Genomic DNA, 142,676 nt, shown 5'->3' with positions numbered 1-142,676 from the left:
AAACTCCTATTCATTGCATGATAGAGTGGAATAGTCTGATCAATGTATTGGAGTTAGTTCAATATCATTAAGGAAATTATTATGGTTAGGTTATTAATCGTTTGTATCCCACTAGCTCTCTGCTCTATAAAACTCTTAGTATTGAGTACAACATCAATGGTTGGATGGAGTCGTTATCCTAACCAACACCAAAGTCTTCATAGTATCAATGTAAATGATCAATGGGGGCTTATTTAGAATAATATTTAGGATATAACCCTTCAAAGCAAAACATAATGTAATAAAGTTAGACTTGACCTTCCATTTATTATCCACTTTTACATTGATATTGATATAAGCATTCAAATCCATATCGCTTGCATTGTACATGACTTAGGTGCATTAAGAGTTGTATATAAAATATAAATTATGTTTTCCTTGCAAAATGATAAGTTATTCACAATTGGTTCATGAACTTAGGCAATGCAATAGATATTATAACGTATTACCTTCCAATTGAAATGATGACTTATCTTAGCTGTCAGGATGAGGTTCTCATGATGAGTGCACTATTGTATATGGTTTACACATTGGACAAAACTTAGAGTGAATTATGATGTAAGGTTATCATGTTATCATAATTCACCAAGCTACTATGTTGCATAGACTCTCAATCTTGATAGGATGTTGAACTTGTTTGAAATCAACATAAAGCCTTGACTTATAAGTGAGACACTAAAGTGGTCATATATTCCTTATAAATTGAATTATTATTAATGAAAGTTGGTAGCAATAAGTATTTTCGATAGAGATACCATGATATCTCATGAGATTGAAACAACGTGTCTCCTTAGGTAATCTTAAGGACATGTGATCATGAAATTTGTGGCTATAATAATTTCTTAAGTGGAATTTCACATATGTTCTTTATGAGTTAAAGTATGTCAGTTAATCACATAATAAAAAGATTTGTAACTCAAGAATTGAAGAAGTAATCTTGATGGGTTGATAGTACTGCCCAGTTAAATTATAAATATTAGTTTATGAGGAGTCTACATGCAATAAATAGTTGATCACTAACCTAAGTTTTGTCTCATTGTAATTTCATAAGATACTAGAGTATAATTGATTCTCTTTAGTGGAATATTGAGTCAACTTCAGAATTGGATTTTGAGGAGCTAGTTGTTTCTATGAGTCCCAGTGGCCCCCACTTGAGCTCTTAGTTCATGGTGATACATTTTATTTGAGAGATTTCGATTTGTAGTTCATAAGTTGCATAAAAATACTTTAGTAAGAATGCAAAGTTGTACTAGATCTTATGAATAGTCTTTCTAGATTGATGATTTGGGCTGATTAATTTATTAAAATCTATTAAAAATAATTAATTAATTAGGACCCAAGTAGGTTAGATTATGTGACACAAGCCCAATTTAGGCTCCAGTTACTTAGGCCTATAAGAAGCCTTATATAAACCTCTATAAGGGTTTAGGGTTTAGGGTTGAGGCCTTTGACACTTTCATCATCATTTTCTAGAGCGAGTGAGAGAAAACCTTAGTTATCCTCAAGAGAGGTCCATTTTTCTCTCTTGCTAGGATCAATGAAGCGAGTGATCAAGTGGAAGACCTTTGGGTAGATGAGTTATATGGCGACTATTGTGGTTTCGACATTTTCATTGAATATATTCAATTTGGGAACATCCAGATTATGAGTTTGAGTTTATATTTCTAGATTTATGTTCATTATTGGTTTTAGATGCCATATTTTTCCATTGCTATAGATATAAAGAATCCTAGGACAGGATACATGCACCCTATGTTATGCCCCAAAATCCATTTCAAGGGCATGATAGTCATTTCACATCTCAAGCCCAAAGGCTCAAAGTGGAAACAACACAAACATTCGTATTGTAACTGAAAAATTACCAATTACCAAATTCCTGTTTAGAGTAGTAGAACAAAAATTTTTAAAACTCCATATAACAATTTTTGAAATTAACACATCAAACCAAGTGTTGTTGTCCAAATAACTCCAAACTTAAATAATTTTAATGAAAAATAAATTTTAACATCTAAACAATGCTCAAAATAAAGAGAGTTTTGACAAAAGTCCTAACAAGCCAATTTCCCCTCCTAACCGTCACTCCTCACCCGAACTGAGGGTACTTGAAAAGTTATCAACAAAGGGGGATGAACTCAAAGCCCAATAAGGAATATTAACACAGTTTCATGAATCAAATATTTTCAATTATAATTACAAATAGGAGATATAACATATATACCCTATTTATAAAACTTTTGAATTAAACATGTTAATGCATTTAAACAGTTCAATAAACATTTTCATATATATATAAATCATTTCATATCCATTTCAAATCAAATACATTTCAATTGTTTTCACTATGGTTATCAAATAGCAAATAGTGCCCATTTAAGTGGGACTTTATAAATAGGTGGTTAGCCTCAAATGTTCCTTTTAAGGTGGACAGAATCAAACACTGCTAGTACTAGTAAACTCTAACCAAACCCCTAGAGGTTGGGGTTCAAATTAATTATATTTCTTACCATAAAAATGTAAAGGTCAACTATTATATCCTATTGACAAGGGCAAAAAAAAATCAACTATTATATCACGTTGACAAGGGTCAAACAAACCAGAGTCAAATTCTTTATTTTATTTATTCCAACTTATAAAAGTGGAAAATCCCCAAGTATTTTGATATAAACAAAATAAATATTATAATACATTTTTCCATACAAAAATATATTTGATCCATGCTTAAAAACAAAATTAAAAATTACACATTTCAAACAACATATATATATATATATATATATATATATATATATATATAAAATTATTTTCTTTTTCAAAATATGTATCAATTTCCCTTATCTCAAAATAAGTCCACAAAAACTTTGGAGAAAAATAATTCTGGAAAATCTACTCTTCACCTAACAAAGTATAAGAGAAATAATCATTACTATTTATCTAAAATTATAGGTTTGACAATCTTAAAATTGTAGGTATTCAAATTAATGTGTTTAATTATGAAAGATAATTTAATCTATTCCTATTTTAGAAAAATTAATAAATTTCTAATTCATATAAAACTTAAATTTTATTTTCAATTTATTTCTTGAGACACAACATAATTTAATTAAACTACAATTTATTTCACTAATTAAATTTTATGTTACTTATTAACTTAATATTTATCATTAATCTAATTATAATACTATAAATTTAACTAATTTGTACTTCACCTTGTTTATTTATACATAGTTTATTCTACCACTTTCATATTTTTCAAACACAACTAGCATAACACTCACACAACCACCAATGTAATATAAATAAATATGTATATAGCATCCACCCACTCACACACTCCACGTGCATGCCTCTTTATTATTATTTTCATCATTCATCATTCTTCCATACACACGCATTATTTATTTATTTATTTATTTATGGTCACTGTGCACACTATCTCAAAACCTATTTATTATTATTATTATACTGTAGACCCTCAATTTTGTCCATTTAGCACATATCTTTAAATTCACTTCCAGTGCTCCACGGTAGTTCCTTGGTGGCCCATTACTACTCGTACGACTTACTATTTTCTAAGTCACCTCGGAGACTTTGGTTAAGGGATTATCCGACCCTTTATTGTGATCTTCGGTAGTCTTGATTTAGACTAGACTTCACTTAGACACCCTTGACCCATTTAGGCACCCTAAGCCTATTTAGATACACTTAGGCTCACTTAGGCCCACTTAGGTCACCTTTTAAGTAATTTTTTGGCATGTTGGCATGATTGCATTTTTAGCGTGACTTGTATGACTTGCATGGTTACATGGATTTTGGGCTCGACTTTTGTTTATTGGTTTATTTTTATTTTTATTTTTTTAGTTTTGTGATTATCATTTACTTTTTGCCATTTCCTAATTTATTTACTTACTTATCTATTCATTCAATTATTTAACTTCAAAAATTCCACGTTTTTGCAAGGAAACTTACTATTGGAGTTTAAGGAAGGTGGGACTCTCCTTGGAAGGTTTTGGAGAGGAATTTGAAATTGGGAAGATTGCTTTTGAATTGGAAGATTTAAAAAAGGATAAGGAGAAAAGAAGAGAGAAAATAGGATAATTTGCCTTTTTTTAGGGAGATTTAGGTTTTAGGGGGTAAGATATATATGTGAGGGAAGAAAAGGAAGTAGAGATTCTTTTGGATTGTGAGGGAGGCGCAGGAGAGGATCGTCTGAAATGAGGCATAGTAGAGAGAGACTTGGAATACGTATAGAGGGGAGAAGATTGGTGGACGGAAAAAGGTTTGGGGAATAAATTTCTCAGTCAGGAAAAGGTGCAGCAGCCTGGAACTAAGCAATTGGAGAGGAGAACATACAGGTATGTTTCCGGATTTTTGCTATATCACCATTTAATTTCAATCTTTCCTGACTTCTTAGTTTTCTGAAGATTCATTCTTGTCGTTTGGTGTGGACTCAAGGGCCACAATTTGATTAATTGAGACTGGTTTGCTTGCATGTTTATGCTATTTTAATATTCTTTTTAACGTCTTTGGTTCCATCCGAAAGCAACTTGAATGTAAGTTTGCTTTTGAATTTGATGCTATGGGTTTTGCCCCATTTATGTTCCAATCTGGCTTTAAAATACCCACCGACTGTCTCCTTTCCCCCTGTTTCTTTTTTTTTTTCTTTTTTTTTTTTGCGTGCTTCTGTATCTACGTTTCTTTCCCTTCTTTACCTTGGTATTCTCGGATATGGAGACCATGAGCATTCCGAGAAAGTTGGGAAATTGGTAAAGGCTGTGTAAAACGAGTTTTCGTGGAGTTAAACAGACGTAGGGGTTACCATAGTTCTTGAGGGTTCTTAGTTTATGGCATCGCGCATTCCACCCGGACGGAAATTCTCAATTCTATCCGGCCAATATCCCATTCCGCCCGGATGTCTCACAGCCGCCATTACATCCGGCCAATATCCCATTCCACCCGGATGTCTCATAGCCACCATTCCATCCGGCCAATATCCCATTCCGCCCGGATGTCTCACAGCCGTCATTCCATCCGGCCAATATCCCATTCCGCCCGGATGTCTCACAATCGCAATTACATCCGGCCAATATCCCATTCCACCCCTGATGTCTCATAGCCGCCATTCCATCCGGCCAATATCCCATTCGACCCGGATGTCTCACAGCCGCCATTCCATCCGGCCAATATCCCATTCCACCCAGATGTCCCACAACCGCCATTCTACCCGGCCGATATCCCATTCCACCCGGATGTCCCACAGCCACCATTCCATCCGGCCGATATCCCATTCCATCCAGATGTCTCACAGTCGCCATTCTATCCGGCCGACATCCCATTCCACCTGGATATCTCACAGCCGCAATTCTATCCAGCCAACGTCCCAACTTCTCCTTTATTCTCTTCTTTGATTGGGAACTTATCGTTTTAAATTGAATTTTTGAACCATTATTCAACTAAACATTCCTGGCTTTGAAAAATTCATCTTAGGTCCTTTCTAGGTATAAAATCCATATTCTAACACACTCTTGCTGCCATTTTCCTTCCGGCACGCGTTTTCACTATTTTATTTGATTTTCAACTGATTTTTTTTTATTTTCCCAAGCATGAACAAACTTCATGATTCCAAACAATGGAATTCATTGAACCAATTCATGCAAAAGTAATATGGACTTTGGTGGGTGGTCCTACATTCTTGATATCTTCACTAATATTGATTTTAAAGATGATTGTTTGGTATTTAATTAATTTTGATTCCTCTTGGAGATATGCTTGAATTTGTTGTATATTTGTTATTGGGCTAACCTTGCTCCCCATAAAGGCGTTTTAGCCTGCTATCCAGGTACGCTCCTTCTCATCTTTCTTTTCGAGAACTCTATTGGGCATGTATGCCATTGGTGACTATATCCATGCAGGATGTGATTCTTGGGTGTTTAAATATATACTTGATTTGCTCGGATAAGACATATGTTGTGTGATATATTTATACACTAATCTCTTATGTTTTATGATACCGCTTGAAGAGCGGTTCAAGTACGTACTTCGACTCTCTCTTATGGTTTGTTTTCTTGTTAGGCATGCAATATTTGAAATCACCTAGCCTACTTAAGTATCCATAATTAACTGATTAATGGCCACACTTCCCTTAACATTGTCAGTAGAGACCTTTATAGGGTTTAAAGGGATGCTACCTTTTAAAGGTACCTTCCCAATAGGTAACATGATCCCCGGATTTAGACTCAGGTTTTTCAAAGACATGCCTTTTTCCAAAAATTATGGAGTCATTTTTAGGGTTTTTCTTTCTTATTTTATTTTCCCTTTAAAATAAAAATAAAGTAAGTGGCGACTCCAACTTTTTAAAAAAAAAAAAAATCAAATTTTCACAAATAAAATGCGAGTCTCGCCGATCGAGTGGGGACGCACGTGAAAAATGCGGGTCCACATATATATTTTTAGAAATCACTCAATACATTGAAATCTTATAATTTTTTCTTCCTAATATTTTCCAATCCCTTAAGCCACATATAATCATATATTTATTTACTCATTTAATTTTTTAAATTTCATTACTTAGATCTATTCATTTAAGGAATTTTGAATTTCCTTATTTTCATCAATGAAACAACCTATATTCATAATTTCAATATTTTGACCTAAAAATCTTAAATAGATTAACCCTAGCCTAAATCGAAATCTTCCAAAGATTTTTTTTTTTCATCTACAAACTTAAGATTTCCCTATTTCCAACAATGAATCAACCCATAATCTTAAATTTCCAATATTTTGATATTAAAACAAATTAAAAAAAAAAAAAAACTAACCCTAATCTAAATTTAAAAATTTTAGAATATTTAGCATGTTCAGAACCAACTAATGAATATAATATATTAATTTAAGGTTAAAATCTTACTTGAAAAAATCTGAACTTCAAACTCTGAACTTCTAACTCTTGAACCCTACGATCTCCAATTCTCTAATTTTGGTTGATAGGGTTTTTGAATAAAGAAAGCAAGAGGAAAATCTAATTTATACCTAAGATTATTAATTGTAAAAGGACCTTTCACCCTTAATGAGTTTAATTAATTAATTAATTACTTGTGATTTATTATTTTAACCCTAGAGTAAATTTTGGGGTGTTACACCCTATGTTATTCGAAGCCAAGAAATGAAGCAATCTAGGTTTCCTAATAATAAGAATGTGTGAATAGTCAATGAAAAACCAATTGAAAATACCTTTGTTCCAACATCTAGCTTGGTATTGCTCTAGTGTCCCAACATTTTCATGGTCTAATCAATAAAACAAAATTCATTTGTTTTATTAATTTACTTTTTGGGACTCCTACTTTGGTAAGCACAACAAGTGAGAATTTTCCATCGACTGCTGGTCCCCACCAAGTGTTATCCCCCTCCTCAATATCTAAAAACCATGTATGGAGCCATTGTTAGTCGAGAGCTTGACTATACAAGTTGATGTTCTATTTCCAGCATGTTATCATTAAGGAGTTATTCCAAGTGTTGTGTGGATGTTGTTGATTGATAATGGAGCACGGGCCTTGTGTTCCAAGATCTTAATAAAGGTCAAATTATAACATTATCTCATTATCCAAAGCCCATGTTATAAAAAATAAAATTAAAAAAAGAAGTTATTTTGACATGTTCAATGTTTCAAAGTAGTAGTAACATTACCTCAAATAGCGAACCAAAGTTTGAAAGTAAGATTATCCCAAAAAAAATTAGTCATGTCCTTTTGTATCTTGATCATATTTTAAAGCATAAAATTTAGAAGCCCCTCCTTAAAGGTAGAAAAAATAATTTAGTATGTGCAAAATTATTAGGATAGAACCTTTAAAAGTAAGACATGATGTAAAAAAGTTAGAATATTGATTTTTCATTTGGTGGAATAACTTGTCTTGGTCATTGAAATGATTTTCCCATGGTGAGTGCATTAGTATGTATGATTACACATTGGATAAAGTCTATGATGAATCGTGATTTAGCTATTAGGTATTCATGATTCACCAAGCTACTATGTTGTATGAACTCTTAATCTTGAGAGAATATTGAACTCGTGTCGAGGTTTTCAATGACTTTAATCTATTGGTGAGACTCTAAGATAATCATATATTCCCTATAGATTGAACTATTGTTGTTTAAGGTAGGTGACAATAAGTATTCTCAAGATAGACACTGTGATATCTCATAGGTTTGAGATGGTATATCCCCTTAAGTGATCCTAAGGACTTGTGATTACGAAATCTATGGTGTCTTAGTAATTTCTTAAGTGAAATTTGATATATGCCTTTTGTGGATTAGAGTATATCAATTAATCACATATTAAGAGGATTTGAGATTCAATTATTGTAGAGGTGATCTTGAAAAGATAATATTATCTACATCATTAGATTATAAACTTGAATTTATAGAGAGTTAACATATAGTAAATAGTAGATCTTGGACCAAAAGAATTAATTAAATTGGATTTGATTAATTCTTATCTCTATGTAATGATTTAAGATATTAGAGTGCAACTGACTTTTTTTAATAGAATGTTAAATGAACTTCAAAACTAAGTTATAAGGGAGTCGATATTTTCCTATAGATTCAAATGGTATTTGCTTGAGCTCAAAGTTTTTATTAATACAAAGGTTTAAGAGAAATTAGAGATTTAATCACATGTGTGCATAAAGAGCATTTTAATAAAAGTGCAAGATTGCACAAGAAATTATGAATAATATATTCACATGGGTCTACATCTCAATCATTCACCTCATTTATGATAAAATAAAATAAAAAATAAAAGTTCAAAATTGACTCAATACATTTTACTCATTTTATGTTTAAAAAACAATCTAGCAAGTTTAAGAGTACGAGAATAAGAGAACTTGGTCAAATGGTACATCCAACAATCCACACAAGTTAAAGAAGTTCCATATGGTTATAAAATGCTAGTAGGGAAGTGATGATGAACTTGAGAGAAGATGCATATGAGTAATTGTAGCTTTAGGAGGAAAATTGTGTTAATTTCTCACCAAATTAGTCAAGGGCAACAAAACACTAAAAAATTAAAGGTACATTTCATATAAGTAATGAAAGGGCTTGTCATTAGCGGAATGGATGACAACTAAATAGATGAGTCAATTAAAGAATTGAGGAGAGTAATTGATTCAAAAATTAGTTTAGGCGTCAAGGTGGGAAAGGTTTATAATTAGAGGGAATATGGTCCATTTAATCCAATTTTTTTACTTCAATGACTTAAGTTGTTTTTAAATTAAATTATTATTGAATTGTCGATTTGAACTTGTTACTTGGTTTTTACTTTAAATATTAAGGTTGCTTGGTAAGTTTAACTTCTTTTTTTTTTTGGTTTGAATCATCAAATTGATATATTTATCTTCATTTGCTCTTGTTAATTTTAACTCATATTTGTTTTCAATAATTTTAAATAATAAATTTGTTTATTATATATTCATATTAAAACTATTAGTTAGTTGCATAAAATAATAAAATATTTACTAAAAAAATTGAGTAGATGTGGAGTCATAAACCGTAAAAGAACTTCAGTAAATATGGATAAATAAGGTAAAAGAAATTTAGAAATTATAATAAGTTAATTATTTTCATTTAACACTTAAAGTTATTTTAACTTTAAGATTTAATAGTAAATTATTTTATCAAAATATTTAATCTACTCAATGAGTCCTAGTGGCCCAGTGGATTTTGAGGAGCTAGTATGTTTCTATGAGTCCCAGTGGCTCCCACTTGAGCTACTAGTTCATGGCGATACATTTTATTTGAGAGATTTCGATTTGTAGTTTCATACGTTGCATAAAAACACTTTAGTAAGAATGCAAAGTTATACTAGATCTTATGAATGGTCTTTCTAGATCGATGATTTAGGCTAATTAATTTATTAAAATCCATTAAAAATAATTAATTAATTAGGACCTAAGTAGGTTAGATTATGTGACACAAGCCTAGTTTAGGCTCAAGTTACTTAGGCCTACAAGAAGCCATATATAAACCTCTATAAGGGTTTAGGGTTTAGGCCTTTGACACTTTCATCATCATTTTCCAGAACGAGTGAGAGAAAACCTTAGTCATCCTCAACAGAAGTCCACTTTTCTATCTTGCTAGGATTAATGAAGCGAGTGATCGAGTGGAAGACCTTTGGATAAATGAGTTTTATTGCGACTATTGTGGTTTCGACATTTTCATTGAATATATTCAATTTGGGAACATCCAGATCATGGGTTTGAGTTTCTATTTCTAGATTTATGTTCATTATTGGTTTTAGATGCCATATTTTTCCATTGCCATAGATATAGAGAATCCTAGGACAGGATACATGCACCCTATGTCACGCCCCAAAACCCACTCTAAGGGCATAATGGTCATTTCATACCTCAAGCCCAAAGACTCAAAGTGGAAATGACACAAACATTCGTATTGTAACTGGAAAATTACCAATTATCAAATTCTTGTTCAAAGTAGTAGAACAAAAATTCTAAAATCTCCATTTAACAATTTTTGAAACTAACACATCAAACCAAGTGTTGTTGTCCAAATAACTCCAAACTCAAATAATTCTAATAGAAAATAAATTTTAACATCTAAACAATGTTCAAAATAAAGAGAGTTTTGACAAAAGTCCTAACAAACCAATTTCCCCTCCTAACCATTACTTCTCACCCGAACTGAGGGTACTTGAAAAGTTATCAACAAATGGGGGATGAACTCAAAGCCCAATAAGGAATATTAACACAGTTTCATGGATTAAATGTTTTCAATTATACTTACAAATAAGAGATATAACGTATACTCTATTTATAAAACTTTTGAATTAAATATGCTAATGCATTTAAACAATTCCACAAACATTTTCATATATATATAAATCATTTCATATCCATTTCAAATCAAATTCATTTCAATTGTTTTCACTCTAGTTATCAAATAGCAAATAATACCCATTTAAGTGGGACTTTACAAATAGGTGGTTAGCCTCAAATATTCCTTTTAAGGTAAACGTAACCAAACACTACTAGTACTAGTAACCTCTAACCAAACCTCTAGAGGCTGGGATTCAAATCAATTACATTTCCTATCATGAAAATGTAAAGGTCAACTATTATATCTCATTGACAAAGCCAAAAAAAAAGTCAACTATTATATCTCGATGACAAGGGCTAAACAAACCAGAGTCAAATTCTTCATTTTATTTATTACAACTTACAAAAGCAAAAAATCCCCAAGTATTTCGATATAAACAAAAAAAAATGTTATAACATATTTTTCCATACAAAAATATATTTGATCCACGCTTAAAAGCAAAATTAACAATTACACATTTCAAACAACATATATATATAATTATTATTTTTTTGTGCAAAATTTGTATTAATTTCCCTTACCTCAAAAGAAGTCTTCAAAAACTTTGGAGAAAAATAATTATGAAAATCCACTCTTCACTTAACAAAGTATAAGAGAAATAACCATTACTATTTATCTAAAATTATAGGTTTGATAATCCTAAAATTTTATGTATTCAAATTAGTGTTTTTAATTATGAAAGACAATTTAATCTATTCCTATTTTAGAAAAATTAATAAATTTCTAATTCATATAAAACTTAAATTGTATTTTCAATTTATTTATTGGAACACAACATAATTTAATTAAACTAAAATTTATTTCACTAATTAAATTTTATGCTACTTATTAACTTAATATTTATCATTAATATAATTATAATATTACAAATTTAACTAATTTGTACTTCACCTTATTTATTTATACACAGTTTATTCTACCACTTTCATATTTTCTAAACACAACTACCATAACACTCACACAACTACCAATGTAATATAAATAAATATGTATATATCATTCACTCACTCACCCACTCCATGTGCATGCCTCTTTATTATTATTAATATTATTATTTTCATAATTCTTCATTCTTCCACACGCACGCATTATTCTTTTATATATATATATATATATATATATATATATATATATATATATATATATCTCACCCACTCCATGTGCATGCCTCTTTATTATTATTAATATTATTATTTTCATAATTCTTCATTCTTCCACACGCACGCATTATTCTTTTATATATATATAATTTATTTATTTATGGCCATTGTGTACACTGTCTCAAAATCTGTTTATTATTATTTTACACTTTTAGAAATCACCCAATACATTGAAATCTTATAATTTTTTCCTGCTAATATTTTCCAATCCCTTAAGCCACATATAATCATATATTTATTTACTCATTTAATTTTTTAAATTTCATTACTTAGATATATTCATCTAAGAAATTTTGAATTTCCCTATTTTTATCAATGAAACAACGTATATTCATAATTTCAATATTTTGACCTAAAAATTTTAAATAGATTAACCCTATCCTAAATCGAAATCTTCCAAAGATTTTTATTTATTTATTTATCTACAAACTTAAGATTTCCCAAATTCCAATAATGAATTAACGCATAATCTTAAATTTTCAATATTTTGATATTAAAATGAATTAAAAAAAAAAAACTAACTCTAATCTAAATTAAATTTTTTTTAAAGAATATTTAGTGTGTTCAGAACTAACTAACGAATATAATATATAAATTTAGGGTTAGAATCTTACTTGGAAAATCCTGAACTTCAAACTAAACCTCTAACCCTTAAGCTCTATGATCGCCAATTCTATAATTTTGGTTGATAGGGTTTTTTGAATAAAGAAAGCAAAAGGAAAATCTAATTTATACCTAGGATTATTAATTGTAAAATGATTCTTTCACCCTTAATGAGTTTAATTAATTAATTAATTAATTACTTGTAATTTACTATTTTGTCCCTAAAGTAAATTTTGGGGTGTTACACCCTATGTGATTCGAAGCCAAGAAACGAAGCAATCTAGGTTTCCTAATAATAAGAATGTGTGAATAGTCAATGAAAAACCAATTGAAAATACCTCTGTTCCAATATCTAGTGTGGTATTGCTCTAGTGTCCCAATATTGTCATGGTATAATCAATAAAACAAAATTCTTTTGTTTTATTATTTTACTTTTTGGGACTCTTGCTTTGGTAAGCACAACAAGTAAGAATTTTCCATCGGCTGCTGGTCCCCACCAAGTGCTATCCCCCTCCTCAATCTCTGAAAACCATGTATGGAGTCATTATTAGTCGAGAGCTTGACTATACATGTTGATGTTCTATTTCCAGCATGTTATCATTAAGGAGATATTCCAAGTGCTTTGTCGATGTTGTCGATTGATAATGGAGCATGGGCCTTGTGTTCCAAGATCCTAATAAAGGTCAAACTACAACATTATTTCCAGTGGAGACCTCATTATCCAAAGCCCATGTTATAAAAAATAAAATTAAAAAAAAAAAGAAGAATTTATTTTGACATGTTCAATGCTTCAGAGTAGCAGTAACATTACCTCAAATAGCGAACCAAAGTTTTAAAGTAAGATTATACCAAAAAAATGTAGCCATGTCCTTTTGTATCTTGGTCATATTTTAAAGCATAAAATATTAGAAGCCCTTCCTTAAGGTAGAAAAAATAATTTTGTATGTGCAAAGTTATTGGAATAGAACCTTTAAAAGTAAGACATAATGTAAAAACGTTAGAATATTGACTTTTCATTTGATGAAATAACTTGTCTTGGTCATTGAAATGATTTTCTCATGGTGAGTGCATTAGTATGTATGATTACACATTGGATAAAGCCTATGATGAATCGTGATTTAGCTATTAGGTATTCACGATTCATCAAGCTACTATGTTATATGAACTCTTAATTTTGAAAGAATATTGAACTCGTTTCGAGGTTTTCAATGACTTTAATCTATGGGTGAGACCCTGAGGTAATCATATATTCCCTATAGATTGAACTATTGTTGTTTAAGGTAGGTGACAATAAGTATTCTCAAGATAGACACTGTGGTATTTCATAGGTTTGAGATAGTATATCCCCTTAAGTGATCCTAAGGACTTGTGATTACGAAATCTATGGTGTTTTAGTAATTTCTTAAGTGGAATTGGACATATGTCTTTTGTGGATTAGAGTATATCAATTAATCACGTATTAAGAGGATTTGAGATTCAATGATTGTAGAGGTAATCTTGAAAAGATAATATTATCTACATCATTAGATTATAAACATCAATTTATAGAGAGTTAACATGTAGTAGATAGTAGGTCTTGGACCGAAAGAATGAATTAAATTGGATTTGATTAATTCTTGTCTCTATGTAATGATTTAGGATATTGGAGTGCAATTGACTTTTTTTAATAGAATGTTAAATGAACTTCAAAACTAAGTTATAAGGGAGTCGATATTTTCCTATAGATTCAAATGGTCTTCGCTTGAGCTCAAAGTTTTTATTAGTACAAAGGTTTGAGAGAAATTAGAGATTTAATCACATGTGTGCATAAAGTGCATTTTAATAAAAGTGCAAGATTGAACAAGAAATTATGATTAATATATTCACATGGGTTTACATCTCAATCATTCACCTCATTTATGATAAAAAAAAAAAAAAGAAGTAAAAGTTAAAAATTGACTCAATACATTTTACTCATTTTATGTTTAAACAATAATCTAGCAAGTTTAAGAGTGCGAGAATAAGAGAACTTGATCAAATGGTACATCCAACAATCCACACAAGTTAAAGAAGTTCCATATGGTTATAAAATGCTAGTAGGGAAGTGATGATGAAGTTGAGAGAAGATGTATATGAGTAATTGTAGCTTTAGGAGGAAATTTGTGTTAATTTCTCACCAAATTAGTCAAGGGCAACAAAACACTAAAAAATTAAAGGTACATTTCATATAAGTAATGAAAGGGTTTGTCATTAGGAATGGATGACAACTAAATAGACGAGTCAATTAAAGAATTGAGGGGAGTAATTGATTCAAAAATTAGTTTAGGGTCAAGGTGGGAAAGGTTTATAATTAGAGGGAATATGGTCCATTTAATCCAATTTTTTTACTTCAATGACTTAAGTTGTTTTTAAATTAAATCATTATTGAATTGTCGATTTGAACTTGTTACTTGATTTTTACTTTAAATATTAAGGTTAATTGCTTGGTAAGTTGAACTTTTTTTTTTTTTTTTTTTTGCTTGAATCATCAAATTGATATAATTATCCTCATTTACTCTTGTTAATTTTAACTCATATTTATTTTCAAGAATTTTAAATAATAAATTCATATTAAAACTATTAGTTAGTTGCATGAAATAATAAAATATTTACTAAAAAAATTGAGTAGATGTGGAGTCATAAATGTAAAAGAACTTCGGTAAATATGGATAAATAAGGTAAAAGAAATTTAGAAATTATAATAAGTTAATTATTTTCATTTAAAAATTAAATTTATTTTATTCTTTAAGATGTAATAGTAAATTATTTATCAAAATATTTAATCTACTCAATGAATAAAATTAAATTATAATTTGAATTAAAATTTTCTTGAAGAATATCTTTACTTTGTGATTGAGGGTTTAAGATAACTTGGTCTCAATGACTTAAAAGTTTGTTTGACAATTATTTAAAAAAAAAAATGTTTTTAACCTTTTTACCAATTAAAAACAACTCTTTGGGTAAAAAAAATTTAAGTATTAAAAATACTTTTTAAAATGACTATTAAATAAATTCTTAAACTTAATTTGAGCATTGACTTGATCTTGTTTTAATTTGAGATTTTGTATGATTTGAATCTTGACATGACTTATTTTAACAAAATAAATTTATAGGGGTGTTAATTGACGAAATTTAAAATCAATGATGTTTAAGTGTATTTACACCAAATTTTAGGGTCTAAATGAAATTAATCTTTATAAATAATGTTTAATATAATTTATTTCTTAACTGTCAATTTTATTATTATTTTTATTTATTTTAATAATTATATTTTAATATAAGAATTTATATATATTTTATTTAAATGAAAGATAATTTATCTTGTCTTTGTCTTGTTTTTATGTGGGGTCTATACTATACATGACATTATTTTATCCTTCTATAAATACCCTAAATTATTAAATGTTGTTCAGCTAATACTTTTAGTGGGCTGGGGGACCAATGGGCAGTGGAGGATAATGGATCACATGGGCCGTGAAAGGTCGACCCATGCCCTTTTCCAAGACCAACAAGAACAAATCCCTGATTGATTAACTTTGGATTTTTATTTACAAAGCCTGATCCATTGCAGCCCAATTTGACTTCCACGGAAAAAGCACGAAAGAAAAAGAAAGTTGAAAATGGAATACCATTTGAGACTTAAAAATTGAAATATTTGATTAAAATTGATAAAATAATCCTCAAATTGTAAATTTAACATTTCTCATATATATATATATATATATATATATATATATATATATTTAAGAACTCATTTTTGACATAAATGTCTTTTACCATTTTAAGTATTTATATGTAGATTTTCAAATAAAACATTATTTTTACAAGAAAATAATAAGGATATTTTTGTTATAAAAAAAAAGAGAAAAGATAGAGGATTAAATTTTAAAAATTGGGTTTTCACTAACCCTTTTAATCAAATAACCTTTAAAAATTTCATTGAAGTGCTTCGTGGGTTTGAAACATCTGCTAATGTCAGTATAAGTTGATCAACTCGTATCTATTTTAGTTTTGATTGCGATAAGTTTAAGATATGAGTTGACTCTTTTGTCATTTACCAATGACTTTGTCTTGACTCAAATATGAATCACTTAATTCAATTTACTTGTAACTTGATTAATTAAATTTACTCGTTGGACAACTCAACTCCCGAAAGAAGAAGAGTACAAAATTTCTACATTTTTTAAATATATTTCTTGTATTAAAGATACAAAATCTCTCAATCCATAAGTAGGAACAAAAATTTTAAACTAGTTTATATTTCAATAATTGTTAACTTGTTATTAACCGCAGTTCTTTTTGTTATTTTTGTTTTTCAAAATGAAAGATAATTTTATTTAGTAAGTTAGGATTCTAATATATTTTGATATACCAATTATCAAAATTCTGTATTTTAATGTTTTAAGAGTTTTCAACTCTTAATATCACAAATCAATTAAAATACATACTTTTATATTTATTTAAGTTTTGCAAGGTCGTGTAAAAATTAACATGTTCATACGAAATTAATTCATATAAGTTTCTCATTTCTTGTATAATTTAGCTATTTGATCCATTTCACACGTTTATGTGAAAATTTGCATGATTATACGAAACTGATATTTCTTTGATTTTTCTTTACACAGATCTCTTCAATTGCTTATATCCTCCTTATTTCAATTCAAAATCATGAACCACTTGGAGCGCTAGATTTTTTACTCCTTGAAATTTGAAATCATATACAACGTGACTCCAAAAGATAATGGAAAGTGCTCTAAATTCACTTTAGAGTCAAGATATGTATTGTTGCTAAGTTTAAGTTTCAAATTCCATTTTAAGTTTGATTGCATTTGTTTCAAATCTTCTTCCTCATAGTTCAACGCTCTCTAAATCTCTCTTAATAACATTCATGCCAATGACTTACTTATTTTGTTCTTACTTAGGTCTTCTCATATTTTACAAATCTTGAATCTCTTATTTATATATATATATATATATATATATATATATATATATATATATATTTACTATTTTTTCTATCTTGGTTGAAAATGATTTTTACACTTAGTACTTTTTTTCATCTCTTAAATTTGAAATTAAATTCAAAATAAAAGTTAGATTCATGCTTATAGTTTAAGTATCAATTTAAATTAAGTTCGAGTGATTCAAACTTTCACGATACACAAATCATAGTATTTATGTGTCATTATGACACATATTTTGACTCCAATCAATAATTATTATCACAAATAGACATTCATATGAGCCCACGGTTCAATCATTCACCAATGGCTCAATCATTCATCTAATGAATGATAAAAAAAAAAACAAATATGGTTAAAAATTAGCTTAGTACCTCTTAATCGTCCTATGTTTAGAAAGCAACCTAGTAGACTTAAAAAAGACGAGAATAAGAGAACCGATGAGATGGTACATCCAACAATTCACACAATCACACAAGTTGAAGAAGTTCTACTCAATTATAAAAATGCTAGTGGAGAAGAGAAGGTGTCACAGATGAGTCGCTTAAACGGTTGAAGGGGCAAATAGTGCAAAAATTAGTTTAGGGAAGTGGGAAAGGTATGTAGTTTGCAAGGGTATGGTTTATTTAATTATATTTTTTATAATTAAATTTTTTATTAATTTTTTTTATATTATCAAATTGACATATTTATTTTTATTTACTCTTGTTAATTTTAATTAATATTTTCTTTTAATAATCTTAAGTAATAAATTTGTCCATTAAGTATTTACACTAAAACTATTGGTTAGATTCATAAAATAATAACAAAATATTTACTCTCATTTAGATATGGGCAAATTGGGTAAAAGAAATTTAAAATTTAGAATAATTTAATTATTTAAATTAATACTTAAAATTAATTTAACTTTAAGTTATGATATTAAGTTATCTTATCAAATATGTTTAATTTATTTAACAACTTAAATTAAATTATTAAATTATATTAAGTTATTAAATTAATTTAGTAGGCACTCTTGGATGGGTCCACGGAAAAAGCAGGGAAAAAAAAATGTGTTTTCCCTGCCATATATAGATTTTTACAGGCCACCATGAACAAATTTTGGAGCACATGATGATGAAGGCAGTGGTTATGTGTTATTGCAGATGGAAGTGGAACAGATAACCCTGATTGTAATTTGCAGACTACTGTCCAAAATACTGTGTCTAGGGTTTTCATGTACATGCAGAAGGGGCTTATCCAATGTCAAGAGGGTGAAGACTGAAGACACCATGCCCTAAATGCAACCTCTGAATCCACGGTCCACCGCAATCCAAGCTCCTCAAGCAACATACAAATACGTGACCCAACACAGGGCATGGGAGCCCCACATGAAAGAGTGACCTCTCATATGTGCAATCAATAAGTGAAACATGGTGGGTCCATCCCAAAATCCATGGTGGACCATTTGGCAAAGGTCCAGAAACACACGATATAGGTTGGTCACATGATGTTATAGCTTACACCTACTTCTTCATTGTACACAGACCTTTCCAGTTCCTTTCTACCTCCTAAAGGTATCTCCCCTTTTCTTCAAATCTAGCTGAAGCCTCTAGGGTCCCTCCTCCACTTACAATTTAATCTTGGAAAAATTGTTATCTTGTCATATGTTTGTACCACTTCAGTGTTAACTTTCCACCTTCTTGATCCTTTAAGAATAAGAAACATCTGTCAATCATATCGGATTAATTAATTCATATCATCATTTGCTGGGTTAGGAGCCTTCTGCCAGTTCTAAGTTACAAAAAGACTAAAAAGGATGATGCCCTAGGTCTATCCCTCTATGTACTTTAGGATATTTGTCAGTAAAAAATGCTTCCAGACACAAAAGAATCCTGCAAATTCATTGGATAATTTTTTATTTTTTGGCATTTTCTCATGTGCATGGCAGCAGTTGATTCTGTTCATGAAGTTCAGGGTGTGGCATTGGTTTCTCCCTCATGTTTTCTAGGCAGAAGGAAAATTAAGAAATGTTGGAGAAAACAGGCACTTTAAATGCATTAACACTAAACTGATTTTATTTGATATTTTCGATGTAAGATAAATTAAGATTACAGAGGCTGGAAAGGCCCCCAGGTGCTCATGGCTCAATCACCAAAATGTATAAGAATAATAATAGAATATATGCACAAAATCATTCCTAACCCTAAAAAACTGCAGCATTTCTGTAATGCTGTCCAACTTCTGTTCATTCCCCCTTTTTATTTTTCTAAACTTCTAGCTTTTACTTGTTTCCCTACACTCAGTTGTGTATTGGAGGTTTTCTCCTTGCAGGAGAATAATCCATCCCAGCTATGTCTATAATGTCCGGATAGCCCTCGGGCGCCGCCTCCGGGTGCTCGGAAACCGGCGATGCATTCACATAGAAATTCTCTTCTTCCCTACCGGGTACTTGGTCCCCCGATTTGCCTCCATTCTTCACATTCTGTATATGCATGGAGCATTGAATCGTAAATATGGGTGTGTTTCCATTGAAACCCTAATGACAAAAACCAAGTTAAAGCCTAAACGGAGAACCAACCTTTGAATTGGTAGTGGGAGTAGTAGAAGAAGTAGAGGTGGTCTTGGTCATAAGTTTTCTATTAATTCCTGCAACAATAGATAGAATTTCAGACATATTTCCTGAAAACAAATATATAGTTTTCTCACATGTTTCATGAGGCTTGATGGGTTAAATGCAAGGCAAGAACTTCAAACAAAAGTCACTTCTACTAATCTAACTTCTAGAACAGTTAGAGAGCAGCTTTGCAGATAAAATTGCTTTGTAGTACACGGTTCTAATATTTGTCAGGAAAAAAAAGAAGAAGAAATTAAAGAGAGATGAGTTAATGATGCTTTGGCTTGTGAGTCCTAGGTCCATAGTAATCTTCATGAATCCTTGGTAACCAGTGGTGTATTTTCTTGGCTACTCTAGGGAATCTTCTCTTCATAGTACCTGATGAACAGTGCCCATCTCTGCAGAGAGTAACTTCTCCGACTAGTCCACCATTACTTGTGATCTTGATTGGGGAACCCTCCTCTACCTGCAGCATTAAATAGCATGTTCTTCATTAAAATTCGAAGAAAGATGAAGAAACCCAGTTACAGGATTTGAAAACATATTCAAAAAAGATGAAAGGGGGGAGACACCCACCTGGATTTTCTGATGTCCAGCTGATGAAAACCCTTTGTCCAAGCGAATACCTTCACAAAACCAACACCCAATCAGATATTATGCTGAAATAACACTGAATCAATCTTAATTCTGATGGAGAGGGATTTAGCATATATACCTTGGACTTGAGAAAGGATAAGGGACAGAAGAAGAAGAAGACAGATTGATAAAGAAGTCTTCATTTGGAGAAAAGCTTGTGAAGATAAAGAGGTATTTGGAGTAAGAGAGCGGAAAGGATGACAGATTTGGTACTCCTAAAGGCCAGAAACAGGAGGTGAAGATTTTCCTTGGATTTCTGTTTCTTTCTCTTCAAGAGCTTAGATGTATGTAAAGCAAAGCTCTGTGAATGGTCTACAGCGTGGGGAATGCTTACTTAAATATATACTCAGCCTTGGGGTCCACATGCATTAAACTCTGGAACATGGACTTCATAATGGTTTCTCATATTTTTTTTTTAAAATTTTCTTCCACCTTCTTCTCATGTTTTCTCATAAAAATTTGCAGATGTGTTTGTCAACCCAGAGTGAGGAAATGACTGATCACATGGGTAAAATCCAAATTCAACAACAAAAATGATTTACAACCTCCCTTTTTCTTTTTGGATTGAAAGTGTAAAAAGTGAATAAGACAAGACCTTTTATCAAAAATTACTAAATCAATTTCTAGCTTATTTTCATGGATAATGTAGCTTTTGCATTATTTTTTTCAATCCAAAACAAGAATAGGAAAAACTGCATCAAACACTAATAGAAGGCCCACTCCACCTTTGACAAAAGCATGTACTGTAAATATTTTTATTTTTGGAAAAAATTAAAAATCATGTCTGGTACATGAAACAACAATATGGAAAGAAGGAGAGGCAAAAAGTGTGGTAATTGCATAATGTTGTAGGTGGGGGACAAATCTGTCTTTTCAATAAATGAAAGGATGGTGTAGTTGAATCAGTACAAATGAAGAACTGGAAACAAGAAAGGGTAAGTGTGAAAAAGTTGACTTCATTTTGGGGCAATTTCCCTAATGAGGGATTAGGGTAGCTGCAATGTTGATTGTTACAAACCTACACACAACTTTTAAGAATATGCTAAACCATCGGATGATACCGAATAAAAGATTTGAATTATTGAATATATATTATATGATTTAAGTCGTTAAATAAGAGTATAAATGAATAAAATTAGTATATAAATATACAAATAAATAGAATTTGGATTATCTTAAAAAAAGTACATTTCTAGACCCGGATTTTTTGTGGATTATATGAAAGAGGTTGTCATGAATTGATTATCTTGAAAATTTAAATTTCTATACCCTATTTATTATATTCAACCCAACTTTTTTATCATTAGTGTGATGTTTTGTGGATCACATGAAAGAGGTTGTCATGGTTGGATTGTCTAATCGTTGGGTCAACCCTTTGATTGGTCAGGTACATCACTTGAATGGCCCATATATTTTTATTTTTTTTGGCTAATCAGCCATTCTTTTGTTCTCAATGGTTAAATCACTTGGCTCAAAATGGGCTTGGGACTATACCCCTATAGATTGAATGGTTGGCCGGATTTTGGAAAGAGATGGAACACCAACATTATTCATAGTGTTAATTCCAATTGGTAGTGTGACAAAATAACAAGATGTGGGACAAGATGGTTTTTCCTTCAAAAATAATTACTTCATAGGGCAAATTGATATAAAATAAGAACTCTTTGATTGATTGCCCCACAATGAGAGCATATTATTGTACAAATTAAAACACTTTATCAAGGAAAATGTGAATAAATAAAATAAAAAGAAAGAAAATATGAAAAAAGAAAAAAAAGAGAAAAAAAGAAAGGTTTAAAATCGTTAAGTTATTTTTTATATATTATTTAAATTTTATTTTAAATATTAAATAATTTGAGAAGATATAAATTTTTAATTAATTTTAATTTGTTTATAATAAAATTAACCATAAAAAATATTTTTAAAATTTTTTAAAATTGTTAAAAAAAAAAAAACCATTTCACTTACAATGTTTTGTTGTATGCGAGTGACACAGTTAAATTATAGTATACAATTGATAAAAGTGCAGAAACGGTTGTGTCATTTAATGAGATTGGGTGAATTAGATTCTGCCACGTTAGCCGCAGACATTATGTCCTTATTCGACGATAGCAGTAAACGTAACGGCGACAGAGGACGTTGAGAATTTGAGTTACTCTTCAGATAACCGTTAGCTGACGTGTGCAATCTTGTCTGTAGTAGCAGCGGGCAGAGCAGCGGAAGGCAACTCCACGTGGACGTCCACATCAAGTGTATGACGTGGGAAAAAAATGTTAGCCACGTGAGCACCGTCACTTCACAAGGCGTGTCCGCGCTTTAGTTAGCAGGAAAACATCCCCGTGGTGACCCTGTCGCACTGTGTCAGATGGCCGATTTTTTTAATTTCTATTATTCACAGAAGAATCACTGCTCTTATTCCTTTAATTTATTTATCTTCTTAAATAAATTTACAATTTTTTTTAAAATTATTTTAAATATTCTGAGTAATTGTCAAATTATTTCCAGAATTATCTACTTTAATATTATCTTAAAATTTTAAAAATATGAAGATAAATATCGTCCGTCATATGCTTTCGAGGAAAGTGAGGCGGCCTTGTCAGTCATCGTTTGACTTTCCTTGAACATATAAACATGGCAAAAATAAAAAATGGACGTCACCTCAACAACATTCTCCACATATTTTTAAACGTTGGAAGAAGATCGACGAGGAACAATGCGCCTGATTGGCATACGATACGTACAAAGCTATAAGTTTACGTGAGGAGCTCTCTGGATTCCACTAAGAAAATTGATGTCAGGAACATTATTCTCTGATCACTACTTCCCTGTATTCATGAAGCATCACAACACAATCCCATTGTCCCATTATGGAAATGTGAATCTCGTTATTAATTCTTTTTCGTTAGGGACAAGGTGTTAGGAATCATGGGATTAACAAAAACTATTTCGCTTCGATCGATCAAAGACGGATTCAATAAAGAATTGGGGTAAGAAAAAATCGGCCGACAAAGAGACATAGCATGTTTTTGGGATTCGCTGGAGGAGATCATGGACCACAGACCCCATAACTATAATTTTCATTCTGGATCATGTTTTGTGAACGATTGTCTGGTCGTCAGTAAACAAGCCAGTTAAGTTGAAAGCTAGCTAGCTGCCATTTTGATTCAGAAATAAGAGTGTTATTATATGACAATAAAGTTAGGGGTGGAAGGGTTGGGGTACATTTTCTTGGCTGCCAATCATGCATCCAATTTTTATTTTCTGGGGAAATGAAGTTGAATTAAATACGGTTACCAGTTATGCAATAGAAGAGGATGGCATTTATGCAGAAGTAATGGGGAGGTCTCCTTGGATGTGTGGTTGGGGGCCCTTCTGTCTAGCAACTGGATCTTCATAAGTCCAAGCCATCAAAAAAAGTTATGAAGTTAGTTTTGTTGCATTCACTTCCAACCTGAATACAAATAAAAACCAATGTAATAAATGCCCATCAAAGGGATAAATTGCCTGTTGGGTTGACAGGCGGCCTTTCCTTCAATTCTTGCATTCTACTAATTAGTAATTACACAACTTTGTTATATATATAAATCAAGAAGTAAAATAATCTTTTTATTTTTATTTTTTTGGGTGTTTGGTGAGCGAGAATCGAAAATCCTCCAATTGGGTGGCAATTCCGTCTGACTTGCTGATATGGGTCATAAAGGAAGATTGAAAACTTTGGATCGAACCATGTCATACATGAATTAAAATTGTGACAGGCCAACATAAAAATTAATTGAGCTGGGTCAGGGCTGCATGATCGTAAGAAACATTTCGTGCACCATTAAATGCTAAGTTAGGCAAAGAAAATTACTAACTCAGTCACGTACATGTCCATTCAATGCCATAGTGTTGTTCTGGGGATACAATACCACCAAATGTGTTTCATGAAAATTGTTCTCCAAAGGGAAAAGACACTATACACATTTTTTTTGGTACAAGTCAGAATCATGGAAAAGAGTGACCCCCTAGAAGATTCAAGATGAAAATTCTTGACTTATTAGTAGTTAGGTGTTGAGTACCAAATCGTTGAATATGAGATTGGTAGCTAGGATCATGGGGCGAATTTTCTTCAAGGAAAGTGATTTGGCTTCCACGTATTTTTTTTCGACAACATTTTCTCTTGATAAAACTCATTGTTTGAATCATCTAAATCTTCTTAAGTATGAACAAATTATTAGGTAGTAGTATGAATGGGTAAGGGTCCCATCGACATCTAACATTAACACAAGAGTCAACCCGGGGTAGGAACCCATCTTCTTCACAAAAACAAACAAAATTTTGAATCATGCATGCACCAACACCAGTGATCATTACTAGACTTTTTGTGAACTTGTCTTCCACAAATGTTCCAAGTCATTTCATTTCCTAAACAGTGAAGCTGCACATAATTTCATTTGCATCAGTCTCTATGGAAAAATGACAACCCTCCATATCCCTTTCTTGTTCCCTTCTATGTCTTCCCATACCTTGTGATGAAACCCTTCACATGATTTTGAGTACACTATCACATGGGGGTGAGCCCCGCCCTACCTCCTCATCATGTGTCCACCCATCCTTCACAAATCTTAGTGTTTAGGCAGTGTGTCCGGCAAACTTTCCATTGACTGTGATCTGATCGATCCATTTGATGGGACGTGACCCCGGCCGCGACATACAGACATGTGTGCGACAAGACTCCATTGGGTGTTCAGCCATTTCCACCGAGTATTCACTCCATTGTCTTGACACAAGCTTGATCGTGGGTCAACAGTTGTATGTGCCCCTGACTGAGAATTATGCTAGTACTAATGCAGAAAGAGTTACGTTTTTCTTGTAAAGCATGCATAAGTTTTTCCAAAATTCTTCAGCATTAATGAAATGAAATCACGCCTAAATAAGTAGATGGGTCTTTTTCTTTCTTCCTTTCTTCTTGACTGATGAAATTATTTCTTCATTATGGAAGAACCCATAAAGCAGCTAGCTTCTTGAAATATTGTTTCATTTCTGATTGATTATTGAATGGTAATGGTAGCAAAATTGTGAAACTGAGAAGTAGTACATGAAATCATATATATATCACCATGACAATGACGCAGCTGATTGAAAACACCCGACCATTTTTGACAGGAATGGATCTTTTGAGTGATAACTAGGGCAAGCTCCAACGTGATGCATAGCTCCAAATTCAATTAATGGGGACCAGTGAGATCTACTTCGGTTTTTACCTAGGCTTTTGTCCACTATACACCCTTCAAAACTAAGGATGATGATGCATGGTGTGTGTGTATATACATATATATACCAGTAAGAGAAGAGAAGTGGTGGCTATGTTTGGTTCCCGAAAAATTTGAGGGAAAGAAAATATAAAGGAAAAGTAAAAGGAAAGAAAAAGTGAAGGAAAATAAAAAAATAGATTAAAAGTTGATAAATTATTTTTTTTGTTACTTCAAACTCATTTTATTTATTTTAACTCATCAATATAAAGATTAAATAATTTAAAAATACATAAGTTTTTAATTAGTTTTAATTATATTTGATTTTCTTTGATATTTTTCATAGGACAACCAAACATGAGAAAATCATTTTCCTTAACATTTTTTTTCTTTCCTTTGTACTTTCCGGGAACCAAACATAGCAAAATGGAACAAGCCAATTTAAGACGAAGCAACTGCAGCAACACTAATTAGATGGAAGAAATGGAAAATGGAATTTCTTAAAGCCTAAGCTAATGCTAAAAGTTTTGTTCATTATGTACATATAATAGTAGAAATATAGATCATTTATCATGCTTGTGGACGGCTGGTGGGGCAACAAAAATGGAGAAGGCTACGTTAGGCCAGCGAACAAGGCGTGTATAAGGTAGTCTCGTCCGAGGACATCTAGACAAGCTTTCCCAACAGGTTTTGAATGCAACCAATCAACTTCTTTCCCTGTATTTGTGTATAAATTTCAGCCACAAATTCAGGTAGTCTCTTGCTGCTCGGTAGAAAATCTAAAATGGGGAACAAAGAGAAAGAAGATACGAGTCATTTTGGAGGCTGGTCCGTGGATCGAATGTGAGCTCAGTACGGCACTGTCCCTTGTTAGATATCCATGTAAATCAACTTTATTTATTTATCTTTTCTTTTTTCAAATGACCTCTTCTCACAATTTTGAGATTTTGAGCGAGCCCCATAAAATTAAATACCCTAAAAGGGTGGCCCGATGTAGTGATGGGCCCAAAAAAGGAAATGGGTCTACAAAAATTTGTGGGTTTGATTTTTTGAACTTCTTTATGATCAAGCCCATTGTTCCGTTTGTGGCAGAAAGTAGAAAGGAACAGTTTCCAATGGTTTTTAAATTACAGTTGCAATACCCGCGCCACTATAACCGCCAAACCGCACACCATATCCAATTCGATTTCCCTCCTTTTTTTTATTATCTGATTCACGGCTCCCTCTCCTGTTCAGAAGATACATATATTTTTCTATGCATGTTCGTCTGTGTGATAATGCACTAAATTTGTTCTCTGACTTCTCTTCAAGAAAATTCATCACAGAGAACAATGTAAGCAACCTTTTTGGCCGGTTATGGAATTTCTATCGCCTTTTTGGCCGTTTACTTACTGATATTTTGAATATCCGTTCACCGAACCATTTTTCAGATTTTTCCAATTGTATCGGTCTGGAATTAGCCTACATTTGATTTAGTAAATGGTAGCTGTGGATGACCTATTGTGATCGATAGGAAGAAATAAAAGTAGCAATCAAACAAGCAGCCCTTTTTCTTTTACAGATTTTTCTTGCAATGTATAACATTTCTTGTTATGTGTAGAACTCAAAGAAGTGAAGAAAACATCAGGAATCCAAGCTTGTCACATGGGGGAAGACTGTGAATCAAGTAGAAGGATAAACTTTGGAGGTGCATCTAGTAATCAGCTTTTGGAAGGAACCCAGAATTCCTCTCAAAGGAAGGGTGGTTTTGGATTGCTAGCCATTTCTGAATCCAATAGGGCTCAAGGAAATTCCATGTCTGAACCTGTGAGTTTCTTTTAGCATTTTTAAAGAGGAGTGCCTTCCAGTTGCCATATTTCAGGCATTGAAAATTGAATGTCTATAAGCGATTTGAAATCATGGTAACAGCAATTGGAAGTCATTCTTCAGGTTTCGGTTTTAACAGCTGATTCTAAGTAACACTACCATTCTGCAGACATGTTCAGCTTCTTCTTGGAGATCACCCGAGTTTGATCAGCTGATATTAGATCAAACTTCGAAACCAATCAGCCAATTTTCAAACAAGGGAAACTTTTTTTCGGTTTATCTGACAGATTGCGAGCAAGTTCAGCACCCTGAAAGATCTAGCGTAATGTCTAGTTCGATTGCAAATCAGTCATCAACAAGATCAGTAGTTTCTAGAAGGAGCCCTCTTCCACTCTCAGTGGGCAATGCAGGTTGTATAGCCAGAGCCATTTCTGAAACTTCAAGTCTCACCTTGTCATGGATACTTCAGCATATTGAAAGCATCTTTTCTGGTTCTGGAACTTGCAACACTCCATTTCTCAGTTCCATTCTTCTTCGCCATATTTCTCTTTCTCAAATTCCTCGTGGGATACCTAATGTTATACAAAGATCTTTTTTGCCTGCCTCTGGGGGTGGAAATTCCACATCTCAACTGAGCCCTGCTTCTACATCCTCACACAATATTGAGTTGCGGAATGGGAGTGACATGGAGCATATGAGGAGGCAACTTCTGGAATCAGCTTTATATATGCATAGGCTGGCTGATAGGTTGTTAGATGGTTCCATGTCGTTAATGATTCTAACATCAGGCAATGAGGTGAACTTCAGGCTTGTATCCGAGGTTTGTTTCCCTTTTCTTTTCTCCCTAATTTGTGATAGAAACTAAGTCAGGATATACATGCTGTAACACAGCCTAACAAGTAGCCCTTTCCTTCTATTTTCTTTTCAACAAAAGTTAGGTGTCCAGACAGATGACTGCAAATTGGTTTTGGCCAACTTGGTTGTACTGATATAGTTCCTCTGACATAGGTCCAGCCTTTGAAAATATTCTCTGGAAAAAAATCAGTGTTTCACGAGTTTAGTTAAATGGGTCAAAAACCCTATTCACCACAAGGTTGGAAGCCTTCCAACTTTGTGTACTCAAATTGGAACTTTATTGAATCTTTTAGAGTGCAAAGACTACCTTCCTCACAACTTAGTGACTGCTAAATGACCAAAACCTCCCAAACTTTCATTTATGCAGAATTTCTACTTTTCTTCTAAAAATTTCTTCTTCCACCTAGTATTCTTTTTTTTAAAGGACTTCCACAAATAGACCTCTGTCAATGGAAAGAGACTAAAAAATTTCTTATGTAAACAAGGGTTTTGCTACATAGAGAGTGATGCTAGAGAGTCTTCAAGTCTTAAACTGGCATAACCATAAATATCTAGTTGCTGCTGATGCAGGGAATTAGGCAGCCAGACCTACATGTCATTGTTATACATTGAGTGCAATCGAGAAATTCTGCCACGGTATTCAAGATTTTCTTATGGGAAGAGCAGAAATTTCAGATTTCTAAAAGTTCTACCTTTGTGCTGCCTATTTGTGAAAAACGTTTGAATTGCTGGATCTGTCTTTTTTACTACATAGAACTAAAGGAAGAAAAAAAAATTGGCATGATTCTTGTAATAGTATTTTGAAATTCATTATTTCAAGATGATGTTTTATCAATTGTGATCTAATTGAAACTAATCACTCACTACATGAACAGGATATTCAAGAATTTAGCCAATTACCACTATTTTATACAACAGAGATGCATGACCGTTACAGAGACATGAGGCTTGATGTGGATAACATGTCCTATGAGGTACCTCATATCAGTCATACTTTCTACAAGTTATGTACTTATCACTCACTGTTTGTTTACATTTCTGTCTCTTTGCATACATCAGGAGCTCCTGGCCCTGGAAGATCATATGGGGTATGCCAATACTGGTTTGTCTGAGGAAGAAGTTCTGGAATCCCTCAAACATACTAAATACTTTTTATTTGGAGAAGAGAATGCTAGTAAAGAATGTTGCAGCATCTGCCAGGTCTTCTACCATTCTCTTTGTTCACTCAAACAAAGAAAAAAGAATGGAAGAGTCATTCTCTCAGTTCTTTCCACAATGGAAACATAAGTGGATGACATGGTTATTTTGGCTCTTTGGCAGGAGGACTATGTGGAAGACGATGAATTGGGAGTACTGGATTGTGACCATAGCTTCCATAGTGCTTGTATTCAACAGTGGCTAAGAAGCAAAAATCTCTGCCCAATATGCAAATCTACTGGTTTATCTACAACAGGGCTTGTACTCCCACAGATTCATAGTCTGTAAATATGTACTCTAACTCAAAACTTTCTTTCCCTCATGAGGGAATTTACGTCTGGTAAGGAATTTATAGCTCTCCCCTAATTTCATTTTTCTTTATCTACTAGGGATTCTCTTTCCCAGGGTCTTGAATTTGTATGGCAATATGTACAGAACAAATCCTGTATGTTGATATTTGAACAGGGAAACTTCTCTGATATTAAAGCCTAATCACCCTCTTCCTTCTGCTGTTCCAGTTTGAAAGTTTCTTATCAAATGTATAGTTTTGGTTGTAAAAGTTATTAAGACAGACAACTGCAATGGAAAAAATAAAATAAAAACAATCAAGAGCATGCCAGAAAGTGATTGAAACAGATTTGATATGAGCATTCTAGCATTTGTTTGTAAGGACAGAACTTGATTACAAAAATATGGAGTAAACACATCTACCTTTCAAACTGGAATCTATATGCTCTGCTGAACTTCCGATGCTTCCTTGCAGCATCTCCTTAATATTGATTTACAGCCATTGGGCACAGAAGTGACATTTTGTGATGAATTATGGACTTCATTTGAAAATCTTGGAGGTCTTGGTTATGATGGAGCAAGTGGGTGTTGATCAATCAAGTCGAACAATTCATCTCCAATCCCAAAACCAAGCATCCGGGCCATGTCACTTGTCTTCAATCTAGGCTTTGGAATTTTATGTTGCTTCAACCAAGAGTAAACAACAAAAACCTTCTTCATTATGAACAGCTCCAGTGCCTCTGGATTAAAGACAACCCCCATCCTCATATTCATCTGCCAACAGAAAATTTTAGAAATTAGACCATTAAATCTCAACTTCTCCCTATCCCTCTCCCTCTCTCCCTCGTACACACACATTTAATACCTGGTGAGGAACCAACATGGCTGTATAACGAGCAAGCTCTCCAGCTCGCCAATCCAACACTACAGGTAGCCATGGATAAGTAGCATCAAGCCTCACAAACCAGAGTCGAATGTCAGGGAACTCCGATAGTTCTCGAGGATCATGTGGATCTTCTCTTGTATAGTTAATGGTAAACCCAATTGTACGTTCAAGAAACTCCTTTGGTTCAGCTACAACAACATTACCAGGAAAATTTAATCAGTCTAGGTCCAATAATTTAAGAACCATTTACTCCTTCAGTTTCTCAACATGATGCTCACCAGATGAAGGTGAAGTAATTCCAGTTGCAGTGTGGAATGGGGACAAGTCAAGACGGCGAATAACATCATTATCAATAACAACTTCAATCCGACCTTCTGTGGGAGGCATTGGCGGGGAAACTTTAGTTGAATCTGCCAGTCAAAATTTGTCAATCTGGAAAATTTTAGGATAATATCCAAGAATCATTTCCAAACTCAGCCCAGCTCAATTCCAACTACTCTGCTGTACTTATCTATTCAAGTTCTAAGCGAATGAAAAATTCATGAGCAGACAGCTACAAAAAATTGCATCACAAAGCAATCCCATAAGAGAGATTGAGGACCCATAAAAATATTTCATGATTAATGAAAAGAAGTTCATACCATCTTCATCGTCATATATAGAGAGGTCAAAATTCCCAGAAGGGTTGAAGGCCACAGAGACAGCGACTAGTCGTGGAAGGCGATTCAAGTGTGACATGGAAAGAGAAACCGTGGAATCAAAGGTGGGTTTGCAGAAAATCCATGGAGAGGGAGAGGGAATGGCATGCTTCAAGGAAGGGGAAGGAGAAAGTGGAAGTAATGGCTTGATGGTAGCCATGGGAGTGGCCTCTGTGCTTTCTCAAGCCTATAACAGTTAATATTGTTTTTTTGGCCTGTTTCTTCAGTTTTTATCTCCTTTGCCTCGTGGCCTTGTGTTTATACTCCTCATATCCTTCCATGGGCTTTTATTGTGTGGAACATCATGTCTATCATCTACAATGCTTGTCACAGATTCTCTAGCCGTGTCCCATGATCGAAAATCTGGGACGTTCGATAAGTATAGTTATAGACTTCTCACTTAAGTATGGTTTAGGCATACTATTTCTCGTTATTCTTATTTTTGTTCCAAAAATAATGTAACAAAATTATTATTTGACCATATTTATCTTGAAATTCAGTCTTTGCCATCATATAAGTTATATTAGGATTTCTTGAAATTAATTTGAAAACTTATTTTAAAAAGGCTCCTATATAGTTTAGAAATTATAGATTAAGAAATGTAATAAGTAATGTGAGGTTTTATTTTTTACTTAATTTTAAATAAAATTAAAAATTAAATAGTATTTAATAGTATTAAGTATTAATTTGTTTATTTTTAATATTTTATTTTTATTAAGTATTAAAAATGAAAATAATCAAGTTTATTTATGTTATGATAATTTATTTTTAGTATTTTAAAAAAATTTAAATGTTTTAATTTTTTCAATTCAATAAAAAAAGGAAATAAGTAATAAATAGATAAAATAAATAAATAAATTATCTGATGAAAGCAAATTATTTAAAAAAAATTAAAAAAACAAATAACACGTTATATTTTCTAGATATAATTTCAAACTAATTCAAAACGAGAAAAAAAAAAAACAAAATAAGTAGACATAAAAATAAGGGCAATTCTGATCAATTATTTCAAGTTTTAAGAGGTACCCCAAATGTATATTTGAGTAACAAAAGGGTCAATTTGGACCAAAAATTCAATATCACGGGCCATGGGCCATGGTCCATGAACCTTAGGGAGTGTAATAAGAAGCCAAACCACACAATAAACAAATAATACTTGGTATTTTCACCCCTTTAAAATAGTGCCAAATTTATGAGATGATATGTACATGTACGTTTGTCCCACTACCTCCATAAGATTCAAATGAAATAATCATCAACCAAACACAGAACAAGAAAGAAGAAGAAGAAGTTGAAGAGGGTCTGAACATGGCGACGGCTTCTTCCTCCCTTCACCAACCCATATTCCCACAATATCCTTCTCTTTCTCGCAGTTCTCGATTCCACCCTCCCCTTCGTCTTTCCTCTCTTCGCTTTCCCTCCAGAATTCGTGCTAGCTCAGCAGTCGCTCTTGAACCGGTATTTTCCTCTCTTCTTGTTTGGTTGCTGAGAAAAGCTTTAACATGTTTAAATTTTAGTGTTTCCCTAAAGGTTTAGCATGTCAAATTTTTGTTTTTCTCCATCAATTTCTGAATAATCAAACTGCCATATTTGTTTGTATTTTCGCTTAATTATAGTCGTAGGGAAGTTGTTGGATTTGAAAACTTATTATTATTATTCTTTTGGTTTCTAAGTGAATGAAGAAACGACCTTATATTAGATATACTTGAATAATGATTTTTGTTTTATTGGCTATGAGATAATGGAATGCCCAAAATTTAAAATTTGACTTCTTATTTTTCTCCTGCACTTTTCTCATCAACCAAACAGAGCATTTATAATGTTGATGGGCATATCACAATTAAAGTTGGGTCACGTCTCATTTCAGAAAAGACCTTTCTTTCAACCTGAAATTGATTTCTTTTTCATGAACAATTTTTTCATGAAAACATTTCCTTTGAGAACAGATCAAGCACTGGGGTTTTTGACAATTAAAGTTTAGTTCAGAACCTTTTTGTTTCTGCACAAATTAGAGGGATTTTCTGGTTGAAATTGTTGCTGGATGTTCGGCAATGTGCATGAGTGTGTATTTTTTTGGATGAAGCCCTTAGGGAATGGTTTTATTTTTGTACACAATTTGCAAGATATTAAAGATACTTCCTTGGTGTTCAATGCTGGATCTTTGGTGATGTTTGTTGTGCAAATTGTTAAAAATATATGGACTAATAAGTGTGTAAAATAAATAAAGCAAATAGAAATTAGACTCATGAATAAGGTTGATTGAGACTAAAGTTTGATTCTATATCCTTAAGACAAATTTGTCTCATTTAAGTGCTTATGATTTAGTAGCAATCGTCTCCTAGGATACAATGGCCGCTTTCTTGTGATAGTAGCACTTCAAAGCACAAAAAACAACGAGTCAAACAATGCATTGTCCTCTCTACAAAAGCTTGGATGCTATAATTTGCACACTTGCAGCTCCCACTTGACTTGGAATGGAATTCTACACTTGGGAATGGCATGGAATGGAACACTACACTTGGTTCGAATGAAATACCATACTTGGGAATGACTTGGAAAGGAAGGAAAGATAGATGATTGTTGGAACCAATGAAATATCATGGAGGGAGTCCCCTATTTATAATGGTGGGTAGTGCCTATTGGAATGGTTGTGTCTCTAAGACACTAGACACGCCTATTGGAAAGGTTGTGTCTTAAGATACTAAATGCATATTTTAAAAAAGAATGTCTTTTATGAAAATAGGTGTCCTGTCACCTTGAACTCAATTTTTTCATTCATTTGTAATGGTTGTAAGTTATTTTTCAAAAATCACTTTCCAATAATCTCCCACATGAAGGAACTTGCAAGTGACATGCTGACAATTCAGAGAGTACTATTTGGAAAGAAGTTGCATTAGGATGGATAACAACTCTTTCCAAACATTGTTGATTCTCACAGTTGTGTTTAGTTTGGCCTTGAACAACTCCTAGTGTTCCTGAGTGTTCTAGAGAATTGAAGCCTCAAAATTACTTGTAGAAACTATCCTTAGGGCTACTAGATCCTATAGGTGATGAGAACTTTGGATTACTCCATTCCCAAGCCTTGGATTTTGTTAGATGCATGAAACTATTCCTAGGGCTACTAGATCCTATGCATAACAAAAACAAAGCATTCAAAAGCTTTACAAGATCTAAATTACGGGTTTAGAATATTTAACTCATATTTGAATGTTCCCAAATAAAATCCTTATGGTGAAGATTGTTGTTTGATGGTGTGATAATCGGAAGTGATCTCGTAAACCTCCTATATTATGCCCAATGACTCCTTTTTGAAGCTAGACACTCGGATAGTGGAAATAAATAAATAATAAATTCCAAATTTGTTACATCATGTTATGCTTTAAAGGGCTCTATCATAACAATAAGTGATTCCTATTAAGAGTATCCTGCCATACTCCACATGGTTATTCAAGCTATAGAGTTCATTAAAAGCAAAGCTTGACCTAGCTTGTGCTGCAAATAACACTATTTCATCATAGGAATAAGAATGAGAGATTATCTCTATAGTGCTTGTCTTAATCATTCATAACTTAGTTATCTCTTTGAACCTAGATTTAGGGATCTCTAGTCAACTAGGTTGGGTTACCATTGTGAAGTCTCTTTGGTTATAGGCTTTAATTCCTTTCCCCTTGATGAGTAGTTAACTTGATCTTTTGATAAACCTTTAGTAAGTAGATTTGCAAGGTTATCCTATGATTCAATATAATGAATGGAAATTTCCATTTGAAAGTAATTGGCTGCCCATAATCTTTAACATTACCATTATATATGCTATTTTGTGGCCTTTCAATAGCTAATTGATTATCACAATGTATGCTTATTTTAGACATAGGTTTTTAACCAGCATGTTATGCCCTCGCAAAAAGTTATAAAGTCATTCTACTTCTCCTACTTTATCTAGCACTACAAATTCAGATCCCATGGTGGAAATGGTAATTCACCTTTATTTTAAGGACTTTTATGATATGGGTCGTCCTCTCATTGTGAATACATGATCATTGGTGGATTTAAGGTTAAAAACAACTATTTTAGCCGAATGTCCCCACACTTTCAAGTATCTATAGGAGAACCTTTTTCCTTTCCTAACTTATATGGAGTTACATTTCTTTCCAAGAAGATTTCAAATTTTCAATTATAGCTACAATTTGGAAGAATTCACTCAACACCATCTTTTCTACATGTATTTCTTATAGAATGAATTGTGGCTCTTGGACTTCACTATGACTATCTTGGAATCTATCATCTTGAAATCCTAAACTCTTGTGACTATGAAATTCTTCAAGCTAGTATTCTCTATATTATATTTCTTCCTTAAGAACTCCGATAGTTCCTTCGTAGTATTTATTGAACTATACACATTATATATTGTGTTGTCCAAACCATTGAGGATGTACTTTTTGCACAGGAAGTTAGAATGATTCAAAGTTTCCACAACTTCCTACACTTGCTTATTTATTTCACCCCCTTTAACATATTGGGCATCCTCATATAAGACTTGAGCAAGATTTAGCGTTGTTGGGTAGAACAACATTTCTTTTTGTTGCCACCTCTTGAAGTCCATTCCAATGAGCTTCTCTAGCTTCCCACCATAGGCAACATGCCATAATAATCAAACAATAAAAAAATTTGTCTTAAGATTGTTGTGCAACTAATTGAAAATATATGGTCTAATAAATGTATAAAATAAACAAAACAAACATAAATTAAACTCACAAATAAGGTTGGCTAAGGCTAGAGTTTGACTCTATGTCCTTAAGACAAATTTGTCCCGCTCAAGTGCTTACAGTTTAATAATAATTGTCTCTTAAGATACAACATCACTTTCTTATGATAGTAGCACTTCAAATCACAAAATACAATGAATCAAACAATGTGTTGTACTCTACAAAAGCTTGGATGCTATAAAACTATACACTTGTATCTCACATGTGACTTGGAATGGAATATATACCATACTTTGGAATTGAGAGAGAGATGGATGATTGTTGGGATCAATGAAATGTCATGGTATTTGTAGTTGTAGGTAGTGCCAATTGGAATGGTTGTGTCTCTAAGACACTAGACACACCAGTTGGAAAGGTTGTATCTTAAGATACTAGACACATCTTTTAAGAAAGAATGTCTTTTCTAAAAATAGGTGTCCTATGACTTTGAACTCAATTTTCCATTCGCCTACAAATGGCTTTAAGTTATATTTCAAAAACCATTTTCCAGCGATGTTTAGAATCATTGATGCCCTTAGGGGTGATTTGATGCCTGTAGGGTGCGCAACTAGTGGAATTAGGCAATAAGGTGAAGTTAGGTCGGTATACAGCAATCACTTAAACATCATCCCCCAATTCTTGTGCTCCTGAGATGGTGAATGATGTCAGTAAAGGATTAATATGGACTTACTTGAAAACATTTAAAAATCTCATATTCCAAATGAAGAATTTTTTTATGGACTGGAGGGTATAGAACAGAACTGCTGTGGCTGATGCCAAATGTCTGAGATAAGGGACTGCAGATTATGTTGTGTTCCACATACCACTGCAGCATATATGTTCAAACAGGAAGAAGTTTCTATGTGAACCCATGAAAGTACTTTCCAACATTGATCTTGGTGATCCTTCTTATGTAGTTTAAGGTGTTTAAAATCCGAAACATCCATTTTTTAACTGTAATTGTAACTTTGTTATGTGCTAAGGTTGCAACACATCTGAATTGCAGTGTTAAACAAGATTTTTAGCTCTTATGAACAGAGGATTAAGTATCATTTTATTCTATAATTGCTTTTCAGGTTTCTTCTTCTTGTTTAGTAGTAAATTAGTAAGAGTAAAGATCTGCATTTTCAGGAATCAAGCACTCAGCTGAATAATGGTTTGGAATTTGACTTGTTTTCATGCCCAGTATGTTATGAACCTCTAATAAGAAAAGGTCCTCCGGGTCTTAACTTGTAAGTTGGAATGCACGGTAGAATTTTAGAGACTGAATTATTTTTTGCTTACAATTGATCTGGTTTAAGGCTTGTCTTAAAAGCTGCATAATCTGCAGGCCAGCCATCTACAGATCTGGTTTCAAATGTAGGAGTTGCAATAAGTCATACTCCAGCAAAGACATGTATCTGGATCTCACTATTACTGCTGGATCAAAGGACTATAATGAACTTCAACCAAATAGAACTGAGCTATTCCGGTAAGAATTCATTTCAATGGAAAATCATTTGAGGAACTGTCCATGTCTCATATTTGGTGGTTTTGCCATTGTTAGGAGTCCACTTGTTTCATTCTTGTATGAAAGAGGCTGGCGTCAAAATTTTAACCAGAGTGGTTTCCCTGGTCGTGATGAAGAGGTTAGTCTTCCTTGTCATGTCTTTTTTCATTATGCTCCAAATGCAGTGCTAAATTAGTTGAAGAACTTCATGGGCTTTATTCTAAAAGACTGGATTCTTGTGGAAATTATTTTATTTATATATTTATTTCAGGACTCTTATCAGGTCATGGAAAATTAATTTTATCTGGCACCATGTTAGCCCTTCAAGGAAAATAATCTGAAGTCATTTCTGTCTACCACTTGTATGCTATCCTTTTCCTAAGTCTGAGACCTGGTCATGCTTCATGAACTAACAACTTTGTTGACTTCATGCAGTTCAAAATGGCTCAAGAGTACTTTGAACCTGTCATCGGTGGTCTTCTGGTAGATGTCAGCTGCGGGAGTGGTTTATTTTCTCGAAAATTTGCAGAATCTGGGACCTATTCTGGAGTCGTTGCACTTGATTTTTCTGAAAATATGCTTCGTCAATGTTATGATTTCATCAAAAAAGAAAATCCTGCTTTAGCCACCACGTAAGTTTCTCTTCCTCTCTTGGATAATTTAATTGAAGCAGCCACATTTCTTAAATCATCTGGCGTCCTATCTTTTAACTTTCTTTGGGGCCACCTATCCATTGTAAGAAAGTGTGGGTTTCCTGATTTATGTTTCACTGAATAACTTGCAGGAATCTTGCACTTGTTAGGGCAGACGTTTCTAGACTCCCCTTTTCAACAGGTTCAGTTGATGCTGTTCATGCTGGTGCAGCCTTACATTGCTGGCCATCTCCTTCAAATGCAGTAAGTGCTGTTTCATTCCCAGTTTCCATTTTACAAGTTTCAGAGGACGGTGTTTATACTTCTCATGGAAATTAAATCAGTTCATTGAGTTGGTATACAGCTTTTGAAAGGTCTTCTATGGCCTTAAATGAATCTATTCATTTTTCAACATTAAAATAAAAAAAAAGGCGTTGAGATATTTATGTTATTCTTTTAGTCATTTGGGGAGAGCATGAACTTCCTTATCCTAGGAGATTGCTTCTACCATACTCCTGAGCCTGATTGATTACTTCCTGACTTCATTTTAATTTGCTTTTGATTTTTATTGTGAGCATGAAATAGTCCAGACATGAATAATCATTTATTCAGTATATATCATATGCCTGTCATTAGGGCTGCAACTTGGGTGGGTCGGTCAGGTTTGTAGTAACTCAAATTAAGAAACAATCAACAACTCATCCCAACCTGACCTCTAACTGAAGGTGTTCAACCGAAATCCAACACAACCTCATTTTTTTTAAACTCAAGTTGAATTTGGGTCAGTTGAGTTAAACTTGGGTTGATTGGTTAAACTCAAGTCTGTTGGGATGATTAGATTGTATGATTCAAAATCCATCCTTAGTGGTTTTTAAAAAACTTTTTTTCTATATATTTATACCAAAATTTAAATAGTAAATAATACAAAACTTCAAAATAACAATAATAAAGTGTGAAATAAACTTAAGGTTGGTCTAGGGTCTCCACACAATGCCTGGGCTGCTTGACTCCATTGCATTCCTTTATATATGGTTGGCAAGAATTTGGAGATAGCATAGAGTTAGTTTGTTATTTGGTCTTGCTAGTAGGATCCATTGTAGCATTCACCCCAACATTTATGCATTTCAGTCCTCACAATGTGCCTTTCTCATCTGAAACCTCTGCTGAACCGTAAAATTTAAACAATCTTCCAGGTTTCTTTGTGCCATTCCAATTGCTCTGTTTCTGCATGTAGTTTCTTCATACAAACTGCAAAAGATGATACTAACCAACTTTGTCAGGTTGCTGAAATCACTCGTATACTGCGGAGTGGTGGTATCTTTGTAGGAACCACCTTTCTTCGACCCAGCTTTGGCAACTCATCCATTACTTCAATATTAAGACCCTTCAGACAGGTAATATGCTTTCTTGTCATTCAGTTCTTTCCCTCTTGTTATAAAGATTGTGACTTGCAACTCCTGTAATGATGTATTAAAAACCTTTGTTATTTCCAGTGGGAAAGGAGTCTGCAAAACTACAACAATCTGACTGAGAAGGAGATTGAAGACTTATGCACATCATGTGGGCTTATCAACTACAGAAGCAAGGTGCAGCGATCATTCATCATGTTTTCTGCGCAGAAGGCTTGAAACTTTGTCCATCAATTTCATTTTTATTAACACTTCGGTATCAAGACATTTCAGCAGTGGTGTATATGATGCATATATTGTTACTTCTGAATTTTTTATTTTCAAATTAAAATATAAAAATAATTTGAAAAGTCATATTTGTGAACCTATTTTTGCTTTTTCTTTAATTTTATAAAAATAATTTTTAAAATTTAAAATATTAATAATTTTTATATAAAATGGAATTTTTTTACATAAAAAATATGGACTTAAAAATTAAATTTTAAATAGTAAAAAAATTTGCTAATTACTATTTAAATTTTAAATTAATAAACTTCTAACATAATTAATATACCGTTTATAAATATTGAAAGATCCTCCAAATCCATTGAAAATTATTAAAAAAAATGTTTATTTCTACTTTTCATTGTGTGATGATTATCAAAAAATGTTTTTATTTTTTAAAATAAAGAAATAATATTTTAATATTTATAAAAAATTAAAGATGCACCTTCATTTGTTCATTAATCATGGGTCCATGGGCGAAGCCACACACCATGGACAAAGTAGATGGTGCCAAATTTGCGAGATCATACCGTTTCCATCAGATTCTCGACTGAAACAATTCCACTAGCCAAACACAACACAAAAACGAAGAAGAGGAGGGTCTGAGTATGGCGATGGCTGCTTCATTTCTCCACCAACCCCTATTTCCAAAGTACCCTTTCCTTCTTCACAAATCCCAATTCATTTCTCGCCCCCAAATTTCCTCTCTGCCCTTCCCCTCGAGATTTCGAGCCAGCTCAGCAGTTGCTCTTGAACCGGTATTTTCCCCTCTTCTTTGTTTGGTTGCTGAGAAGTTCAAAGATAAGGGAAGAAAATTAGATTCTTATCCTCTTATAACCAAAATAGTGGTTTTTATTTTTCTTCTTTAAAAGTCAACGTGGCAAATGTGCTTGTTATTTGTACTGCTTATCTGGTTTGAATTTTAGTTTTAGTACTGTTGATTGGATTTGAAAACTCAGCATCCGACTCTTTGAACAGATTTAACGGGAAGATTCTTTTGGGGGGAAATTTCTTTGCTTTTGTTTGGTTGCTAAGAAATTTAGATAAAAAAAGAAAAAGAAAAAAGAAAATAAAGGTTTCTTTCTTTCATGGTTTGACTTCTTGGTTCCAAAATGAAAAGAAATGGCCTTATATAAGGCATGGTTGAATGTTAAATTTTGATTTTGATTCTCATCAACCAAATTGAACAATCAATATGTCTCCATTTATTTCATTTTCATGACAACATTTTCCCTCAGGGGATGACTCCATCATGTCCTATGCAAATATTTGGTGATATTTTGATCTTCAATGCTCTCAGGGGATGACTTTTTGGTTTTTGTTGGTTCAGAATGCCTTAAAGACTGAAGGAACATAAACTTAGAGAAAAATGACGGATAGAGATTGTGTAGGGAAATAGACGCCTGATTGACTAGGATGCACCACAACCAAAATTTGCTGGTACTACATTGGAGATAAGTTGGTAACCAGCAACAATCGAAACAACTTCGCCAAAATTTTGTACCCCTAAGATGGATATATGGGCTTACTTGGAAACATTTGAAAATCTCATATTCTATGGAGTAGATGTACAGAGCTGAATTGGTGTGGCTGATGTCCCATGGCTGGTATAAGGAACTGCAAATTATGTTGTACATCCACATGATAGCACTGCCAGTCGATGTTTCAGTAGGAAATAGGAATAAGCTACATAGTAACATAGACTTATAAAGAGGTGTTAGGCAGATACTATCCAAGATCGATCTTGGCTATCACAATTATGAAGTTTAAGGTATTTAAAAAGATTAAAACATCTGTTGCTTAACTCTAATTTTAGTTTTGTGGGTCAAGGCTGCAAACCATCTGTGTTGCAGAGTGTTGAACAAGTTTTGTAGCTAGTAAGTTATATGAAACAGATTTAGAATCATTTTTGTTCTATATTTGCTTCTCAGTTTTCCTCTTCCTTCCTAGTATCAAATCAGTGAGAGTAAAGATTTGAATTTTCAGGAATCAAGCCCTCAGCTGAATAATGATATGGATTTTGACTTGTTTTCATGTCCAGTGTGTTATGAACCGCTAATCAGAAAAGGCCCTCCAGGTCTTAACTTGTAAGTTGGAATGCCTGTAGAGATTGAATTATTTTCTGCTCTCAATTTGATCTGGCTAGGCCTTGTCTTAAGAACTACACAATCTGCAGGCCAGCAATCTACAGGTCTGGTTTCAAATGTAAGACTTGCAATAAGTCATATTCCAGCAAAGACATGTATCTGGATCTCACTATTACTGCTGGGTCAAAGGCCTACAATGAAGCTCAACCAGTTAGAACTGAGTTATTCCGGTAAGTATTTATTTCCAGATCAAATCATTTGAGGAAATGCACGTGTCTTACATCCAGTGCTTTCACTTTTATTAGGAGTCCACTTGTTTCATTTTTGTATGAAAGAGGCTGGCGTCAAAATTTTAACCTGAGGGGTTTCCCTGGTCCTGATGAGGAGGTTAGTCTTCTTTGGTATGTCTTCTCATTATAGAGGCTAGAATGGTTGAAGAACTTCATGGACTCATCCTAAAAGAATAAATTGTGATGGAAATAAGTTATCATATATTTTTTTTGAGTCGTCTCTCTGAACATGGAAAGATACTTTATCCTGAAAAATGAATTCGTGATTAACAAAATGGAAATAATCTGAAGTCATTTCTTTCTACTATTTGTGTGGAACTCTTTAAGTCCCAGACCTACTGGTTATGCTTCAGGCACTAATCACATAAAAGTTGACATTGTGCAGTTCAAAATGGCTCAAGAGTACTTTAAACCTGCAGCAGGTGGGCTTCTGGTAGATGTCAGCTGTGGGAGTGGCTTGTTTTCTCGAAAATTTGCAGAATCTGGGACCTATTCTGGAGTTGTTGCACTTGATTTTTCCGAAAATATGCTTCATCAATGTTATGATTTCATTAAGAAAGATAACCCTAGTTTAACGACGTAAGTTTCTCTTCCTGTCAGATAATTCAATCAGATCTGCTACCTTTTATCAGTATCTTTTTAAACTTCCTTTAGGGCTATCAATCCATTATAAGAAAGAGAGACGTTCCTGATCTATGTTTCACTGAAGAATGTGCAGTAATCTTGCTCTTGTTAGAGCAGATATTTCTAGGCTTCCCTTTTCATCAGGTTCAGTTGATGCTGTTCATGCCGGTGCAGCTTTGCATTGTTGGCCATCACCTTCTAATGCAGTAAGTGCTGTTTCTTCTCCAGTTTCTATTTAGCAAGTTCTAGAAAAGGGTGGTTGGTTACCCCATGGAAATTAAATCAGTTATTTTTATATTTTACGGTATTTGAAGTATGCTTTTGTAGCATTTAAATGACTCTATAAAATGGTATAATAGAAGGGATTTTTTATTATACTCTGAAGCAGGACTAGTTCTTTCCTCCCTTTTCTTTAATTCAGTTTTGCAAGTTGGAGGACCTTCATTGAATATTCTTTGACCTTAAGCTTGAAATCCACAAATAAACAACCCTTACCTAATAGTGAGCATATATGGCATGATTCTCATTGACATGATACCATACCATCTATTTTTTATTGGCTGCATGGATCTTGCTTTGTTGCTGCTCTTTGCCAGTGCCATGTCTTTTGCTTGTAGAAGGCTTCAAACTGGAGATAAATATTGTTCATCAGAGACACGTTAACCAACTAACCTATTGTGATCTTCAAATGGGTTAACATGTATCGAACTGTTCCTTGACCCATCTGAACATTATAAAAAATAAAAATAAAAATAGATAAATATATTAATAAAAACCTATCTTTCAATGTAGTAAATATATTTCCTGGTACTAGACATGTGAGATCTGAGAGAATGCTATCACTCTTATGAGGACTGTAAATATCAGAGCATGGAGATTGAAGCATATTTTTAACTATCTAAATGTCAGATGATAATGTTATAGGAGTTTTATATAGTTGACTTGTTTATGGCTTCCAGTTTGATTTTGGTAGAATCAATCTAGTACGACCATGAGAAATGTGCTATAAGCAGGAGATTCCACAATATATGAAAATTTTCAGCATATTTGTAATGAATGTGGTTTGATAAAGTCTGCTCTAGTCATTTGCCCCCCATACCCTTGGTTCATTCAGAATCTACGGCTGTGTTCTAGTAAGTGCATATTGATGCGATCATCTGCAAGGCTTTCAGAGGTCAATTTAGAGGTCCCACCTATCAGACTTAGGTTGATTCACTCTGATGCATTTCTTTTTATGTGGTCTGCAAAAATTTGGAAATATGATGGACTCAGTTTCTTGTTTGGTTTGTGTCCCTCTCAATGTGGCTCTCTTTTGTTTGTGGTGGATGTGATCCTGTCCTGAACTGTGAAATTTTGATAACTAGCTACCGTTTATTTATGCCACTCAATTGGGTGTGTATCTGCATCTAATGTCACCATGCAACTAGTGATCATATCATTTGATTTTTCTCAGGTTGCTGAAATCACTCGTATATTACGAAGTGGAGGTATCTTTGTAGGAACCACTTTTCTACGACCCATTTATACCAATTCCTCCATTCCTGCGATATTAAGGCCTTTCAGACAGGTAATGTTCATTCTTGTTCATTCTTTCTGCAGCTGTTCGTGCTTATGTTTTAGGATATTCTCCATAAGCAACAAATGTGTGCTTGTTGATCAAGGCCATGAAGATTTGGGCTAGTTTGATTCTAACCCTAGTGCCCTAGTTCAGAGTTCAATTAGTTGGCCAGGACCCAATAATAGTAAACGTGGGTTCCAAACTAAATATTGTTTGTAGTTTCCCGCAATGAAGAGAAAAACATCCAAAATTTTGGTGAACTCCTGTGGTTTTGGCGGATGAGTTCAGTTTAGAATCAATTTAGTAGTACTTTTAGAAATTTGACAAAATTTAAAAAACACTTCGAAAAAATTGAAAAATCACTTATAGTACTTCCGGGTGATTCACCTAAATACATTTTTAAAGAAAATATTTTCATTAAAAGCATTTAGAATAAGAATACGATCAAACACATTCTCAAATGCTAATTAATTTCTTTGTTACAGTCTATTCTTCAAACCTCCAACTATCTGACGGAGAAGGAGATTGAAGACCTGTGCAGATCATGCGCCCTTATCAACTACACAAGCACAATTCAGCAATCATTCATCATGTTTTCCGCACAGAAGGCTTGAAAATGTTATGTTATTAGTGAGAATTGATAATTTATTTTAATTAATTTAAAAATGTTTATATTTGAATTTATTTATTTTTTAAAATTATTATAATTATATTATCGAAATGGGGTTGTACCATATGAATTTTGTTTGAATAATTTGCCTGGATGGGATAAAAAATATAATAATAATTTGAATTAGTGGGTTGTGATATGTGAAAAGGGCCTGAGGAAAGGGCGCCTTCACGTGACCCATGGCCTTAAAAATAAGGGCATACAAGGGAGGGATGAGGGCACGTGGGGGAGTGGGAGTGGGGAGTGCCCCTTTGGCTCTCGCCCCCCTCGTGCGGCTCACACGCTGATCCCATGATTCCCATCCTCTGTTTGTTCTTTCCCTTCCCTGCCCTGCCCTGCCCTCTCCTGCAGTGAATGGGCCCTTTGACCGTTGACCACGGGCCCAACCACTTTGGATGTGGCAACGGGAATAAATTTTTTGTAAATGTCATTTGTCAGGGCCATTGGATCCCTTCCACGTGACCTTCATTCTTATAATACTACTTTTCCCTTCATGGGACCCTCTTTATCACGTGCCCTCGCCCCTACCCTTTTCTTTGATTTCTTTCTATAATTCTGTCTTCCCCCCATCTTTTTCAGATATTATATTACTTGCACACGTGCACCGTTTCGGTTTTCGATAACCCAACATTTGAATTTGATTTCTCTTGTAAGAGCTTGGTATAATAGAAGCCCCTGGATTACCAAATATGATACACTTAATTAATTGGCTTGTAAACTAAAAATTAATATTTCTATTTTAAAGAAAAAATTTCAAAAAAGAACACGAGTGACTGAGATGAGGACTCTTGGGTAGCTTATAAGGCCAAGGCCAAGCTATATTTTTTTACGAAATTACAAGGTTTTTTTTTTTTTGAATTAAAATATCCCAACAGAAGTTCCTGTGGCACGCCATTGCTATCATGTAATGGGAAGCAGGGTGGGTATAACTTGTGGATGAGGGTAGGAGAAAAGTCTCACTATCATTCATGTTTATGATCCAAGTTATGTCCATCTTCTGAAGGGCCGGTGGAAAGGAAATCGAGCGTACGTACTTCATTCCGTTCTTTAAAGGAGCGGATCCTTGTTCATCATTTCAATGATTTTTACACAGTGATTCTTGCCTTTGAATATCATAAATTAATAATAAGAAAAATTTACTTGATTATGTTAGAATTTAGGCACTAAATTAATGAGAGGTACTTAGGAACTAAGCAAACAATTAATTAGGTTTTTTTTTTTTTTTTTCTTCCTTTCTTTTTGAGTTTTTTTCCCAGAACTGCTGTGTTTGGTTGGGAAACTTTTGAGGAGTTTAGTGCAATGTGCATGGCAGCAAAAGTATTTGTTCTCGTATGCCCTTTTTTTTCCTACTTCTCTTTTCCCTTCTTTTTGACAGTGAACAAGATTTTACACATCAGTTTAGGATATGAACAAAGCATGCATTCGTACCTGCTGGTTTCTTTTATCATGTGATTTTACCTTTTGCAAATGAACTCACATTTTCTTCTTCATCTGGGATTGAAGCAACAGCATATCGATTGAGGAAAATCGTGAAGAGTAGTACATGAAATTCATGCAAACTCCATTGCAGTTGATTTCCTGTTGCAGTTGATTAAAGCCATAGAATCATACAAATCAATCTGAAGCTACTAAAGATTCTTACTATTAAAATCAAGGGCATTGTTGGGGCTGTAAGAACACCTTTTTTGGCCTAATTGCTATGTAATCATCTGATGGATTGAATATTACTCTACTAAGTTTCATACTACTTGTCATTTGCTTAACTGATGGAGCTGATTCCTGAAGGTATATAGAGCTAGCTAGCTAGCTAGCATAACTTAAAGTGCAGTAACATGGTCTGGCTGGTGACTGGATGAAGCAAACAAGCTGCAGCCTGAATGGAGGAGTGAAGGGTATCGAGGGAATATTATTAATAATATAACCTGTGTATGATAATTAATTTCATAGCATTCAAAACCCAAGATTAACTCTTGGTTAAAGCTTAGAGATGCAAACAGGCAAGGCCTCCTCAAAATTAGCACTCATAGGCTTATTAATGATGGGAATAGTTTTTGAGGGTATGGTAGTGCTGAATGAGTTGTTTTTGTCTGTCGATATTTGCAGCAAAACTGCATAATTTAAGCACAGTTTTTCATTAGTGGAGTAGTTGGTTGAATGTTGCCATGTTTCATTCCCCCAAAACCAGGTCTCCTCGGACATGTCCTGTTGCTTTATCGATCAAATGATGATAATTGCCAACTTATTATTGACCAGATTCAACGCAGACATATATTGTCAAAACCCGACATCTTATGGTGAAGAAAAAGTGCCAAACAAATCGTAAATGAAGGAACGTCGGGCAAAGTGGGCTGAATATGATGGTATGTAGGAGATTTCAATATCCTAGCTGCCCCCTAGTAGTACTCCTGCCTAACTAATTAACTTTTCCACTAATTAGAATAAAGGATGATCATTTGAATGTGGTAATGCATGGTGTAACTAAATGTGAATGGCACTTTTAGTTAGCTTTGGGTCATCGTTTATTTGACTTAGGAAATCAACAAAGATTAATGGATTAATTAATTAGATGAGTTTAACTCCTTGGGAGATTTGTGTCCGTGACCCAATTCTAACCCAGTTGCAGCTGTCAACCGGCATAACATTGTAAGCAAATCCTCTATCAAACTTCATTTCTTGAGTTGGGAACATATATCAAAAGCTTTCCCAGCAAACTCACAAGGGCGTGCACATTTATATGATTAATAGGAATTGTACTAGTAAGATTTTTTCCTTTTTTTTATTGAAATTGTCAATGTGAAGACTGAAAATTGGGTCATAACTTAGGTCGGTCGCCAACCCTTTGCAGGCACAAACTTTCGTCTTCTTAATAATATATTGATCTTCTTTTTATACTAGCTATATAGCTAGACATGTGTTCTATAGGCTTGCCTAGCTATAGCTTTGGACCCCTTAGAAACTTCTTTAAAAAAATTGCCCCATTCTCCCATATGCACTAAATTTTGGTTACTTTAGTTAGGACTTAGGAGTTGGACCAAATTACCAGTAAAGGAAAGGGTGCTCAATGGAAAACATCAATTCAAGATTTTCTGAGAAAATTACATAAACCACTGGCAATACCCCAAGCTTTATCAACTATACTTAGAGGAGGCATATATAATGAGTAGTGAAGAAAGTCCAAAAAGGGAAGTAGCGAAAAGTACTCATGGTATTTGGAGTCAAGTTTAGTAGATACTGCCAATAGTTGAGAGCTCAAAAATGTCTCCAATGGAGATGATCATTGTGTACCCATGACTGTTGCATGAACAAGAGAGCTGTATGAAGCTGTCACCACTTGAAGCGAATACAAGGGAGTATACAAACATAAAAATTAATTGAAGTATCTCAAAGTTCAAGACAAAGAGGCCAGCTCCACCACATTTCACCAACTAAGAGATGGGAATCAAATGAAAAAAATAACTGTGGAGAGGAAATTTTTACAATTAAGGGCAGCTCCTCCAAGGAGAGCTTAGTTGGTTTAGGGTTAACAGCTCTTGAGCCAAGGAGATTAGAAGAATTGTTTAAAGGGATTGTAGAGTATGGGAGACACGGAAACAGCGCCCACGTTCTCTTCATATCCTACTCCCTTTCTTTAATGCTTTCTCTCTCTCACCCTCTCTCTCCCTCTCTCTCCAAGCCCTACTTCTTGACAAAATGCCGTGTATCTTTCAATGAATAAATATATACCCTTACCTCTCTTGTGACCCTCCATAAATACTCTTATCTCCATACCCTACTCCCTCTCTATTGCTCTCTTCTGCATCACTTTCTCAATAACAACTCAAAGGAGTGACAGTCTTTCTTTCTTGTGTTGATATGATCATGGTATGCTCTCCCTCTTTCTACTCAATTTTTATTGGCTTTCCAGTACAGATGATTCATGGGTTGTTCTGTAATGGTTTATAGGGAATTCAGAAACCAGCATGGTTGGAAGCCCTCTACACCCAGAAATTCTTCGTGAGCTGCTCAATTCATGAAACTGCAAAGAAGAATGAGAAGAATATCCTTTGTTTGGATTGTTGCACCAGTATTTGCCCTCATTGCTTGCAGTTCCATCGCTTCCATAGGCTTGTTCAGGTTCGTCGTTATGTGTATCATGATGTTGTCAGATTGGAAGACCTCGAGAAGCTCATAGACTGCTCCAATGTTCAGGTTGGTGCAACCTGGAGAATTCCATATTCTGAATTCTCTCTTTGCATCTTGACACTTGTTGTCTTTAATATATATCCTTCTGACATAGCTGAAATTTCATTTAGGCCTATACTATTAATAGCGCAAAAGTGGTGTTCATCAAGAAACGACCTCAGAATAGGCAGTTTAAAGGGTCTGGAAACTATTGTACTTCCTGTGACAGGAGCCTCCAAGAACCTTATATCCACTGCTCTCTTGGCTGCAAGGTAGCATCCTCTTCATAATTTCTTTGTAGTTTGATAATCATTTCATTTGAAAGAACCTCCAAATATAACTGCACTTCCTTTCATAATTGAATTCAATTGTCGAATTATTGCATTCAGTCAACTTGAATTTTGGTCCATGATATTGTATTTCTACATATCATAATACAGAAGGGGGGAGAAAAGGCCTGTTGATGATGACGAGATTTTGATCTTTTCTTCATGATCTTAATTATCAGGTGGACTTTTTGCTGAAACACAACAAGGACCTCTCCCCATACTTGAGGACATGCCACTCTCTACAACTCAGTCCAGACTTCTTGGTCCCTCCAGACATGGGAGAGGATGAGATGACCAATGAGACACCCCACTCGACGATCGTGGACTGCGATGAGCCAATGAGCTCGTCTTCGGGCTCTTCCGGTTCGGAGAACATGAGCATGATGTGCACTGAGATAGTCCGAAAGAAGCGGAGTGGACTGTATGTGTGTGGAAGATCAGCTAGTAAGGTTTCAGAAGAGGACATGGCTACAAGCATGAGTAGAAGAAAAGGCATTCCTCATAGATCTCCTATGTGTTAGCCAAAGAAAATAAATTAATCAAGGAGAACAAAAATTGAAAGAAAAAAAAAACAAGCTTCTACTACTTGAGTTTTTTTTTTTTTTTTTGTTGAGATTTTGACTGACCCTAGCTTCTTCAACAGCTCTCTTTCTCTAAGGTTCTCTTCAGGGTTTTAAGTTAATTATTCAGTTGGTCGGGAGTTTTGTCTTAATGGCATCACGTGATTCCCAATTCCAAGTTATGGTTTTGTACATTTTTCTAAGGTTTTCATATCATAATGATATTAATTTAAGTCATGATCATCTTGGACGGCCTCCATCTCCCTCCCTTCATGCCTTCCACTTGATTCCCATGAACTTCTCAATGCATCTCTATCTTCCCAGAATCGATTTTCTAAACATTAAATCAAACAAGTCATTTGAAAAACATATATTATAAACCTAATTGAACCGCAAATTTTGAATTTTGCAGACGATGAAGTAACCTTCTGCACATAAGAATATAATGAAGAAAGGCATGGAAGCTCCATGGGAAAAAAAAAGGATTATTAAACACTGTAATCTTTGTCACCCCTCACATGGTGGAGCCTGGAGGTCCCAAAAGAAGTAAAAATCTTGGAAGGAAGGAGGGGTTTCCTTTGACTTTGACCGTAAGAGACACCACCTTCATTCAGTGATCTTATAGCAAAATAATTTTTGACCAGTCAAAACCTACCACGCTTAACAAGTTAACACTGACAACTGGACTTAATGAAATGGGAAAAGGGCATCATGATGTTTGTAAAGCAGGCGAGTCTGTGAAGCAATTTCTTCATCATTTCATCCCTCCTCATTTAATTTGGGTTTCCAAAGCTTGTTAATGATGAGATGAGGACATGATTCTGATGCATTAGAATTAATGACGTGGCAGATTTCATATTCTGAAATTCACCCAAATTCGTGATTTTTGTATTTGATTTTATTTATTAATTACACGTGACCTTATGGGGATATTTTGAAAAAAAAAAAAAAAAAGCCAATCAAACCTAAAATTTAGGAGATAATCAAGAATACATTAAAGAAAATGATGAACGAAATGTTGACTTGTAAGTCATGATCGTATGATTCTTTCTGTCATGTCATGGCTGTGGAAAAAAAAATTTAAAGGAAAAAAAAAAAAACAGTTGGGTAAATATTTTTATCAAATTTCTTGTTTGATATGAGTTGAAAACTTCACTAATAAGGTGTCGTTTGCATATTCTTCTATTTTTTACTATATTTAAACTAAAGGTAAAAAACATGTTACAAGGAAAATGAAAAACTTGATATTGGGCCAGGTTATCCTAGTTAAGAACCCAAGAAAATAAAATTTAAGGCCCAACCAGCAAACTTGAGCCCAATAATTCAATCAACAATTTTGCGATCTCATGGGCTTAATTTAAACAGTTTTAAGCCCAAAATACTGGGCTCCTGGACTGGCCTCATAAATATGTAACGAGTTTAACATGCATAAATGGATGAATTTTCGACCCTTTCACTCACAGTTGGGACTCAAAGAGAGAGTTTAATTTGAGCTCAAAAATTAAAGTCATCGCCCACTGATTATGAGGATAACGGGTAAAGATTAGAGGTCCATTAGAGCCAAAAACTGTCATTGTCTTTACTCTTCCTTGAAGATTTGTGATCAGGGGCCAAAATCTGGGGTTGAAAAAATGAAGCAAATTGTTGATGCACTCAAGATATTCAACGGCAGGGGCCCCAATTTATGACAAGTTTTTATTAGTGATTTGAATAGCTTTGATGCGCGTCTCTTGCCCTTATAATTAGCCGTTGAAGAAGCAACAAGATTGAAGGGCTCCCCCAGTTCATTGTCACATTCAAATCATTAGCTCAAGAAAAGAAACCAACCCACCCCCTCTTTTTCATGGATAAGAATTTTTGAAATTATTTTAATTTTAAATATTTTTTTAATTAAGTATTTGAATTGAAATTATCCCTTTAAAAAATGGGTTCTAAAATTGTTATATTTTCTACCAATTATTTATCAAAAATAAAATGAAATTTGAGTTATGCACCGACTCAGACGCGCCTGTAAGTTTCAAACATCCTTTTAGTTGTAGGTAAAGTGTATGTCCATCATTTTCAAACTTGGGTTGGAACCAAAACTTAAGCCCACATATCATAATCTCAGATATCATCTTGCATCTTTGATGAGGCACTTGGAACCAAACCTTTGGACCCTAATCAATATCACATTCAATATTTTTACCAAAGTTGGGGCCTAATGTCTTTTAAATTGGGCATCTTTTCCCAATTGTAGGCCCCATCGTATGCTTTTTTTTTCTTTTTCCTTTTTTCTTTCTTCTTTTTGGTTTTTAGTCTTTACTAAGCATCCTATTCTAATTCTATACTTTCTCCTTTCGGGAATTAAGCTAACCACTCCATATTCTCCTTGAAAAATTAAATCACCACTTACTCCAAAAAGCTTGATTCAATTTTATTATACTTTACTTAAAATATCGGGGATTAAGTTGTCCCATCAGCTCATGGGATCGTTTAACTCTTTTATATTTAGAATTTCATTTTTGAAATAATGTAGTCTTAATTGATAATGTTTTTTTTAAGAGTTTCATTATTATAATTTCTTTTATTTCTTCTAGTGGTAGATTGTTAAACCATCTTAAAAATATTATATTTTGTTTATTTTTCTGTTATTTATGGTTAATAATATTAAATCTTAAAATATAATTTTTAATAAATTGCTCCAACACTAATTTTGAAAAATAAGAGAAAAAAAAAAAACAATCATAGGAGACAGGATCAATGCACGTGAAGACATGATTGCACATCATTGAGTATTTGTGGGCAAATGCAGCATCTTGAATTTATTTATTTATTTATTTTTGGGTTTTAATTTTTAAAATAAGAGAATGAACAGCTGTGATATGGGTGGGAGCAACTTCTTTCGGAGTAGTCAAAAGAGGGACTATTTCCTATGCAGTTTGTAAGAGCTCTGCTTTTCAGAATTTGGACCCCCTTGCAGTCCGCTCACTTCTGACTCCCATTGTCCTATTAGTTAGTCATTTTCAAATCTCAACACCATTACAATGCCACGTTGTCACCCACATGCCAATGCCTCCTCTCCACCTCAACCACCAGTTATCTCATCCTCTAAATACTCATTTAAAAAAAAAAATAAAAATAAAAATAAAGTCTGATTATGAATTAAAATAGAAGCAGGTAAAGGTGATTAAAGAAAGGCAAGGAGATTATAAAAGTGAGTTGGCAGATGTCTACGAATGTAAAACCAGTGACGGCGCAATTCAAATTATAGTTTGGAACCTGTGTGAAGTATAGAGGGAGGTTTCGAGGGTTTGTTTATAAAAATTTGCCAGCTGTACACAAGGACAGGTTCATGGTCACGGTCATCCCTAATAATTAAGTAATCATTTTGTAGACTAATGTTGGATTAGCAACCTTGTGTACCGGACCTAAGCTTTTTCCAGCCATTTGGCGTCTCTTCGATTAAGATTACGCCCCATGGTATGAAAAAAAAAAAAAAAAGATATAGTTTGAATATATAAAAAGTATGGTATAATTTGATGGGTCTATGGGAATAGTTTACGTAGATCCAAAGGAGCGAGAAAGGCACGCGGAGACACCACAGAGCAGGAACATGGGGAGGCGGACACGATGGTTTGTCAGAATTGTAAAAAATTGACAGGTGGCTGACACTTTCAATTACAAAACGACACATTCTCACGTTTTCACACAAATCCTCCACCCCAAATTTCCTCCTCTCCCTTCTGGGCCTTCTCTCTCTTGCTTAAACCGTGACAACTTTTTGAGTGTGGCTTTTAAGTTTACAAATGTAGGCGTGAACTTAAAGTATTGGAACTTGGGCTGCCTCATAGGAAGAGGCTATTATTTAAGGGCATGTTTGCCTAGAACTGTTTTACATGTAAAATAATTAAAAATAAAATAATAGATATAAAAAAATTTAAATATATTTTAAAATATTAAAAACAAGTTAAAAATATTTTAAAATTATTAAAAGACTTTTATTCTATAAATATTAGAGAAAATAATTATCAAATAGAGCTTAAGTGTTGTCTTAAAAAAAAACGTTAATCACACAAATTTCTAATTCAATTTGCTTATTATTAAAATTTAAAGTTGAAATGTCTAAAGTGAGATTTTTTTTAAATATTATTTTTCAAAAATAATTATATATAAAATAACTACAAAAATAAACGAATTTAGTTGTTATATTAAAATATGAATTATTTTTTCATATTGAATTTATTTTCTGGAAAAATTATTTCATTTTTATATTAAACTCATATTTTAAAAAATAAATTCATTTTTTTTTAAATTCAAACTAATCCTTTTTTAAAAACAAATTTATCTTTTTACATGCAAATGATAATTTTTAAAAGATGAGCTCTATTTCTAAAAAATCACTTATTTTTTATTTTAATTTTTCAGTTTTTTTTTAAATTCCAAATAAATTATTTAATATAATTGTATAAGAATGCAATCATGGAGGATAAAAATTTTGACATATAAAAATATCTTAAAAATAGAATTTTTTTTTTTTGAAATTTGTCTTGGGACAGCTTCATTACACGTCATCATCATGCTTCCTCAAAAAAATCTCACCCCCAGAACCCCATATCCAGAACTGTATGGACCAAAATGCCCCGCAACAAAATGATTCAGATTCAAAAAGGAAATTACTGCTTTATGTGGAAGGTCTAAACAATCCTTGTGTAGTTGTCAAGCTGTCACTGGGAATTCTAAAATGGTTTGGAATTAGTGAATTATTACGTCCACCCAAGGTGACACCTGTAAATACTATACAATTTTTTTATATTTTTTTTGGGGGCCTTTTCTGATTAAAAATAAATAAATAAATCAAAATTTAAGGCATTATTTTCACCTAATTTTCCACTTTTGGTCTTGGTTGATAATTGTGCGTTTGTGCCACACTCTATGGTCAAAAGGAAACTGACGTGACAAGGCGTACAATTATTGCCACGTCACAATGATGATAATAATAAAACGTGGAGGAACGTGAAATTAAGTAAATAAAATCACAAGAAAAATAAAAATAAATTAAAATATAAAAACAGTATCGAACATGACCATGATGGCCCAAAACCAAATCCATTCTTGGGTTGTCGTTCGGTAGGAGGACAAGGACGTAATTTGAAACCCAAACAGCCCTTCTTCAGCTTGAAGCCTTCGGAAGGACTGCTAAAAGATATTGTTACAATTATTGTTATTTTTTAAAAATATTTTGTTAATTTCCAAAGCATTATTGAGGATATAATTTGGTATTTGCCGAAAGGGTAGTTTTGTAATTTCGAAGTCAGTAATGCCGTGTTGCAGACCTTGGAATCGGAGTCGTAACTTCACTAAAGAGTTTAGGGAGGGGGAATTAGTTAACTTAATTAGTGGATTAATTTGTGGTAGAGAGAGAGAGAGGGGTGTTTTTGTCATTTAAAAAAGATGGAATACCGACAAAGTATAGAGGCCGAAATGGTAATGGGTTGAGATAAGCGCAAAAGACGAAAAGCCGAGGATCTCAGCTTCGTAAAATAGTAATAAATCTCCTCTTCTTCTCTCTCAAAGCAGACCGGAGGGGAGCCTGCTGTATCAGAGCGAGAGATAAGCATCATGCTATATCTGAGATCTTACTCTGCTTTTCTTCTTCTTCTTCTTCCCTTTTGTATATTCATAGCTTCTACTTCCTTCACATTCTCCCATGGAAGTTCTCAACTGCACCATCCCCAGCCTTTACGTGTTCAAGGTATTTCTTTTCTTTTATTTTTCCCTGCTTTTTCTGAACGCAAGTTTTTTTTCTTTTTTTTTTCGTTCTGGAACTAGGTTTTCTGAATTTTTTATTTTTTGGGTGATTTTTGGGGGTTTTTTTGGGTGGTGTAGAGGTGTTTGGAGGGCGGGAAAATGGTGGGTTGGTTCCATGGAAGACAAGGAGGTCTCTTGCAGAAGGGAGCGGGGACAACTCGTCTCTGATACTGGCTGCCAAAAGAACTCACAGGAAAGACCCTTCCGATGGGTTCAGCTACTACACTGGTGGGTGGAATATCAGTAATGGCCATTACTGGGCTGTAAGTTTTTCTAAACCTTTGGTTGATTTTCCTTATCTGGTTATTCTTCTCTCTTTCTCTCTCTCTTCTTCTTTTTTTATTTTATCTTTTTGTAAATATCTTTTACCCGTTGTTTCACCTGGGTTTTGCATTTTTGGTACTGGGTTGTAGTTTTCTGTAATGAATATAACGTATTTTGTCATCCGTTTTGCTTAATTTCTTCAGGAATATGAATTAATATACGGAAATTTATCGCTATGTTTGTCCAGGAAATCACCAACGAAAGAAAAAAAAATGAGGAAAAAGATTTTCTCTGGCTTTAGTATGAAAAAGAGGAAAGAAAATATACTATTATTGGAGTTAGATAGTAACTTATGCATTTTTTTTAAAGAAAATAAAATATTTTTTCTTTTCTTTTCTCTCTCACATTTTACCTTGTTGAACATTGACATAGCCTTTCCGTTCTGGTATTAAAGTAAAAGCAGAAATGTGGAAAATAGGCACGTAGAAACGAATTTTTAAATGTGAAAATGCATTCTTGTCCAAATTCACCAGCTTTTTGATAGAATATATTTATTCTAATCTCTTTAAACCCTTTCTTAATTCCTTTCCTTACAGATCTGTTGGTTCCAGATATGGGAGTTTGCTGGTTCCAACTTCTAATTTGCTTCCCTTTTTTTCCCTCCAATTCCTCCCTTATAAACATATTGTAAATCTTTGTGGTGAAGTATGAGGTCCTATAATCCATTAACAAATTCTTTTATCTTCAAAATTGCTTTTCTCATGTGATAATGTGATTAGTTTTAATAGTCTGTAAGAATTTCAATTCATGACCCTGGGTATTGGACTTTCTTAGGCTCTGTTTGGGCTTTCTTATCATTGTTTAACTTATTGTGCTGCTTGTCTTGGTCAATTTAATTTTTGTTGCTGCTGCTGCTGTTATCATCATTGTTATAAATATTATTATTATCGTCTCATTTTCATTCTGGGTAATGTTTGAATGCAGTCTGTGAGTTACACTGCAGTTCCCTTTTTCGTCCTTGGTGGAATCTGGTTTGTGCTCTTTGGGCTATGCTTGTCCCTCATCTGTCTCTGTTATTGCTGTTGTAGACGAGAACCTTATGGCTATTCTCGAACGGCCTATGCACTCTCTCTTATTTTGCTCATACTTTTCACCATTGCTGCCATGTAATTCTCTCTGCTTTCTCTCTCTGCACCCACCCAAAACATCTATTTCTTTTGCTTATGCTTGTGCATTGTCTAACGTTGATTGACTACCTTTTGCTCCGAATCTGAAGCTTTTAAACAATGAGCCAGAAAATATGTATCTATATCTATGTACATAAAAAACTAGCATTCCCTCATCTGCACCCCCTTTCCATTCATTGCATGTGGAGAAGTAAATAGAGGGAATGCCAATAAATGAACAACTGGGGCACAAAGGAATACATGTACATATGCTTGAAGTCTAGACTTCTAAGAACTCGAGGTTAGAAATCTAGAGTTCTGAATACCAAGTAATAGATTCCAAGCAAAAGAATGGAATTTTGTTATCAGGACAACTCATATTTGATATATGACATCAGCATTTTCTTATTTTGGATATATGGAATTATTCTTACAATATACACAGCTGTTACAGAAGCATAAGGATTGGACAGAATTGGATGTGTCTTGATGCTTGTTTTTCTTGATCACTGTTGACTCTCTCACTATATTTATGATTGCAGAATTGGATGTGTTGTTCTGTACACTGGTCAGGGAAAGTTTCATGGCAGTACAACAAGCACACTGGGATATGTGGTGGATCAGGCAGAAACAACTTCTGAAAACCTTAAGAATGTGTCAGAATATCTCTCTGCAGCTAAGCGAATTGGAATAGGTTCTAGTTTTCTGCCTGCAAATGTCCAGACCAACATTGATCATGCTGAAACAAAGATTAATGCTTCTGCTACCACTCTTGACACTAAGACTCAAAAGAACTCAAAAGACATACAGGATCTCTTGGATGCTGTGTAATTACAAGCTCTTATGATTTTTTTAGTGGTTTATAATGCAGTAGGAAGATATTCTGATCATCAAGTTTACCTTTTATTATGCGCTGCAGGAGGTTGGCTCTTATTGTTCTTGCCGCTGTCATGCTTCTTTTGGTATTTCTTGGGTTTTGTAAGTCTGTTATTTCTTGTATCTAATTTAGCAAAGTCTAAAAAATCTGACCTGTCATCCTTATATCTCGTTTTCTTTTAACATTATTTTTGTTGATTACTGGTTGCAGTATTTTCCATTCTGGGATTGCAGTGTCTTGTATACTTGTAAGTTTTGTTTAGTTCTCAAGTTCTCAAGTTGTTGCTATTCATAATCCGTCCTAAATTACTTAGTTTTGATGGCACTTCCCTTTTTCTTTTTGTGTTCATCTTTGCTTAAAAAAAATATATACTTGAATGATTAATGTGCTGCAGTTTAGTGATCATTGGGTGGATTCTTGTTACGAGCACATTTATTTTGTGTGGCATATTTCTCCTCCTCCACAAGTAAGTCCTGATAGGTTATTATTTCTATCATTGTTGTAGCCTCTTACCTCAGCATTCATGTATTTGGTTCTCTGTCAATGGCTGCTATTAGCATGTGTTATGGTTCTGATGGAGATATTTTGTGTTTCATATTAAGTTTTAATATATAGCATAGTGCAACTGTTCTGTAAGTTTCTAATCATTTTTCAATATTAACTTGGAGATATGCTATGGTTCCTGTTGAGCCGCAAATTACTAAGATGTGTCAATTACTCTACATTTCTTTAAACTGTTAACATGATAAATGTTTCCCGATGGTTCTGTTTTCAATTTTTTTTTCTCATTGTAGAGAAACTGCCAACTATTTGTGTGATTATGTTCATCCCTCTCATGACTTCAATGATTTTGATGTCAATTTCTACTTCCAGCCATAAAATATAATGAGATTCATGGTTAAAGCAAATCTAATGCAAATGACCAAATGATTTATCTTAAAACTATTTTTTGATTCCTATTGAGGTTGTATTAGAACATAAATAAGATACAAATCTAAAAAATGAAGTTAAAAAACTTTGTATAGCTAGTCCCCATTGCTTGAGAATTTGAAGCAGGATTGAGGTAACTTTGAAGAAGGATTTCACACAAGCTTTCTACTTTTCTTTAGCTGGTGCACATTGTTAAATTCTCAAATGGCTGTTTATTGAATTTTTTTTGAGAACCAATTGCATCCTTTGGTAGCAGTCCTTGTTCAGTTTTAATCTACTGAGAAATATAGGACCCTTCCTACATATGGACTGACAACACCTCTAGCCACATCATAATATGTCAATATGGGACTTGGGCAAGTCACATTTGGTATTCTTAGTAGCCACTCTGAACATTGAATCACTCAGATCCTTCCTGCATATCCCGATCAATTCATAAACTCTGTGAGCAAGTTCACAAATAGTTTATGCTACTTGTGTTATTCTGAAATAAAATTTGAGAGTAATGTGGCATTAGTTTGATTACAAAGTTTAGGGTGTTCAAAATGATGCTATAACTTGCTTGACTTCTAACACACTACCCATTCTTCAACTGTTTTTGTGGTTCTTTGATTAAGCCTTATTCTACCCATTATTTAACTTGATGTTAAATATTTTTAAATGTTCTTTGCTGGCCTGTGATTGGTTCATCACTTCCATTTTGTCCTCTCATAGAAAAATGCTGCAATATGCCATTCAATATCCTAATCCTAAAAATTATGATAGTGTTTTGAATTACTAAAAATCTTAATGCATAAGAGTTGTAACAAGTTATTAAACAAATGTCAAGTACTTGATATGTCATTATTTAAAAAGAGAAAAAGGTTGTCATGTAACTTGGCTGGATCTGAACTGCATACATGTTAGAAGTGATAATGATTTTGGATGCTGTTTCTTTTGTAATGTTTGATGATTCAATTTGTTGGTTTAACTTCTGTACTTGACCTATAATCTTTAAATCTGACTTGTTTTCCTTCACATACCAGTGTGGTGGCAGACACATGTGTTGCAATGGATGAATGGGTACAGAACCCCACTGCCCGTACAGCTTTAGATGATATATTGCCATGTGTGGACAATGCAACTGCTCAGGAAACCTTGTTGCGAACTAAGGATGTTACCTACCAACTTGTCACCGTGGTTAATACTGTCATCACCAATGTCAGCAATATTAACTTTGCACCCAACTTTGTTCCTTTGTATTTCAATCAATCTGGTCCATTGGTTCCAGTTCTCTGCAACCCGTTTAATGCTGATCTCACAGCTAGGCAATGTTCAGCTGGTGAAGTGGACTTGGACAATGCAACACAGGTAAATATCAATGGTGCACAAAACAAAGGCAGAGTTGCCTAGAAGGAATTCACAGGCAGTATACAGTAAGATTGGGGCACCTAGGAGAGCCTAGCAAAGCAGAAAGCTTTTCTGCAGTTCCATTTATAGCTAAAACTCATTTTTTGAAATTTTACCTAGGTGTCATGTTCTAGTTTAAATCATTTTGACAATTCACCTTCAATCAGCAATCCAGAAAATCTCTCATTAATAGCCAAGATTATAAACTGCCAGTAATTTTCAATATGATTTTAGAAGCATATTCTCCCTGTTGGCCTTTTCTTTAGGTCTTATGATTTTATTATGTGTGATGATGATTTTCTGGGATTTTAATATTGTAGAGGATTATAGTTTGTACTTGATATAACAGTCCTACTAAGTTTTTGGAATGGCTATTGGTCTTCTCTGGTGGTTTGAAACATACCTTTACCTCATCAGTCATCTCTACCATAGTTTTCCCAATATGAATGTTATCTGAGATTTCAGAATACGACTAATTTATCTGAATATCTGTTTCAAGCAGGTGTGGAGCAACTATGTCTGTCAGGTATCTGCATCTGGAATATGTACCACTCCTGGTCGACTGACCCCCTCCTACTATAATCAAATGGCGGCTGCAGTGAACATCAGCTATGGTTTGTATCATTATGGTCCATACTTGGTTGATCTCCAAGACTGCACTTTTGTGAGGCAAACATTCACTGTTATCAGTGATGATCATTGTCCTGAGTTGCGGAAATATAGTAAATGGATATACACTGGGTTAGTAATGGTATCTGTTGCTGTAATGATGTCATTAATCTTCTGGGTAATCTATGCAAGAGAGCGACGACATCGTGTCTATACCAAGACGCATATGCCTAGAAACTATGGAGCTCCATATGAAGAGAAGGCTCCATAGAGATTTTCTAGTTTAGTTCTTCGCATTAGATAGTGTAGTTTCTTTAATGTATATTTGAGTGGTATACTTCTAAGTTTCTGTACATTAGAGTAGTTACGTTTAATGCCAGCTATGATATTTGTCATGTTTTCAGCTTTCAACCTTCTTGATGCCCCTCTGGTGCTCCACTTCTATGAATTACGTGAATGCTTGCTTCCTTCAGTTACAACTTTAATGGAAAGTTAATTGGAATGGACCTTGATCTAGAAGCTAATTAGGTTCATTTTGAGAAGCCTTTTGTGATCACCATCTTAAGGAAATCATTACTGGCTAGTGGCTGGCAAAATGCTTGAAAGTTACTAAAGATGAAAAGTACTTGAAAGAGGAAACCATTATTGTTGACAGGCTATTTCATAAAAAATGTTCTGACCAAAAAGGAAAAAAGTCCTAAAGGATGCTCCCCTCCTGATCATGTGCCGTGATGAGGGTTGTGTTGGGACGAACTTTTTGATGAGACACTGGTCAGAATAGCATCAAAGGGTCAGCCGAGGCGACCTGCAAAAGGAGTTCCTGAGGATCTCTCAGAAAGTCCCCTCGGACGGTTGAGGCAGTTGGTTGCTTGACCAGGAGGGGTGTTTCAAAGAAAGGTTCTATGTGTCCGTGCCTGCTCCTCCTAAGCACTGTATCTAATGGTGGGCTCATGGCGTGAGTGACCGACAAGGCGCTATATGTCGATAGCCCACGAGCTATACCTGCCCCATTGTACGAGCTTGGCTTGGCGCGTGCTTCTTATGTCGTCTGTCGATTTGATAGCATGACACTGAGGTCGATGGTGGCCGACATTCTCTGCTTGCGCTGCATCCTCGTAGACATGAGTCGAGTGGGACACATTTTAAGTTGTCTTGTGTGGAATGCTCTGTTCGAGATGACTCTCCAGTGCCTCACCAAGTGGAATGCTTGTCAGGCAGATGATCTCCCATAGAGTGTTGTGGATGGTGGTCTACGGGGATCTTGGTTCAGGTTGATTAGTGGACGAGTTCAACCACTAGCTTGTCTTGTCCTTGGGTAGTGAGGCGAGCAGAGCCATTAGTACTTCATTAGAAGGAACTCCTCCAAAAAAGGGTAGTCGTAGTCGATGTCTTCTGATTTACTACCATGTCTCATAAGTAACCACTTGAGTTGATTCTCTTGGTCGGGGCAAACTCTTACAAATAAAGGGTAGTGAGACTACGCTCTTGTGACAATTAAAGTTAGTACAAAATCCCATAATGAAATAGATGAGAAGAGATTAAATCCAAGGTTGATGTCTTATAACAATCTCATTTTGCCCCTTAGGTAACTAGGTAAAAAGATCCTCTTCATGGGGGGTGAATTCATACAAATTAAAGTAATTAGCACTCAAGTAATAGGCAAGGGATGAACTCTTTACAAATAAAGGTAGTCAGATTATTAATTCAGTGTAGTGACTCAACGAAAAGGATAAAAAGAGATTAAATCAAAATACACATACTAGGTTGTTGTTTGGTCAACCCTTTCCTTACAAATGACATTATGATTATTATGCAGATTTATTCATGAGGCGGTCGACAAATAATCAAAATGAACCACGCTAGATCATCTTAGAGGGCATGCGTGTCCTCTAGTAAGTGTCCCATGTTCTATTTAAGGTAAGGTAGCTTTCTAAGATTGCACACAACTACCCGAAGAATAAGCAACATAAGAACTCTCCTCCACTTACCTATATCCTGTGCTGGAGTGTGTGGACATCGAAAAATGTTGTATCCGACCATTGTTGGGTTCAACGCCATTCAACATGAAAAGTTTAGGAGTTTGCGAAAAGGAAGTTCCTTTGGACTAAAACACAACTTCAAGTCGTTAGGGAAAACCTCAAATTTAAATAAATTTGTTTAAAGCATAAAAAAGATTGCTACAGTGAAAAATTATCATCCTAAGGCAATATAAAGCTACCAATCTTATCAAAACGAAGAGATTTATAGAAGTAAGAAATTTCACAAGAAACCCATAAAAAAAACTCCGTAAATAAAAAAAAAAAAAAAGGAGGACAAATCATTGTCTATTGAGGTCCCTCTGTTCTGAAAGAATCTAAGTCCTCTCTGTATCTTTCACATCATATTTTTCAATAAAAAGATAATTAAAGAATGATCCTTCTCCTCCCCTCCCCTTGCTCACATCATACTTTCTAAACCATTCGGAAACAAATTTAGCATCTTCATAACATAATTGGATCTTTGTTCCTTGATGGCCTTAGAGGATAAACACTCTATCTTGCTCGGTCTATTTTGGTGGCCTGCAATCTTTCAATGGAGAAATACTCATTGATAATATTTGCTCACATATTATCTTTGTAAATGAATCAATCTATTGTTGTTGTCACATTTTTTCTTTTCCTTGGTTTGGTGTTTCTAAATACAGATACGAAAACCTAGACTCAACCTAGGCCTTCACCAAAAATACCAATTCCAAAACTAGCTCCTCTTGAATAATATATTTGAACAACAATTAGTTCCCCGAACATATGAAGAGACTAGATCCTTTCATGTGTGGACAGGTAGGCATGCTTAAGTTTCGGAATGATCCAAGGTGATAATCATGGGCTCCTTGACCACCGCTGATGGTGTCAAATCTGGTCTCTTCAGTACCTGCCTTCCACCTAGGAACTCCTTATCCTCAAACTCCAATCAGCAGTGCCAAAGATGTAACAACTTTGGACTGTAAAATAATAAAATATGATAGGTTTTACAAATCACGGGACACCTAAGGCCATAACGTGAGTTTCACCAGCAATCAATATCAGCAGAGACTAGGTTTATCAGACACAGGATGGACACATTGGAAGCACCCAACCATGGACTTAAGCGCAGGTAATCATTTGAGGGAAGTCATGGACTCATGATCTTGTTGTCTGTAAAACTCCAATGATTCCTCTACCCAAAATGTCTTGAGAGTTGGTACATGTCCTTATCATGCTTAACCATCTGTCTATAGCCGGAGTGCCTGTGGGCCATGCCCTCTTCACACGCCTCTACACACCCATGTGACATACCAATTAAGGGGATACAACGGAAACCCTCTTTTCCATATCCTTGCACCACGCAATTGTCCCTAGAGTCTAGCTGGAAAAGTCTGATATCCGAGCCAATTCAATCAATTCAATCGACTGATCACACACCCATATCACAAGCATGAGGGTTAAGTGGTCTCCTTTGATGTAGTGCAGCATCATTTCCAAAGGCTTTTATATTATGTCATGTAGCTTGTTCCTTTAAAACTGCCAACCATTTTCTTTGATGAAGACAATCTTGCCCTCTAAGTTGTATGCACAGGAGAGGTAGATTCTAGATTGGTAATGATGCTAGCTAACCTAATAATCAAATATCTTAATATTCAAAGAGAAGCAAGCATTTGATAAAGTTGAAAATGGGATTAAAAGAAAAGGTCAAGAAGTTAACTACAAGCCCAAGAAACCTATAAAAGCACACCCACCTTCAACCTCTGATCAGTTTGCCACACCAAAATCAGAATCATATCATATAGATTTGTGGTGAAACTGTCCCATGGCCTCTGGACCTCCCAATTCAAAGCCCCACCCTGCAACCAGACCATGCCTCTGTTCTCCCACCACACACCCGGGCTCGTTCAGGTGCAGTCTGCACAGGAACTTCGACAGGGTCCCGAGTGGAGCACTAGTTCGTCCTTCATCCAGACAGTGGCAGTTGGAGGTGATGGCCAAGGCTAATTCAGTAAAGGCCTTTCTCCTCCAAATCATTAAGCCATCAAGCCATGATCTTCAAAGGAGGAGGAATTTCAAGCCAAAGCCTACAAGATTTTGTTTGATGAATGGCAACAGAGATGGGGTGGCTGTTTCTTGATCCTATGGTAGGGTCTTTGTTCCTTTTTCATGTCATTCTCCTTGTGGGATCCTTTGCTTGTGCACTAGAATATGGAGGTGGTGCAAAAGAGTGCTAGAAAAATAGAGCTTTTGACGTATGCTGTGGTAGATATGTTTAGGGAAAACTGTACATGAGAGCTATGCTGAAGGAGTTGATTTGAGTGAGTAATAGGGCCATTTGGGTACCTCCTTTGTGAGTTGTGGCTGCCCAAATGGTAACAAATTGAGACGTTTTGCACTATGGAAATTGTATGATTGCAACCCACAAAGTGCCTTGGCACTACGCATACAAGTTGTGTGATTCTTCTTTCTTTCCTTCTTCTTAGTTGTACCTTTGGGCTGTTTTTTTTTTTTTAATAAAAATACCTTATGATTGAATGAGACTGAAAGTGTTCTTCTGATCAACCATCCCATTCTGGGCATCAACAACCCTAATCAACTCTATTCTCTCTGTTTCATTTTTTCTCGGAAGCCCAACCATATCTTAAGGAAAATGAAAATCACAACCGCTCAAGCTTAAGAGACTTCACTCTACATTGTTGGACATAAATTTAAAGTAACCTCATCTTCTTACAACCTTTCACTCTTTCTTCTTTTTATGCATAGAACCCCACCCACCAAACAGAGCCCACATTAGATGCCTAATGAAGATTTTCATTTTTTCTTTTTTTCTTTTCCCATTATTAATTGTATCTTTTAACCCAACCTCACTTCACCTAAGCCCTTTTTCTAAAACCAATGATGTCAAAATTATGATTATCAGCCAGCTTTTCCAAAGTAGGATTGACTAAGATTTCTTTATCTAGTCCCTATCCTCTTGGGATGGATTTTGGAAATACTCAAATACATAAAATGGCATAACATATTGCCATCAATCAGATGAGCAATTTGAATAGTTTATTTCAGGAGGTAGAGTTTAAGACGGCATGTAAATGATAATCTTTTTCGGAATCCACAATGCTTTGATTTTTATTTACTTCTTTTAAAAAAGATCTTGTGTAGCATAGAAGAATCCCAACCCCAAAAACACAAACACTGCAGCTAACAGATAGATACCCCACATATTTAAGGGGCACCAACTGGTCTTCTCACCCAAGAAATCTCTTACATTGGAGCTGTCTCAAACTAATGAATGGGGATTGATGACCAGTGGTTGGGTTCGAAAAGATCAGCTTGACCTTTGATTTTGGAAGAAGCATCCATTGTACTTCCCAACAAAATGGGGGTCCAAAACTTCCCAATAAGCAGCCTTCTTCTTGGACACAATTTTCAAACATTGTGCGCATACTTTTCCAAGGCATTATAGGACCACAATGCAAGTGGGCATACCCCATTTGCCTCAAGCCTCAATCAATCCTTCAACTGAAAACAAAAGGATGGAGAAAAATTGCAGTTTGAAAATATGAGTTTAGGTTAGCTTGGAGTGATGGGCATATGTTGTTTTTTTGCAGAAATTGTTGTTGCCGTCCCTCTCCAAACCTCCTACTCGGTTGTATTGTTCAGTGGGGAATCATTTAGGAATTACTGTTAAAAATAAAAAGAAAATTCAATGGTCTTCAAATTCTGTAGATTCCTTCCACATATAGAAGAATTATCAGAATAGTCATGGTAGAGGGTTTCAGAAAAGACAGTTCATAAAAAATTGGGAAATAAAAGTAAAAGATAAATAACAATCATATGAGGCAATTGATAGTGAATCATAAGATATGAATGGTCATCATTTTGTTACCATAACTCATCTACAGTGGTGGTCAAAGAAGGGAAACTTTATTAAAATCACTACCACAAAATATAATATGATCATAAATTAAATACACCCTTCCAAGGAATCCTCTTTCTCTCTCTCCCTCTCTATATATACAACTTTCAAACTTGGACCCATTCTAAGTATTTTAAAAGAAACTTCTATAAACAAAGGTTGAACGATATAAACACGCATTCAAATAGACATTTTTTTAAAGCGAAATGCATCAATTAACATTTGGACTCAATTGGGTTGAAAGAGAAGGTCCAACTGGGGTGGCCAATTACTATATGGAGGTACCAAAAATTGAACCACCAAGAGAATAGTCAATCTCAAAACCTAAAAGTGCATAAATTCATCTTACTCTAAAATAAGGATCACAAAAAGAGAAGACCTCCAAACTTACATGATAACCTGAGTCACTTGATTGATTAACCAGTGCTTAAAAAGACGAGTCCAATTATCCTTCTCTTCATGTGTCCAAAAGTCAACAAAATCTGTTGTCCTACGACAAAACGCCTACTCATTACAGAGTTTGTTGACCTTCTACAAAAGACATTCCTTCATGACCCTTCATAGGAAGAGTGACGGCTATAAAGAGAAGACTCTCTTGACCTCTACAAAAAATACATCTCTCTACCCCAAAAAATGATGGGGTAAAATCTTCAATATTTTTCTCCAAGAATTTTATCTTCTTCACTATATATGTTTTCATGTCATTAAATGCAGAACTGTTTGAATAAAATCAATGTCCACCCTATTCTTCCGCTCCATTATTAGGTATAGTTTTCAATGGGCTCATCATCCAAGACAAGAAAATAAAATTCCTAGTATATATGCGTTACTGTGCTAGATAACTTAGACATTAACTTCATGTGAATCAAATCATCCCATTCTTAACAGTCTCGCAATCTCCAACTATGTGTTGTCTTTGCTTGGAATCTTTTCCTTTTGTTTTCTTTGGCTTAGGCAGTACAGTAAAAGATATGCATCAAATTTGGCCACCGTGAGCCATTTAATGTAACAAATCCGACAATGGCGACCAACTGGTTCTGATATATGTATATAAATATCTAGCTAAAAAGATCTTGGAGGTAGATCCCACAACAATGATGGAACCTCGTTGCCCCCTTACCGAAGCTTGAGGCTTACACTTGGAGATCGACCTCAGACTTGCACTATATATTATCCCATTGATAGATCTTTAGGCGCAAGTTGGATAACTAGAGCCCACCATCACACCATGGAAGAATATTTGTATATATTATCATTAGCCATCATCATTACTTTATCTAAAAGGATGACCAATCGGTAATGGGGATTTCATTTGTATCTATCCACATGTTCGCCTCCAACAGTTCTGCAGAAAGGATAATATCGCCTGAACCTCTGATATAGACATATATAAAAGTCTTGTATTACGTTGTAAGCAAAGTCGACAATGACAAATGGGTGTAGGGGAAAAATATTTATATTAACCTAAGTATTAATTAACTTATAGCCAACGCTATCCCCCCGGTGATTACATGAGTAGATTCTCTTTTTCTGCTTCATCGACAAATTGGGTAGCCGCTAGTGTCTCATTTCTGGCCTTCTAGTGAACCCGCCATCGCACAGATGGGGTTGTGATTATTCAAAGAGTTTAAGGTAAGTGCATGGCACGGCGTTGACTAAAGTTTTTATCTGTATGAGGTTACATAAGATACAGAAAAATTTGTTTGGCAATCAAGAAAGTATTGTGGAAATGACATCAATCTAAAAAGACATTAGTCTTTGAAACATGATATTCATTTGTGGATTACTAGAATCAGCCCATGTGAAAGATAAAATATTCATGAAATTTCCCGATCATTTCAATTTGGGCTGCTCTTCAACCTGCTGCTCAACCACTGAATGGAAAAAAGTGTGCAACACATGTGTGGCTCGTAATTAAGAAATACTTCAAATTACACACCACCAAAGCATGATCTCACGTCTTTTTTTCCTTGGTGTCTGATAACTGAAATGTAACCACTTTGTCTTAGTGCTTTTTGGGAGTTGAGAAGTTGAATCAACTTCTAAGTTCTAACTAATTCTTCTCAAACTAGAAAATAAAGGGTTGTCTCCAATTTAAAGAATGGCGATATGAGGAGGAAGTGTGGTTGAAGAAAAGAATAAAGATGGTGGTAATTTGGAGAGTGGAAATGGGTGGGCTAACTTCCAACAATGCTTAGGCTTTATGGAGTGAACTGTAGGCTTTTTAGTGGCATGTTTGGCTTGAAGGGACATGCTGCTTGTGCCATTATTATTTTGGCCGACCAAAGGGAAATGATCTCACAATCACTACCTAACATATTTGGAATTGGAGATGCAAAAAACCGTAAAGATCGAGAAAAAGAGTCTTGTAAGTAATTGAAAACATTTTTAAAAAACAGTTTTTTGAAAAACTGTTTTCTAAGTTTCTTTCATATAACTTTAAAATTTTTAAATGCTTTTAACTTATTTTTAATATTTTTAAAAATAATTTTATACTTAATATTTTATTTTTAATTATTTTTCGTATTTATATAATTATTTTTAATATAAAAAAAATTTAATTATGCGATGGTATTAATAGTAATGAACTATTCATGTGTTGAATATGTGATCTGTTTAAATAAAGTGTAAAATTGTTATTTTAATTTAAAGTGGATTTTGATTTTTTGTTTGATAGCATAGCAAAAGGTTTTTTTTTTTTTTTTTTTTTTTTTTTTAATTTTCAAATAATCGAGTCATTTCAAAATGCTTTTTTGTTTTATAATTTCCTTTCCTGGAAGTAGACAGTATGTGGAAACAAATACAGAAGCATTTGGTGGGAAACAACCATGAAATGTAAGTGTGACCCCTCCACCACGAAAACAGGAGGGAGTCCACACGCTTTTGTAAACCAAAGTAGTCTGATTCAATTCCTGGATATAGGAATATTCATTGTTGAAATTGAGATTCCAATCTCCAAGCAAACACGCTTTCCATTCTCCATGCTGCGATTCTTTGAAATTTTGAAGGGCCACAATTGTCTTTAAAAATATTTTAAATTTTTAAAAATATTTTTATTTTATTAAACATCATATAACAGTTCAATTATTAAAAACTCTTTTTAAAAATAATTATCAAACATGCTATTAAAAATTTAAAATCATAATTCTTTCTAAATAAATTTATTATACAATTAATAATATAAAATGAAACTTAAGTATGTAATAGCTCTCATCGTAAGTCCCCTAAAAATTTAATGATTTTTCATGTGACATGATATCATATCATAGTCAAATCATTTCCATCTTAAAATAAATAAATTAATAAATAAAGAAATTTGGTAATGAGTAAATCAATCTAATCAAGTTTGGTGGTGCAAATTGGATTGCAATGGTGGATTAATTAAAGTTAAAGTAAATCCCTCAATGCATCCAAACTTATATGATTAAAGAAATTTGTAAATTATAATTAAGAAATGGATAAAATAATAAAGTATGAATTATTGATTAGGCAACTATTTTATAGGCGTCGAGGACACGTATGATCCATAGGCATGTGCATTTGCGGCCATCACACATGATTTTGATAAACGAAACACGTGTTATGCCTTCGTTACTTTTGTGACTCACTTCATTCTGCTACAATTAAATTATTTAATAATTACTAAAGAGATGGAAATTCTCTACTGGTAAAATATTATAGGGTTTGTAAAAAGCCCTCCTGGACGTATCAAAGCGGGGCAGCACGCTTTTCAAAACCGCTTTATTAAAAAAATAAAAGCAAATTGGGGGGTTGGGGGTGGGGGAGGGAATATAAATAGAGAGTGCGACAGTGCACGTGTCGAGGCAGTGAGCAATCCCCAAGAGCTGTTGGTTTAACGGATAAATCTGTTGGTTTTGCCCATTGCTTTCTAGCCCACCGGATCCCCCTATCTTACCCACACCACACCCGACTGTCATCCACTTTCTACTAACCCAACCTCTACCTCTGGTTGAGTTTATAATTCTTTCTTTCATACATGCCCTTCTATTTTGGTCTTTTTACATTTCTTTCTTTTTTTTATTTTCCTCATTCAAGTTTTTGCAAATTTTAAATTTTAAAAAAATTATATGTCAATTTCTACTTTTTTGAATATATTTTAATTTAAAATGCATTCAAACACCGAATAAATTCTCTCATTTTTTATTTTTTATTTTGAGCTTGATTTTTAAATATTTTGTAACATCTCTCCAGTCTCCACTACACAGTTGCAGCGGGGCGTGAATGTAAAATGGAAGAACATGGGAGGAGCGTTTTGAAAATAGCGTAAGTTACAAGGGTAGCATTGCAAAAGCCCCAGAAAAGGAAATGTCCACAAACGCGACTCTTACGCCGTTACTCCCCCGCTCTACCTCAACCCTATAAATACAGGGCTCGTGTTAAGCTGGGTTTGCCAAACTAGATAGCCGAACGCGGTATCTGAAAATAAAGGTTTCCCCTTCTTTCTCTCTACTGCAACCAAAAAAAAAAATGGCGGCTTCCTCTAGAAGATCGAGCGGACCAGTACTAGGGTCATTCTCTCGTTCTGGAAAATTCAACTCTTCGCCCATTCCCTCCTCATCTTCCTCTGCCTTCGCTTCCTCAAGCTCCGGTTTCTCTTCCCGAACCACCGGTTTCTTTCAAAGATCGGCGTCCCGCACCAAGGTCAACCTCTATGGATCTGCTCCCTCATCACCTTCCGTACGATTCTCCCTAGACCGTCCCATATCTCCCAGTCGATCCATCTCCGCCACTCCCCGCACTCAGGTCGTGAAGAAGCACACCAATCCTTTGTCGGCGCCCTCGACTCCGAAGCGTAGTTGTATGTGCTCGCCTACAACACATCCTGGCTCCTTCCGATGCAGTCTCCACAAAGGTTTCAACAATCACTCCGCTCCCTACTCCTCCAACCGGCTCAACGCTCGGAGATCAGCGATGACGAATTCGCTGGTCAGAATCGGGACCGTCGAGGGAGACTTGGTGAAGAGGGCTTTGGCTGCTCTGATCCGACCATCGTCTCACCAGCAACGCCGGCGATCGGGTTTCCAGCCAAGGCCCAGCCGACTCTCCAACATGTCGAAAGCCGAGGATTTGTGATATAGTCCAGGGGTATGTTCGACAATAAACTTTTCAAACCCTATATTGTTTTCGCTATAATCAGAGTTTTCCGGCGATGGAGGCGTCAGATCCCGGCCGATTGTGGCCAGATTCCGGCGAGTTCGCGTACAACCTGATCGGTGCTCTTCGGAACGGACCTGTTTTTTGTACTCCGGTGACCGAAACCCTAAGAACCGATACTTTGTGTATATATATCAGTTAAGCCATTGGTGCCAATTGAAGGAGCTTTTTGGACATTAAATTCAGCAGTTCACCCAAAGAAAACCACAATTAAGATTAAAAATTCCAACTGAAACTAAAATCCACTGAATTGGAGATCAATCACAGACTCAATTCATTATGGTTTGGCATCATCGTTCATACACCATTCAACGCGTCGTCGTTTTCGTTTCTCAGTGTCTTCCCCACTCCGTTAAATTCGCCGTTTGGTTTGACGCTTCCCGTTATCTGCGTTGGTCGGGACATGCGTCGTATGTGTGCGGCGTATGAATCTTTCCATTCGTCCCCATTTGTCCGTCACCCGTATTCCTATTCGTTTCTTCCAGGTGAAGTATTTATTTTTGTTTAATTTTTTTCCCCTAATTTGACATTTATTTAAATTTTCCGTTCTTGTAGATATGTTTCTTGAGGAGCTGTTTTGGCGGTGGAGAAATTATTTTCTGAAGGAATTTTAGCTTAGCCATATACTACAAGACCCTAAGAAGGACCATGGACAAGGACAGGACTTATGATAGACATGAAAGAAAATACAAATTCCTTAAATATAAACAGTAAAAATATTAAAACACATCTTAAGAAGAAAAAAAAAACCAACAACAGAGCTTTAATTCAATGGATTTTTTAGTGCCACAACATCAACGAATGTTTAGAAGAAATCAAACTCAAAATTAAGATTCATTAATTTAGTTGGTATCACTCAAAAAATAAATGGATTTTTAAGTCAAATGAATTTCAAAAAGAAAACATAAAGGCCCCTCATCAATGCACTAGGAGGTGCTTTTGTATTTTGTGCTTGGGGGTAGAGAAGTGTGACATCCCACGTTGAATATAGAGGTAAGTCTCTGACACTATATAAGTATGGACTTCTCGTAACCTTGTAGATGCGTTATAAAGTCGTGAAGGTTCATTTGAGTTCAAAACGGATAATATTTATATGATTAGAAAAGGGTTATTACAAATGGTATCAGAGTCGATCCCTGACCTCTGTGATGTTTGTTTAACCCCACAATCTCGTGGGACACAATGAGGACGTTATGTCTATATGAGGGGTATTTGTGACATCCTACATTGAATAAGGAGGAAAGTTCTTGGCGCTATATAAGAATAGACTCCTCGTAACCTTGTAGACGCGTTTTAAAGCAGTAAGAGCTCATTTGGGTCCAAAGTGGACAATATCTATATGGTTGTGAGTAGATCATTAGAGTCGATCCCTAACCTCGGGTGTGGGGTTTGTTTGGTCTCGTAAGTGTATTTGTTTGATCTCATAATCCCGTGGATACAAATCTTATAGACGCGTTTTAAAGTCGTGAGGGTCCATTTGGGTTCAAAGACAAGTTCAAAATCGACAATATCTACACGGTTGGAAGTGGATTGTTATAGAAGAGTCCTAAGTTGTAAATGTCCTTTTGTCTTCATCTTTTATGCACACTCCAAACCAAACTAGGAAATTTCCAAGAGTGAGAAGTAAGTAAAAATTTGTAGTTATCCAATAATGGTTTGGACAATTAGTGAATAGCGATGAGTCGATGAAAGCAGGTGCGAAACCGGGGGCGTAGAGCCAGCTGGGGCCAAGCATAGATAGAAAGGCGGTTTGGCCTTTTCTAACAACTAGTAGACGTTAGGCAGGCGTCCATTATTTGCATTTGAAGTCTTTAAGAGAGTAAGTCATTACCACAGTATGCCTATCTTCAGATCCTCCATCATCCTGACTCTTCTGTTGACTTATTCTTCATGATTGGTAACTCGTTAATTAAATAAATTATCTTGTATTAGTCGACATACATGGTAGAAGAAGAGGAAGCAGGAAGATATTATAAGGGCTATACATGAAAGGGAGATTAGATATTCCGTAAGAGAAACTGCAAAGACCAAAAGGCCTACGGAATTGTCTCCATCTCCACCTTAGCCTTTGCAGCATTGCCATGACCCTGACCCTCCAAGATAAGGTTTTGAAAAAGATGGGTGTTTTTGATATGCCACCTGAATGTGGCCCCCCTTTCACCTTCCTCCACAATTTACACCCTCTACCAATATCCTTTTATTTTTTTTAGATACCAATTTAATCTGAATTTATTAAGTTCTTCGGTTATAATGTGTGCAAAGATACAAGGAAAATGATTAGAAATGAAGATTTGGAGAATCAAATGTAGGTGGAAGTAAAGAGCGTTTTTAAAAAAGCCATGATATATAAATATGTTTAATTTTAATATCAATGATAAAAAGCATCACCAAAATAAACATGGCATGTGAGTATGCTATGAGAGGATACATCACAATACAACTATATTTTATACGAAAGTTTTTTTTTTCTTTTTTTTTTTCCATAAAAACATGGCACCAACTCAATTGATTGAATAAATATTTGGCAAGGGAGAATAAGTAGTTAAATGCATGTATTAAGATGGATGGTCTAATGGGGTGTTAGTGGGATCCACATGGGTCACGAAACTAAAGGGGTGGGAGAAGATGGAATGAAGGAGCAGCCCACATGGAGCTGTGAAGGAGGTGTCACACCAAGCTGACCAACTTTTTACACGAGGGGGTCCAGTCCATATTGGTTAGCTGACTCAACCTTGAGCCACATCAATGACTTATTCCCAGTCACCCTCTGACACACTTTCAGTTGTATTATATCTGGTTGTATTACTAGCAGTCGGCTGGCTGGGATGTCCACTTTATGTGTCAGAGAGAGTAAGGTCCCCCAACGAGCCCATCAAACCTCTCCATCTTGTGAGCATGTTCCCCATCAATTGGGAGCCCTAGGATCGAACCAAACTTGCATGGTTGGGGAGGTCGATGACCTCCAATGGACCCACCAAGACCTATGCAAGTTTTAGAGTTGAAAAGATCAAACGAGAGTGTACTACTTTTATCATATCAAATGAAAATATATTGCTGATAAGATGATACCGCGTGTATGTTTTTAAGTTTCATCCTAATATCATTTTTTTTTATCCAATAACATTTTCGAGAAGATTAATACCCTTTTTCATGCCAACCTGCTCTTCACTTTGACTTACCGCTTCAAACAATTAGCAGATTAATTGAGCTGTATATACGGTGGGCCTTGGTAGTTGACATTCCGGGGAGTCTGTGTTCTACTACATCCTGTTTTGAAGAGAAGATGTTGATGGGACAAGGCAGCCATGTTCGTGTACCTGGCGGATGCTGATGAGGCCATTAACGATACTCCTTTCGTTTCCTTTTTCAAAAGGATAAGGATAAAGTTACAACTTTGTTTTTATATCATTCCACTTCTGTATACCTGTGACCTCATTGGGTTGGCAAATGCACCAACACTTCACCTTATTTGGCTCTTGTTTTAATCTTTATCTAAATGACTTGTTATCTTTCTCTGGAAGATTGTAGAATTGTAGGCCAAACTTATCCCCGGATCTCAATAATTTTCCAACTAAAATGTGGCAACTATGTGGAACTTTTGGCTGCTAGCTACAATCCCAGACTTGCTGACAGCAAAAAAGTTGAAAAATTAGTAGTGTCAGATTACGTGGGAGAATAGGATCTTGGGTAATAATTCACCCAGGTTTCTTCTCTGGTTCTTTTTAGTAATTGTACATATTGGAACTCTAGGTATAGGCTATAGCCCAAGTGTGATCTACGTGGTTAGCTTGAGGTCTGCGTGGATGGTTTTGGATTTTAGCTATATTCCATAAAATATTGGAATTTGAGTTCATCCTATACTATGGGGAAAGGACTAAATATTTTATTATTTTTCATTTTTTTTTAAAAAAAATTTAAGTTAATCGTGGGCATGAGTGTGTGTTATTAATTTATTTTTAATTAATTAATTTTAGGGCGGAGTAGATGGGTCAGGATAAGCCCAGCCAACAGTGTGGTACCATGGCACTGAAAGTAATTAAGTATATTTAAGAAATGATTTGGTAGTATTTGGTGTGACTTGGCCTAATTATTTTCTACGGTGATCAAATATCAATCCAACGGTTAAGAAATTGTTTATTATTTAAGGTGATTTTGTTAAGACTTTGTTGGTGGGCCTGATTTGAGAGCAGCCTAACCCTTGTTTTTGAGGGGTCATGGGCCTAATTTAAGAAAAGCCCATGCTCCTTCGAAGAGTCGGCAGAAAAAACCGTAGCCATCAGTAACAATATTTGATAGCAAGGTGGGATATTCTGGATATCAACTTCAGCGTGGACCTCAACACAAGTCTCTTCCAACAACTCTATACTTCAACATAAACCTAAATTTATTATCCAAAACTTGATTGCTAGAAACTCCTTCCATCTGTCATAGTGAGTTTTAGATATTATCCTATCCTTGATCCTTATATAGATTATAATTGTGACGACCTATTTCCTCTTTAAGTAAATATTACGTGTTATAAGCTTAGTGGATTCTTACAACTTTATAATACATTTGGTACTGATTTTAAAAAGTGTTTTTAATTTTTCCAACACTTGAAATTTTTTAATTTTTTAAATATTAGAAAAACTAAAAACACTTCATAAAATCACTATAAAATGTATTTTTAATACATGTTTACAAGATTAAGAAAAATTTATTACATTTATAGTACACAAAAATTCTTCTTCTAGTTAATGTAAGACATCACAATCATTTCTCTAATACATTATCTCTTACAAGATTACATGACTTAATAAAACAAATATCCCTTATGAGGTCAGACCAACCCGCTCCTTCTTGAATAGATATTATTCACAAACTTTAATGCACATCCACCTAATTAAAACAAATTCACTATTTTATCTTCAAGTTAATTCTTGGACAAGATAAGATAAAAGATTTGTTTTTTTAGGAAGAAACAAACATGAAAGGTGTTAGGGTTTACTAACCTGAATTTTATTTCGTTTGATCCAAAAAACCTGTGGTATATGGTGAAGTTAAAATTATGAGGTGTGGAGGCTTGCCCTACCATATGGACTATATATAATAGGATTTAGGGTTATGATATTTATATCTATATAGTAGTCACTCGCATCTCTCTCATCTTGTACCAATTTTTGATTAAGTAGATTTTCATTTTAGATATAATGGATTTTCTTCTTCTTTGTTTGTGATTTTTTTCATTTAGGGTTTTTTCATGTAAATTTATGTGATATGTTTTGTTTTTTATCGCATATGCTCGTTATTTCGTAACAATAGATGAGGAGTTAAAAGCGCCAATTAAGAAAAAATGAGGGTGCTAATTAATATACAAAAGGTTTTAAATTCCAAAACCTCTTAAAATATCTTTGGCAAAATATCTCACACCCAGTTTACTGAAAATAGCCTTTTTATTTTTATTACTGGTGTGGAAGGGAAGAAAAAGCTACTTGAGTTAGGACTTAGGAGCAAAGCAAGCATCATAATTCTAATTTTATGTCACTCAAGACGACAGAGAGATGAGACACAAATGACGATGACGATTTGGGAAGATCCACTTTAGTGGCCCAATCCAGTGGGCCAAAGCCCTCTCAACTTCAGACATGGGCTTACTTGCATTATATGATAAGGTCGCGCCCAGCTGTTTTTCTTTTTCACCCTCTTTAACAATTCCAAAATAATAACGAACAGACCTTAAAGGGTTTTCTTTTCTTGCCCTTTTTCTTTTCCAGAGACATCTGAAATTAAATCCAATTTAAACATTGGGTGCATTAGCAAGCAATCTTAAAGTTGAACTTGCTTTTGCCTTTATAAATTATATACTCTCAAGGGTTTATGCCATCTTCTTACTTCAGGGATGCCTGCCCATGGTGGGCCTGGGTCAAGAGCATATGCCAAACTAAATTACACTAATTCTATCTTTTTTGCCTCTCAAGTGGCCCAAAAGTAGGCATAGTTGAGTTGAATGGTGAAGTTTCTGGAAGTGGGCTGAATTGGACGAATGGGTTGAATCCTTAGGGTATAGAGAGGTTAATTGTAGAAGAGAGTTGAAAGATTTCTATTTTGAAAGTTGAGTTTGTCATGTTTACATCCATCCATTGAGATGTGAATAGGGTAACTCATAGTATCAATAGAGAATGTATTTGGTATCATGTTTTACGATTTTGTTTGAAGTTGCGAAACGTTGGATCGGTTTCTAACAAACTTCTAATCTCCATTGTGAGAGTACACGAAAAAATCTAGATCATTGACTAAGGTAAAAATAAATACGACCAAGATCCAAAATAAAAAGTAGACAAGAGGTGAGTGTGGCATGGGCCCAATCAATGGCCCACCACTAGACATGCCTACGTTGCTTTCCATATTCTAGTTTGATTGAGGAAGCAACTCTTTAAGACCTAGTCAATTTTTTCCACTTTCAAGCCCAAAAATCAGCTAAGAAGAATGCGTGAAATGAACGAAAATTAATAAAGTTTTGTTTGGGTCCTTGATTTTGTGGGCCAAGACAACCAATAAAGAAACCATGGCCTGAGATGCTTCTACCGTTGGGGCACTAAAAAACTACATAATGGGCTTCGGCTGTGGCCCACACTTTTATACCTCGGATCAACGAGAGCTTTGTCGTTATTTAAAAATATTGGAATTTTGTTGAAATTGATGATGCATGTGAAAATAATTCAAATGAGGTCATTTTTAACGTAATTATGAAACAAAAATAAGGAAAAAGAGATATATAAAGGAATATAATGATATGACTAATAACATAGGTTTCGTTTGGTAGGCTAATAATATAAAGTTCATCCTTTTATTATATCTAATAACTTTTATAATTATATAAATATTAAAATTAAAAATCCTTTTATTAAAAGGTTAATTTCATTGAGACCCATTAAGGTTTATTGTAAATTCAATAAACCATCTTAGGTTTAAGATTTCATAAATTAACATCCTTATAAATTTATTTTGTTTATCAAATTTAGTACCCGTTTAATCCTATTTTCTGAAATTTGTTTTTAAAAACTCTTTTTTGTTTTTTAACTTAAAACTAATTTTTAAAAATAAGTTTCAAAAAATATGATCAAACAGATCTTTTTATTTTGTTTTTAAAAACCAATAAAAACACCTCTTTGTTTTCTAAAAATTGTTATTTAATTCATTTTATTTTTAAAAATTGTTTTTAAAGAACAACGGTTAAATAATATTAGGAATTTTTAAATTTTTAAAAACAGTTTTTCATTTAATATATATATATATATTAAATCACATTATCAAACATACCCTTATTTCTTAAAAAGATTTTAAGTAAAAATATTTTAGATATAAGTATTTAACAATTCCCTATAAATTAAATTATATTCCTTAAAAATTAAATTTTATATATGAAATACATTTATATGGATACTATTAGATGAAATTTAAAACCTATTAGGATTTAGCATATTTATATTAAACTTGAGAGGGTGTCAACGAAATTAACCCTATATAAAATTTCAATTTCGGAACTTTCTTAGGAACTCATTAATAAAAGCGTCTCATGCTAACACTTTGTTAGCAAGAATTTGAATAAAATTTCAGAAATAAACATGAAAAAAAAATTTAAAAATAAAAATAAAAAGGGTGATAGTAAATTGAAATGTTGGGGATAAGTATGATGGGATAGGGTTATCATATATGTCCATAGCGGGCCTAATAAAAACAAGAGCCTACTTCTAATTTGAGGAAAACACCCACCATCTAACGCTCCACCTGCCCTCCTCATCCAAGCCATTTGCTTCCAATGTTAAGCCTTCCATTTCTATCCATTTCTTCAAATTTTAAACTCCTTAGTCCATTTCCATTGCTTGCAGAAGACTCATGAAGAGGCGGTCTCATGTTCATATTTAAATGATGGAGGGAGATGATGACAGGGAGAAGATAGAGAGTGTAGATTATTAAATTGAAATATTTATGTATTAATTTTTGTTTGTGCAACACGAAAAACAAAACGTTTTTTAAAATTTGAAGGGATGATATTTTTGGGAAAACGCAAAGCCTTATAAAGGCTTTGAAGAAAAGTCTAAAGTTAGAGAACTTGTGACGGTGTGAGAGAGGCTTCTCTCAGACAAAGACCCTCCTCCCTCTGTCCCCGTGTGTCCAAGCGAACTCCAAAAGAGGAAGGGGAAGAGGAAGAGGAAGAGCGGAAGCTCTTGTGGTGTGAAAGTGATGGTGACACTGAAAGCAGGAAGCAGACCGCCATGGGTGGGTTTGGGAGCTGCAGTTTGGGTACAGATTGCATCAGGCAATGCCTACACCTTTCCTCTCTACTCCCATTCTCTTAAATCCGTTTTGGGATTCAACCAGCACCAGCTCACCATGCTCGGCGTCGCCAACGACATCGGCGAGAACGTTGGCCTTCTACCGGGCGTTGTCTGCAACAAGTTCCCTCCTTGGGTTGTTCTTTCGATCGGTGCTTTTGCCTGCTTCCTTGGGTATGGTGTTCTTTGGCTTGCCTTGAGCCGTACTCTTCTGTCCTTACCTTTTTGGTTGGTAAGCTCTCTTCTCTCTGTGTTTTCCCCTTACTTTCACTTTTTAAAAATGGATTTTTTGCATACCCATTTGGCGGCCTGGTTATTACATGATGGATTCTTTTAAGGATTGGAAGTTTTATTGGGTTTTTTCCCCACATATCGCTTTCTGAATCTTGGTCTAGATTGTGATGGGATTTTATTAATTGGCTTGATTTTCCATTTTGATGTGTTCTGAGGTCTTCTTTGAATTAGAGCTATCTCTGAGTTATTTTTTGTTCTTCCTCTACCTATTTCAGTACTGCTGACACGATTGATATAATTTGGTAAATTTGGAGTTGATATGATCTTAGTGATTGATTTTTTTTATATATAGATAAATTATATGTTCAATTAATGTTTGATTGGAAGTGTCTTCAGATGATTAGTAAGTTTGAGAAAAACTAGAAGTTGATTATAAGAATGGGACATCGATAGCATCTTTACAGCATGATCCAATGTCATTTTGCTGAGTGAATAGCAATTCAGAAGGATCTTGAGGTGGCTCAATACATGAATGAGATTTTTATAATTTCACTACTGAGAAATGAATAGTTGGGTTTCAGATTGCAAAGTTGTCAAGCTATGTGCAGGGCTTGTAAGTGGGTTGTTATATTAAATTAATTCAATTAAACATGATTTAGCTCTTGAAGACTCTGGGGCATGGTGCTTAATGAGTTTGATGGTTGGATTGAATAAGTGGATTTCAAAATTATGATTAATTGAATGGACCTTCATTGTACACTGTGCTTTTGTCAGTCAAGTGGATTCTGATTAGGCCAGGCACTTGGAGTCCAGGACGTCCAATACGAGTAATGGCTTAATCCTTACACACTAAAAAAGCAGTTGGAATTCAACTTTACAGTTGCTGACTACTTTTTTTCCTAAGCAAGTGAATTGGTTGAAATTTGAAGGATTAATTGGTTGATCAAGAACATGGACAGAAATGAAATACCTTTTGATCTCCAAAGTGGGATATATCTTTATCCATGGAAACACCTTCTGCATTGGAGGACCAAGTCTAAGAATACTAGACATTTCTTCATTGTGAAATCTCATATGAAGGCTTTAAAAAGATTACTATGTGTGACAGTACAAAATCCAGCAATTACAATGATGAACAGTGTTAATTTGGAAATTTGGAAATTTTTATTGAATTTGATCAATCTTATGTACAGTTGACTGAGCATCTTGTGGAAGATGGAAGCAAAAAATGAGCATGTTCTTGTTGATGATTTGGTTGCATTAGAGCTAAGTTACACTAATTTGGTGTTATGTCATCATGTGCTTTACCTGACCAAACAGTGAGAATCTCTACTTAAGTTTCTAGTGTGGGCTAGCTACGTATGTATACTCTTATGACTATGTTGAGTTGGTTATTGAGTTTTATGATGGATGAAGTTGATCAACATGAGGATGGAGCATTAGTATAAGTCTCAGGGAAGTTAAGTTATTTTGCAAGATACCCTTAAGGGAAACAAGGGAGATTTCTACTATCTTCACTACTCTTTTTTCTTTAAATCTGTGACCAACATTTTGCTTAGTATGCCTAATTACGAGTTGCAAAATGTCTTTAATTCTAGGAAATAAACTGAAAGCATTTTTCTTGAATGTAATCTTATTTTATCATCCTTTGATAAGTTGCATGGATATAGCAATATAAACAAGAGATGAAGTCATTGCAAATAGCCTTTATGACAAGGCTAATAACAGCAAGCTGGATATTCCTCAATAAATTATACAAAATGAAGTCACTTCACCGACATATCAATCAGCAAAACTGGTCATAAACTGAAAAGGGTATTCACCAAGTTATTATGAAATATGGCATTGTTCCTTGAAAAGGGTATTCATGTCAAGCATGTCTTGCATCTAAGTGATATTAGCTTCCATTTCATGAGTAATTGAAGAGACATGAATAGACGTTCTAAATATGTTGTGGAGAATCATCGTTCTGTTAAATGAAACTCGTATTTCTCAGTAAGTCGAATAAACACAGAATATGGTAACTTCTTTTTGACCAATTTATTTATAGCAAAAATATATGAATATCCAAGTTCATACATTTAAGTTTTGTAGCCTGGAATTTTCAATAAATGATATATACATTCTTTTTATGACATGGCAGTTATGGTTTGCACTTTGTGTTGCCACCAACAGTAGTGCTTGGTTGAGCACATCTGTGCTTGTGACCAACATGAGAAACTTCCCTCTCAGTCGGGGCACAGTAGCAGGCATTCTCAAAGGTTATGGGGGCCTCAGTGCTGCAGTATATACTGAAATTTACACCACAACACTTCACAAATCCTCGTCCGAGCTTTTGATGTTCCTTGCCCTTGGTGTTCCTCTTATATGTTTCACCATGATGTATTTCATCAGGCCTTGTACTCCAGCTTCTGGGGAAGACTCTGCACAGCATGGCCATTTTCTTTTTACTCAGGCTGCCAGTGTTGTGCTCGGCTCATATCTTCTCACAACTACAATATTGAATGATATATTTTCTTTAAGTGCTCCAATTTCCTATACTTTTCTTGCTGCAATGGTTCTCCTTCTCATGGCTCCACTAGCAATTCCTATAAAGATGACCTTGAACCCCACAAATCGCAGCAAATCAGGGATGCTCAACCAACCAGTTGGGTCTTCAGAAAGTATGCTTCAAGGAGAGGAAAATGCAGACAAAACAGAACCATTGCTGACACCATCTTCGTCAACAGCAAGCCTTGGAAGTTTTCACAAGAATGACTGTGTGTCAGAGATAGATATGCTCCTTGCTGAGGGAGAGGGGGCAGTGAAGAAAAAGAGAAGACCCCGAAGAGGGGAAGACTTCAAGTTCACTGAAGCTTTAGTCAAGGTTGATTTCTGGCTTCTGTTCTTAGTCTACTTTGCTGGTGTGGGTTCTGGGGTAACTGTTCTCAATAACCTGGCCCAGATAGGGATTGCACAAGGTGTGCATAACACCACAATGTTGTTATGTCTCTTCAGCTTTTGTAATTTCTTGGGCCGTCTTGGTGGAGGTGCTGTTTCTGAACATTTTCTCAGGTATGTGCCAGTTCTTGATTAATATGCAGGTAATTGAATTGAAGTATTTTGATTCCTAATCTTCATGTATGCCTCACCTCCCTAGATGGTTAGGATCCAAGATTGTTTAAATCAGAAAACTTTAGAATCCAGTCATGGAATATCATCCATAAAATAAAATTAATGAAAACCAAAATGGAAAGGAAGGAAATATTACAGTAAGTTGGATGGTCAGGAACATGCAGAATAACTTCAGATTTGGAATGGCCTATCTTAATATTATGTTTGGAAGCCCCTCAAGGAAGAACGCCTTTAGTTTATGTCAGAACGAATTTTAATTGTCAAAATTGTAGCTTGGGCCTGTAAGTTTGATACCTGCTTTTCTTTAGAATTTTCTACAGTATCTTCTAGAAAATTGAATTAAGAACTTAATTCATGTGCTCCAAGAAATTTTTGATATATATGCGGATGGACATCACCAGGAATTCTTACTTGAACTTTCTTCTTGGATGACCCTAAACAACCAGCCTTAGTGCATCACAGATGTGCCAAAAATATACACTTATTCGTTCTTTCTCCATTATTCTATAGAGAGTTAATTATGATCACATGAGGATTTCAATTCTCTGCAGGTCAAAAACAATCCCTCGGACAATTTGGATGACATGCACTCAAGTAATTATGGTCATTACATACCTGCTGTTTGCTTCTGCTCTTGATGGTACCCTCTATGCTGCAACTGCATTACTTGGGATCTGCTATGGTGTTCAATTTTCTATCATGGTCCCGACTGTCTCTGAGCTTTTTGGCTTGAAGCATTTTGGTATTTTTTACAATTTCATGTCGCTGGGGAATCCTCTTGGTGCCTTTCTATTCTCTGGTCTCCTTGCAGGGTTTGTGTATGATAATGAGGCAGCAAAGCAGCAAGGAATGAATCTACTCAATTCAAGTGTCTCTTGCTTGGGTCCAAATTGTTTTAGACTCACCTTCCTGGTTCTGGCTGGTGTCTGTGGTGTGGGCTCCATCCTGAGCATAATTCTGACCATGAGAATCAGACCTGTTTACCAAATGTTATATTCAGGAGGCTCCTTCAGGCTACCTCAAAATTCAGATCATTGAGTTGATCAAAATGGAGCATGGAAGCGCTGGATCCTCTTGGAAAACCATTTTTCCAAGTGAGTTTGTGTTCTTTTGGACTCTTGTCAATTCAGTGCATGTTTGAGCCCTCCTTAAATTAGCACACTTTTACATCTGGTTTGTTTTGTCAGCATTATAAATTTATATCTGCCATATTGTGGGGTTTAAGCAATCAAACATATTGGTGCCAAATTGCTTCAACTTGCACATATAGGAAAAGACGATGTTAGGAGATTCCTGACAGCTCTAATCCATATTCTATCATGCATTGATCAAAAATTAAAAAGCATACAAGTTCAACAATATTGGATGCCATGTTCTGCTTCCAAGTTCCAAGATGAAATCTTGAGGGAAACACGAGAACTTGAGAAATTGATAACATAAAACACAAGTTAAATTAATAAATACTTGAGAACTTGCAAGTGGTTGCTTCTTCCAAATCTTCTTGCTCATCACTTGGTGCTCTTTAAAATGTAAGAGATCTCTTACAGATATTTTCACCTTCTTTAGATACTCCCCCTTGGAACTCCCTGAATGATGGAAGGAATTCTCATAAATTCTGGTGATACCGTTAGAAGCTAATCTTTGAGTCTTATAGTCATGTATATCATGCAGCTCTTCAATGGTGTGGATCTCAATGGAACAGTCCCTGGAAATCAATCAAGAGATTGTAGTCTGGTAAAATGCAAGTTGGGTGCTGTCATTTGGTACTTGAATTTGTGAACAGAGGTGGGGTATGAGGGGTTGTGGGTTTTTCTATCTACTGAGAAGGAATGATAAGGATTGATCTGGATTGCAGTGTGTAAGAAAGTGGCTGCAATATGATAGTCCTTTTTTGGAGTCTTTAAAGCTAAAACTACCCTATTGAAGAAGTGTGGAATGAAAATACTGTTGTATCTACAATGTCGATCATAAATCTGATTGAAGTGGGATTTTGAAAGAGGGGATGAGTGTTTACCTCATGTCACTTGGCTGGGAGTTTTCTTTCCTCTGTTAGGGTCTTAACTTTTCCCCACAATTGTTTAACTATAAGATTCCTTCTTTAGCCTCATTCTCTGTTGAAGTGGCTGGTGAATGTCAAAAGGACATAAAGCTCATGGCAGAAAACCAAAAATTGATTCATTTGTTATATCAGGAAACAGGATTTAACCACTATATGGTTTAAACAAGAGCTTGATAATGAAGATTTATCTGAGTGAATTGGCTGTGATTGAGGTTGAAAGAACTTGTCTTGATTAATGAAACTAGGGGGATGAACAGGTAGTCCACCCGATATCTTTCAAGTTTTAATCTTCATCCTAATTTTTTAATTGTCTTCATATACAAAGAATCTGTTGAAAGAAGTTCAAAATATGAATCATTATTCTGGTTCAATATGAAACTTTAGAAAAACAAGTAAATTTCATTTTTGGCACCAACAAAACCCCCTAAACTGAGTGAATTGTAGGAGTGTAGGCTCAGCGAAACCAAACACTGTCTTGTGCACATAATTTTCAACAATTGGATCGCATAAACAATGATGTTAAAGCATGGGAGTACAAAACAAGATTGACTAATCCAAAAAAACTCAATCTCACACTAGAAGTTGTAGCTTCATTTGATTTTTTTGCGTAGGAAAATCAGAAGCCATGTGGCACTAGTGCACCACCCTCCAAAAACCTAATCTTCCTCAATTTACAAACGCTGTCATTCTTACGAAAAACCCTTCAAAAAATTGCTGACTAGAGAAAGTGCACGCTTCAAGTGGGCTTCATATCTTGAAACATGGTGGCCCATATTGAATCATATCCATCCACTCCTTCAATCTTTTCCTTGTCGAGGCCCATGGCCCTTCCCTCCAGAGGCCCCGATAGCCTTGGGCTCCTGTTTGGCCGGTTCCCCTCTGGCATCCTTCCATCCTGAGGCCCGGATACGCTTCTGCCCCTATAAGGGGTCCTCAATATCTCTTGGGCTCTTCCATCCACAGCCCTAGACACTATTGGGCTTCTGTTTGCAATACTGGGCATCCTCTCTTGGGCCCTTCCATCCAGTGGCCCAGATAGGTTTGGGCTTCTATTTGTGAACCGCGATCTGTCATGTACCCTTCGGTCCAGAGGCCCTGATAACCTTGGGCTCCTGCTTGTCGCATCCAGGGGCCGAGACAATCTTGGGCTCCCGTTTGTGAGCATTCTCTCCTGCATGATCCTTCCATTAATAGGCCCAGATAACCTAGGGCTGCCATTTGTGAGCATCCTATCTTGCATGACCCTCACATTCAAAGGCCCAGATAAGCTTGGTCTCGTAATTGGCAGCAACTTCCTCTCATCGGAAGGCCCAGATGCTTTTGCGCTGGTCCCATCCGTGAGCAGCAGCGCCCCTTGCTTGAGCTCCATCGAACTGTCATGCTTCCTTGACAATACCCCCCTCCATGAACCCTGGCAAGAAGTCGAAATCGGAAGCGGTGAACGAGCTGAATCCCCATGAAAAGCCAATTTGGTAACACACTTGGCGAAGCTCCTCTTGGCTTTGCTGATTACCTGAAGAAGACCGGAAAGAGTATTGTGTCGCTCCCCACTTTCCTTCTTAGCAAGCTTGAGGATCTCAAGCCTGTGTTTGGCCACAGAGATGCCCATACTCTGGAGGAATTCGTGATTGAAATGAACCACATCCTCTTCTTGGAGCTCATTGCGAGCAAAAGCGAGGCCATATTCGTAAGTAAGTGAAGGCTCGAGGTCAGTTTTGGATAACCAGGAGAACCAGTCCATGGCTTGTTGCTTCTGACTGTTTCCTTCTGTATTATATGATATATATATTTGCGATTTGAGATGCAGAAGAAGTAGATGAGATGGTGAAGGAGTAAGTAAATATTATGGATAAATTACTGGTGCGTACTTTGGGATATTTCTACCTCGCTTTCAATGACATTTGGAAGGTAGCTGAGTCTCCGAAAGCGACCAATGAAAATACAACTGCAGGTAGTGCGTGAACTTTCTGGCCTCTCATATCCTCTAAAAATAGGTTTTCCAAGGGGGATTAGTCATCATTTGTTTTTCTTCTCTGGGTGGTGGTGGTGGGGAGTGGGTGGCGGGCGCGACGGGGCAAAGGTGGAGCCGGGCAGGTGAAAGTGCCACCAATATTCAAAGGGAGTTTGAACCCCCATATTAGTGTATTACAACCCCAAAGAAAATGATCCCACGGCGCTCTCATTAATCAATACTTGAACACTATTACTCCCTTTGTGATTTCAACCCCTCAAGCCCTAACGGAGTTCCAATTTTCATAGTGATGGTGCTAGAAATGGGCCCTTGAGATTCCCCATTACTACATGTTTTGTGGTAGAAGTTGGGCGACCCCACTCGACTGTCATGGCCTGCAGCCCTTTTTATAGTTTCTCTTTTTCCGGCCCTCACACATTAACTTGACTGATTTCTACAAGACAATGATGAATATTATTGGTGTGTTGAAGGGCCATCTTTTGCTAGTTTGGACTTCTGAAATTATTAGATTAATAAAAAGGTTAGTTGGAAAGCCTGTAGAGTGATTGGCAAAACATTTCATTCCAGTTAATTTCCCTTTTAGAAGTACAAATAACCCGTGAAGCCCCGCAGTTTTCAGGGAAAAAAAAAATCAATATTAAAAAATTGTCTTACCATATAAGCTACGGTCAAGATTTAAAATATGGGGACGTGAATCCCGATACAAAATTGGGGAAGATATATTCATCATCCGATATTTTCAAATATTTTTTATTTTTATTTTTTGTATTTGGACAGATATTTCATATTTTATCGATATTTATTGATATTTTATAATTTATCGATATTTATTATTAAATAAATTAATTTTAATTACTTTATTTTTACATTTGATTTAATTTATTTCCAAAAATATAAAACATAATTTTCTTATTAAATATTTTTACATAATCTATATATTTATTAAATATATTAAAAGAATTAAATATATTTAAATTTAAATGGATCATAATTTTAATATTAAATATATTTTAAAAAATTTATATTGTCATAATATTATTATAAAATAATATATAAGACAACTTAATAATAAATATACATTTATAAAATTTATATTTTTTTATCGACTTAAATGATATTATTATTAAATATGATAAATTATATATATAATTTTTTTTTCAAAAATAATTAACTTTAAAATATCTAACTTATTTCTTATATATATATATATTTGGAATTTTTCTCAATATTTCAGGATTGTTATTAATTTTTATGTGATGATATTTTATGATTAAATATCTGACAATATGTTTTTTATATATCCCTAAAATTAAGTATTGACATATTCGTGATTCCAATGTTTTCATAAAATCGTATTATCAAATTTATCCCGGCGGTTGAGGGTCAAAATATTCATAATTCTCGATATTTTCATAGAATCGTATTATCAAATTAATCCCGGGCGTTGAGGGTCAAATAAAGGAAGCATAGTAGGCAGGGAATTAAAAAATCTAGTGATAGGCTTGAGTCCCGTGCTATGATTGTCAAAGTGAATGGTTGGGAGAAGTTACCCATAGCCCATAAGGCCCTTTTAAGAGTATCGACACAATCCCAACTACCACACTTCTTATCATATCAAAGTCCACAAATTATCTTCACATAACCCATCTTTTCTCTCCTTTTTATTAAAATAATGATTTCAAGATTTTCAATTGATTGTCCACTTAACAGTTCAACCATGGGGATAAACCAATTTATTAATGGTTGAGCTACACCACTATTTATTGGGATTTGGGTTGGGTGCATCTGCCCTTTTGTGTCATTTAACTCCTCTTAAAGACCTTTTTTTCTTTGTGTTAAAATAAATAAATAAATAATTCATTGTCCCCCACTAAGCTATAACCAATTCAATCAATTTTTCTTCTTTGATTACATTATTCATTTGGAATCGGGATTCATGTAATCAATTTTCGAAAAAAATATGTTTTTATGTGCTAACTTGAAAATATATATAAAATGAAAATTCGTATTTTATATATTTTTAGATTAAAATAAATATTAAAATATCAAATTTTTAATAATATAGATACTATCTTTAATTTTTCTATATTTTTTCAAAAGGGTTGATGATTCTTGTAAATGAAATATATGCTAATATGCATATTGATGTGTAAGTTTAGTCACGTGACTCACTTAGATAATTGACTAAAAAAGGAAATTGTGGAAACAAGTATAGTTGGGAAAAGGGAGGTCAGACCATTGAATGGGTCTATTAATGTGATTAAATTAGCAAGATATGATATCGAAGAACTCACCTAACACCATTTGTTATGGTGTGTTCACAATTGCTTTAAGAATAAGGCACCATTAGTTATTAGTTATGGTGAGTCCACATTAGCTTTAAGAATAGGGCAACAAACCCATTTATACCTTAGGCGCTGCTAAATGCTCTAGGTTTCCTTACACTTGATATGGTAACCAAATAAACCCTTGGGCTTAACCATATCAATATGCAGATCTAATAAAAATTGGGAATTTATTAAGATGGTTTGATAGGGAGCCAATCCATTTATGGAATGGCTCCTCCAAAAATAAATGTATGCCGTTTTGGATGGGGAGCACACGGTATTCTTTAGTAAAAGGCGAAAGAATAGTTCGCTTTGTGCTCCTCACACGGCTCCATGATTTTGAACCTAACGTTGACAGATATTTTATAAGCAAGTTGTTTTGGGTTTCTTCTGACTGGGAGCGATGTGGGACACTACGGGACGGTGTTAATGTGTTATAATGGCTGCTCTTTATTCTTGTTTGGACTGACAGCTATAATGGACCTGGGCTGACAGATATAATGGATCTGCCCCAACACCCATATCACACCACTAGGGTTCACTGGGCCTTGATAGCCTCCATTTCCATTCCTTAATTTTGAATCCATTTTGGGGATGTTTATACATCTAATTATGCTTTTGTCCCACTGTTTTTTTTTTCTTAATGATTATGTAATCCTTTATTTATTTCAGTATTAATTTGAGGATAAAAATTAAAATGGTAGCCACTAATTTGATGATAAGCTTTTGCCAAAGAGGGGTTCAATCGGTGGGAAGATATTTTTGTCCAGAACCATTAACCAAATCAAACCAAACCCCTTCTGCCCCTGCTCTTCACACCCTATACCAGTTTTTGGCGGGGATCCTATCAACCAACCAACCATGCGTTGGGAAGAACTCAAGGTCAAACCTCCCAGGTACTCTATTCTCGGTCAAAACGGCACCGCCTTTTTCTCTCTTTCACTGTTTCATATTCACGTGTCTACGTATTCCCTTTTCCCAGCCGCCGACACCCCATCCCTCTTCTCCTACCTTTCTTTCTCACACCCGGTACCATGTGGATGGCACCTCTCAGAAAATCCTCACCCTCCATACGCCGAGTCTTGATTGCTCCTTCATTGTTCAACAAATCGGACGGCTCATCACGGCCACTGAGATATTACGGTGGGTCCAGCTACGACGAGGATAAGGGCCCAGACTCCTTACTCAAAATGTTGGTGAGATGGTTGTCATCAGGGGTCCTCATCGTTGGGCCTAGCCTCGGCTTTTGCTACTGTTCGTCTTCAGATGCGACCCCGCTTTTCTCATTCGCTGATTGCTCCAATGTGGCTGCATCCGCCACACAGGATCATGGTCTCCGACACTCTGATTCACCGGACTCCATTCCTGTCAAGAAACCCAAGTACCTCTTTGGAGGTACTTTCCTTTTCCTTGTTTCCTTCAATTGATTCCCAAGAAAATCGGAAGAAAGAAGTTGACGAGTCTAATATTTCGAAGAAATGATAAATAATGCTGGAGTTTTGCTTTTTCAGATGCATATAGGAAGGAGGTTTATTTTAAGTACGAAAAGCGCATGAGGATGAGAAGTCCCCCTGAAAAGGTATTCATCTTTTTTTCAAAAGAAAAAAATAATAATAATAATACTGAATCTCTTACACCATATTTTATTTGCAGGTTTTCGAGTACTTTGCATCCTTCCGAGCCCCTAATGGGGAGGTATTCATGACGCCCGCTGACTTAATGCGGGCAGTAGTTCCTGTATTTCCCCCGTCTGAATCAGATTATGTTAGATATGGGAGTCTCAGAGGGGAGAGGGTTCCTAGCGACTTACGTTACACCGCTTCACAATTTTTCATGCTTTTTGATACTGATAATGATGGACTTATATCTTTTCCCGAGTAAGTTTTTTCCCATGATTGCAGAACTTAAAAAGATTATTTTTCATTTTTATGTTTTTCATCTTAATCTGTTTGAAATTTGTGCTCTTGGCATAATTGTTTTGTACATAATTTTGTGGCAACAGGTACATATTTTTGGTCACACTACTCAGCATTCCAGAGTCGAGCTTCTCTGTGGCGTTTAAAATGTTTGATCTTGACAATAATGGGTAGGCATCTTGTGCATCCATGTAAGAACAAGACATCTAGATTGCTTCTCAAACAATCATTATTATTATTATTATTATTTTTTTTATAAGCAACCAGGAAATATTAGAGATATAGGTAAGGCTTAAGCTAAGTACACTGGAGTACAAAAGGGTACCTAGAGAAAGGGACAAAGACAGGAGTAAACAAGGGAAATAGCCAGCAGCCCACAATTATTTACTCCTGACCAATCAATAAAATGGATCAAAGACAGAAGTCTTTCCTTCTATATGATGCCTAGTATAATCCAAAAAGGAGGATTTTAGCAATTGATTCGTGGATTCCACATCATCAAAACCCCTCCAATTTCTTTTACGCCAAATGGTCTTTTGCCTTTTTCCTACTTGAACCCCATTCCAGCTTAGCAACATCAACAGAATTGAAGACTAAATCACCTGCTGTGACCCAAATAAGGAAAAGACCAACAGAGGAAGCATGTGGTCGATGGATTCCTCCTCCCTTTTACCCATGAAGTATCAATTTGCCAAAAACCAACTCTCATTGGGACCGTGGATTCCAAACTACTCTAGCTGGAAAAGTCTCTGTACCCCCTGAGGCCAAAAAAGAATGGAAAGCTTTAACAGAGAACTTTCCATTCCTTGAACTGATCAAGTCATTTCCTCTATATCACGCCTAATAGAATGCTTTTGAATTTCCTGTAGAAAGGCTTCCACAATCTCTAACTCTCAATCATGGAACTGTCTTGAGAAACATAGACTCTAATGAATTGGCAGATACTGCCACCTCCAACTGCCAAACCTCCACCACCTTAGTACCCCATCGTGCCCCCACATATATGTTACCCATGATTCGTTTGAATCGTCAACGGAAAATCAGGTGGGGAAAGACTCTTTTAGCTAGGTGTCACCACACCACTTGTCCAACCGAAACTTTGATTCTCCTCCCATTCCTAACAATGGAGCTGACTTTGCTTTTAAAAACCTCCTAGTTTTTTCTAATAGCCTTCCAAAAGCCAACACCATAACCCTCCCTAAGCACCCAAACGTCAACCTCCTACTTCTTCCCCAAACTTCCCAACAATCACTCACTTCCACAAGGAATCCTTTTCCAAGCAAATCTCCAACCCCGCTTATCCAACAACACCATGTTAAGAACAAAGAGATTCCTTTTTTTGGTAGGTAAATAAGAGCAAAGAGATTCCTAATGCCCAGACCCCCCTCTTTTCTTATCCAAACACACTTTAGCCCAGTTCACTAGGTGAGGTTTTTTCTCAAAAGCTCTTCCACTTCACAAGAAATATGTTTGAATCTTTGCAATCCTTAAACTTACCCTTCTTGAAATCAGCCTTACAATTTCCTAACTTCTTGTTTCTTTTTTTGTTGGTAACTCAACTTGTTTATTTATGCTTTCAATGCATTATCAATTAAGAAAGAAATTTTTGAAACCATGAAACATTTACTCATGCTATTTTCTACATGTAGTCCAAGTAGAAAATGACATTTAAATGGTTCATAATACTCATTGAAGAGTAGAATACATAGCCAAACACTGTCTTTAGTTACATGGCCTAAAGCTATCAGCCATAATAATGCAGCCAGGCAGCCATCTTCCTTGATGTACACCCACGTTGAACTTTCACTAGGTTTCTAGTGTTAGTTTATCCTGAATACCTTGGGTTTGGGGCTGGGTAACACTCATGACAATTCGTTTGAAGAATTTCCTATAGCATTATGAGGGCTCTATCAAACAGCAGAATACATCTTATCCTCCTTGGAGAACCATTCTCCACTGGTTCTAGGCTGTCCCCCAATCAATCTAAACATGAGATCCTTTCCTTCTTTTTAATTTTTATTTCTTAGAACCTTAAAAGCAGAGACATACAAATCAAAATGCTCCCTACAGCACAGACAACAGGGCATCTATTAACTAGGTGGAAGATGCAGAGCATGTTTGAAATCTCAAATATTCCCCTTATCCCTACTTCTCCACTATGGACCTTGTCCTTACTACTGCTATCATGCAGTGCTTTACACCCATGTTTGTGATGGGTGAATTGTCTATAATTTCAAGTGACCTGTCAACTCAATCCTGAAAATTAGAGTCTCCTTCATTTTTCATTTTACATGCATACAAGCCATCCTAAACTTCTACAGTGACTCTTTATCATCTCAAAAAATCACATCAAAACACAGCAATAGTAGTGAACGCTGGATTGATGAGAAATCTTTTGATGTTTTAGTTATTACGCCTTGTGTTTGGTTCCTAGAAACATGCTTTGCAGCTGTCTCAAGGATCCTGAACCCATGAGATTAAGATGAAAAAATTTCTTTGGAGATGGTATTAAATAAATGACAAAGCACATCCATGGACCATGATGATATCAGACTTGTTGGTCTGGTAATGACAATGATTTTGAATATATGCTGAAATCTGGTGAATCTCATGCTTTAGAATCCTAAAAAGAAACTTTTAGATAATTTTTAATAAGCTTGTGTAATCAATCTTGAATTTGGGATGATCAAACTCTTCATGTTGCATTCAATCCTTGTTCCAATGATAACCTTTTCAGAATCATTAAAAAGTCAAATAAAAATAAAATCTACAATATTTTTCTTTTTCATAGTTGTATAAGTTCTTAGAAATATGGAACTAAAATTTCACCACCTGCTTACCACTTCTGCCACATGATAAGTAATGTTCTCTGGCAAAATAAGCCATGTGATACAAACAAGTAATGTACTTGAATTTAGCAATAACAATGTAAACATGCAATCATCTCAAACCATTTGGGAATCTTTAAAACCAGGCATGAATAGCAGCATTCTTATTAAGCCTAGCGTTTATTATATTGTTGTTATCATTATCTATGAACTTTGAGCAATTTTGTTTTCTTATCCAACCTAAGTATGAGTTGCATGCTGCTCCAATTTCTCAAATGTTTATTTCTTGATTGGGAAAATATTTACTCCCTCAATAAGCATGTTGTGTATGCTTGTCCTTGAAATGTCAAACAAAATACATGGCCAATACCAGGCATAAACAGGGCAAAGATTGTTAGGTTTGCTTGTGAATTTTCCTTTTTCTCAGTCAAGATAGTTGGCCTTTTGGCATTTATACAAAAAAATCTGCTTCTTATCCCTTTGTTTATTGATTTGTGATTCCTTTCTGGCTTCCATCCATTAAAAGAGAGATAGACAGGGAGGAATTTAGGAGAGTGATGGCTTTGATGCGGAGCCACAATAGGCAAGGGGCTCAACACAGGGATGGGCTACGAATTGGGCTCAAAGTTGGGGGTTCAGTAGAGAATGGGGGTTTGCTGGAGTACTTTTTTGGCAAGGATGGCAAGTCATGCCTTAAGCACGAAGCATTTGTTCAATTCTTAAGAGATTTGCACGATGAGGTATGTTGCCCCTTGCTCTTTCATTCTGGAATATATCCTACTTTGATTGATTAAGATTTGTGCATTCTGTTGTCTTAACCAAAAAATGGCTTAATTGAACTAAACTCAAGAGAGAATGGCTTCTAATGGAAACCATGCTTAGTGCACGCTTTGCCAGGAGATGATCATACCAATCCCATGAAATATGCTAGAAGATCAATCTGCCATCCTCTTTGCAAGGAAGGTTTATCCTAGACGTTGTAGGAGAAGCAAGAAGTTACATTCCCAATCATTATGCTGCTACCTCATCTGGTTCTTTTTTGGACCCCTGAAAGTAGGACTCTGAATTTTTATTTTTTTATTTTTTTTCTCGCATTTCTTTTAGGTCATGGATCAGAATAGCACATTTTGGACAGGATTGACATGTTTTTTCACAAGAGAATAAAACAATGCTAGGTAACACAGGTTAGTGTAGTTGAGCGTTTCAAGATTTTCAAGAAATGGCAATCCAGAGGATTGAGTGTTCCATATTATTAAATCATTAGGAATCGTCGAAATGGCCATTCGAAGTCATTCTTCCTTGAAAGTTATACCAAGCACATTTCCAACCAACCATGCTGAAATGCATATGTGCATTGCTGAAAGATTCAAGTTAAGGCACAACTTGTCAATTTACTGACTTGTTTCTAACAAAGTTTCAGTTTTAGCTATGAGATCAATAACTTCTACTCAAAATCTTTTTATAGTTTTTGAATATTAAATAACATCTTGTGAATGTTCTAGATCTTACAATTAGAGTTCGCACATTATGATTGCAAGTCACGGGGAACCATCTCAGCCAATGATTTTGCCCTGTCCATGGTTGCATCTGCTGACATGAGGCATATAAACAAGTTTCTTCGCCGGGTTGATGACTTAAATGATGAACCACAACTCAGAGACATACGCATTACACTTGAAGAATTCAAGAATTTTGCAGAGCTACGTAAAAGATTGCAGCCCTTGTCTTGGGCAATTTTTAGTTATGGGAAAGTGAATGGGCAGTTGACAAAGGGAGATTTCCAAAGAGCTGCATGCCAAGTATGTATACTACACTTTTCTTCTCATGAATAAGCATAATTTAGTGTACTAATGGAGATTATTTGAATAAGGTGTGTGGCATCTCCCTCACCGATAATGTGGTTGACATAATATTCCATATTTTTGATGCAAACCGCGATGGGAGCTTAAGTTTGGATGAGTTTGTAAGAGTTCTACAAAGAAGGGAAAGGGACACCTCACAACCGAGGGAGCCAGGGTTCATGGGATTGCTATCTTGCTGGTTAAGCTGTACAACAAACTGCTCCTCTGGCAACATTTTTCTTAATTGATTAGATTGAAGTCCAACTAACTGCTGGTTAACATCCATGGCTCTAAAGATGTTGCAGACAGGCTCCATATGATTTCAACTGCTTTACAGTGAAGGTGGTGATCTTAAACTTCTTATCATCTCAAATGATTTACTTTGCAGATTGGTTGACAGATGATGATCATTTTTGTTAACCGTTTGAACTCTGGTCCATGGGACTGCAGCTTCACCTAACTATTGCCCTCATTGGATTACATGGAACTGTACCTTCTGTTCAAGTTAATGTATATAATTTTTTTTTTCCCTTTTCTGTACTTCATTAAATTAATCATTTGTAACTTTTATAGAGCTGTCAACAGTTTTTTCATTAATTTCTCAAACTAGGAGTGTTAATTCGGGCTGCCTTGACCCGGCCCAAGCCTAAATATTTGGGCCTCGAATGGCTTGCTGCGGGCTTTTTGGGCTAGAGAGATGGCTTAGGCCCAGGTCGGACGGAGTACATTTTCCCAAAGCCCGGCCCTACGGGCGAAATTACTTTTTCTTTCTAATACATTTCAAATAATATACTAAGTAACACACATTAAATTAAATTACATAACAAAAGTACATTCAATCATATAACAATTTGATGTTGTATAGTCTTATATATCATTATCATCATTAATTTCTGTAGTTGATCACCTCCATATACGCATCATGACCATCATCAAGTTGCATCACTTCAATATCCACTACTAATTCATCGTTGGTCTTAATATTTTAGTAGTGTTGTCGGGTGGTGATAGTGTTGTTGGCCTTAATGTCTTGAGACTAGCGGGTTGAGTTTTGGGTTGGCCCGGTTGGGTCAACACAAAAAAATCTTTGAGCCGATCCTAACTCATAAATTTTGACTTGGGTCGGGTTTTTTTAGGCAAGTTCTGAGTCATCGGCCTTTTTCTACATCCCTAACTCCAAAGAGGAAGACAGGAATCAAATTGACATCTTTGGGTGGCCATTTTATAACCCAACATGATGGTTAGGTTAATTAGAAAACCCGAGGCGTGGCGTGTGATGATTGACCCACGCACTCCCTCTTGATTTGGGGGACATTGATTCTGGATAGACAAATGGGCGACAGCTCTTTCAATGGGACACGGATGTAGTATGCCCATAGTGGCAATGTTGCAAGAATGTTGGGTTTTATAAGTGGGGGTTACGCAGGTTTTATCCTCTTGTGCAATCTGGCACGCCGGGATACAATGGTGTGCTCTTGACTTTGGGGTCACCAAATAATAATAGGATTTTGAATTTTTTTAGCAACAAGTAGAATCGGAAGGTGGGTCTAGTTGAAGTCTAGTCAGATGAAAATAATTGAAGTCTGCTTTTATCACCACCTAAATCTAATTCTACCAACTTTAGGATATGGTATACTAATCATTCTTTTAGTTCATTTCTAAGTGTTTGGTATACCTTATTACACCTATTGATTTAGTGATTTTTTTTTTTTTTTTTTGAAAAATGATTTTGTTTTATATAAAATTACAAGAAAAACAAAATCCCCATTAAATATAAATTTTGTATTTTGTGGAGAAAAAGTTGTATCCTTGATGGGAAGATGGAAAAACAGAAGAGGCCATATTGAGCATGAACTCTAGTCCTAAATGTGTCGTTTTGCCTGGTAAAGGAATAATGCAATGGCATTATCAGCCTCCCGCCATGGACGATAGAATCTTGAAAACTTGGGCGACTCCTCTGCTTCCCTCCTACAGCATGGTGCCACCAGTTCTAGTACACAAACAAACGTGGAGGACGCAAGAGAAAAAAATGGAGCCACTTTTATTTTTGTCTTTTTTTCACTTTGGATTTGTCTCTGGGTAGTTTGAACAGTATATATAAAAAAGAGTTAAATCCAAGGGTTTAAAAGTCATAAATTATATTTTTTATTAAGAAATATACTATTTATTATATAATATAAAAATTATGATATATTGATATTAACATAGTATAATTGAATTTTTTTGTTAAGAATAAAAATAATAATGGCTAATAATATTTTTTTAAATGAATTTGAAATCAAACAAAGTTTACTTTTTAATATATAAATAAGTTTTTATTATTATTATGATTATATGTATATGTTTTTAAATTTTCAAATTATTCTTAAAAATTACAAGATTTGTTAAAGAATTTAGAACATTAAGTTGATTTAAAACTTATTTGTCTTTTATTATTATTTTTTCTAAAGTTTTTTTTCCTTCATATTTTCCTTTTATATTTAAAAACATATAAAAACAACATCTATTTTTCTCTTACAATTATTCTCAATATCACTTTGTTTTCAAAAACTATTTTCAGAGAACAGCTGCCAAACTTATTTTTTAAAGCAGTTCTTTTGTTTTTTTTTTTTTGTTTTGTTTTGTTTTGTTTTGTTTTTTTTTTTTTTTTTTTAAAAAAAAAAACTGTTTTAAAATCACCCACCAAACAGACCCTAAAAATACTAAAATGGATACTTTTAGGACCTTTGTTCTTAAAAATTGTCACTGGTTTCGGTTTCAAAAACTGTTAAAATGCGGACCATCGTTCCCATTTTTTTTTTTTTAATGAGATTGGAATAGAAAATGACTTTTCAAGGAAAATTGACACAAATCAAATCCCTGTTGGATAGACCAAAATGATTTTCAGTGCAAACAGGCTTATCTAGTCAAAGTTGTTGCATAATCCCATGCTTAACAGGTATGTTTTCAAGAAGATTCCTTGGCTAACACGACAAGGAAGTTCAGATGTTCAGCCATTGAATTTCACCAAGAGCTTCTTTCTAGGCTCTGTTCAGATCACTGTGACTGAAAGGGAAATTAGAGAAAAATCAAACAAAAGAACAAGGAAATGAAGGGAAAATATAAAGCATTTTAGATTCTCTACATATAATCTTATACCCCATTATGTAAGCTACCAAATGCACCAAAAAAAAAAAAAAAAAGAAGGAAAAATTTGCTTTTCATCCTCCATTATTTTCATCTTCCTCCTCTGTTTTGTAGAAGGCAGTACACATGACAAGTGAACTCAGTTTTCATCTCCTGCTCAACCAACTCATAATATAGCTATTCTACTTTCATCTTATCAACAGGTTATGTCTTGACTGTCCTCTTTGCAACTCCACAGAGACTCCCACCTGCAGGGGTAACTCTCACCCTAGATTCTAGACGGCATATCTCTATTTTTTAAGACCAAATGCTAAATCCATGTGTTGGTCAAACCTCTCACTTCAGTAAAGATGAGCCATAGTATAGGACATGGCTTCCTATGAGTATCTATTGCTAATCAGCCTTCACTAGATGTGTCAAGGCATAGTCTTACTAAAGTTACATTCAATGCCTTCGTTTGGAATTTACCCTTTTCTTTTCTCTGCTCAGCTACCATTAAATGAATACAACATATGGGCACACAAGCAGATATGTGTAACATTTATAGACACAACCAATCAATTCATCATAACCTTACTCTTGATATAACTTTTCACTGTACGCAACTGGGTTGGCTTTAATTCCAGTATAAAACGAAAGTGGCTGCACTCCCATTGATTTATAATTTTTGAAGGGATGCCATCCAAGGAAGCAAGGGACAGGTATGAGCATCAAACAGGGCAAAATCCTCAACAACAATCCAGAGAGTCACTTTTGTTTGAAATTCTTTGGTCATTGATTGCATTTCCATTCAGTTCCACTGGGTTAAAAGTAAAACTTTCATTTATTAAACAAATATGAAATTCTTCAGAAGCGACACAAGAAAGCTACCATTATTGTGGTAAAGAGAACAATAATAGTTCTCTCTACCAGAATAAGAGAACCATTATTGTTCTCTTCACCCAATAAGAGAAAGCTACCATTATTGTGGTCAGGAGAATGCCTGTCAATATATATATATATTCATATATAATGGTAAAGAGAACTTTTATGAGCAAGAACCATCCACGAAAGTGTGGAGATTAGAACTAGGGGTTGGGAAGTATGTATTGATGTGATGTGCCAGAAACAGAAAAATACTTCTACTAATAGGTTCTAACAGCACCTACTTCAGCTGGTATCAAGAAAATTTCTTAAATAAATTTGGAAAAGTATAAATTCCAAATTAAACATTATATTTACTTTTGACAGTGTTTCTAGCTGCCAATGAAACTGAGTCATCAGCCTTGTGACCCAGTGAAGATCCACCTATTACCAGCACTCCATGTTTTCACTGGCAAAACCTTCACCATCAGCAGCTGCACAGCTGGATACCTAAATTCCACGAATTTTCTAGTCAAGAAGAATTGCTAGTGTCCTATCGTTCTAAAACGTTTTTAAATGTCTTCTCATCCCAGAGTCAACCTCATACACTTCATAAACCTTTTTATGTATATGTTCCTCTAATCAAAAAACGAATTCTCATACCTCTGGTGGCATTCTTCAGTTTTATAAATCATATTTTTCGGCTTATTTTCACTTGTGTGCTAGTTCAAATACCCAAAAAAGGTAATTAACCTTAAACCGACCATCCAGATAGGCATATGACTCCTAGTACCAACCAACATTTAAAGATACAAACAGGGTCAACATCAATAAATATGACATTACAGAAGACATGAAACTAACATGGAAATTGGATATCCTCATATGTAATACAATGATTACACAAGCAGTTTGTGCTTAATGCAATTAAACCAAAGCATGAAAAAACTCCTACTCATCCCAACTGAGTTCAAACTAAGATACATTGTTAAGTTTATACAGAAAAATGGGGAGCAACTTCATAAATTCTATAGCATTCATCACCTCACCTCACCTCAAGCTTACCCGGCTCAAGTGCGAGGCAAGTGCATCCCTGATCCTCTGCCCACTCTCATTCATTTTCCCTTGGTAAATAGGAAGCTCTCCCTCCTTGGATCTCCCAGCATTTTCATCTGGCAATGGCTCACTACACTTGATTAAAAAATTGTGCAGCAAACACCCAGTGACAATTACAAAAGGAAAGAATTCTATGCACTCCTCTTTCCATAGCTTCGCCAGAAGCTGCCACCGTGCCCGAACTCTACAAAATGCAGTACTGACCAATCCCATGCCTCGACTATGCACGAAATTGAATGCCTGCTCGGAAGAACTAAGACTATCTTCCTCACTTGATCGAACATAGGGTGTTAAGAGCCAGGGCAAAAGGGGAAGGCAGGAGTCACCCAATATGTACTGAGGTATTAAATTGCCATCAGTGAGTTCGAAAGGTGGTCCATTCAGCAACTCCCTCGACTCATCGACACCGCTAAACAATGCGGATTGGTGCAAAATCGTATCGGGTTTGAGCTTACTTGACCATCCAGCTGAGACATCCAAGAACCTCCCTTCTGAATCCACCAATGCTTGTACCATCAAAGCCCCATCTTTCCCCAACAATTCGCCATCAACCCCAAATTTGCCGAATCCCAAAACCCCACAACAATTCGGAAGTGATATCCATCCAAAACCCACCACAATCCTCCCTATATCTGACCGAAACTCGAACATATGCCCTAATTTATCATTAACAACCTTACATACAACATAAAAAGCACGACAAGCTCCGGCAGAGTCAAGCCCAAACCGCCGCCCGACGGACCGGTAGGAGGCACCATGGGCCAGGCGGAAGAGTGCGGCGGCGAGGGTGTAATTCGGGGGAAGGGAGGGAATGGAGGCTTGTAGAGATGGAGAGAGGAGTCTGAGCAGGAGAGTGAAGGATGGCTTGGACATGTGAAAGGCGTCGACCCATCGGGAATCGTAGTCAGCGGAGGCGTCGGAGAGGAAGCGCTGGAACCAGCACTGCTGCGGCGGCTGTGGGGTTGGAGGTGGCGGAGGCGGAGGAGGAGCAACGAAAATGGGTTGGAGGGATTTGGGGTTGGGGAGGAGAGAGAGGAGGGTGGAGAGGGAGAGGGAGACGGAGGAGATTTGGGATTCTAAGGTTAGGGTTTGGGAAGGGAGGAGGACGACGTCGTTTTGGAGGAGGAAGGAGTAAGCCGAGGAGGTGGTGGAGGAAAGCGTGGAGAGGAGTTGGGTGAGGTGGTTGCGGTTGCGATACTCTCCTTGTTGGGGCTCCATGGTCTTGCGTTTGCCGGAAGAAATGTTGATTACAGCATTCCCACTACCACCACCACCTCCTCCTCCCCCTCCTCCTCCTCCTCCTCCTCCACCGCCGCCGCCGAACATGTTTGGATCAAGTTTGAAAGCATAAACAATGGGCTCACACCTCACTGTTAAATCAAAGTCTCGGAAGGCAATGCGACACTGGTGCTGAGTGGGGCCATAATGGACAAAGTCGCAGAAAATCCCCTCTCTCTCTCTTTTTTTTTTAATTTTTTTCCGTTGCCTATTTCTAGCTACTGCCAGTTGAATTGGATTTGGGTTCTTTTATTCCTTCGAATTGTTGAATAAAAGAGCTTGCTTTCATCTGGTCACATTACATATGTGATATGTTACAGTTGTAACACTTGTCCAATAACCGAACAGGTAACTAACCTGCTGTTCAAAGGGAAAGAGTTTTTAAAAGTACTGGGCAGTTAAGGCGGGAAATTTTCTTGTGGCCATGACAGCCGACGTGGCAAATCTATCTGTGATCCACTGGGTTCGATGTTGGAACTTCAAACTTGGCTTTTCTTTATCATATAATCCAAGGAAATTACATTTTTCTCGTCCATGTCAATTACAAGTTGTATTAAGTCATTAAGATATTTAATAATTAATAATTTGATTTGATTTTAAATTAAATTATTCTTAAATAGTTGAATTAAAATTTATTGCCTGATTTTTATTTTAAATATTAAAATAGTTTGATAAATTTAATTTAAAATTTATTTTAAATCATTAAATTAATATATTTATCTCATCAATTTTATCTAATATTTATTCTTATTAGTTTTAAATTTACTTGTGAAGCATCAAGCATCCATATTTAAAATATTGTAAAAAAATAATAAGATAATTTCAAAATATTTACTATAAAAAATAAGTCGTTAATGTAAAGTCATAATTATAAAATTTAATATCATTAGATGTGGGCAAATTGAAATAAAAAAAATAAGATTAAGATAACTAATTTAATGAGTGTTCCATAAATCAATTTAATAAATTTAAGTGATTTAACAATTTAATTTAAGTTATTAAATTAATTAAGTATAAATAACTTAATAATATAACTTAAAGTCAAAAATAATTTTAAGAAAGAAATAAAAACAATTAATTAATTTTTTTTAAAAGTTATATCTTCATTTTACTTTTTATTTTCATTTACCCTAATTACCTTCACAATCTTTTTTACTACTTCACAACCTTCATTATTACTTGACCTACTTTGTCTTAATTATAATTTACGACGATAAATATGTCAATTGATGATTTAAAATAAATTTTAAGTAATTTTATCAAACAATTTTAATACTTAAAATAAAAATTAAGTAATAAGTTTTATGTTAATAACTTAAATATAATTTAATTTAAAGTAAACTTAAACTATTAAATAATAAGTATTAAATTTTATCAAACACCTCCTTAACTTAATACTTAAAATTACTTTCAAGTTCAAATTATGATATTAAGTTATTTTGTCAATCATATTTAATTCATTTTATGACTTAAATTAAGTTATTAAGTCATTAGTTTGATTTACCGAACATCCTTTCAACAAATTACTTTACTAAATGCACACACACACACACGCTATAACAAAGAGAAAATGTGGCAAGGATTGCTTAAATTTGATACTGGCCCAGTTAAGTGTCTCTTATACCTCATTCAAGGAATGTGGAAGATACGTCATTTATCTTTTAAAGCTACTTTGAAAAATCAATCCCACTTCCCAAATTCTACCTGCTTTGGGTGTTTGGAATATGGCAAATTGTATAGCATCAAATCCCACGTGACCACATGTTCATAGACTTTTGCTGTAATAGATAAGCCATCTTTAATGATTTTTTTTGTCATTTAATTAAAATAGTTTCAACTTCTTATCAATGGTTCTATATTTTTATGGACTACTATTCATCCTTCCAATCATTATCACCATCATTACCATTTAGCAACTTTGAAATATGGATTCTTATAAAAATTTTCAAAACATAAACAATTTGTTGCAATGGTAAATTTAATTGTGATTATAAGTAAGCTTTCAAATTAATTATATACTAAATTTTAAAAATAAGCATGATTAACTATGATTTGCAAAGGTCTTCCACCTTTCCAATTGCATCCGTACTTTTGAACTAAGGTTGTTAGAATTGAAATGGTGCCAAAATTCGAGGTTTGGTAAGTTTGATAGAAAAACGATATCAATCTATGTCTTATTAAGATGTGTATTGTTGGTTCAATAAAGGTTGTCCGTCCAAAGCACTGAAAGACAAAAAAGTTCTACTAACAACGATGTCTAACAAAGAGAATGATGAGTTTATGAAGAAAATGTATAGTGTTATTTTGTTATGCATAGGCAATGAGGTACTTTGTGATGTTACAAAAGATAATACAATTAACAAAGTTATGATTGAAGGTCGAAAGCTTACATATGATGAAGTCGCTTACAAATTAATTGTATTTGAATAAGTAATTATTCACTCTCTAATGAATTTTGCAAACTAAGAAGAGAAAACAATAATTAAAATGATAATTCTATTCACTATTTTCATATCCAAACAAGGTGTTCAATCATTGATAAGCATAAAATTGTTCACTAATTAGCATAGTAAACTATACAAACTCATAACATTTCATGCATAAGAGTATTCCATTTACCATGTTTTATCAATAAAAGGTATCTTAACCATTTTATAAGTTTTGCAAGAAAAACAAGGGCAAAAGGTGACTAAAACAAGATAATTTGGAAGGGTTAATAACCTAGAAGGAAGATGGATTAACTCATCATTGATTCCCCTTCAAAAACCATCAAGGAAATGTAAGAAATGTCCTTCCACTAGGCTACTTGCTAGGCTACCCATTGGGTTGCCCGCTAGGTTAAGAGCCCAACAACTAGAACCCTCTTTTCAATTATAAGTTTTTTTTCGTACTTTTTTCAAGGCACAACATCCATGCAACCTTCCCAATTCCTTTTTTCTTCATTTCTCACTCTCCATCTATTCTCCTTAGCAAAGATATGAACTTTAAATCTCTAAATCTCACCCTTCATCTCTCATTCCTCTTCAAACAAATCTTGCTAGGACCATTGTCAATGCCTGGGAGAGGGGGATCAGAGCTGTCACACAAGCTTTAGCTGCTATGACATGCATATCTCTTGACAAGTATAGAAGGTCACCTCATTATTCAATTGTTCAAGATTAATAAGGTGAAGAGACATTTCATTCACATTCTCAAATGACTACCTTCCCACATTAGCCTTTTCTACCATAAATAGCAAGTCTGAAGGGAGCAAGACACACAAAGACAAAGTATTGAAGAGGAAGTAAGGAAGCTTAGTTAAGATTTTTTTTTCTTGAACAATAAGGCATAATCATCTCATTGACTTAGATGGCCACTTAGTTCTTTAATTTTAAAATGCAACTATCATGCTTTAAATCTATTTTTTCAATTCAATGAAAAGTCATTTTCATTTTTAATCAATGTTGGGAGTATTTGAATTTTAATTTTTAGTTGAGATATGGTTATTTTTCTCGTCACATCCCATTCACCTCTAATAAAAAAAAAAAAATTTTTTTGCTTAAGTTTGTTGCTAGTTTAGTAAATGAGAGGAATAAGTGAGGTGAGTCAGTGATTTTTATTTTTCACAAAGTATAATGTACAAAACTATGAATTTTTAAGTTGATTTTGGGTGAGTTAAGTTGAGGAAAATTGCTCCATTGTTGTCACCACACGTCCCCACTACTTGAGAATGTCTTGAGTGGATGATAGATGGTAGAGTAATATGTAAGGTAATAAGCCTTTAGAGAGTTATACCCAAGCCTCCTTTACAACCATTTGGATTAACCGAGGGTGTGTTAGTGGTGTTAGTTATAGACTTGAGCCACAACATTTGCACTGTAAGGAGACAAGATAATGAAGGTAGTAACTCTCTCTCCTTCTCTAATTTTCTCTTTGATTGATTACTTATTTTCATCACTAAAGTTCAAAGAACCTTCTCCTTTGATTTTCTTTAACACATCATAGTTTCACTCTTCTTTCTCAAGAATCAATAATAATATCCCAAACCACCAAAAGCAACTTATTATCCTCATGAAACAACAACAGTCGAATCTTTTTCCCACTATATTGCAATTGTGGTTCTTGCACTTGGGAAACTGACTTATAAATGTTTGATACTTTTTTTAGCAAAAAAAGAAATGGACAAACTTTGCAATCTCACATATCAACACACTCGTAACCAAAAAATTAACAAACAATCATATATACAAGAATTTCTAGTGGAAAAGAATTTTAAATTAATGGTAATTGAGAAAATAAAGGACTAATCTAAAAGGATAAAAACACCCAAGAGGGGGTGAATTGGGGTTAAAAAAAAAATCTTTTTAAACACAATAAAATTAAGCACAGGAAGCACAAATATAAAGAGATAAGGATATAGAAAACAAACTCAGATTTATAGTGGTTTGACACTTCCTTACCTACATCCACTCTCCTCAAGCTCTTAACCAAGTGAAGGTTCCACTTATACTTGAAGCTTCAACCAAGATTCTAATCACTTTTTACACTTGGATTCCGGCTCCAATGGATTCTTACACAATCTCTTCAAGTCTCTACTCTCTTGAAGGTTTTAACACTCAATTAACAAATATGAATCTCTCAACTTAACTCAACAATGACTCAAATATAACTCAAAGGTTAGGATGAATCACAAGGGTGCACTAAAGAATATGCAAATGAAGATTTGATGCACCAAGAAAAGAATGAGAGTTTTTATGACAAGAAAAAGTAGTTAAACAAATAAATATAGGTGTTCTCATCCTCATAAATGAAGTGTAGTTCTCAATTTATAGGTTTCTAACATCGGGAGCTAAAAAACCAAAAAAGCTGTCTCGATTGGTCGAGCAGGGGGTCGACCGGTTCATTAGCCGTTTGAGCATTTAATGCTTGGCAAGTGACTATTACCCTCGATCGAGAAATGGTAACCGGTCGATCAGTACCCTAGCCAATTGAGCCGGTTTGGGCAATGCCTTGACTGGTTCACCTTTTTACCTGAAAACCTATCTTTTTTATGGCCTTTTTGCCTTTAGCACTTAGGCAAGGTTTTTAGGTAAAATAATATGTCAATTTTGAAACGTTTTGCCTAAGGTTCATTTGATAGAACTCAGATTTTGATGGAAATGTAACTTTAAAACATAAACCAAGTTTTTCAAATATGTATGAAATGATATGTAAATCCTAAGTGCACTCATGCATTTATCTTACATATGTTTCCTATGATTAAAAGGTCTTTCAAAAGTCTTGATCTTGCATCCATTAGGTTCTTTGATAAATTTCCAAACTAACACCTGAAATTCTTTATAATTCAAACAAATTAGTAACTTAACTATGGTTTGTTATCATCAAAACATGATTAGGAGAACTCTTGGGCTAACAGTAACAAAACAATTAAACACCCAAGATTTGATACAAATTGATTTATAGATGGGAAAGATTGTCATGTTTATCTCAAATAGGTTTCCATGAATTGTGGGATCTTTCATTGTTGGGATGCCAACTTTCTCTTTTAATTCTTTGTCATAACCTCTATTAATAACATGATCTCCATTATTTTTGGTAAGTGAATCAATGATTTTATCAAGCCCTCCTAAGCTAGTGAGTGGAAGAAGATGAACTCTTAGTTTACCCCATAACTCCTTGAAAGATTGCTTATGTAGTGGCTTAGTTAGGACATTAACAATTTGTAATGAAGATGGAATACATTTGAGAACAAGATAACCAAGTGCAACTTTTTCTCAAATGAAATGGTATTCAAGTTTGATATGCTTGGTGTGAGCATGAAAAACAAGATTTTTTGTCATGTGAATAACACTTTGATTATCGTAGAACAGTCGAAGTATTCTAATGAGATGAATCCTAAGGTAATGAATGAGATAAGTAACCTAAATTAATTTGCCAATTGTGGCAGAAAGGGCATGATGTTTTGCTTCAACACTAGAGCAAGGAACAATGGGTTGCTCCTTAGAAGATCATGATAGACAGTTTGAGTCAACGAAAATAAAATACCTGATGGTTCTATGACAAGAGAGAGGACATCTGGCCTAATTTGCATCGCAAAAACCATTTAGATGCCTTTGAGATATCTAAGAATGTGTTTGATAGCTCTAAGATTTGCAAGGTTAGGTTGATGAAAATGTTGGCAAATTTATTAATTGCATGATTGAAAGATGAGGCATTGAAGGAGACCGATGAAGCTTTAAAACTCAATTTCATTGACTAGGTTGTGATCATCATGTTGGCTTGGTGGTTTAATGACAATGGAGTGGAAAATGAGACGATTCAAGCCTATGAGCCTATGAGAGAAGGTTAGTGATGCATTTAGATTGGGAGAGAAAGATGCCTCTAGTGAAATGCTTGATTTCAATTCCAAGAAAATAGCAAAGATTTCCAAGGTCCTTGAGTGTGAATCCACGTCCAAACTTAAAATTATTTGCAAAATGAGAATAAGGTTACTTTCTATCATAATACCACCATCAACATAGACAAGAAAGATAAATATGTCATTACGGTGCTTGTAAGTAAATAAGGAAGAATTAGTCATATTACAGGAAAACCAAGAGTGAAGAGTGAATAAGCATTAGAGATCATCTCTCAAACCAAACTTGAGATGCCTTTTTAAAATCATAAAGAAATTTATTTAATAAACAAACATGATTAAGAAGAATTGGAGTGATAAAACCCGAGGTTGCTCCATATGCATAGTATTTTTAGAAAACCATGTAAGAATGCATTTTTGACATCGAAATCTTTGATGGTCCAATAAGAGACAATGGCTATAGAGAGTACCAAAAAAAATTGTTAAACCATTTTTTTAATGTTTGGTCTATAGTATAAAAGATAATGAAATATAATTAAAATTAATTAGACATTTATACATTTTCAAATTATTAATCTTTAGACAGAAGTGGATAAGATTTTAAAAAGTCATGTTAAAATAATTTATGAACTTTGATTTTTTTTATTTCCTTTTGTTAATTACCAATTATGGGATTAGAAATTAGCGAACCGTTAATTAGGTAACAATCATAGACTTAAGAATCAGCTATTTGTTAACAACTTGGAAATTCCAAGTTCGGGGCCAGCACTAGAACCGTTCTACTTGCATTCCAGAATTGGATATAGTCCTTTTAGAGAAATCATGATTTTAAATACAGATAAGATTAGGATTCAATTCAAGTAGAGTCAACTGAACTCAACCAAGACTTTTTTCAAAATAGGACTTAACTAACACTCCTTCAATAAATTAGGCTACTTTGATTTCTGATTATTTATTTATTTTTTAAATATTAGAAAAAGAAAATAAAGAAAAAAAATAATTATAATAGTGTACAATTTTTAATAAGGAGTTGTTTCCTAGTGAAAATCCAAAAGCCCAAGTATGTAACGGGGGGCATTACAAGGCATTTATGGTTCCACAGAGGACCAAAATAAAAGGAAGAACGAAGTATGTATATATATATATATATACATATGGCAGCTTCTGATCCATTGACGGCCAAAACTTCATCGCCAAGAAAAGTTCCTCGTATCTTATTCTGACCCACCAAGGCCATCGGTTTCATATATAGATACACACATATATATGTACATATACATCGCATTCTGGACCCAACCCACGAACGCACACTCTCTTTCTGTGTTGTCTCTCAAAGATCACGTTCATGGAGAAACTGAAGATTGCAGGAGCATGGTCGGGGGTGTTGGAACTGGAACTCCAGGTTTGGACTGTGTCCATGTTGAGAGAGGAGGTGGCAAAGCGGGCCAGCTGTGGGCCGGAATCGATTAACTTGATTTGGTCCGGGAAGCTTTTGAAAGATGAGAATCTGAAATTGATTGAATTGGGAATTAAGAACAATGGCAAGGTTTTGGCCACTCGGGTTTGTTCTGATCAGGGAAAGTCTCTCAAAGAAGAATTCATGGCTGAGGAGGAACGCTCGAGTAGACTTGCTCGGGTCAAGTAAACCTTCAGTCTTCGTTTCTTTGTTTCCTTTCTTATTTCTTTCTTTCTTTCTTTTCGCTTTTTTACTCTTGTTTTGATAAAATTTGTGGGTTTTTTTTGAGAGTGTGATTTGTATTTTCTAACCAAACTTTCTTGTGTGGTTGTGTTTTTGAGCCTGAGATTGGAATCGGGAATTTCGCGGGAAACTCAATTGTGGTGTCTCTTTCTCTTTCTTTTTATGTTTTTGGGGGCGGAGTTGGTTGATTCTCAAGTATTGGTGTCTTTGATTGAATAACCTGAATGAATTATAGTATATGGGTTTGTTTGGATCGTCTTTGAATTGGAGATTGGTGTTGGGAATTTATCTGGAAAACCAACTGCAGTCTCTCTCTTATTATGGATTTTGTTGAATTTCTGGCTTTTGATAAGCAATTGTGTGGTTTGTGTTGAACTGAGTAAGCAAACAACTTATGGTTTATGGCTTCTTTTTCCATTTATTGGCATTAGGTTTGTATTTGAGTTAGAGATGAAAATCAGGGCCTTAGTGGTGAGGTGAATTGAAATTTCATGAAATTAGATGTGTGACATTGTATGCTCATATATTATTTAGTGAAGATTGTGTTGGTGATTAGTTTGCTGTCCAACTTGGGTCCAGATGAGTTACGTGCTCTCAAGGACTTATATGTGTGAGATATAAGGGTCATTTGAGGTTCTGTTCAGTGAATGATCACAGAAAATTCAGCATAGTATGACAAGTCTGGTTCGTTAATGCATTTTGCCAATATGAGTGTTAGACAAGTGAAGCTGATCAAGTTGGAAAAGTGTGCAAAAATGGCAATTTAAAAACTGCTAGAGGATAAATTGATTGGCCCATAGGGACAATCAATTGTCTCCTGGCTGAACTTATTTTCATTTTGAAAAGCTTAAGGGACTGATCATATCAGTTTGGCAATATCATATCAAACCTATGTAACAATAAGCTGTGATACTCCTGTTTGGCATTTTTTAAAATGTAAGATGTTTCTTGTACCTGTCAAATTATGAAACTTGTCTTAATGATTTGTTAATCATTTCAAAACTTCCACTAGATAAAGCATGATGGATAGGCAGGCATCCACAACAGTGCTTTCAATTTGAAGCTAATTCAATCTTATATTAATGAATCATTGCTTCCTCCTTAGGTTTTGGGAAATAGAAAGTGACTGAATATTGTGAAAAAAGGGAGATGGTTAAATATTTGGCTAGTAAATATGGACTTAAGAGGAGCATCTTTTGATACATAACAAATAGCAAGAATGAAGATTGACATCTGATCATTCAATCATTTGAGCATGTTAAACCTGACCCATGGCATATGATCTATATTGGTGCAAGAATCTCAGTTTTCCACTTTTCTTGTCCTATTATTATATGATCTTAAAATTCAGAAGGAAAAGATAATCTGATGTGCTTTATACATAGTTGTCTGCTTAAGCAGATCTCCTGGCTTGTTTCCCTTTTAACTTTTTGGTATCACTATCAAATTTATAGGGCAGCTGCCATTGCTCTGTCCAAGAGACATGCAGCTGGTTCACTACCGGTTGAGGATTTTAATATAGAACTTGAAGATCAGAGTGGGCAGAAAGTGCATTTGGGATCTGAGACTGATCAGAGGTATGATATTGTAGATTTTGCTTGTTAATTTTTTGAATTGGAGCTGGAGGTAAGCACTTAAATCCTTTAGTGAGGGATTTTAAAGTTTACTGCTCCATTCTTAGCTGAAAAGTGAAATTTGAACCTTCATTTGACAGGGCAGTGATGATGGGCCTGATGCTTCATGCAAATGCTAAACAAATGATTAAAAAGGAAAATTACAAAGATGCATTAGAAGTTCTTTCCATGGGAGAGGTGAGTCACTGTCACTGATGCATTTGGTGCTACTGACAATTATGGATTAATGGCTTACAGGATAAGTCTAATGATAGAAACGGTTTTTTCTTGTGTTGTAACAAGGGTATTAGGATCAATCTAATTTTTCCCTGTGATTTTGAAATTTGGGTTTCAACATTCAGGCTTTTCACCATCTATAAGGGTTTTCCTAGGGGTTGCTCTTATATGTGGACCACTCTGTCCTCAGGTGGCTTCACCATGGATCTATCAAATTCAACTGTTTGCTTTATTACTTTACTATTTGAAAGATCCATGAAGAAGTGGTAACCTCTTTCTTCTGCTTATATGAAGAAGAGGGAGATCTCAAAATTGAGCTTTCCCCCATAGTTCTCTAATAGTTGGATCTATTCTGGAAGAAGGAAAATCAAATGCTGATTTGAAGAAAAACTCCAAATTGATGACTCAAAGGGACAACCCATGGCCCTAAGCATCAGCTTTCCTCTTCAGGATTTTCCTTTTTCTTCTGTTTCTAAATCAGATCATCAATTCTTCTTCTTCTTTGGCTCAGGTTGAATTGGCTTTTGAGAAGCCAAACACTCTTTTGTAAGCTCAATAAGGGCTTTTGTACTTCTTCGGGTAACTTAAAAAGAGCCTAATGCAAAGGCCAGAAAAATGTTGATTTTCAAAGAACACTTGTATAAGAAGCTTTTATATGTTTAGTGAAAATTTTAAATTATTGCTTTAGTGTAAACTTCTTCTTGTGATGTTGTACTAACAATTAATGGCTTCAATATCTGTGCTTTGCTTCTTCATGAGTATTCCTTTTGTTTTTTTTTTTTTCCTCCTTCAAGCTCTTACTGAGCCAATGCCTTGTTTACTAGCCATTTTGGAACGTTCTTTATCAGGGAATAGTAGTTTTAAGTTACCAAACTTTTTTTCCTTTACCAAGCAAGGTGATTAATCAATGAAGGCTCCATTTTTGTCTTGTAGGAGGCTTTCTCTCTATGCAACCCCAAGGTCATTGAGGTGAGTGAACCATTCTTTTTCTAAAGGAGTTTAAATTCAAAAGGCTCCAACTATTAGATTTACTTTACTAAAGATTAATTCTTTGAGCCAATGTCTTGGCCCAGTGGGTTTCCATTACCATTTCATTGAAATGGCTGGAATTTCTCTTTAGTTTATGTCATAAAAGGGAAGCTGTTTTACCACGCTGATCCTGTAAACATGAATTTGGTATCAGTCACTTGTGACCATTGCAGGTCGAAGCTACCATTTTATAGGACTCTAGAAAAACAAAAGGTTATACTTAACTGTTCCACCTTGAGATCATGACATAATGTTGTCATATGTTGTGTTGACATAACATTAACAATTTCAGCTTGTTGAGCTTCTGCTATATTTCTTAAAAATGGTGCTTTATGTTATTATATATCATGCTTCTTGGTCATGTATTCTTGGCTTTCAGCTGGTTGACAATGTCCCAATACTACAAATAGATATGGTGTGGTGCTATTTCATGCTGAGAGATATCAGATGGCTTTCAGAAGCAGGAATACGACTTGCAAAAGCTAGAGAAGGAATTGAACGTTCTCACGGGAAGGACGCTTCCCGTGTCAGGGTCCTTCAAAATGGTCGTTACCCAGAGCTTGCGTTGTGAGTATTCTTTGTTGTCCCTTGTATCTATGCATGTCTTCCTAGCCAAAAGTTGAACGATTTTTGTCTGGTATTTGAAGCTAATTCATTTTTAATGCCTGTTAATAGACATTTGAGACTTGAACTGTTGGAAGGAGTAGTGTCGTTCCACAGTGGTCAGTTTGAAAAATCAAAGAAGGTGTTGACCTCTGCACAAGCTAAATACTTCCAGGTTAGTCTGTCTTGCTTTGATTGATTAGTACGTCTTTGTAATGAGAAATATTGCATGAAACAGGTTAGGCTAAACCTATCAAATACAGAATAGTTATTATGACTTTGCATCTTGGAGTTCAAACACATGGGTTTTGTGTCATGAAGGACGGCTAGTCTATAGCTTCCATCCAGAATTTTTGAAGACTAACAATTTATCTGAAAAAACCATCATAATCACCTGAGCATGCTCTTGATGGGCTGGGTTGTATTTTTCATCATAGTGCCTAGTTCCTAGATCATATCTTAACAGGTTATTTTGTGATAGAGGTCATACTGGGCTGCATTAAAAGTAGTGTATTGTTACCTTTTGTTAAAATCTAGTTGCAGAATTCCCTTGATTTGCATGAAAAAAAATTGCTGAGTTGTCATCTGAATTCCTGTCTGAAAGAAGGCTTAGACCTTTAAAAGGTCCCAAATAATTTGTTGGATTTTGGCTATATCTATTATTTATAATTCACTAATAATTTTCATCTTTTTCAAAAACTTGGACATTTTTTTAGTACTCAAGGGGTGGTAAAATAATAAATACAATTATGAATCTGAATTGATATTTCCTACTTTCAGAGTTGTTACCAAATTATTTTCTGGTTATTCTAGATTTCTTCTTGAATCTATCTAGTGCTGCCAACTTGCACTCCTTTTCTTTCTTTCACTAATTACATCAAAGAATTTTCCCTTTTTGTTCTTTGAATAATCATCTAAGCAGTGCATGGTTTTCTAATTCTCCATTTTCTACTTCAAGTGAAATCTTCTATTGTACAATTCAGCTCCAGGTGCCAGATGAAGCCTTATCATTGCTTATGAGCATGGGCTACAAAGAACGTAATTCAAAGAGGGCTCTAAGAATGAGCAATCAACAGCTTGATCTTGCTATTGATTTCCTTGTCGAGGAGAAAGCAAAGAAAGAGAAGAAGCGCGAGGAAGATATTCAGCGAAGGAATGAAATCATGTGCGTCTCAGTTATTTAAATTTTCCTTGTGTTCTCTTTGGTGTATATTCCCTATCAGTTCTGTTATAGAGCCCTACAATCTGCAGGGAGCAAAAAAGGTATGGAATGACACCCCTCAGGAAAGCTGTTGATCTCCAGAGCTTACATATGTTGGTCTCCATTGGGTAAGCAGTTTCAACCAATTTAGTGATCAAAAAATGGGTTTTTTTCCTGTTGATGAAGAACTTGAATGTTTGCTTCTGATTAAAAATAAAGAATAAAAAGTTAAGAACTTGAATGTAGTGAGGGGGAAGGCTCTGATGAAAGGGAACTTGGAGTTGCCACTGTCAGAATCTCCATATATGATTCACTGCTTTGTATCATTTGTTCATTGAGATTGTTCGGTGGAGATTGTTATCCTTGTGGTTGGTTGACCCTCAGATTTTGAACTTGGATGCAATTATTGATTTACGGATTATGAGAATCTCAAAGAAAAATTTTTATTTTCTTTAATTTTGAGGGTGTTAAAATATATAGAAATGAAACTTAACAGGTTTGAGAAGGAGCTTGCTGCTGAAGCTCTTCGAAGAAATGAGAATGACACTCAGAAGGCTTTGGATGACTTGACAAACCCAGAAACTAATTCTGCCATACAGGTCTTCCGTTTGCTTTCTTCCATGAAATAATTTTGGCTGCAGATTTCTTCAGTTCTATCATACCAACTTTGATAAACTTGCAGCTTGATATTGAATCAAGGAAAAGAAAAAGACAACGCCAAGCAAATGAGGCTGCAATTGAAGAGCTTATATCAATGGGCTTTGAAAGATCAGAAGGTATTTATTACATTGTGACATGTTAAGATATTTCTTTTAGGGCTGTTATTCCCTATGCCATAGTTTTTCCATTCATTTGTACCTCTACTCCTAAGAAGATGCTGACCTACCTGTACTCTGAGAGCAAAAATGACTATACTATACTCAGAAATTTCTCTTTGTACTATAATTTTTTTATCTTTTGTTAGTTTAACCCTTATTGTATGCTAGTGTGTCTGTCCATTAAATTGAGTTGAAGTTTACAATATTGGTATCTCCAGCTGTTTTGCACTATTAAAAGAATTTAGCATAACATGGGAGCCCTAAGGGATAAGATCCTTTCTGATTTTCCTTCATAAAATGTAAAGCGGCACAATCAGGTTCAGAGCTAAATCTGGGGCTGGACTAATATTTTGCTTGTATCTGCAGTTGTTACAGCTGTTCAGACCTTTGGCACTAAAGAACAAGCATTGAATGCTCTACTAGGAACAGCAAAGACAAATCCCACGGCTCCAGATGACAGCAATGTAATTCCTTCGGGTTCAATGCCTGATGAGGCCAGCCTTGGCAGTTGGAGTGAAGTGGGTGATGCTGGAGGTTCATCAAGTGCCAAGAAAGGGGAAGAGCGGGACCTGGAGATGGAGGATGAACTTGCTGAGGATCTACGAAACGGGGATGCATTTTCAGACTATGACATGGAAGTTACCAAAGAAGGTGAAGCTATAAATGAATACTTGACTCTGCTGGCTTCTGCAGACCAAAGTGAGAAAGCATCCTCTTCCCGGTGAGAAGGGGAAAGACACAATCATGCAAAGTTGTTTGTTATGCTTTCTTTTTCTTTTTCTTTTTCCTTTTCCCCTGTAAATAGGTTTTTTATGTTGCATAAGTGAAGCTGATAGATGTGACTGATTTCTAATGGCTGGAGTCGATCTTCAGTGATACACTTCCAGTATAGTTCATATAAGGTAGAAGAGTATTCTGGACTCTTGCGTATCCCCTGGAGTTGCAATAACAATACAGAGCCAAAAATACCACTTCTGGTTCATACAAATTTAAATAATTTAGATTATATACAGTCATTATCAAAGACTTGCTAAGAGGGCTATTTATTTCCAAATTGTAGAAGCCATGCAACTTGTATCTTGTTTTTTTAGATTATAATTTAGAATATATCACACTTGCATCTTGTCTTTTTTATTCAACTTGTAGAAGCCATGCAATGTTACCCATGAACAAAATTGAATGCTTATCATGCCTGTGCTGGGAAAAATCCGCCAAACCATGATTCAAAAGCAGGTGGGAAGTCCAAATCCAAGCTATTCCTACAGTTGATTCAAAACCACTGAGTGATAATTAGCCCTTTCTGTGCGTTATTGGCAGACCAATGTTTTTAACCTTTCATTCTGATTTCTTGAAATAAACAATTGCTGTCATTGTTCCACCCTTGGTCTGAAAAATATGGAAATCGTTTCCTGTTTCTGAAAACTTTGTTTGGAAACATGAGATCAAGTGTTTTGAAAAACAAAGCTTGAAATTCACCACAATACTATAAACATGAAATGCCAACTTTTTTTTGACATGAAATGCCTCAAAAATCTCCAAGAGCTGGTTAATTGGAACAAGGGTTCCATGCTCAAATTGCATATCATCTGCTGCATTTTTCAAGTGAGAGTTCGTTACCCTTTATCTTTCAAGAAGAACCTGGTGTTTAGACATACTATTTAGATACATAACCATTTTTTTTTTCTTTTATAGGTAGATACATAACAAAATGAAAAACATTCTGATCTTTCTAGCTGGTAACCCACTCCCCTCCCGACATTTCCAGGGACTGACTAGGCAAACATGGACATACTTCCATTTTTTTTTTTTATCTTTATTAAAACCAAAGCAATATATTTAGATGCAATATCATAGAAAACATAATCAGGAACAAGATCCTCTGGCAACTACACTTCGACCTTTCTAAAAAAATGCAGCAATCAGGCATAGCATGATTTGTACAAGAAAAATCTTGTTATTATATACTTGTTATTTTGCATTACTCTAGGTAGCATCTACACCTTTACAAATCGTCTCAGTACCATTAAATAATGTTACAAAGAAACCCAAAATGTCCAGAGAAAAAATTGGCAATGGCAATGAAACTGCATGAGGTAATTTGAGATTGAAGAGTAACCTATTGCATTGATCTGAGAAAAGTAAAGCCATCCAAGAGTGCACTTTTCTGTTTCTATTAAGTACTGTGTCAGTATTTATGTAATCTATTGCTCTGAACCATGATTAGACGGATATTCAACGTCCGTGGCCATGGTAATTTGCTTATTTTTGAAAGGAGCTTCCTCTGCTTTTGTTTCCTTGTAATCCTTGGGGAGTGCATTACAATTAATGATGTGCCATACAGGCCTCTCCTCTTGGAACCATCTGCAAATTCAATGTTTGAGATCAGAGCAGCTAATGGAATGTCACTAGTATGTGCATGCATAACATAAAGAGCATGTTTCTGTGAGGAAAACTGACAATGTCTGATGGACTAAATATAACCCGTCCATTCTTTCTTCCTTTTACATATAAATGGAGACCCAGAGAGAATGAGTGATGAATTACAGGCAAAAGACAATGCCAAAGTAAATTTACCACATCCAGGAGGCAAATGAGCCCTTCTCATGGACCAGGAGAAGATAATTCTGTTCACCCTAAAATAACTGTACTACTTGTTTACAGTGATGTAAAGAACGCTTGTGTATAACATGGCCCAAACCAATTGATGAATTTTGATATCACAACTTGCAAAGGCTTATTTAAATGGGAAAAGTCAAGTGAATAAAGCAGTGCACCAGCAACATTTAATGGAAAGTTTTGTTTAAAGAATCATTTTCTTGTGTGACATACAAATTAACAAGGATTTTTCTTCCCATATCCATGTCTTGCTTTTCCATAAAGTAACATATGGGAGTAAATTATGGCCTTCTCATAAGAATGAGGCAAAGCAATGTCCTTTTCATGGATAAAACATATGCATGTTAATGTGAGAAATGCAGGGTTTGCGCAACCTAAGTTATGGTTTGTACAAGTAGCAGGGTCCTTTTTTTTGTTAGGCAAATAGAAGTATCACTAAAAAGGTGCCTAATTAAAAAAGGGGTGCAATCCAAGTGGACAGGCAGTACCCACAAGGTGCAGCATGCTGACAAACATATGAATGTGCTATAAAGGTTTTATCTATATTGAAGAAGAATAGTCAATATTTTTTGCAGTAACATATGAATCACGCCAAAAGGAAATTCAAGCCTTTCAAAAAAATTTGAGAGAGAGAGACTCACGGGTGCTTGCAAAGCATTGGGCTTTGAAATGTGAGTGCATACTTGCAAGTTGATAGCTCTGTAATAGAACTAATCATAGCTCTCGGCTCTGAGCACACAAATCTCACCTGCAAATCAACATTTAAAAAAAAAGAGGGGGGTGGTTTAGAGACATGTGAAAAATGGGAATGAAATAAAATAGGACTTCCAATACTTCATACCTCAGTTTCTCGAGGCTCATTTGTAAGATCACATATGGTTCCGTTTGTAAATTGATGAGCATGATACCTACATGAATCACACAATGAGAATCTGGTAAACTAGAATCACTCTGCCAAACCACAACACACACACAGACACACCCCTACATGATGAGAATTGGTGATAAGGGGAATCCACCCAATCCCACTCTTTATCTTTTTCTATTTAAGTGATAGCATCTATTTACTCAAGCTGACCCTGTCCATCCTCATGAGAGGGAAATCAAACCTTTGTGATGCATCTTTTGAGCGTGGATCCTTCTGTGTAGAAATGTCAGAGAGGTTTTGGTTGAATGCAGCTGTGGCCTCTGCATCATATACACCCAAGATAAACTCCTGAACCACCTGTAAACAAAAATATTAACATAATGATTCAGCTCCTTCAGATAGTCCAACAAGAAATAGAAAATGTACTTGATATGAAAAATATTATTAATACAATGATGGCATGATAACATATTTGAAATTTTTTTTTTTTTTTTGATAAGTAAAAGAGAGAATATATTTAAGGCAAGGATTGGGCCTCTGGATGGCCCATCCCGTTCAGCCCACTCCCACTACCACTTTGGTCAAACCAAGGTTGACACTCACCCTCACAGTCTTCTCCACTGACGACAGGGCTATCTCTCCCTGCACCAAACGCAGTCCCAATTGCAGGAGACCCAGCAGCTGCAGCAGCTTTTCCTTTTCTCCTTCCACCAGGGTTCGACATGTCATCCTCCATAGCCTGCACCAGCCACTCCTCATTTCTCACACTCAAAATGGCGCATGAGTTCCCCCCCTCCTTCACCCCTAACCTCCGGAATGGTGTTTCTCCATTTCCAATCATCAGAACCACCTGCAAAAGCCAGGGTGGCCTCCCACCACAGATGAACGGTGAAGCAAGTCGAATCCACCACCACCTGTAATGAACTGGGCAAGTCTCTCCCATCCCTCTTCACCAAAACTCTGGCCCATTGCAGCTGAGAGAAATAAGTGGTGTAATCGTCCACCGCGACGAACCCGAACCCACCACAACAATACCCAAATTTCTTGAAAATTTCACGACTCCAAAGATGCAGCGGCAACCCCACTATCCTCACCCACACTTCTTTAGCATGCATTCCCTTGGGAAAACACCCAGCCTTAGGGCTCCATCTTTCCAACTTCACAGCTTTCTCCCCGAGTCTTCTTAGACCTCTAGCAAGTGCCCTCTTTGCCTCGATTTTGGACCCGAACTCAAACAAGAGGAGGGCACCTCCCAGTTCAGCAATTTTCACACCCCCTTTCAGAGCCCAATGAAACATCACCCATCTCTTCAAAGAAGACAAGTTGGGGGTCGGGTCTGAAACTTCTCCACACCAACCAACCAAACATTGACCCAGCTGTTCCACCCTTCTTTGCAACTCCCTGCCCCCAAACTGGAGCAGACTGAGTCTCCTACCCTCCCAAGCTTTGACTTAGCAACATCCACAAAAGTCCCCTTTGCAAGCTTCGTTGGACCAATGCACCCCTCCACACCCAAAAAAGCAGCTGGGAAAGGTAGGTTCCTTGCCTCTGAAGAAAATCCACTCCCAATCAAAAAGTCACCTCGAATTTGTTTCTTCCCTAGAACAAGCTTCTACACCTTTTAACTTAGCAACATCCACAAAAGTCCCCTTTGCAGGCTTCATTGGACCAATCCACCCCTCCATACCCGAAAAAGCAGCTGGGAAAGGAAGGGTCCTTGCCTCTGAAGAAGAAACCACTCCCAATCAAAAAGCCACCTCGAATTTGTTTCTTCCCTACAACAAGAATCTACACCTTCCAACAAACAACGCAAACTTGACTCCCCAAACCTAATCTAGGAAGAAAAACCTCTACTTCTCTCCCAAATACACCTTCTTGGCTTCCCATCATTGACCTCTACTGACAAATCGAAAGACTAAGACTCCACCGCGAACCAGCATCGTCCACTCCTCAAAGCCATTACTCCTCAGATCTACATCTAATTTCAACCCTATTAGATCAGGCAACTTAAATTCCCCACATTAGTTCCTAAGATTCTTTTTTTTTTTTTTTTTGATAGTGTAAATGTATTAGAATAAAAAGAAGTATACACAATGTATACAAAGGAACCAAAAAACCCAAAAACAGCACAAGAATACAAAAATCATCAGTTGTGCCCTACAAAGAAACTATCCAATCCACAAACTCTAACAATGATAAAGATCCGTCCCCAATATACATTCTTACCCACTCCCATGATAGATGCAAGAGAGAACTCTTAATTGTTTCATCCACACATTCACAGTTATCAAAAGCTCTCCTATTTCTCTCCCTCCGTAAGGTCCAGAACACGCATAAAGGAGCAATCTTCTAAGCCTTTTTTCTTTTTTCCCCAACAAAAGAACCACGCCAACTAAGAAGAAACCCCCTAACAGAAAAGTGCATCATCCATTGTACACCAAACAAAGCAAAAATCAATTGCCACAAAACATGTTCTTTTGTGCAATGAAGAAGAATGTGATCACACATTCCTTCTTCTTTACACATGTAGCATCTATTGGGAATCCTCCAACCCCTCCTTCTTAACTGATCCAAGGTCAAAATCCTACTCCAAGTTGCCCCCCAAGCAAAGAAGCTAACTCTCACTAGGACCTAGTAATGCCAAACAATGTCATGAGGGAAAGGCTCTGTTCCCCCCATTCACCAAGGAATAGTAATAAGATTTAATAGAGAAGTTACCATTCTTTGACCCCAGCCACACCATAGTATCCTCATAGTCCAAGCTAATGGAGTGGTCATACAATTTCTCAAAAAAAAAAAAACCTTGACCTCCTCCAATTCCTAATCATGCGACTATCTAACAAATCTTGGGCTCCAACTACCGTTGTCCCAAACATCCTTCACCCAAGCATTTTTTGAGGAGGCTATAGAATAAAGGGTTAGAAATAAGTCCCTCAAGGCTATGTCTCCACACCACTTGTTTGTCCAGAACTTCACCTTGTTACTAGACCAACCTTGAAACCTATTTTTTCTTTGAGCGCCTTGCAAACACTTTTGATTGTCTTCCACAACCTCACTCCATGCCCCTCTCTTGCTTCTTTAGAGCACCAACCCCCTTCTTGTTGCCCGTACTTCCCTACAATTACCCATTTCCAAAGAGGGTTCCTTTCGCACACATATCTCCAAGAACATTATTAAGCATTTTAGTTCCTAAGATATCACTCTATTGATCACTAATGTTTCCAACTATTCTGTATACACTCTACAATTTGAAAGATAAGAGCACCCCCAATCAGTTTACTGATTTAGTAATTTAAATCAATATGAAGTATATTAAACATCTGGTGCCATCATCATACCCAAAAATTCAAACCCAAAACCATCATCCCAAAGCTCTAGAAAGATCCCAAGAGTACACAACATAATATCCTGCTTTCCTAGCTGAGTAAAATTGACAAATAAAGAAAATTACATAACTTAATGCATGGCATACTAGCGCATAGAAGAACACAGTTTCAGTGCTGGAAATGAAGTATCTAGGAAACAATGGTGATAATTCAATAGTAAAAGAATTGCTAAATGGAAACTAACACCTTTGGGGAACTTAAGAGGCTACCTTTTCTTCTTCTACATGAAGTTGCCGCAACTTCTTCTGATAACAAAATTCATATGACCACCAACCCTCTTGCTGCATAAAAGAGTTGGTAATGTAAAAATAATAATTGATGGTACATGAAAAATATTTAAAGCCATAACATATAAAAAACAAGTAAAATCAATTTAACAAAATTTACATGAGAAACAAGAATTTGATGTATTCAGTAGTTGTAGAAAATATGAAGTACTATTCAAACATAGGACACATCCAAGACACTTTTTGGGTGATATATACTCACTCTAACAAAGCATCGCTCCTTGATCACTTCAAGTAGTTCATCTGGCGTCTTGAGTTTAACCCGCTTCTCAGTTTCCACAATCATGCTGCTTGTATTCTGTTGAGTAACTGGCTTCCCAGTCTTGGCTTTCTCCACCTTAGGCAAGAAACATAGAAACTTCTGCCCATTTTTATTGGGCATAATTACAGACTCTTGATCATCATCCTGGAAAACAAATTTAGCCAAAATATCATGTTAGAACACATACTGTTTTTTCCGTGGTGAGGTTAACATATAAACAATAAATTTTATGCAAACTAATGGGAGAGAAATCAAAGATGAGTCATAGTTCCATCAGAGTACCAAACACCAAATGTTTATAAGATCAATGATAGGGGTAAAGAGACCAGAAAAGAGACTTGAAAATTAACTCTGTTAATACAACAATTATGTTTTTATTTCTTTACTTATCCATTTATTCTTATTAAAACAACCACTGCATTGCATTACATTGCAATAGTAAGTATATAGAAGGATAAGAATTCCTTCCAAAAAGAACAAAAACTTTTATACAAAATCTGATAAAAAAGGGCGGATAAGCGTACACTAATTCAAAAAAGCCAATCTATCTACACAATTGCAATGGTTAGAACAATGCTAGCTATCATTCATTATAAAATCTTCTACAAAAGAACCCAAGCTTCTAGCTTATTCATTGATGTATAAAAACAATTATGGATTTAAATTCACATTGTTAGCAATATAGACATAAAATGTTAATACAATCAATTTTTTAACCCTAAGTGGAGGGTGTCTCCGGTTGAAGAGCATGGTGGGTGGCCGTCGGGAGATGTTCTATTACCCGTGGATGAAGTTTTGATGTCGGAGGTGGCATGTTTTCAAGGTACGATATCTATTTCTGTTCCCGACTAGAGGGGAGGGACTCTATCTTCTACTCCTTCTCTCTTTGGGCCTTTTGGGGAGGCTCATCGGAACATGGGTTTGATTTGCTAGGGAGACATGGTGTCGTCAAATAGAAAGGATCCATCGCTGGAAGAGGGTGTTAGAAATGGCCCTCTTTCCTTGATCTTGAAGGATGGGTCGAGGGTAAAGCTTCAACCAAACTGTGTTAATGTTGAGTCAAGGCTTACGATTGGGGAGAAGGAAGAAGCTTACGTTTTGGGAGAAGGAAGTGTCCTAGGAGTGCCACGACGGGACCTTCACTGCTCTCAAGGAAATTTTAGCAAATTCATGGCTTTTAGAAAGTTTTTCGAGCTTCCGCTGAATTGAGAACAAAAGGGAAGACAGCAAGGTAGGGGACTAAAAAGGCTAAAGTGGGTGGTTCTAGGTTGGAGAGGAAGCTACGAAAATTGGAATGGTTTGTTAGCTATAAGACTGATTCAAGCTGTGGGATAGGAAGGGGGATAAATTTTGGGGATTTGGTTAGGGTGTGTCAATGGAACTCGGGATAATTTCATGGAATGTTAGAGGGATTAATGAGGGGAATAAGCATAGTGTGATCAAATTTTTTATTCGTATGACTCGGCTAACCTTGTTTGTCTTCAAGAAATGAAGATTCAGCAGATTACAACCGGAATGGTGAGGAGCCTGGGTGTGGGCAGATGTTTGGATCAGGGGGTAGTGGATGCTAAGGGCTAAGAAGGGGGAATTGTGGTTTTTTGGGATAAGTGGGTGTTGGAGCTTCTTGAGATGGAGGTAGGTGCTTTTTCAATTTTGTGTCAATTTAGAAATTGCGAGGGTAGTTTTGTGTGGATGTTTTTGGGAGTTTATAGGCATGTTCTGGTTGAGGAGAAAGAAGATTTTTGGATTGAGTTGAGTGCTATTAGAGGTCTTTGGAGGGACCCATGGTGCATTGGGGGGGATTTCAATGTGGTGAAATTTCCAGAGGAAAGGAGAGGCTGTATGAGTCTTTCGACTACCATGAGGCGTTTTTTAGAGGTTATTGACAAGCCGCACCTTAAAGACCTTCCCCTGTCTAGTGGTGAGTATATGTGGTGGGGTGGTTTAAACAATAGTTTAGCCTCTAGGTTGGATTGTTATCTAGTCTCTGACGATTAGGAAGACCAGTTCAATGGATTGGTTCAGAAAATCCTACCAAACCCAACCTTTGACCATGTACCAATAATGTTGGATGGTGGAAGGATAAAAAATGAAAAGATTCCATTCAAATTTGAAAATATGTGATTAAAGGAGGAAGGGTTCAAAGACCTCATAAGGAACTGGTGGGAGGGGTACAATATCAAGGGGTCTCATAGTCATATTTTGGCGATTAAGCTCAAAAGCTTGAAGCAAGATCTTAAAGTGTAGAACAAGGAGAGTTTTGGGAATGTGTCTACCAAAAAAATTGAGGCTTTGGCGTAGTTGGGACAGTGGGATGCAAAGGAAAGAGAAAGAGTCCTCACAATAGAGGAATTTGAGGTTAAAAGGAGTGTGGTGGATGTGGAGAAACATTGACTTTGTATTTTATGTAAATAGGTTTAAATCTAGGAGATGATGTAATTCCTGATTTTTTTGGGATTTAGTTTACTGATTTATAGGGATTTGGTTTAGGGTAGTTTTAATTTTCTATAACACTCCTAGGGCTTATCCTTTTTGTATATAACCAAATGAGTATTCTGTTTAGAAAGAAGAGGATTTTCTTCTCAATTTTTCCATAGTAGATGAGTTAAAATGGGCACTATTGGAGAAGATGTTTTGGAGGCATAAATCAAGAGAATTATGGCTAAAAGAAGGGGATAAAAATACAAGATTTTTTCACAAAATGGCTAATGCTCACAGAAGGAGGAATTTTCTAGAAAATTTAAAGGTAAATAGTGTTTTACTTGTAGGGGAGAATAGTATTAAAAAGAGAGTGGCAAGAGCTTTTCAACTAATGCTTTTTGAGACAAGGGAGTAGAGACCAAGTATAGAGGGGCTAGAATTTAACTCTCTATCGCCCGCAGATTCAATAGCCTTGGAGTTTCCTTTTTCTAAAGACGAGGTTTTTTCAACCTTATCTAGTTTATGTGGAGATAAGGCCTCAGGTCCGGATGGTTTTACTTTGGCCTTTTGGCAAAGCTATTGGGATGTTGTAAAAGGTGAGGTTATGGGATTTTTTGGTGAATTCTACGAGTTAGGATGCTTGGAGAGGAGTTTAAATGCTACTTTTATAATTTTGGTGCCTAAGAAAAGGGGGCTAAAGAGCTGAAGGACTTAAGTCTATTAGTTTGGTTGGGGGTTTATACAAACTGTTTCTAAAGTTCTAGCTAATAGACTCAAAAAGGTGGTGGACACTTTGGTCTCGGATTTTCAGCATGTTTTTGTGAGGGGAGACAAATTTTAGATGTTGCATTGATAGCTAATGAGGCCATTGATTCTAGACTTAAAGATAATTTGAGAGGATTCTTATGCAAGTTGGATATAGAAAAGGCATACAACCATGTAAATTGGAGTTGTCATTATAGTTATGGATAAAATGGGTTTTGGCTTCAAGTGGTTGGATTGGATCAGATGGTGTATCTCTATGGTCCATTTCTCTATTCTGGTCAATGGCACTCCTGGTTTTTTCTACAGCTTTAGAAGGTTGAGACAAAAAGACCCTTTATCTCCTTATTTGTTTATTTTAGTGATGGAGAACCTTTCCTGTTTGCTTTCTAGAGCAAAGGATGGTGGCTTTATTGAGGGGTTCCAAGTTAAGGAAAGACATGAGGTGGGTGTAGAGGTCTCCCATTTGTTCTTTGCAGATGATACTCTCATTTTTTGTGATACTAGCAAGGAAAATCTAAAGTACTTGAGTTGCGTTTTTATGTGGTTTGAGACATGCTTAGGTCTAAAGATTATTCTGGAGAAAAGTGAATTGATCCCCGTTGGGGATGTTCCAAATTTGGAGGGGCTTGCCGAGGTTTTAGGTTGTAAGGTGGGTACCCTTCCAACCACTTACTTAGGCCTCCACTTCGGTGCTCCTTACAAGTCCAATAGGGTTTGGGAAACTATGGAGGACCGGTTCCAAAAAGGGTTTGCTTTGTGGAAGAGGCAATATCTTTAAAGAGGTGGAAGACAGACTTTTATTAAGAGCACATTATCTAGTCTACCCATTTACTATATGTCCCTCTTTGTTATCCCCAAAAAAGTCGCATCTAGATTGGAACATATTCAAAGAGACTTCCTCTAGGGAGGAGGGGCTTTGGTGAATAAGGCCAATTTGGTTAACTGGTTTGTTGTTTGCATGGAGAAACAAAAAAGGGGTTTGAGTTTTAGAAGCTTTTCACTTTTCAATAAGGCCCTTTTGGGGAAATGATATTGGAGATTTGTGAGGGAAAGGAACCCTCTTTGGAAACAGGTAATTGTTGGCAAGTATGGTTTAAGGGCAGGGAAGGGGGGCGCGAACAAATGAGGTGAGAGGGAGGTATGGACTAGGGGTTTGGAAGGCAATTATAAATGGATGGGAGGTCTTCAAAAATAAAATAAGTCTTCAAGTTGGCTCAAGGAATCGAGTGAAATTTTGGAAAGATAGGTGGTGTGGGGATTTGTTTGAGAGATGCATTCCCAGGCCTTTTTGTTATTACTTCCTCTAAGGATGATTGGCCAGTAGATGTTTGGGATGGGGGTAGTTGGGGTCTAAGGTTTATTAGACAATTCAATGATTGGGAGTTGGAGGATGTTGATGCTCTTTTTGGGAGGTTGCATAACTACTCCATAGTTTTAGGTACTAATGACACCATGGTTTGGTTGGGGACTAGAGATTTTTCAGTTTAGTCCTTCTACTTCTCTTTGGCAAGTAGGAGAACAGAGCATTTCCCACATAATACAGTATGAAACTCTTAGGCCCCTACAAGAGCCAACTTTTTCGCTTGGAAGGCAACTTGGGCTAAGATATTGACACAGGATTAACTCAGAAGGAGGGAATGGAGGTTGTCAAATAGATGCTATATGTGCAAGGCTAAAGAGGAAACAGGAAATCATATTCTTTTACACTGTCTGAAAGCAAGCATATTGTGGCAGATGGTTTTTGCCCTATTTCATGTACAATGTGTGATGCACTCTTTTGTGAGGGGGGTGTTCTTAAGTTGGAGTGGCCTTTCGATTGGCAAAAAAAGGAAAAAGGCTTGGAAAGTTGCTCCTCTATGCATTTTTTGGTCCATTAGGGAAAGCTTAGATCAAACAATTAAAAGTTATTTCTTGTATCTATTTTGGGATTGGGTTAAGAGTATACATGGGGGATAATGTTACTTCTTTGATAGATTTTGTGGATTGGTTAGGATCCACGTAGGGTGTGGTTGCTTTATTTTCACCCCTATTGGTTTTTATATATGTATACATCGTGTATACCTTTATTTAATACAATTTCCTTTTTCCTCTAAAAAAAATTAGATTATTCCGAGGTATTATTTATTTAAACTATAAATTTCAGTAGACAAAGGAAAAGATGCAAACACACCACTAATTATAATACCAAATAACTATGTTTTGTACTCTTAAATTTTTTAGTACTAGATTTGTTAGAGTTGAAGGTTTTAAGCGCTGAAACTTAAATAGAAAAGCTTGTAGGTATCATCCAAAACTTTAATGATTGAATTCAATTAAATTGTTAGTAAAATAATTGAAGTCAGACAATTTGCTTAGTTGACAAGCTTGCACTTACACTCTTAAGATGATATTCTTTCAATAATATTTACATAAAATCTTTTTTAAAACAGTACTGCAATTTTTAGAATATAATAATTTTATTCTTAGATTATATATAATATGTTTCTTGGAAATGATGTTGGCAGCTACCTTTGCTGGATTTAACCAAAAAAAGGCAAATGAATTGACCAACAAAGCTACAAGTAAAAATATATCTTGAGAATATGATATATTTGAAAGAGCCTAATCCAGTTCCAATAGCATCATTATACTAAAAAAATTTAATCCATTTACAACACCAATGTCAGGAAGCATAATTCAACTTTTTCAAAGATTTTAGGACTTAATTTACTCTCTTTCATACATCATGGAATTCCTATTAAGCAAAGAAATCAATTTTGTAAAAAAGGAAAAGAAAAAGAGAGAGAGAAAACGAGAGAGAGAAAACCAACTACCAAGTAAAAAAACAAAAGTAGGTTGTTATGGCTCTCAAAACAAATAATTCTGGTCAATAAAAATATTGAAAACATAATGGTGAGTGAAGAAAAAAATTGGTATTCCCCAAATTCAATTTTTTCCCTTCCATAGAGCTAGCTATAGTGAAATTGTTTCCAATGACAAGTCAACAAGCCACATTAATCAAAGTAGAAGATTAAAGAAAGACCTAATAGAGAGATTGGGATTTTGCTTTGTTACTAAACAATAAAGCCATAGAGGTTGGAGACGATAATTTGACTTTGAAAGGAAGAGAGTATGGATGATATTTTTAAAGTGTCATTGAACTGTTAGACTAGTATGGAAAGAGGACTGTAATAAAAATAACTACAAAAACTGAATTGAAAACTGCAGAGAAATGGAAGGAGATAGTGGCAAGTATTGACAAATGTTGAGGCTTGTGAACATTACCCTCAAAATAGATCATGCTTCCTTTGAGATAATCACATTGCAGTAGGGTGAACAATGAGAGTCTACCTCTGCACTTCAAACAAAAAAGAGAGTAGCCGGAGTAGTGGAGGGGTGATATTCTGTCAGTGACCTAGTAAAGTATGCGTTGGGTTTAAAATTTCCTAGGGGGCAAAAGATGTGGTTTCAGAAAGGGCAAGGAAGAGGGGTTGCGGCAGTTTCTCCCAAGGGTTGCTATGTCTGGGGCTTTTTGTTTTGATAGCTTTAGGGTGAAGCTTGTACTTTAGAGGCTTGGTTTGTGGTCTCTCTTTCCTTCTACTTTGGGGGTCTGGTTTGTGTTTTCTCTTTCTTTTCGCTTGTATTAGGTTGCTGCTTGTATACTCCATGTGTATTTTGTGGCCCTTTTTCTAGCGCTTTTAATATATTTGCTTTATTTACCTATCAAAAAATATGAGAGTCTACCTCCAGGGTAGAACCGACTATTTGCAATGGTGCACTCCAACCACAAATAGCAACACAACTACAAAAGAGTTCCTCCAGAAAAGAGTATGGTTGATGTTGCAGGAAGGAAAATTGCAAAATAGTGGAAGTGGTGGATCGATTCCTCTTTGTTTCCCCCCTTCCCCTCTCCCCACCCCAAGAAAATGGGTAGTTTTTTTTTTCCCCTTTGATTTTTTCCTGAATAGTGAAAACAGTGATTTTGTTTTTTACTTTTGTGAAAGACGTGCTAATGAGCTTTAGTAAAACCAATAAAACAACTATTGATTTTTAGGAAATATATCAACAATAAAACCGTAACCGGAATATATTTAACTGGTGCAAAACTCTCTTGGACTGGCCAAAAGGCTTGACTCAACCCAAAATAACCGGCACAAAAAGTGGGCCAATTCAGGCACAGCCATGAGGGCCCAAACCTAGGCTCCCTCCTCCCTGCGCATGCGATGGGCAATGGTAACATGCTCAATTAAATGGTTTTTGGATCTGCCCCTAAAATCTTGCTGAATGGACTTGAGCCTTGTGCACACGCGTGGGCCTCCATTTTCTCTCCACAAGCCTAAGAAGCTTAGAAAGTAGGTGTTATTATAAACTACTTTTTGCTCCTCATCCATCTCCAATGCCATATTAAGGTGAAAACACCAACTTTTCAACTCATGCAATCTTCCAACATTCCCCCACAAATTGTATGGGTTGAGGAGGTGGAAAAAAGGGAAGAAAGATGTCTGGAGGAACATTTTTTTTTTTTTTGGATAGGCAAAGGCACAAAAGAAGGATATATTAATATGTAAAACGCATCCAACAGTCAACCCAAAGCATACAGGAGATATACAACAGACCCCTATAGGCAAAAAACAAAAGAGAGAGGGGCACAAAAAAAAAAAAAAAAAACTCACCTGCCCTCATCTAGAGCCCAACCAATCAAAAAAGTTGATTAAAGAATCAGACCTTTCATCCATACATGACTTAGCTCAAGACCAAAAATTACAAAAAAATATATATATATATATATTTCAACCTTTGAATTGAAAACTCCTCATTTTCAAAAGCAATCTTATTTCTTTCCTTCCAAACCGCCCAAAAAAGACACAAGGGGGTTGTTCTCCAAATCTTTCTTCGCTTCTTGCCTATAAACAAGCCATGCCACCCAAGAAGAACCTCTTTAACTGACAAAGGAAGAACCCACGACACACTAAAAAGGGTAAACAACAAGTCCCACAAAACCTTAGCCTTGGTGCAGTGAATTAGAAGATGATTATTATAGACTCTTCAGCAACACAACAAATGAAACATCTATTCGAGAGTAACCAGCCCCTCTTCTTTAGTTGATTCAAAGTTAAAACTTTACCCCATGAAGCCTCCCAAGCAAAAAAACCAACCTTAGAAAGAGCACAAGGGCTCCAAATAATGTTGTTCGGAAACGGGACTATACTACTGCCCTCCATAACGCTATAAAAGGATTTAACAGAAAAAATACCATCTTTAGCCTCTTTCCATTGAACCCTATCCTCCATGTTAGTGTCCACCTTCTTCCCTTGTAAGGAGAAAAGGAATCTCTCCACCGTTTCCATCTCCCAATCACTAAACAGCCTAAAAAAAGGTGGATTCCAACCCCCCTCCTCCCCTGAAGCATCCCAAACCTTTGCCACGCACGCCTCTTTTGATGCCGCCAAAGCAAACAAAGAAGGGAAAAAAAGGCTTAAAGCATCGTCGCCACACCACCTATCCTCCCAAAATCTCACTCTTCTACCACCCATCCTCAAGACAAGGATGTCTAGAGGAACATGAGAATCTAATGCATGAGAACTGGTGCCTTTTGGATTATAAACCAGTCCTAGGATAAGAAGTTGTGAATCACTAAGCTTTGGTGGGAACAAGTTTCTATGAACCAAAATTTCTTATTGCAAATCAGGGAACGAATTCACATTGTGTTCTCTACTCATAGCTAAGTAAACATGTTGGCATGGATGAGTCATGTGCCTTACCTGAATATTCATGAGAGCTGCAGAGAACCTGCTTAACTACTCATAGAAAACGATCTCACTTCCCTCTTACATAGGTGAATCCATCAAGTGTGTCTTGTAATTAAACATACCACCATCAAGTATGTCTTGTAATTAAACATACCACCCATAAGGGATATGGTATTCATTAAGAGCATGTGCTCATCCTTAATCATTGTAAAACAAAGGTTGAAATAACTGGTGCAAAAAGTGGCCCAATTTAAGGGCACTCATAAGTGCTAAAAACCAAGGGAGTCCCCCCTAGGCAAGCAATGGAGGTGGGAAACACGCTCTTTAAAAGGGTTTCCAAATCAGACCTCCCTGACATCCCAATGAACAGGTTTGGGCCCTGTGCACGCTTGTGGGCCTCCACTTTCTTTCCACAAGCCCATGAGGCTTAGAAGGTAGGTTTCATTATAAACCAGTATTTGCTCCTCATCCCTTTACAATGTGAAACAAGGTGCAAACACCAACTTTTCACTTCATGCAATCTTCCCACAAGTACGTTCTGCACATGGTCTTCAATTAAGTCTATCTTGCTGAAAACTGGAAAGTTGCAAATACTCCATGTGCAACTTATCTATCCAAAAATATTCTATGAGTAACATTTTTTTTTTAAGTGAAACAATTTTAACTAGCAAGCACACTGAATTGGTGGGACCACTCATTCCTTTTCACTTTGACTACTTAATTTGGTTATCAAACAACACCCACATAAACACATAAACCACTAAAATCAAAATGAGTCTTCAAAAGCCAAGCCCCATTAACATAAAATAGCAAGAATAAAATTTTTATGGAAAGATCGCATCTGGGCATATTAAACATGCATCTATTCATGTTGTAGCATGCTCCAACACATGGCTGCCAAGTCTAAACACCAAATGAATGTCAAAATTCCTAAAATTAACTATGGGGGCAACTAGGCCCAACCAATAAGTGTGGAAGTCACTGAACTTACTGGATGAAAAGGTGAGTCTTCAGAGTGGAATTCAATCTTGTATTTGGGTTCAAGCGAGCCACTACCGAATGTACCACCTGTGATCAACAGTTTGAAGAGCATAAAAAAGAGCATAAGCATTGCAGCATCTCTAATCAATAACAAGAAAATAGAGCCAACGATAAACATAGGAAGGAAGGGGACAACATCCTATAGTAGTAGAAATAATAAGAATAATAAGAACCTGAATAAATCACCAAACAAGTGGAAAATGCAACCATGTAAATTTCTAGCCTTTAAAGCAATGGAATATATTGACTCTTGGCAGCAGCCCCAATGGTTCTTTCATCTTTGTAGTCCATTGTTTCTTAAGTAATCTGCTGATGGCAAGTTATAATACCCATACATGATTTGTGATAGGAACCTATATATTATTTTAATTTTTAAATGCCCAAGACTTTCAAAATGGAAAAACTAGCCCTTTGAACCACTAAGAGCATAAGAAAAAACAATAAGAGTCAACTACATCAGGGCAAAGGCACTAAGACCCCAAAAACCATAGCAATATCCACAAGTTGTTCACTTTATGTATGAACTCTCTTTGGCTTCAACCCCAAACCTCAAGGTACCCCTTATACATGGCGGAACCCGCTTCCCCTGCTTTAGTGCCCATATTGTGACTCAAACAAGCCCATGAAGCAGGTAAGACTAACAGTCATGTCTAATAACTAGAACCCACGCACAATAACAAAAATAGGACCAATGGAATGTGTCAAAGTAGTACTCGTACCAAGGCTATACCATCTTACACAAGGATAGGAATAACAAGCACCATTGCTGTCTTCTTGTCCAATGCAATGCAATATAAAAGGGCACTCCACATGGTTCATATTTCACAAAAAAAAAAAAAAAATTATATGTTATTAGAAGTAAGCACCTCCCTTCACTAAAATGGAAGTGGGATTTCCTTAACAAGGTGCAAGAAAAACCATACATATACATATGACCCAGAAACCTAATTACTCTTAAATGTCAAATAAATTCAGATCCACCAAGAGCCAAACCACTTAAAAAAACTCATTACGTTTACATTAAAATAGATTAAAAGAGAGAGAGAATGAAAACCACAAATTAAACCACATAAATCAATGATCCAGAAACAAAATAGCACTTAAATGCCGATCAAAATTAGGGTAAACTCTAAACAAGATTCTTCAACCAACTTCTTCTAAAAACTCACCCAGTCTTGGCCCATTTAAGAACATTCGTCACATTAGAATTAAAAAGATAAAAGGAGAGATAACGAAAACCCACAAATTAAAAGGGCAATTTTTGAAGCCTGAAGCTTGAATATTGAATTAAGAGGACTGACATATAATTGAATCACGGAAAGAAGAGAAGGGTGGTTAAATCTTACCTCCATAAGCTGGGAAGACCTGATCAGCAGTGACTTTGATTAATAGATTAAGTGAGATTATTAGGAGGATTATCCACCCTATTCTCATCATTGCCATTCTCCCTCTCTCTGAAACCCTAGTAAGAGCCAGAGAAACAGCTCCTACTAGTATACACAGCCAAAAACAGATGCCACCACGTGTCTTCCACCAATCTGGGCTTGCCACGTCGATTCCCGGAGAAACGAGACCCTTGTGGAGGATTGGGCTGTTTTTGTCTTAGTCCATTGCAAAATGAGTGGCCACTTAGTTGTGATTTATAAACCTTGGGCCCTGGGAAAGCCCATTACACTCATGTTGACGGGGAGTGGTAACCTTACCCTATGTTTTGTCCTTAGAAAATTCGAGGAAAAAGGCCACAAAGAAAATAAAATAGAGTAGAAAAATAAAATAAATAAATTTAAAATTGATAACTTATTATATGTTGAGTATAAAATCATTTTTTACTACTCTTTTGATGTATTTCTATTTTATCACATAGATTAAACCATTTACATGAAAAGTTTGACATACACTTACTTTAGTTTTTGTTTTTATTTTTTTAAGGGAGAATTATATTTTAGGGTTAGATGGACATGATAATGATCTAACATTTTCATAAATTTCATAATTGATGGGAATGATATAAAAAAGTAAGGGGCAAAAATGCCCTTATATATGAAGTCACATTATATATGAAATAAGAATAGATTAGATGCAAACATGACCACAATATTTTCAAAATATTTAACCAAACTTCACTAAGTTGATTAAATCCAAGCGGGCCTTGAATAGAGATAAAGATGTTCTAAACCCACACAATACTACAACAAAGAAAAGATAGAGAAAGTCTCAACGGAGGGATCAAAAAAAAAAAAAAAAAAAACCAAACCCCAATTGTTTCCAACAAATTTATCATTTGATGGCTAAGGATTGAATGACCCAAACCCTTTAACAACCTTGGCCATCAAATCATAAATTTGTTGGAAACAATTGGGGTTTGGTTTGGTAAACAGCCTACTGAATGAAGAGATATAGAATGTTAGCGACTCGGAATGAAGAGAGGTCTAGCATGAGTATCTATTATATTCACATCATTTTTATAGAAAATTAAAGTCTTGTCTACAAATAATAAACGAGACACATTCAACCAGTTTCCTCTACCGCCATTTATATTAAAACCTCCAATGAGATATTGTTTTGCTTTGGTAAACAGCCTACTGAAAACTTCCATAATTTAACAACCTTCTAAATGTGTTAAAAAAAATTTTGTGAGATTTCCCATTAACTAGAATCAACATTCTCACAATAGATATGTAGAAATGTATAAATATTTTTGTATCAATGTATAAAACCCATATTTTCCATAAATATCTAAATCATGTCCATACAACATTTAATGTCCACCATTCTATCCATGACAAGATGTACAACAAATAATATTAAGGTATAATATGTAGAAAGGGAAAGGGTTATCTACTGATTGTCCCATGCAGGGGGGAAATTGTAACCGAAGCCTTAAAAGAAAAATCCATAGATAAGAACATAAGACTTCATGGTGGGAAAATAAAGTAGTAGTTAAGCAAGTCACTAAAAAACCCCTCCATGATTTGGTTTAACTAAATAATTGAAGCATGTATAGTCATTAAATAGAACTCAATATAAAGAGTCTATTCACATAGGAAACATAAACAACACATTTAAAATTAGGAGATTTAATGGATAATGTCGAACCATATAATATAGCAAGCCAACAAGTGAAAATATACCATTACAAAGCCTTATTTCCATCTATGAGAAAAATTTAAGCAAGTCCAAATCATCAAAATAAAAATTTAGTCTCTCATGGTTATAACCTCGACAATACAAAAGAACCAACATAAATTCCCTTCCACCATATAACATGGGATGGAATAACTTGGAAATAAACAAACCATGAAGATGTTGAAAAAACAAAAGGAGTTACTTAAGGCAACGAATTAGTATATTTGGAGCAATTGTGTCCAATGTCATTGCATCGAAAGCAATAGATATCTCTCTTATGGCTAAATTATGACTCAATACACCATTGCAGGGCTTCTAGGAGGACGTCTCACTTAGGAGGGTTTGAGAGAAGGAAATGAATTATCTTCTCCATCTTGCACGTTCTCATCTGCATTAACTTTGGGCATGCTATGTGTCAGCAATGATTGCAATTAACCTGTGTAAATCAAATTTTGAGTGGATACCTTGTAGCATACTCATACACATCTTGTCTCATCATACGAACCCTAGCACATGCATGGGTACATGGAAATTCAGATATTTGTCATGCCATACAAGTATAATTGGTTCATGTCCACAACCAAGTAAATCTCTATGTAAACACATTAAATTCTCTTTTCCCTTTCCTCCCCTAATCATAACATGACAACTAAGGGACAAGACCTCATAACATATGACATTAGTTTCTCCCTTATTTTTAGTCCAACCAGGCTCTTCCATTTTTCTATCGCACTAATGTGGTTGTCTAACATGAGCACAAACTTATCCATGTGCATCAACAAGAATGTATAAATTGTTTGGTGGTGCTTCTCTCTTAGCCATGTGTTGAAAGACTTTGCAATATTAATGGTCATTTTATCTCCATGTTTTTTTAGGAAACTTTGACATCGCCTAATGTTCAAGATTGTTTTCAACAACCTACCTTGTTATGTCCTCATTAAAACACACAAGTTTTGTAAAAGTCACATTGTAGTTTATATCTAATATAGCATACACAATGTTATTTAGAAGCAACCAAACATTTTCTTTGTCTTTCTTTTCTCTAATGTTTTGCCTATTGAAGAAGCTAGTAAAGTTCTCCTTCAAATAACGATAACAATATGTATGATTTTTTTTGTTCCAAACGACTTTGAAACACTATGCAAAACTCATTTATGTTTATCTAATATAATGATAATATCTTTATCACTAAGAACCCATTTTAACTTGTCTAAAAACCAGTACATGTCCTCATAGTTTTATCAAACTTACAACACCAAATACTAGAGGAAATTTTTCATTATCTCCATCATATGCAATGACCAACAAAAAAACTCACTTATATAGGTCGCTAAGGTGGTAAGAATCAATAACCAAAATCGGTTGACACCTCATGATGAGCCCTTGAATCGAAAATACATGAGTAAGAAACAAATATATAAAGTGTCTTTTAGATAAAGTATACTTTGTAATAGTTTTTCAAGTTAATTTCCCTTAACATTTTACACAATCAAGACAAAAACAAGTAGGAGTCACGTGGAGCACCACAAATGCGCTTCTTCATCTTTTCTTTAAATTGTCATGTTTGGTTATATGTTAAAACTACTCTATGCTCATCAACAAAATCCTTACATGTTTAACGAGAAAGATAATTTAGAGTTGTCCTAAAGATTTTTTCAACAATAATGACGTCTTTCTTTGAACGAAGCCTCACCTAAGATGAACACTTTTCTTGAGCAAAATTATTATAATTAACTTGGTAAATATGTATTTATAATATTTCATTCCCCACTATAGTATGGGTTGTTATATTCTAAGAACAACCTTTAATGGAACACTTTATTGACATATGTTTCAACAAATTTCCCATGTACTTGTATTGAAACCTCTCACCTAATGACATTAAGTATTTTACATTACAGAACTCCTCTACATTTTTAAATATATGACCTAACCCTAGTATTACATCATGGTATCGATTCAATCCTAATGAAATATACTCAGTTTCTACACACTGTGATGTAAAACCTCTTGATTGCATCATACCATCAAATAATGCATCACATGATGCATTTGAGGAATGTACCATGGTAGGTGGAACATTGCAAATTTAACAAATATAGAAAAATTAATTTAATGTATAACTTTAATATTTACAATATTTTAGGGGGATATTATTATGAAACAACATTTTTGAAATGACAACTATGTATTTGATAAATTTTCTTGATTGCCTTCCACATGGGATGATTTCACTATGCAAGCACTTGCATAGTCATCACAATAGGACACCAAGTCATCCAAATCATCATCATCTTTTAATTCTTAGATGATTATGGGATTAAACTCAAGGGTGTGTCCCATCTAAGGAGAAATCAAATTTGTTTAATGTTTTATCAATGAATTCTTAAAATGACATTTCCTTGTGTATATGAATACTTTTTGCTTTGTCTACCTACGTCTTCCCAATGTCCACCATCTTGTTGGACAAGTTCACCTCATTAAAAAAGGTAACAATAAATTCCATTTGCACATTCTATTAGCCTATTCAAATATAAAGCATCACTTTCATATTGTTGAACAAACAATTATACATAAAACGCAACAACTTTTATCAATTATTCAAGGTACATTAATTTATTGTCTGCCTAACTTATTAAACAACATTTTCTAACCAAGAACATAATAAAAGTAGTTAAAAATTGAATAGTCCAAATGTTTGAAGTATTCCTTTCTCTATAGCCTACAATCGCCAACCGAGTAAGAAATCATTTAACTATGAATGGAACCTCTATTAAAAGGAAGACAAGTGAGGCTACACTAAAGCATGATGATTTATAGCTTAAGTTACATATGGATAATGCATATAGAGATATATACAAACTTGGAGCAAGAGAAAAATGGTGGAGTAAAGACTTACTTTCTATTAATATTTATTTAAATAAAAATGGCTTACGAGACTACATATTAGGACTTGATTCTTTTATTATCAAGCTAAAATAATGGTTATTTTCAAGAAATTAGAAAATTTCTATTTTGAAAGTACAATCCATAGTCTCTTCAAAATCTTATCTGTTAGAGCAAGATTTACACAATATAGTACCATATTGCTTGAATTGGACATTATTCAATTAAAAGACAAGTGTGTTTTTCCTTCATTCCATATGTACAATTTATTGTTGAAGGACATATCATGGACAAAAAATGACTAAAGATGCTTTAGCTTAGCTTTTATGAAATAAAGAAAAATTAGGAATCAACCTTCTAATCATCATAACCCAAATAACACTTAGACAATACAATCAATGTTTTTTAAAAAATCATAAAAATTGAGGAACAAATTATGTATTTCTTATATGTTCTTCACATAGAACATTTACTGGAAATAACACAAGGTCCCTATATGTGTATTAAATATAGAAAATAGAAAATTTCTATTTTGAAAGTAATATTATAAATACATATTTACCAGCTTCTTCTTGTCATTTCAAGGTCTATATTAACATTCACTTTTTGAAAAAGGAAAAAATCATTAGTCAAGAATCATGTATGAAAACTTTATTAAGTTATATAGTGGATGTCAAACTATTGTAGTAATAATCTCTCTAATCCATAATTTTAAAGTACAAAAGATATCACCACAAATTAATGAAGGTTACTAAAGTGTCATCAACATACAAAAAGCGTAGAAATATTTGGAACCCACATGTTTTCACTTTTTAGGAATTAAAAAAAAAAATTCAACTTTGGAAATTTTTGGGTGATACCTACTTGAACAACCTATCAACCCTTTCGTTTGAGGTGGACATTTCACCAATGAGAATAGGAAGGTGAGATGAATGAGAACAAACTTTTATGAAAACAGATCCATGAATGGGAAGGTGCTTTTATGAAAATAGATCTTTTTGATTTCTAGAGTTTGCCTTTTCACCTAAGGATGTGAATGGAAAGATGAGGTGAAGGTAAAAAATTAGTGAAGCAAAGCTAGGACATGCTAGGGCTTCAATAAAGGATTCAACAATGGATTCCAATTTACACCTATGAAAATGGGTTTATTAAAAAAGTAATAAAATCAAAATGAGACTCATAATAGCTTTCCAAAAACCTTGAGTTCACTTAAAAAGAGGAAATTGATAGGTTTTAGTGAAAGAGATGTTTTTATCATGTTATTATTGAAAAGGAAAACTTTTGGGTCCTTGGGGATTTTGCCTGTTTTTTTGTGTGTGTCTTCATTAAAGATAACCTCTTCAAAAAAGGGAAAAAAAAAAGTATTTTTAAGATCCAAATAACCATTTACAGCGTGGTTTTTTATTTTTTTTTAACAACTAAGGAGATTTAAGAGATTATTGGAGGATAATATTCTTCAGTCAGATTTTAGAGTCAAATGTGGGTGTTAGCGGATGTTGGACCATTATCCACCCCAATTGAGCTCAAAGCATCATTCTCCTCCCGAAGGCCTCGTAAATCATCCATCCCACCAAAGAAGAGGCAGAGGGGGCACGTGTGTGGTCGGTGCCCCAAAAAGATTGGCCGGTGACTTGAGAAGTAGGGACCCATTAGACGACGCAGATGATGGGGTCCTACCATGTGTGGCCACTTTACTTTATTCACATGTTTCGTTAATGGGGGAAGTCGTATGGAAGTGGTGGACACATGTAGAGGTCCCACTTCACCAATTTCTCATTATTATTACCACCACTACTTCTATACAATAAAGGTCAAATGGTTGTCCACTTGTGACATGTGGCCAAAATCAATTCTCCATCCAACACTCCCTTCAATCCAAGAATGAACCTTCTTTCAAAATCGCTGTGTTTTTGACAATTCTACTAGGATTTGTATTGAGCACACCTTTTTTGAACTATCCAATCAGAAAGCGACACCACCACTCTTTTGGAACA

General features: G+C 35.2%; 14 protein-coding genes and 1 non-coding gene across 17 annotated transcripts; 9 read left to right on the top strand and 6 right to left on the bottom strand.

The window, feature by feature from the left end:
* Positions 1–19,700: 19,700 nt before the first annotated feature.
* On the bottom strand, positions 19,701–21,322 carry LOC100249959 (uncharacterized). The gene is made up of 5 exons (XM_002267933.4): positions 20,977–21,322; positions 20,838–20,887; positions 20,640–20,727; positions 20,226–20,293; positions 19,701–20,129 (listed from the first exon to the last, which is right to left on the bottom strand). Exons 1-5 carry the CDS (start codon positions 21,038–21,040, stop codon positions 19,947–19,949), a joined length of 453 nt encoding a protein of 150 aa, XP_002267969.1. The 5' UTR covers positions 21,041–21,322; the 3' UTR covers positions 19,701–19,946.
* An 8,050-nt stretch (positions 21,323–29,372) lies between these two features.
* On the top strand, positions 29,373–30,478 carry LOC100854550 (probable E3 ubiquitin-protein ligase RHG1A). Its single transcript, XM_019222834.2, has 3 exons — positions 29,373–29,763; positions 29,849–29,989; positions 30,110–30,478. Exons 1-3 carry the CDS (start codon positions 29,710–29,712, stop codon positions 30,272–30,274), a joined length of 360 nt encoding a protein of 119 aa, XP_019078379.2. The 5' UTR covers positions 29,373–29,709; the 3' UTR covers positions 30,275–30,478.
* A 132-nt stretch (positions 30,479–30,610) lies between these two features.
* On the bottom strand, positions 30,611–32,113 carry LOC100255118 (uncharacterized). Its single transcript, XM_002268024.5, has 4 exons — positions 31,802–32,113; positions 31,439–31,570; positions 31,140–31,348; positions 30,611–31,048 (listed from the first exon to the last, which is right to left on the bottom strand). Exons 1-4 carry the CDS (start codon positions 32,016–32,018, stop codon positions 30,842–30,844), a joined length of 765 nt encoding a protein of 254 aa, XP_002268060.1. The 5' UTR covers positions 32,019–32,113; the 3' UTR covers positions 30,611–30,841.
* A 903-nt stretch (positions 32,114–33,016) lies between these two features.
* On the top strand, positions 33,017–40,484 carry LOC100267134 (uncharacterized methyltransferase At2g41040, chloroplastic). The gene is made up of 8 exons (XM_002268071.4): positions 33,017–33,316; positions 37,732–37,832; positions 37,931–38,071; positions 38,147–38,228; positions 38,525–38,721; positions 38,874–38,985; positions 40,002–40,115; positions 40,215–40,484. Exons 1-8 carry the CDS (start codon positions 33,167–33,169, stop codon positions 40,347–40,349), a joined length of 1,032 nt encoding a protein of 343 aa, XP_002268107.1. The 5' UTR covers positions 33,017–33,166; the 3' UTR covers positions 40,350–40,484.
* Positions 40,485–40,847: 363 nt separating this feature from the next.
* On the top strand, positions 40,848–45,687 carry LOC100249966 (uncharacterized methyltransferase At2g41040, chloroplastic). 2 transcript variants are annotated; one of them, XM_002268164.4, is made up of 8 exons: positions 40,848–41,152; positions 42,381–42,481; positions 42,571–42,711; positions 42,787–42,868; positions 43,157–43,350; positions 43,490–43,601; positions 44,849–44,962; positions 45,439–45,687. In XM_002268164.4, the coding sequence occupies exons 1-8, from the start codon at positions 41,003–41,005 to the stop codon at positions 45,565–45,567; spliced, it is 1,023 nt and encodes a 340-aa protein (XP_002268200.1). In that variant the 5' UTR covers positions 40,848–41,002; the 3' UTR covers positions 45,568–45,687. The 2 variants fall into 2 exon arrangements, with proteins under 2 accessions (XP_002268200.1, XP_010656529.1); XM_010658227.3 differs by having other exon boundaries at positions 43,481–43,601.
* A 3,735-nt stretch (positions 45,688–49,422) lies between these two features.
* LOC100244833 (protein RGF1 INDUCIBLE TRANSCRIPTION FACTOR 1) lies at positions 49,423–50,674 on the top strand. The gene is made up of 4 exons (XM_002268273.4): positions 49,423–49,484; positions 49,566–49,811; positions 49,916–50,056; positions 50,293–50,674. The coding sequence occupies exons 1-4, from the start codon at positions 49,476–49,478 to the stop codon at positions 50,632–50,634; spliced, it is 738 nt and encodes a 245-aa protein (XP_002268309.1). The 5' UTR covers positions 49,423–49,475; the 3' UTR covers positions 50,635–50,674.
* A 5,184-nt stretch (positions 50,675–55,858) lies between these two features.
* LOC100267143 (uncharacterized) lies at positions 55,859–62,109 on the top strand. Its single transcript, XM_002268381.4, has 9 exons — positions 55,859–56,407; positions 56,542–56,726; positions 57,712–57,893; positions 58,436–58,720; positions 58,813–58,871; positions 58,981–59,017; positions 59,165–59,236; positions 60,726–61,050; positions 61,592–62,109. The coding sequence occupies exons 1-9, from the start codon at positions 56,275–56,277 to the stop codon at positions 61,967–61,969; spliced, it is 1,656 nt and encodes a 551-aa protein (XP_002268417.1). The 5' UTR covers positions 55,859–56,274; the 3' UTR covers positions 61,970–62,109.
* A 9,904-nt stretch (positions 62,110–72,013) lies between these two features.
* Positions 72,014–72,973, top strand: LOC100852953 (uncharacterized). Its single transcript, XM_003633098.4, has one exon. The coding sequence runs from the start codon at positions 72,106–72,108 to the stop codon at positions 72,709–72,711; it is 606 nt and encodes a 201-aa protein (XP_003633146.1). The 5' UTR covers positions 72,014–72,105; the 3' UTR covers positions 72,712–72,973.
* Positions 72,974–80,504: 7,531 nt separating this feature from the next.
* Positions 80,505–85,703, top strand: LOC100251745 (protein NUCLEAR FUSION DEFECTIVE 4). The gene is made up of 3 exons (XM_002268762.5): positions 80,505–81,339; positions 83,485–84,395; positions 85,007–85,703. The coding sequence occupies exons 1-3, from the start codon at positions 81,016–81,018 to the stop codon at positions 85,491–85,493; spliced, it is 1,722 nt and encodes a 573-aa protein (XP_002268798.2). The 5' UTR covers positions 80,505–81,015; the 3' UTR covers positions 85,494–85,703.
* Positions 85,704–87,001: 1,298 nt separating this feature from the next.
* LOC100251733 (uncharacterized) lies at positions 87,002–88,538 on the bottom strand. The gene has a single exon (XM_002266045.5). The coding sequence runs from the start codon at positions 88,253–88,255 to the stop codon at positions 87,251–87,253; it is 1,005 nt and encodes a 334-aa protein (XP_002266081.1). The 5' UTR covers positions 88,256–88,538; the 3' UTR covers positions 87,002–87,250.
* Positions 88,539–91,027: 2,489 nt separating this feature from the next.
* LOC132254704 (U5 spliceosomal RNA) lies at positions 91,028–91,144 on the bottom strand. Its single transcript, XR_009467010.1, has one exon. It is a non-coding gene; the product is annotated as a U5 spliceosomal RNA (small nuclear RNA).
* Positions 91,145–91,554: 410 nt separating this feature from the next.
* On the top strand, positions 91,555–97,991 carry LOC100246594 (calcium uptake protein, mitochondrial). 2 transcript variants are annotated; one of them, XM_019222808.2, is made up of 8 exons: positions 91,561–91,709; positions 91,796–92,208; positions 92,325–92,392; positions 92,467–92,690; positions 92,816–92,899; positions 96,084–96,297; positions 97,060–97,356; positions 97,428–97,991. In XM_019222808.2, the coding sequence occupies exons 1-8, from the start codon at positions 91,675–91,677 to the stop codon at positions 97,644–97,646; spliced, it is 1,554 nt and encodes a 517-aa protein (XP_019078353.1). In that variant the 5' UTR covers positions 91,561–91,674; the 3' UTR covers positions 97,647–97,991. The 2 variants fall into 2 exon arrangements, with proteins under 2 accessions (XP_059596763.1, XP_019078353.1); XM_059740780.1 differs by lacking the exon at positions 97,428–97,991 and having other exon boundaries at positions 91,555–91,709; positions 96,455–97,171.
* A 4,230-nt stretch (positions 97,992–102,221) lies between these two features.
* Positions 102,222–103,984, bottom strand: LOC100854497 (protein ANTAGONIST OF LIKE HETEROCHROMATIN PROTEIN 1). Its single transcript, XM_003633102.3, has one exon. The coding sequence runs from the start codon at positions 103,807–103,809 to the stop codon at positions 102,418–102,420; it is 1,392 nt and encodes a 463-aa protein (XP_003633150.2). The 5' UTR covers positions 103,810–103,984; the 3' UTR covers positions 102,222–102,417.
* Positions 103,985–111,142: 7,158 nt separating this feature from the next.
* Positions 111,143–118,319, top strand: LOC100246604 (uncharacterized). The gene is made up of 11 exons (XM_002268957.5): positions 111,143–111,736; positions 113,249–113,371; positions 113,509–113,605; positions 114,578–114,613; positions 115,053–115,240; positions 115,349–115,451; positions 116,260–116,441; positions 116,528–116,605; positions 116,974–117,076; positions 117,160–117,253; positions 117,662–118,319. Exons 1-11 carry the CDS (start codon positions 111,441–111,443, stop codon positions 118,018–118,020), a joined length of 1,659 nt encoding a protein of 552 aa, XP_002268993.1. The 5' UTR covers positions 111,143–111,440; the 3' UTR covers positions 118,021–118,319.
* Positions 118,320–119,229: 910 nt separating this feature from the next.
* On the bottom strand, positions 119,230–136,279 carry LOC100253925 (protein OS-9 homolog). Its single transcript, XM_002262911.5, has 8 exons — positions 136,017–136,279; positions 134,621–134,697; positions 124,655–124,858; positions 124,375–124,446; positions 121,021–121,136; positions 120,753–120,819; positions 120,553–120,659; positions 119,230–119,656 (listed from the first exon to the last, which is right to left on the bottom strand). Exons 1-8 carry the CDS (start codon positions 136,111–136,113, stop codon positions 119,497–119,499), a joined length of 900 nt encoding a protein of 299 aa, XP_002262947.2. The 5' UTR covers positions 136,114–136,279; the 3' UTR covers positions 119,230–119,496.
* Between the last annotated feature and the right edge of the window lie 6,397 nt (positions 136,280–142,676).

Source organism: Vitis vinifera, chromosome 11 (assembly GCF_030704535.1).
Source record: "Vitis vinifera cultivar Pinot Noir 40024 chromosome 11, ASM3070453v1".
NCBI classification, from domain to species: Eukaryota; Viridiplantae; Streptophyta; class Magnoliopsida; order Vitales; family Vitaceae; genus Vitis; species Vitis vinifera.
Note: the sequence above shows the minus strand (reverse complement) of the source record. Positions and strands in the feature narration are given on the sequence as shown.

Coding starts and splice junctions, on each gene's coding strand:
- LOC100249959 (XM_002267933.4), bottom strand. CDS start 21,040: ATGAAGACTTCTTTATCAATCTGTCTTCTTCTTCTTCTGTCCCTTATC. Junction 20,294..20,639: donor AGATGGGCACTGTTCATCAG/GTACTATGAAGA, acceptor CTATTGTTGCAG/GAATTAATAGAAAACTTATG. Junction 20,130..20,225: donor CTCCCACTACCAATTCAAAG/GTTGGTTCTCCG, acceptor ATGCATATACAG/AATGTGAAGAATGGAGGCAA.
- LOC100854550 (XM_019222834.2), top strand. CDS start 29,710: ATGCATGACCGTTACAGAGACATGAGGCTTGATGTGGATAACATGTCC. Junction 29,764..29,848: donor TGGATAACATGTCCTATGAG/GTACCTCATATC, acceptor TGCATACATCAG/GAGCTCCTGGCCCTGGAAGA. Junction 29,990..30,109: donor AATGTTGCAGCATCTGCCAG/GTCTTCTACCAT, acceptor GCTCTTTGGCAG/GAGGACTATGTGGAAGACGA.
- LOC100255118 (XM_002268024.5), bottom strand. CDS start 32,018: ATGGCTACCATCAAGCCATTACTTCCACTTTCTCCTTCCCCTTCCTTG. Junction 31,571..31,801: donor TATATATGACGATGAAGATG/GTATGAACTTCT, acceptor TTTGACTGGCAG/ATTCAACTAAAGTTTCCCCG. Junction 31,349..31,438: donor AATTACTTCACCTTCATCTG/GTGAGCATCATG, acceptor ATGTTGTTGTAG/CTGAACCAAAGGAGTTTCTT.
- LOC100267134 (XM_002268071.4), top strand. CDS start 33,167: ATGGCGACGGCTTCTTCCTCCCTTCACCAACCCATATTCCCACAATAT. Junction 33,317..37,731: donor CAGCAGTCGCTCTTGAACCG/GTATTTTCCTCT, acceptor CTGCATTTTCAG/GAATCAAGCACTCAGCTGAA. Junction 38,229..38,524: donor TCCCTGGTCGTGATGAAGAG/GTTAGTCTTCCT, acceptor GACTTCATGCAG/TTCAAAATGGCTCAAGAGTA.
- LOC100249966 (XM_010658227.3), top strand. CDS start 41,003: ATGGCGATGGCTGCTTCATTTCTCCACCAACCCCTATTTCCAAAGTAC. Junction 42,869..43,156: donor TCCCTGGTCCTGATGAGGAG/GTTAGTCTTCTT, acceptor GACATTGTGCAG/TTCAAAATGGCTCAAGAGTA. Junction 44,963..45,438: donor TATTAAGGCCTTTCAGACAG/GTAATGTTCATT, acceptor TCTTTGTTACAG/TCTATTCTTCAAACCTCCAA.
- LOC100244833 (XM_002268273.4), top strand. Junction 49,812..49,915: donor TAGACTGCTCCAATGTTCAG/GTTGGTGCAACC, acceptor AATTTCATTTAG/GCCTATACTATTAATAGCGC. Junction 50,057..50,292: donor ACTGCTCTCTTGGCTGCAAG/GTAGCATCCTCT, acceptor CTTAATTATCAG/GTGGACTTTTTGCTGAAACA.
- LOC100267143 (XM_002268381.4), top strand. CDS start 56,275: ATGCTATATCTGAGATCTTACTCTGCTTTTCTTCTTCTTCTTCTTCCC. Junction 59,018..59,164: donor TTGCAGTGTCTTGTATACTT/GTAAGTTTTGTT, acceptor AATGTGCTGCAG/TTTAGTGATCATTGGGTGGA. Junction 59,237..60,725: donor ATATTTCTCCTCCTCCACAA/GTAAGTCCTGAT, acceptor TTCACATACCAG/TGTGGTGGCAGACACATGTG.
- LOC100852953 (XM_003633098.4), top strand. CDS start 72,106: ATGGCGGCTTCCTCTAGAAGATCGAGCGGACCAGTACTAGGGTCATTC.
- LOC100251745 (XM_002268762.5), top strand. CDS start 81,016: ATGGTGACACTGAAAGCAGGAAGCAGACCGCCATGGGTGGGTTTGGGA. Junction 81,340..83,484: donor TGTCCTTACCTTTTTGGTTG/GTAAGCTCTCTT, acceptor ATGACATGGCAG/TTATGGTTTGCACTTTGTGT. Junction 84,396..85,006: donor GTTTCTGAACATTTTCTCAG/GTATGTGCCAGT, acceptor AATTCTCTGCAG/GTCAAAAACAATCCCTCGGA.
- LOC100251733 (XM_002266045.5), bottom strand. CDS start 88,255: ATGGACTGGTTCTCCTGGTTATCCAAAACTGACCTCGAGCCTTCACTT.
- LOC100246594 (XM_019222808.2), top strand. CDS start 91,675: ATGCGTTGGGAAGAACTCAAGGTCAAACCTCCCAG. Junction 91,710..91,795: donor CTCAAGGTCAAACCTCCCAG/GTACTCTATTCT, acceptor CCCTTTTCCCAG/CCGCCGACACCCCATCCCTC. Junction 92,900..96,083: donor TTTGATCTTGACAATAATGG/GTAGGCATCTTG, acceptor ATCCATTAAAAG/AGAGATAGACAGGGAGGAAT.
- LOC100854497 (XM_003633102.3), bottom strand. CDS start 103,809: ATGTTCGGCGGCGGCGGTGGAGGAGGAGGAGGAGGAGGAGGGGGAGGA.
- LOC100246604 (XM_002268957.5), top strand. CDS start 111,441: ATGGAGAAACTGAAGATTGCAGGAGCATGGTCGGGGGTGTTGGAACTG. Junction 116,442..116,527: donor CAGCGAAGGAATGAAATCAT/GTGCGTCTCAGT, acceptor TACAATCTGCAG/GGAGCAAAAAAGGTATGGAA. Junction 117,254..117,661: donor GGGCTTTGAAAGATCAGAAG/GTATTTATTACA, acceptor TTGTATCTGCAG/TTGTTACAGCTGTTCAGACC.
- LOC100253925 (XM_002262911.5), bottom strand. CDS start 136,113: ATGGCAATGATGAGAATAGGGTGGATAATCCTCCTAATAATCTCACTT. Junction 124,859..134,620: donor AAGACTCACCTTTTCATCCA/GTAAGTTCAGTG, acceptor TTTGTTTTCCAG/GATGATGATCAAGAGTCTGT. Junction 121,137..124,374: donor TTCATGTAGAAGAAGAAAAG/GTAGCCTCTTAA, acceptor TTTTGTTTACAG/GTGGTTCAGGAGTTTATCTT.